Genomic DNA, 144,179 nt, shown 5'->3' with positions numbered 1-144,179 from the left:
TATTCAGAAGGCACATAGTAATGAAATAACTAGGTCTGGCCACAGAAATTAATTGGTTAGCATCTTAAAAAGGGTGCCAAGGATAAGGTATATATTGTAATAATGATGTCCTCAAGCAGAGATCTCAACCAAACCTGATTGAGTTTTCCAAAGGAAAGGAAAAAGGGATAACAAATACATAAATTATGCATTATAGATATAATTAAATGTCGAGTTGAGCAAAGCCTTTAGGGAAGGGGACAAGAACTAAAAGGATGGCGATGCACATCTTCCAAACAAATTCCAATCCTTCTCAACGTGTTGGTTTAAAAATCAATTAAGAATGCAGAATTAGCATGGATGGGATGAAAAATATATATAGAAAAACGAATCTATTGAAACATGTCAGTGGCATGGTGGAGCTGGCATAGCTTGGCTTCAAATGTCAACTTGTAAGATTTTCTTTTTCTTTTTAGTATCTTGGTATGTTTACCTTTTCTGGGTTCAGTTGGAATGGTCATGAGTTTGGGGAAAGGATTCAAACTTCTAGCTGGTTAAAATTTCTACTAATTTTAATGGTTCTATATTTGTATGTACATTTTGAATTGATATAGGTTAGATATACAAAGCCCATAGACCAATAAAAAAGGACATACAACAAAGCCCATATACTCTCCAAGGCAAGGCTAGTGGGTCACCCATTCTCTAATTTTACAAATAGGCCCAAAAGTGCCACGGTAGAAGCCTTTTGGTTGTTTTTTTAACCCCAAGTAGCAAACCTTTTAGTTTTACTTGAGGGATTAAACACATACTAGTGCGACCGACGGGTTTACCTCAGTGGTGAGGTCCCTCCCCTCAACCCCCCTTGGTCACCAGTTCGAATCCCAGGATAAGTGCCCCCTCCCCAATGCAATGTATTTATCGCTACTTCTTCAAAAAAAAAAAAAAACCATACTATTACTAGTCCTAACATAACAATACCCATACCCGATTTTATTTTTCCAACAGTCACTCAAAGGTTTGTTTCTCTTCCACATCCAGGCGCGGTCATCAATGGTGGACTCAGGAATTTTTATAGGGGTAGGCTAAATTTTATTTATTATAAGCCTTTTTTCTCTTGAAACAAAAATGTAAATAAAATTTTATAAATCAAATAAGGCCACATTATGAGCAAATATAACACAAAGAAGTACAAAATATAAATAAATATCAAATCAAACACATTGTTCAACTACTTGAGATCCGAGCTGAGTAAGTTCCTCAGGAATTGAAGTATCAACATCAAATGCAAAAGGTGTATCCTTGTTATCGTTACCACTTTTTTTGAAGAATGAATAAATAGTTTACCCTCTTTTTGCCGGTCTATTATCATCATGTGACATGATATCCTAACAATAAATACTAGACACCAAAAATCATATATGCTAATTAATAATTCAAGTTTAAAATATAAAATATATAACAATCCCCAAAAGTTTTCACTCAAACCCTAAATCATAAAAACTTAAACAACAATTAAAATTGGAAATTGAATATAAAAAAAGAGAGAAAAACTTACCAAGATTGAACAACCCAATGAAAATAGGTTGGTACAATTTTTTAGAGGGGGAGAGCTATTTCTTCTAGGGTTTGAAGGTTTAAATATGGCGTTTTGAGTGGCTAGAAGAAAAATTCTAATGTTTGCTTCTAATCAAATTTATATAGGTTATGGATTGCATGTTTACTATTTCCTATATGCTTCAAGAGTGGGCTGATTTCTACGGGAGCTTCTATAGTGAGGGGAAAGTTATAAGGGGTATGTTAGAGCCATTGGATTTAATCCAACGGTGAGTTTTTAAAAGAGGGTGCATGTAGAACCGGGTTGAAATCTGACCCGTTGGAAACCCAACTTCAGTTGAAGATATTTCCCTCTCTGAAAAATTCAAGAACACAATCCTCTGTTTTTGAATGTAACACAAACCCAGAATTAGAAAGATCCAAAGCTCCCAAACCCTATAGTCGCTCCATTGTCATCAGCTCCTTGGGAGGCCTGCGATCTATGGCATCCTCGGTATGACGATTAATGGCTCTTATCTAGCTATTGCCCTGTTTTGATTCTATGGCTGAAGTGAAAACCCCTTCTCTTTTTCGTTCAGCACACGAGATTCCAGATGAAAGCAAAGTAGCATATCTGGTTCTGTAGCTAGACGCCGCAGCAGCATTTGTTCCTCGATTGTGGTAGAGATGGAGTCTCCACTACCAAAGAGTCTTCTCTAATGTCCACCACATTCTCTTAAGCTGATTGACTTCGGAGCTCCCGCTTGAGTTTGAGAGGTAAGTTTACTGTTGCTGGATTGATTTTATTGGGTTTGGTTTGTTTTTTGTGAGGGTGAGAAATTCGTCATTTGTGGCATCAATAATGCGTCATTTCTGCGGTCAATAATGTGTTATTCTGCCGTCAATAATGCGTCAGTTTTCTGTCAATAATGCGTCATTTCCTTATGAATATTCAATATATTTAGTTGATTGTTTTTGGTGGGGGTGGGAAATTATAAAATGTAGGTAAAAGATCCTAAACTTAGGCTTAATGGCATTAGGAGTAAGCATTTGGAGAGGATATTGGGAGAAGTTCTGTAATTGCTGGTTTGAATTACATTTGTGTTCTTAGTTGAACATGTTGGTTCTAATGTTATTTTTTCCAGATTATTGCACAAGAGATGACGTAACTATTATTAAATTTTGTGTAATAATGGCTCTTACAAACAAGCTAGGCTATGCGTCTTTTTTGTGTCAATTTGGGCGATGTTTTGTGTAAGTGGAATGCATTGATATGTTGTAATGCAGTAATGATTGATTAATGAATTAATATTTGCTATGCAGTGATATAGAAGTAGTTCAAAAATATATGTGGGTAAAATGTCTGGGGGCTCAGAGAGTGATGACTGTGTAACAGCTAATGGGATGGTTTACATTCCTGAAGTAAGAAATGAGGAAACACCAGCGGTTGGGATGAAGTTCGACTCGCTTGACCTCGCTTATAATTTCTATAACAGATATGCATTCTTGGCTGGCTTTGGTATTCGACTTCATTCCAGCTTTCGGGGGACATATAAGAAAGAGATTCTGAGGAAAGAATTTGTTTGTTGCAAACAAGGTGCATACAGGAAAGATGAAACTCGGGAGAGAAAAAGACAGCGGGGAATAAGTAGATGCAATTGCAAAGCTAAGATTGTGGTTGTGAAGACAAATGGGAGCAAGAAGTATGCCATCTCTCTTTTTGCAGAGGGACACAATCATAAGATGACAGCCTCAGAAAGAGTGCATTTATTGAGATCACACCGTCGTATTTCGGATTCTACAAAAGTACTTACAAAACAGTTGGGTTCGGTTAACATCCCCATTCATCAGAAGGTAAGTATTTTCGAGGTGCAATCCGGAGGAATGGATAAAATCGGTTTTATCAAAAAGGATATTTACAATAATCTTGAATGTAGTGTGAATGGGAAGCTGAGGAACCACGATGTTGAACTGGTAACCGAGTATTTTATGGCTGAACAGAAAAAAAATGAGGCTTTTTATTTCAAGATTGAGGGAGATGGCGAAGACAGGTTTAGTCGATGTTTTTGGGCAGATGCAACTTCTAGACGGGCATACCGGTTGTATGGAGATGTTGTTGTATTCGATACCACATTCAACACGAATCGATACGACTTGACATTTGCACCAATATTGGGAGTTAATAACCATGGTCAGACAATTGTCTTAGCATGCACATTTTTGAGCAAGGAAACGACTGAGTCGTTTATTTGGGGATGTTTAAGGAGTTTAAGAAAGCCATGCAAGGTGGTGAACCTAAAACGATCATTACAGATCAAGATGCGGCCATCACCAGAGCGATTTCAATAGCCTTCCCGACTACATTTCATCGGCTTTGCATATGGCACATCACATCAAAGTTCCATGTTAAGTTACCACATTCTGCTTATAAGGAGTATTGGCGTGAATTTCAGAAAGCCATATGGGATACTGACAATAAGGATGAGTTTGATGCAAAGTGGAATATTGTGGTTACAAAGGCTGGTTTGACTGACCATCAATGGCTAAGTTCAATGTTTGATTTAAGGGAATCTTGGGTTCCAGCCTACGCACGAGACTTTTTTGCCGCTGGAATGTCAAGCAGCCAAAGAGCGGAAGGTTCTCATGCTTTCTTCGAGCAATACATATCAAGGAGAAATTCGTTGATGGATTTCATAATACGATTTGAGAGGGCATTTTTCCATCAACGTCAAAAAGAGTTAGCTGCTGATCACGTAGATGCATTTGAAGTGGCTCAATGTATTTTACCAATGCCAATGAACAAACAAATGGCTACCTTGTACACAAGGGCAATGTTTCAAAAGTTTGAGAAAGAACTAATACAAAGTACAGCATGTTTCCTAGAGCTCAAAACAGAGGATGCTTCAAAAGTTGTCTTTAATGTGAGCGAAAGGAAAAATTGGCAAACAAGAGTGGCAGAAGTCGTATATGTCAAAGATTCTGACCACGCATCGTGTAGCTGCAAAAAATTTGAATTTGTTGGGATTATTTGCAAGCACATCCTAGCATTGTTCAGAAGGGACCAGATTGAATATATGCCCAATAAATATATTTTGAAAAGGTGGAAGAAAACTACGAAAGCTGGATTGGTGTCAGATGCAAATGGCAACGAAATTAAAGACTCTGCAGATCCTGGTCTTTTAATAAAGCGGAGTACAATGTCCCGACTTGCTTCAGATGTGGTTGAGGATGCATTAATGTGTGAAGAAGGATGTGAGGTAGTGTCAGAGACTCTAAAAAGTTTGCGGGTGAAGTTGAAGTTGTTGAAGGATGGACCAAGTAATAACGAAGTTGGAGGGTCTAGCTCTCAAACACAATATATGAATGACCCTAAGAGAGTAAGGTGCAAAGGAAGGTGGAAACAAGTAACGGGAGCAAAGGAAAAGCCAATGAAGCGAGGGATTCGACACTGTCGGGAGTGTGGAGACATTGGTCATGATAGAAGACAATGCCCAAGAAATTTGAACACACCGTAAGATGTTAAAACTATTTATAATAACACCTAAAATTTGAATAGTTAAATTTTTTATGTGCTTGTGTTTGGTGTTTATGCAGGACATCACCGTCAAACAATGAGGAATCAACTCCAATAGATCTCAGTGACCCATTATTCGACGAATTTTACAGGATGCACGGACCTACCGAATGATTTATGTTTGTATTATACAAAGGCCGGTTGTTATGAAGGCTAATGATCAGGTTAAGTTTTCTATATGCAGTTTTATTTTATTTGTTTGTTCATGTCCACTGCTAATTGAAATGGAAATTTGGTTGGTTTACTTCTTGCATGAAATTTGGACACATGTTAATTTTACATGTCTTCTCCCTATTTGGAAATTTTCATAGACATTTGATAAAGTATCAAATTTTGAGTTTTGTGAAGAAGCAATGACTTTTACCATGTACAATGGGTAGTTTATGCTGAATTATGAACGAGTGACACAGATTCATTGATTATATCACAGGGTAATGTAGCATTTCCAGCAGGGAGCTGTTGTTTCCGTCAGCAGTAATGATTTCCAGCACGAATCATTTCTAGCAACACTAATCATTTACAGCAGCAACCAATTTTTCCTAATGTTATGTTCTAGTGCTTGACTGGTTATTAAGATCTGACCTTGACTATGAAGCAATATTGGTGCACGATTTTGTAAACATTCGTACCTGAAGGATACTTGAAATTTGCACTATGTTGGAACACAATGATTAGAAATCAGCGTGTAAAATACAAACTACAATACAACATCTTCTATGCATGATAAGTACATTGCAGCTAATCACATTTCGAATGCTTGGAGAATATTAAAGTGTACACCAACATTTCAACTACTCGTAATTTCGCACACACAAGAAAATTACATTGCAAAGCATTTTATGTGCTCCCTCTTAGCAATATCACGATCACCCCAACCAACTGAACAATGGTAGCCATATTCACTCGGTCGTATGGGTCAGCTTTTTCCGAGCAGCTTGCACGTGCTTATGGTCACTCGTGTCCCCACTCATATAGACGAAATAAATATTCAGCAATATTTGTAATATTTTGTTATATAAATAACCCATAAATCATTCACCAAAGAATGTATAGCACATTGGCATGTAAAGTGAATAAGGAGAGTGTTACTTATGACTGACGTGTCAATTTTTTCAAAAAAGTACGCCATCTGTTTAATGTGAAGGGACATGATAATGCGACTTTACTGATTCCCAACGCGTGGTGATATTGACAACTTATTGAATAATATTTCAGTTTTTGCAAAATACAATTTTAGACACAAGGAATTGCAATACATAGTCCCAATAATTATATATGAAGCAAATGAAAGTAATACTTGTGTTATTATAAATTAGATAATGAACATTAAGGAAATATACTTCTAATTTGTCCCAGTTATATGTTGTTGTTTGTACTGTTTCATGTGACACTTTTTCTATCTTTCTTTATATTATATGTTTAGGGAATCCCTCAAAGCAACATATACTGTGAAAAATAAAATATTGTGTGAAGTTCTAATCACTCATATAGACTAGGACAAATATTCAGTACTATTTCAAAATTGCTTGACTGGTGTCAGGCCATCGAACGATGTGATTTGACATGATAGAGATATTTACTACGAACCCAAGACGGAGCCATATTGACAACTTATTGAATAGCGTTGACGTGTTCAAAGATCTAGATGCACGCACCCATGATGGCTTCAGAGCATTGTCCAATTATTATATATGTGGATTATTATAACAAAACAGATACGTTTACAGCCTTTTATATGAAAGGAAACTAATTATTGTATTATTAAAACTTAGATAATTAATATTAGGGAAATATACTTGTGATGTTGGTTGTTGCAAAATATGTAGCTAGGGTTAAGAGGAAAGTGAGTTATCTAAAGGCATTCAAATTTTTTCTTTATGAAATTGATGATTTCTAGCTTCCCCTAGTTGTATAACGTCACAAGGAGGCTAGAGTAATTTCGGGGCATTTTTCGAATTTTCCTACAATTTATTTAACTTTTTTCAAGATTTTTGCACTAAAAAAAAGCCAAAATAATCGCAAGATGACACCTGGCGCGATCTGAGCGCATCAACTTTCACCACTTGCACAAGTGTACGTCAATACACATGGCCACATCCTTGGTTTTTACCCTAAATTCTTATTTTATTGTTTTTTCTTATGAAATTCATAACTAAATACACAAAAATGATAAAAATGTTCCGAAAATTGATACGAACTCATTGACACTTCATCTTCCTTACTGAATTCCCCGTTTCATGGTTATTCATTTTAAAAGACAATTTCGAGCATTCACGGGAGATGCTTGTTGATGTAGGTTATCTAGGTTAAAGTTAACAACGTATATAGCTAGGGTTAAGAGGAAAGTGAGTTATCTAAAGGCATTCAAATTTTTTCTTTATGAAATTGATGATTTCTAGCTTCCCCCAGTTGTATAACGTCACAAGGAGGCCCGAGTAATTTTCGGGGCATTTTTCCAATTTTCCTACAATTTATTTAACTTTTTTCAAGATTTTTGCACTAAAAAAAGCCAAAATAATCGGAAGTTGACACCTGGCGCGATCTGAGCGCATCACCTTTCACCACTTGCACAAGTGTACGTCAATACACATGGCCACATCCTTGGTTTTTACCCTAAATTCTTATTTTATTATTTTTTCTTATGAAATTCATAACTAAATACACAAAAATGATAAAAATATTCCGAAAATTGATACGAACTCATTGACACTTCATCTTCCTTACTGAATTCCCCGTTTCATGGTTATTCATTTTAAAAGACAATTTCGAGCATTCACGGGAGATGCTTGTTGATGTAGGTTATCTAGGTTAAAGTTAACAACATATATAGCTAGGGTTAAGAGGAAAGTGAGTTATCTAAAGGCATTCAAATTTTTTCTTTATGAAATTGATGATTTCTAGCTTCCCCCAGTTGTATAACGTCACAAGGAGGCCGGAGAAATTTTCGGGGCATTTTTCCAATTTTCCTACAATTTATTTAACTTTTTTCAAGATTTTTGCACTAAAAAAAGCCAAAATAATCGGAAGTTGACACCTGGCGCGATCTGAGCGCATCACCTTTCACCACTTGCACAAGTGTACGTCAATACACATGGCCACATCCTTGGTTTTTACCCTAAATTCTTATTTTATTATTTTTTCTTATGAAATTCATAACTAAATACACAAAAATGATAAAAATGTTCCGAAAATTGATACGAACTCATTGACACTTCATCTTCCTTACTGAATTCCCTGTTTCATGGTTACGCTATATTAGTATTTTATTATTATTTACCCTACATTATTATTATATTACTTTTTAGCCTCTACATTTGTTAATTATATTTACTCGAAATTATTATTTTTATTGTTATTTTGAGTGAGAATAGACCATTTCTGGTGTTAATCAGTTTCTCTCTTCTTCAATTTGTTAATTTTTTTTTCCCTTTATTAGGGTGAAGGGATGTTTTGAAAAATAAAAAGAACAAATTACATTCCAAGTATTGTATAACATCATAAAAAAGTCCATGAATAACCCATTATTTGTATAGCTTAATTTACTGCATCCAAACATTTCATTCATTCATACAAAATTGACGAATTACTAACGACTGACATAATGGTCCCATAAGATAGTTTTACATTGCAAAGCATATTATTTGGTCCCTGTTAGCAATACCACGATGACCCCAACCAACTGAACAGCCGTAGCCGCAATTAGTCAGTCGTATTGGTCGGCTTATTCCGAGCAGCTTTGACGTGCTTATGCTCACTCATGTCACCACCATCGTCTAGTATCTCTCTCACAGCATCAGGGGATACATAGTCCCAATTATAACTTGTATGAGTAGTTGCCGCAAATGCTCGGAAATTTTCGAATCCTTCGTTGAATGCCATCTCCAGTTCACTATGGTGCTCTTCGCATCGCATATGGTTCATCAAACAACCTTTAATTTCATCATTCATTACTGTATCCAACTCCTCTGCTTTCAACTTCCTTGTATGACTCAACTTCAAGTACTTGTTCTTTTGGGAGAACGCTTTGTTAACTCTAATGTTAAGATCAGCCAGAATGGCCTCGTCTTCAACACATTTCTCGTGCCACGAATTGATCAGTCTGGAATTATAATCTAGCTTGCTACTGACTGCATGTATTGCCTCTAATGGATCATCGGAGTCCCCCTCACTCCCAAATGATGTTGAAAATTGAAGGGGTCGGCGAGTACAACGTGGAAATGGAGCCTGCAACTCCAATTTTTCATATTCGACTGTGTTGTTGGCGCCTGAAGAGGATGACATGCTTGAATAATCCTATTTGTTTTTAGAGGATGAGGATTGCATATGCAATTTCGTTTGAGGAAGGGGGCATAGCTTTATAGACCAACATACTAAAGCTTGCGTGTAGTCAACATATGTACTTTACTTCAATTTTTAAAAAGAGGTGTCAGGTTTTGCTTTTCAAGCATGTCAACCTCATTACACCACTGTCAGTGGTTGAAAGAAACTCAATGGAAGTGACATCTAGTTAGTGAACCCAACCACAGTGGTTAGGATTAAACTTAGATTGTATCAGACAAAAAATTAATTTATACATTGTCAACCAAATATTTTTTGGCGGGAACCTTTTTATTGGTATTACTATCACATCCTTCATAGAAACTCTCCCTCCACGAAAAACTGACTCCTCCACCGAATCTCTCTCCATCGACTGAAACTCTCTCCCTCCATAGAATGGATTTACTAACCAAGTTTGATGTCAGCATAATAAACACCCCTCCAAACAAAGACCGCCTTCGACACGCAAGTGAGTCACCAGACAAGCAGTGTGACATTCCTAGACAGAATGACCATTTTGTTGGAAGTTTTGAGTCTGAAAGGGTTCTTGGATTCTGGAAGGAGAGGCATCTTCAACTTGGTGATGAAATCCAAAGGGCAAGGGCACGGTTGGAATTTGTTGAAGGCCAAATTGAAGATGACAAAAGGCAGGCCAATCTGGATAGGGCGAAGTTGCAGCGCATGAAGCGTAGACACAAACGACTTCGGAGTGTAGCTGTTCAAAAATACAAGAACTCATCTAATGCAGTGGAGTCAAAGAAGCGTGTGATGCAAGCTGGATTCGACTACTTCCGGTCCTATGCAAAACTCGTCGTACCCGGGTTTGATTGGTCATCTATTACCTTTTCCGACGTTAACAAATATACTCACCAAGGGAAGTAACCATTTTGGTTATCGTGTTTGAGCATAGGCAAATCAGTGGAATTGGAATTTTCGTTCAACTCTGCTTCAAACCTATTTTGATGCTTACTATTATGGAAGATTTCAACCTTCATATTTTGATGTCTTTAATGATGAGAACACGTGATGCAACGTGGCCATCTACTTCAGTCATATGTTGCTGCCATGTCCATTTTTGTGTGATCACGTATCAGATTTGGACATGGTTGCATCATATGCAATGTTGCCTTTATTTATTATATGTTAGGGCAAGGTTTATGGAAAAGCATTTGTGAGTGCGTTTGTGACAAGGTTATGTTATTGTTTTTTTGTACTGGTTCATCTCCTACTATTGTTTTCTTCCTTTATATTATATGTTTGTGGAATCCCTCAAAGTTAACATATACTGTGAAAAACATGCAGAGTGAATATATAATCACTTATATAGACTAGGACAAATATTCACTAATATTTTAAAATTGCTTGAGTGGTGTGAGGTTTTTCAAAAAAGTATGGCATTATTTTATGTGATTGGACATGATGGATATTTTGTACTGATTCCCGATGGACTACTTATTGAATACCTGTGACGGTTCATAACTCTAGACGCAGTTGCATATGGACTACTTATTGAATACCTCTGACGTGTTCAAAGCTCTAGGCGCAGTTGCAATGATGGCTTCAAAGCAGTGTGCAATTATTATATATGTACATTATTATAACAAAACAAAAACAGATTATGTTACATCCTTATATTTGAAAGGAAACTATTTCTTGTCTTATTACAAATTATATAACGAATATTAAGGAAATATACTTGTTAAAGTGAACAAACATATATACTTAGGGTTAAGAGGAAAGTCAGTTCTCTGAAACAATTTGGATTTTTTCATTGCGAAATGGATGCTTTATAGGTTCCTCTAGTTTTATAACGTCACAAGGAGGCCGGAGTAATTTTCGGGGCATTTTTACGATTTTCCGACTATTTATTACAATTTGTTCAAGTTGTTTGCACTAAAAAACCCCAAATAATCGCAAGTTGACACATGGCGCGATCTCAGTGCATACCTTTCACCACTTGCACAAGTGTATGTCAGTTGCAACCAAACATTCTTGCTTTTTACCCTAAAATCTTATTTTTATTGTTTTGCCTTACAAAATTCATAACTAAAAACACAAAAATGATTAAAAAAAACTTCCGAAAATTGCTACGAATTCATTGAGGCTTCATCTTTCTTACTGAATTCCCCGTTTCGTGGTGACGCTAAATTATTATGATATTGTTCTTTACCCTAAATTATTATTATATGACTTTTTACCTTCTATATTTATTAATTTTATTGACCCTAATTTTTTTTTTTGTAATTTTGTTATGCGAAAAGACCATTTCAGGTGCCAATTAGTTTCTCTCTTCTTCAATTTCTTAACTTCTAATTTTTATTAGGGTTAAGGGATGTTTTGAAAAAGTAAATGAAAAAAATACATGTCAACCATTGTATGGCATCAGAAAAAAATTAGTTTAGGATATGATAAGTGGGAAAATGTCTTTTCCAAGCACTGGTGAACAGACAGCTCACTCCATGCACGCCTTTTCGTTTACCAAATATTAAGATTGTAGTTGGGCAAAATATCTATGTCAGTAAGATGTCATATTACCCATCTCTGATGTCAGTAAGCATTCAAGTATACAAATATGTATACGTACATTTATATATAAAACGGTTTATGACTGCACAAACACCAGACAAAATACATTAAAACCCAACATTTGGCCAACGTAGCCAGCCAACGTAGAACTGAAGAGAAGCAAGTCAAGAAAGCATAAAAACCTTAAAAACATACTACAACTAATTATAAGGGTATGGATTCCCTGGCACAACATACACACGCATGACCTTGAACCAAAAAACACTCTCACGGTGCCATTTGCATCGATTGCAACAAGTCCAGAACGAAGGATTTATCTTTGCTTCAGTAGGCCAGCCTTCAATAACAAAACACCATTCGTTGTTGTTACAAGCGCTGCAATGATTGAACTTAATCTTCCCATAGTAAAACATATCTACGATATGTCTTGCAACATTCCAAACTCGGCTTAATCTTCGTCTCAAAGCATCCCTGGTTCCTTTCATATCAATGTTGTTACGTTGATTCAAAGAACACAAAAATTCTAATGCATCCTCTTTTGACTGACCAATTCCAGACATGCCAAGAAGTCCAACTATATATGCCGCTTCCATATGGCCTGCCGTGGCTGCGATGCGCATCCCATACAACGCTTCCACGTTACCATGCATGAAAAACACTTCGAACGCCTCTCTAAATATCGACTCAGGGTTCTCGCAAGCTCTGCATTGTTGCAAGAAAAGCTGGACCGCAGGATTAGCATGGTACCAGCTAGGATGGTCTGGGTACTTAGCCATTGAAATGGTGTTCCACACTTGTGGAGTGTTTGCCAACGTCCGGAATAATGGGCACACAGATGCCATACGGAAGAGATCTTCCGAAGATTGGGTTGCCACGTATAACATCACTTTAAACCAAGCCAACTCCGGGATGAAGGCTTGGGGCATCTCCAAATGGATATGCTTCCTTCTCTTTCCTCCGACTGTAGTGAAATATTTGGAATTCATGTGTTTCTATTTTTTTGGAATGGAACGATTTGAGGAGTGGAAGAGGGGAGAAATGAGAATAGATGGGGTTTTGGTTCTGTTATAGGGTGTGTTTGTTGTACCGTTTGGAAAATGTGTTTCCACTTGAGGTTTTTCTCACTTGACCCTTTTTAAAGAAACTGAACCAACACCCTAAAACTAGAGAAAAACAGAAGAGAAGGAAAATGTCATCGAAATGCAAAGTCAGACAGTCAAAAAGTAAATTAAGAACCTATATGCATAGGCAATTTTAGGATTTTTCCCGCCCTTTTTATGTCAATGAAACAAATGTGACGGATTACTGACTAGTCACAGAACGTCCCATCACATAACTTTTCATTTTCCCACACCGAAATATAGTAGTAATGTTATTAAAATGTGATGGATGTTTATCCAACTAGTTGGTTGAATGAAATATAATGAAAATAATATAGGGTTTAGGGCAGTTTTTCCTCAATTTTCATATTGGATTTTGGTAGTTAAATATTATATTGGTTTATGGGGTAAACGGTGCCCCATATCTGACGGTACATGTGTCGAAAGCATGCCCAACCCACCCACAGACAGAAAAGAGGATATAATCGGATTTGGGCAGAGATGAGAGAGCTCTGAGTCCGAAGAGGTTTGAGTGAGAAGATCTGAGTGAGAAGGTATGATTCCGAAGAGGTTTCAGTGAGAAGATCTGAGTGAGAAAAGGTACAAGTGAGAAGATTCAACATGTCTTCGTCTTCATCTCCCGCTCAAACAAAGAGGTGTCCGTACTGTGGAGCTGCAATGGTGCTTCGGGTTTCAAAATCAGACAAAAATCGAGGGAAGCCATTTTGGAAGTGCCTAACCTCCTATGTAAGTTTTCATTTCCAGAATATGTATGTGGGTAAAAAAAACCTTGGTCTAACTCTGACACAATTATTTTGCATATATGATGCCTGCAATTAGGGAGCCACCAGTTGCAATGGATTTGAATGGGTTGATGTAACTTCCGCTCAAGCAGAATAGCCAGATGACACGTATGATGCTACGGTGCTAAATATGCTGAAGTCCATTAAGGACTTGGTATTAGTTTTATTACTGTTATCAATTTTAATATTATTTGTTCTTTTAATGACCAATTAAGTGCACAGTTTCAAGGATTGTAAAAGTTCTCCCCAGAAAGACATGTTGCACGCACCACCAATGAGTTTTCAAACCCATTTTGTAATATTTGTTCTTGAAATAGGTGGATTGGCATTGAGTTTAAATTATTGTTCTTGAAATAGGTAGATTGTTTATTGGCGTATACTAAAGGTTTATTGATTGTTTACTGCATGTATATCGCATGTTATAGCGCGGATATTGGATGTTTATTGAAGGTTTATTGATTGTTTACTGCATGTGTATCGCATGTTATTTATCGGATATTGGATGTTTATTGAAGGTTTATTGATTGTGTACTGCATGTGTATCGCATGTTATTTATCGGATATTGGATGTTTATTGAAGGTTTATTGATTGTTTACTGCATCTGTATCGCATGTTATTTATCGGATATTGGATGTCTAATGAAGGTTTATTGATTGTTTACTGCATGTATTTCGCATGTTAGTGTCCGATATTGAATGTTTATTGAAGGTTTATTGATTGTTTATTAGTAGGAAGAACAACTATTCAGTAGAATTTCCTAATCGATACGACTCCCTTATGGATGGTGAAATTAGAGACTGATGTATATTGCATGTCTATTGCGTATAGATTGCATGTGTATTGCGTGTATATTGCTTGTCTGTTGCCTGTGTATTGTTGTTTATTTCCTTCGTAAGCAATAAACAATCAATACACACGCAATAAATGTACGCTATGCACGCAATAGACAAGCAATATAGACGCAATAGACAAGCAATATAGATGCACCAATATACATTACTTTTATGCTACTGAGCTGCCCAAGACCAATAAAATAAAGAAAATCAACGAATTTATTAACCGATTATAAAGAAAAGAGGGATTCAAACCCGATGGGCGGTACGGAACCAATAGGAAGTTTTTATAGCATTGCAGATGGGAAATGTTTATTGAAGTTTTATTGAGGTTTATTGACGGTTTACTGAATGTTTACTGAAGGTTTACTGCATGTATATCGCATGTGTTTCTATAAAGAGGGCATGGTTGAATAAAACATTGGAGGCGAGGGCATAGCCGCCTATTTCCCTTACAGAATTACAATCAATACACACGCAACCCATTGCGATTAAGTTAAGGCATGGTGAACGGCTTAAAGATTGGGATCCGATATTTGGAATGGTGGCTTGGATAAATAATGACATATTACTTTGCAATAATGTAATACACTTTAAAAAGCCATCAGTCATTGTTCACATATGCAGTCTTCCAATCCCAATTCAATGCAGTTTGGTTAAGGTTATGTAAATGTCGTGAAGGAGTTAGGGCAATATTACAGAGATGTTTGTTTCATTAAATCCAAAAAAACTTTACACTCCAGATGCACATTCTATGTATGGGAATGGCATGTGCCTAACTTCAAAAACGCATATGCCTATCCATTTACATTTGCCCACGTGCACTAGATTTACAGATCCATTTACTTTTCTCCTCACTAAGCCTCTGCATCTCCATTTCAGATTCTTAATTTTTCTGTCTATGCTCTGCATCCAGCTACCATATACATTTAGCCCAATATGAGAATAAACGTAGCGTAGTATCACACTAATCAAAATGAAAGCATGCATCCGCTATAATAATATTTTGGTTCTAATTGTTGTCCAATAACTTAAACTTAAAATTATGTACAAAAATACACTAAGATTGAGAAAGACGAAGAAGAATTGAGGAGCAGAGGTAGAATTCGAAAAGGAGCCGTGGATCTGTATTGTGTATTTACATGACTTTCAAATTGGAGATTTCCAAAACCAATTTAATCATCACGTACCTGAACCCATTTCAACCACTATCATGGCATGTAAGCATCTCCCCGTAATATCTCTGCAGCCAACTTCAACCGGAAAAAGGGCATGTTCTGCGTGGTGCAAGTAGCTAACGAAATCTCAGCGCTCAAAAGCTCAATGTACTTCAACACGAACATGCCACAATCGCCTCTGAAGCAAATCAAGAACTCGATCAATTCAAGTAATGACATTGTAACGTAATTGACAATTTCAAGTAATAAAATTAAAGAAAAAGTTGTGCTCACTGATTAGATTGTTGTGGAACATCCACACGTTCTATTGGCCATGGACACCACCAATCTCTGCTGCAGTTGTTTGCGTAAACACCTTCTTCATAAAAGTCGATGGAGTTGAGAAGATTTGGAATCGTAATTGAAAGCGGGGCGAGTTCTTCCTTTAACATCTCATCTGGAATAAGTGAAACCATTGAATCGTACACTACGATTTCACACTTAACCAGATCAATCATTAGAGCCACCCAATGCTTACGCTTCGTCAACATACAAGGGGCATACACCTTATACACGTTCTGCCAATCCACCCCACACGCCGGAACCTTGCCATTTACAACGTTCACTAAACTGTTTCTAATTTTCCACCCAGCCTGCTCTTTCTTTCTTTTATTATCCGCAAAGCAAGTATGGATGTGATTCTGTGAAATAGAAAACAATCAATGGTTAAAAACCTCCACAAAGCAAGTATGGATAATTTGTAATTATTAACTGCACTTGGTCAAGCCCTATGACATACCATGAAAAATACATCGGTCGTTGTCCAGTTCGATATTTCTACAACCTCCAAATCTTGTTGTCACTTCCGGATGAGATACAACCCCAAATCAATGTGATGCATATGTTTTTCTGGTCAATCTCATAATCTATGTACATTAAAACAAATGCATAATCAATTAAACTTACATCTCCTGTCAGCCAACCGTCAGCTTTTACGAGGGAAGCGAAGAATTCAATCTCAGCTTCCACGTGGCCAAATTGCATCACTAAACTGTGAATATAACAAAGTTTTAGATCACAACAATTTAAAAATATATACACTAATGCCTTCTATCTCAAAAAACAAGGGACTTACTTTGGGTTATGGCGCCATTCCCAACAAAGTTTCAGCAATTTCACCATATCATCATGCGGAATCACCTTCATTGGGTCTAACATCCGAAGTCGGGTTGTCTCTGGCACAGTTTTTTTCACCAATTCACTAGCTTCAATGATCTTCCACATAGGAATAATCCTCTTTCTCTTTCGTAATTGGACCCCTTGTTCCACAGCTTTACCTTTATCATTCAACCAAACGTTCAACTCAGATAGCACAGCTGTAGGTTGATCCAAATCAATATCCCCAAGAGTCAACTCAACAGTTGTCCCCGCCGTGCTCTCACCAATGTCATCACAAACCAAAACAACTTCATCATCCGCTTCCTCACATTCCTTTATTTGCACTTCCTTTTCCTCACTTTTTTTTCTTTTCACTTCCTTGCCCTCCCTTCTTTTTCTTTGTGGATCCTCTCCATCACTACTTTTTCTTTGCAGTTCCCCTCCGTCACTGCTTTTTCTTTGCAGTTCCTCTCCCTCACTGTTTTTTCTTTTCACTTCCTCTCCCTCACAGCTCTTTCTTTGCAGTTCCTCTCCCTCATTGCTTTTTCTTTTCACTTCCTCTCCCTCACTGCTCTTTCTTTGCAGTTCCTCTCCCTTATTGCTTTTTCTTTTCACTTCCTCTCCCTCACTGCTCTTTCTTTGCGCTTCCTCTCCCTTGCTGCTTTTTATTTTCACTTGCTCTCCCTCTCTTCTTTTCCTTTGCGCTTCCTCTACCTCACTTGGTTTTCTTTGCACTTCACCCCCTTCAATCCCCTCCTCGTCCTTTTCCTCTCCCTCATATCTGTTACTTGGCCCTTCATCCCATTCACTATCATCCATTTTGTCAGATCCCTTAAATAGATGTGAGATGGCACAACGATTCGTCCTCTCTTTCAGTAAAGCTAGGTCCCTCCTTACTTCCTGCTCAAACTGAGGACCTAAACAGTGGTCCAAACGTTTTTCCATCCGTATGACCTTTAACTCAAGGACGTCATTTTCCCGCTTTACTTGAAACCTCAACAAGCTTACTAGCTTGTTCAACTCATCAAGATCAGCACATGAAGAAGGAATTGACTCTGCCGAGACAACAGCAGGGCGATCCTGTGGCCAACTCCAATATGATTGTCTCATTTCCTCTTCACTCGGACGTAGCGCCCGCAACTGAACTGACTGTTTCAGAATACAGACAATATTCATATTCAATCATTCTACTTAATAATTTCATTGAATCTTATAAACAGTTTCAAGGGCTGCAAACCAAACCTCTTTGCTCTGGAAAAAATAATTGTTCAACTTCCTCATCTCGGGCATAGACGTAGTCGTTCTCCATCGCAAAATACGCGGGACAGCTGTTGGATCAACAACCTTGCAGTAATTCAGGTCCACCATTCTAGGAATTAATTCATATACCCAAATCTACACAATTCACAGGACAAAAGTCATTATTTAAGTTTTAAAGTTCACAAAGCATAACTGACATGAACATTATTACCATGTACCTGGAAAGCATACGTGAAACCTTTAAAACTCCACCCACCCCTTTGCACTTCACCATGCTTATGCTTCTTGCCCTTCTCATTTTTCCGGCTTGTTCCCGTTACCTTACTTTTCCCCTTCTCTCTTCCCTCTTCATTTTCAAAGCTTTTTGTATACTTTGTTGGTGCAGAAAATAGACTGTCTTGGGTTTTGTCAAACGACACCGAACCCCACGGATACCTGTTGAACGCATCCAAGTCCTCTACAAGGGTCAGGTAATTTACATTGATGTTCAAATGCTTGTCCCTTCCCAAAACCACTAACTCAGCAAAGTAAACAAGAGCTAGCTTGTAGACGTCATCTCTCTCTTTGCACCTCATAAATGCTTCTTCTAAAGCATTGCATGTAATTCCTTCGTCTATAAAATATCTTTTCTGAAGTCTAATTTCAGCACTTTCTCCACTGGAAACTTCAGGCACTTCCCCAAAACGAAGCCCCGAGATCAAACAGAAATCCTGACGAGTAAACTGAGCAACGTCGCACCCTATTAAGAAACTCAGTCCATCCAAGTCTTTCACACCCTGCCCCGCGACTCGACGCAACACAACTCCATGCACAATCTGCCCGCTAAACTGAATCTTGTCTATATTCAGAAGATGGCCAAAGCATGATGTCTTGAATTGTTCTAATTGTTCCGCACTCAACTTCGCTCGAATTGCAGCTAGGGTTGAATTTGCATGTGAGCAGTTGTTCACCCGTGACGCATATGCCTCTGACTCTGGCCATACCAGCTGCACGTTGGATCCCATTTCCTAAAATACAAGATGAAATAATGTTAACACATATACTACCACCACGTATTTGCACAATCATATTGGTATTTAGTATTTACATAACTAGTCAACCAGGCACATTACAAATTTTATGAAGTACATGCGCATAGGGATTACTGATCACAGCCTTTAACATCATCAAAGCAATATGACAAATTTTGTGCAAATACCTGTTAATGCAATGATTCTGTGAATTACAACCAATAGCATGTGTTTTATTTTTGGATACAAACTCCAATCAATGGTTGATGCATGAGTGAGTGTGAGTGCAATCTAGGCAAGTTCTGCACTTCACACACATGACAATTATTGTCATCTCATACACAACACAAAATAAATAAATAAATAAATAAGAAAGATAGTGGAAGGAAGCAAAGCAAAGCATCTGCTTGCTAAGCCATTGCCACATCCTTCTTTCTTTCTAGCTTTTTCTTCAGTCAGCCACTATGATCATGGATCAACCTTCATTTCAAATGCTTTGCACTTTTATTCATGACTTTATTATTATATCTACTCATTTTTCACAAGCAAATTTAGCAACAAGGGAAATAATATTTATTTCAAAATATATATATATATATTCTAGCGCCAGAGATATGTTATTGACATGTTATTGACTTGAGGGTCTCCTCCAATTCAACACCATTATCTTATTCATATAATTATTGATATGTTATTGACATGTTATGTACATGTTGTTGACTTGATTTTCATTCATTTTTTAACATATACACAAGCAAAAATTAACATGCAAGTGAAGCACAAGGAAGAGATGCCAAATCCAACAACATTGATGGTACAAATTGGGGAAAACCTTTACTCTAACCCTAAACTCAAATTCCATAAATTACTCACCAAATGCTGGTTATTGAACAATCGCAAGGTGTCTGTGCGGGGTCTTTGTGCGGCTTTGCTCCACAAATGGAACCTTTCACTTCCAACAAATACGGCTTCTCTCCTTCCCCTTCCACTTCTTCGCCACTTCACTGTTTCGGAATCCACGCCTTTGTCCCTTCCACTCAAAATAAATACTTTTTCAGGGTTTAGAGAAGGGAGTTGCGTTGCGTTCAACCGTTGCCTTCAACCGTCGTTAACCGTTGCCTTCAACCTTTTCTCAGAGCTTAGCAGTTTCTCAGAGCTATGGGTTTTAGAGTGATGGGTTTTTTCTGTTCAAACTTCGAACTGATTTTTTCTGTTCAAACTTTGAACTTGCCTCTTTTTTTTTTTTTTCGGACCAACTTCAATGCTGGATATTAAATTCGGGTTTGGGTTCCTCACCGACCCGATTGCAAAACTTTATCTCAATTCTCCCTAGCCTTTGGATTGATCTGATGGCTATAAAGTGAACCCCTTATAACTTACCACTTATAACTTTCCACTCATTATAGTCTGACCTGATTTCTACATAGAGAGCTGGGCTTATTTTAAATAGAGAGCTAGACTATTATTTACTTTACCCAAATTTGATTTATACCACTAAGCCTACAAACAAAATTAGCACTGGGCTGGAGTGGGCTCCAACCCAAGTGTAGATCATCCCTTGGCCATCATCCTTCATCACGCTACTTCTAGTTGTGTTGGTCTTGTTTCCTGTCTCTCTCTCAGTTCTCGTGCGGTAGTTTTCCTTCTTGCATCATCGTGGCCTCTTGGCTACGAGGCAGGGCTGGTCGCTCAATCATTTTGAGGTTCACGATTAGGGCCTATGCCCTTGCATCATCACTATGGTCCTTCGTGAGTCGTCGTGTTCTCTTGGCTGCGAGGCGGGGATGGCAATCAATCGTATTGAGGTTTGCAATTAGGGCTTCTACCCTTGCATCGTCACTGTGGTCTCCGCCCGTGCATCTGCCTTTTGGGTGTTCCCTGGCGATTCTAAGGGGATGCCTTTGTCGTGTTATTTTGGACGGGCTTGTCTTAGGCAGCTAGGGCTGTTGGTTGCACTTTTGCCGGGTTATTTTGTTATGGGGATTTGGGATTCGGGTGGTGGTCAAACCCTTACTATTTTTGAGGAATTTTTCTGCATCGACGAGTTTGCTAATAAGGTGTCGGAGGCCAACCTTGAGGGGTCTCCCAATTCTCCCTGATGGGTGTGCTAGAACGTTTGTGGGCTTTGCATATGAGAAATGTTACTATTATGATGCTCTTTTGTTGGAAGTTCGTCAAGCTAAGAGGCCAATCTTGATCCCCTCTGCCTTGTTTGATAGGGTTCTTGATCAAGAATTAAGGAGTTGGTATTTGGTACTTATACTGGCCACGTTCTGACGCTCACGACACGTTGTTCTGTACATCAAACTATGCATGCATAAAAAATTTATTTGACAGTATTACGTTGTGTTGGTTGTTCTTTGCGGAACATAGGGTTGTGCTTTGTTTTGTCTGTTTATTTCGGGTTCTTTGTAGCGGTACAAAGTGGCCTGTGTTAGATTCTCTTATTAGTCCATGACATGTGTGGTACTCTTTCTTACCCGGAGTTTGTCCCATGTGGTTTTCCTAAGAAGGTTTTAACGAGGCCACTGTACTCATGCCGGTCTTTGTATGCCTTTTGATTATATGAATGAACTATTATTTTGTTTTTTTGGCTTAATATCACAAAACGTCCCTAAGATTTACGAAACTATCAAATTGCATCCTTAATATTTTTTTTTGTCATTCGTGGTCCTCAAGGTTAGTATGTGTGATCATAAATGGTCTCTGCCGTTAGGTTCCGTAAAAAACTCCGTTAGTTTGCTGACGTGGCATATGTATATATATATATATTCAGGATGCAATCTGATAGTTTCGTATACCTTAGGGACGTTTTGTGATATTAAGCCTTTAAAAAAAAAAAAATATACTCATACCCATACTCTCGATATTGGTTTACTCAAAGATGTATGGTTAGCAACTAGGATTTAAAAAAAATACTAAATAGGATTAGTGCATCACAAAAAAACATTCAAAAGGCTTGAAAGTTTTCTTTGGTACACTGATTAATTTTTTATTCTAAAAAATCAAAAATATAAAAAATTAATAAACAAAATATGAATTGAAATTGGTCCGTGAGATGGGAGTTCCTTATCTCACATCTCAAGAGATGTGGAAGCGATGCTCCCATCTCACTAGCTAGGCATAATGTTTACCCCAAATCCGTTAGCCACTCTAAACGAGCCGAAAGATTGTGTTAATTGTGAGGGTGCTACTATTAATGGTGAAAAACCCTAAGGGCTCGTTTGGTACACCTCCTTGGCTTGGACTGGCTTGGATAATAATTTATCCCATGTTTGTTGTCATGCGGTTCTAAGCTTAAGTGGGATTGGTGATCCCGGGCCCACCAAAAACACCTCCTTAGGTGTTCTTAGTGAATCCCGCGTGAGATGGAGGGACTAATTGTCCCGTGCTCTCTCTAGCTTCTGCCCAGCCCAACCCCCACGCCACTATCCAGTGCCCAACCTCTCTCTCTCTTTTGCTCCCTTCTCTACCCCCACACTCATACCACTACACAACACATATTCATAGATCCACCATGGCCACTGGATCTTCATCCCAAACAGCCAATAGCCCGTTCGAAATTCAAAAAAACAAACACCACAACAAAGTCACTGTATCATCATCCCAATCTTCTCACCACCCCAACAACATCAATGGGTATGTTGAGATGGGACGAATTTTAGGGCATAAAAAGATGGGTGGAGAGAAAATGAAGAAGAAGAGGAGATAAAAATTTTGAAAAAAACTGAGAAGAGGAGAAAAAATTTTGAAGAAGAGGAGATGAAATTTTCGAAAAAAACTGGGAAGAGGAGAGAAAATTTTCGAAAAAAAAAGAAAAGAAAAGTAGATAGAAAATGGAGAAGGAGAAGAAGAAGATGAAATAGATGCAGATGGGAAGAAGAAGAAAGTGAAGCAGAGAGAAAAAACGAGGAAAGAGATGGAGAGAGAGAGAAGAAAAGTAAAAAAAAATATATTAAAAAAAATCCTTTTTTTTTTTACGAAATAAAAAATTAAAAAATTAAAAAATAAATAAATAGTCCTAGTCCAATCAAACAGACACCAAACGCTGTACTAGTGTTATCCAGCTTATGCCAAGCCAAGCCAATCCAAGACAATACTAGTATTTAGTCTAGTCCATGACAGTCCGCCGTACCAAACGAGCCCTAAGAGAATGAGATGAAATAACAATAACTTGTGCACTAAGAAATTGATTTCAATCAAAAGGTTGTGAATTAGGTGAGGAACTAGCCCAAAAAAAGTTTCTTTTTATGCCTTAAGACAAATAGGGTCTTTCAATATCCCTATAACAAATACTAGAAATAAATAAACAAAAAATAACAACAAAGATAATGGCCAGAACAATTGGATTTGGACAGAAGAACAACTATCACCACTTGTATGAAAATATGTTAGAAAGCCTTGAAACCTTGTTTTTGCCAGACTTTGGGGCCGTTTGGTTCATGGGAAAGGAGGCATAGGAATGGGAATTCAATTGCTTTCCCATGTTTGGTAAGTCCGGGAATGGGAAACGGATTCCTGGCACATGGGAAAGTAGGGGGGAAAGTGATGCCCCCCTCTTAACTTGGGTTTTGCTTTCCCTCCTCATGGGAAAGTTTGGGAAAATGTGCCAACATTCAATGCACAATTTTCATGACTATTTTGTCCCTATGAACAATTTATAATTACAACGTATCATTAAATGCATTCTTTTTTTATTTGATTTAATATGGGTATAATTGGGAAATTATACAAATTTTGTTTTCCATTCCTACTCAAAACAAACATGGGAAAAGAAACAAAGTGAAATCTCCCGATTACTTTCCCAACATTACCAAACGTGGGAAAGGAATCTTTCATTCCCATTCCTTGGGAAATGACATGGGAATTGATTTCCCCTCAAATCCATTCTGTGAACCAAACGGGGCCTTTGATGATAGTCAGCCGGAATCAATAATATGATTGCAACCTGCACTCGAAGTCTGAAGCCACAGAAGCCTCAAGATCACAGTATGAGCACAAAGAAATCAATGGAAGCCTTGAATCCTTTGGAAACTTGAATATCTTGAAGAAGTTGTAGAGTTGTGTTTAGAAGTGTAGAAAGATCTTTCTTCTTGGCAATTAAGATACTTGGTGTGCAAGAATTCTGATTGCAGAATAATATTTTAGCTCCATATAAAGTCTTGACAAATCTTATCAAATCACCACCATTGGCATAAAGATAATTACCATTTAATATTTATTTCCTTCCACATAAAGCCCATATTAGCCATATCAAATACTACATGAATTGCAATCCCTTCAAGGAAATATTATCTTGTATTACAAGCAAATTAAAGATATTTTTATACGAATTATCTCATAAAATGAAAAGAATATTGTTTGTGCAAATTTCTCACGGTAGAATATTCGCGTGTAGATTCTTCACCCTTCGAGCTTCCTTCTCTCTCTTCCTTGGTTCATGGGAAACAAATAGGAGCAAAAGATCACACCTTGGGGGTGTTGGCCAAAGGCCCTCCGATGCTTAAGTTAATTCAATTGGATCTTTGAGAAAAGATCACTACTACAAAAAACGAAATAGACGACGGAGATCCAACGTCATTGTAATGATTTGAAAACCGTCGTTAAATCGACCGCCATCTTTTTGGGTGTCAAACTGCGATGGCTTTTCACCGTCGTTGTTTATTGTAAAGACGACGGTAAGTTGTTGTTATATACAGACGACGGTTTTTCTTAAAAATCGTCGTTATTTTCCTATATAGACGACGTTTGTTTTATAAAAACTGTCGTTAATTATTTGTATAGACGACGGTTGTTTTATAAAAACCGCCGTTAATTATTTATAAAGACCACGATTTATTATAAAAACTATCGTCTAATAAGTTCCTAAGCTATTACATTTTAGTTCTTTTTGGTTTCCTATGATGCTATACAACGATTTTAACTAGAAAACCAACCGTAATGCTTTATTAATGAATACATACACTCAAAAATAGTTTCTTTCATAAAACTTGAAGATTCAATAGTTATTACATGGTTAACCAATCTTTAGTCTACAACAAACATACTTCCTACCAATTAAATATAAATATTCAATTGATGCATGGTAATTGAGTAGTACAAGCTTTTCCTAACAAGACCTACGTACTCCTAATCCAAGCCTTCCTCATCCAAACATACAAATGATGCACAATTGAAGTCTCCTCCATCATCCCTGTAAATAAATCAAAATGACAGAAAGAAAAAAAAAAAAAGCTAAGATTATAAACAAATAAAATTAGTGAAAGAGAAATTTTACCATTGAACTATATTTTCATAGAAAACCTGTAAAAACGAGCATAAAAAGGACCATAGAGAACCTGCAAAAGGAAAAAAATATAAATAAAATGATGGTGAAAATATATAAATCTGCAAATAAAAAAAGAAGAGTTAGAGCATGATCTCACAAAAGAAGCACAACAATTAATAATATAATTGGATAAGCTATTACCTTCACGTGTTCATCAAGAGAAGAAGAGCAATACATATGGCTGAAAGTTGTCCAGGCCAGCAAGTTTTGCTCTCAAGTGAAAGACCATAATTGACGTTCAAAAAAACTGAAGAATAATTCAAACACACAAGGACTCATGGGATGAAACAAATACACTTGGTGTTGTACTTTATTACTGCTTTTACCCCTTATGTTTTCCTCTTTATAACTCGGGCATTGTGTTCATACCGCAAGGCTTTTTTCCCAGAATTCGATGTTATTGTACTCAGACTTAAATCGTTGGAATGAGCTGAAACCAATTTCATTTTTTTAGGAGTCATGCATAGCTTCTTTTGGGAGAATTGGGTGGCTTTTTTTGAGGGCTTGTTGATGTCCCTATAGTGTAGGAAAATTAAAGATATAAACCTGCAAAATATCACAGTCATAGTAGGAAAATTACAGAAAAATGATGAACGTTAAGTAAGGTGCACAAAATCAGAGCTATAGTACAATGATCAAATAACCTTCAAGTAACTAAATGTAGAGACACATATCATGGTTTTTGATCTGTAAAATTCGTACATTACAGCATTATAATTCTCAAACTACAGAAAACTTTATACATTGAAACAAATCAAATAGAGAAATGTCATACATGATTAACTTCATTCAGTCATTGACATTTACTTTATCCACCACCCATATATCCTCACACCCAACTCTAATATTTTCAGTCATATATCAACATCACTTTGCTATAAACAGAAATCTATAGAACCCCGAACGTATTTCAATTAACCCAACAATTTCAATCAAAATGTACCAATGACAAGAAATCTACAGAAAGAACAAAACAAAATAAATAAACAACGCATGAAAATAGCACCACAACAACCAAATCAAGCAAAATGAAGGAACGTGAGTAATTCTTAAAATATGAACAACAGTATTTCTTAAGGGAGAAGCCTTCCAATCTAACCAAACAAGACAAAAAAACATATCTCTGTCTCAGAAGAGGGAGAAGCCCCAACCCAAATTCGTGATTGACAAAGTAAAAGGCTTAGCGAAAGTACCTGAGAGTGTTGATGAAGGGTCGCAAACTTGAGGGAGCTCAGTGACCTCCAATGGCATAAGCCCAAGGAACGAGAAATTGACAGCAGCGAGCGCGAATGTCAACGATAGCCAAGGGAAGGGCAATGAACGCCAATGTCGACGGTAGCCACGGCAAGACAACCCCAAATCGACGGAACCCACAGTGAATGCGAAAGAGATGACGACCTTAGAGATATGATAGAATGAGAGAGAGAGATGGTTTGAACCAAGTGAGGTCCAGATAGGGAGAGGTCGAGAGAGATTGGAAATTTTCATCAAGAGAAATGAGAGGGAAACTTAGAAGAGCAAGCGCGAGTTGTGAAAATTTAGGTCACTTGAGTGAACAGTGTTTAGCGTGTTTTGAATCCATGTCGCTTTGTCTTGACAACTGATGTGGTTTTGAAATATGTTTTCATAAACCACCGTATTAGATATCCTATGACGTCGCTTCTATAAATGCTGACGTGATTTGTAGCCAATTTTAAAACAACGTCGCGAAATTCACTTTTCGACGTCTTTTAGGTGACATAGCTTTCAATTTTTGGCGTAGTGGATGCAGCAATAGCTAAACTAGACGGAGTTTTCTTTTAATGGGAGAGTCGGGTGGCCAGAGTTGTGTGTGGTGGCACTTAGCCGTGTGAGGAGAGACAGGGAGAAGGGCGGAGAGAGAGAGAGAGAGAGAGAGAGAGAGAGAGAGAGAGAGAGAGATTGCGTAGGGTTTTTAGAACTAGGTTTAGGATTACCTTGAATGCTTATAGTCTCCTTGTGTGTTAGGGGTTTGGGAGAATAATCCTTATTTGGTTAAGATTATTCATCCCCAAAAAGATGATATGAATTACTCCAAGAGATTTGGTGGAGATTGGTTCCTTGATTTAGGGAGATATTCCTATCTTAAATCAAAAATAATTTTCCTAATTGAATAGGAATTAATTAGGGTAATTAGTTTGACCTAAGGAATATTCCTTTCCCACATGTTGTCTTCTTAGTGGCCGGTGAAATATATGTTTCCACAAATATTTTCAAAATTTTCAAAAATTTTCATATATTTGGCATCCATAAGAAGGAATTTTCTTGAAATCTTCTAAATAATGTATTTTGGCTAGAAATGAGCAAAAATGAAAATTTTGGCACAAACACATAGTTGGTTATTTTGTGATTTTTTTTTCTTCTTATAATTGATTTAAAAAAAAACTAATTAGGGCATCGAAGTAAAAAGTTGAAATTTTCAGATCTCTTGAAGAGGTGGGTGTTTTGAGGGGAGATTTTTCGGGGGGTGGTGGTTTAAGGTTAGAAATGGGGTTTGGAGTATATGGATCTCATGATTTTATCAGATAATCCGATTATATTCCGAATTTGTTAATGGAACAAATCTGAATTTGGCTATATCCCATCCGATAATAATTCGATCTATTTTGATATAATATAGTATTTATTTAATTTTTATATTAATATATATATATATATATATATATATATATATATATTGATAGATTAATTTGTTTACCTTTTATATTTTAAATTCCATGTTTTAATAGCCCAATTGATATTCAAATTCCTAAACCCAACTTTACCCCTAAGTCTAAAGCCCAACTTCGCATCTAATTAACCTAAAGCCCGAATAATAACCCTACCTCTCTCCTACTCAACCTTATCATTCTTCTCACGCCTCCTTTGTTTCAGTAACCTACATCTTTTTTTTATAGAGTTTTTCTATTTAAACCCCACACTTTTCTTTATTCACCTCAATACTTAAATCATTAAGCTTTTAAGTTTTATTATTATGTAAAAAGACAAAAAAGTCATCCAACTTAATACTTAATCCTAATACATCTATACACACACTCCACCACTCTTCATATCAAGTTTTAGAAAAACACAAAAACATAAACTCCTCTACACCTTATTGCCAAATTACTCTTTTCTTTCAATCCAAGAAACCTACTACACTCTCATCTTTTCTTTACAAACCCTAAATACGATATGCAAATAGTGGCTTGTAGGCTGTCAATTAAGTTTGACAACAATATTTTTATCTCTTTAAGTAATGTGAGATTGAGGTGAACTTAGAGTGGTAAAGTGCAAGATAGCGGGGTGTGGGGTGTGAGTTGATGAGGTTTTTTTTTTTTTTTTTTTTTTTCTTCTGTTGGGTGTGTATTTAGGGGTAGTTTGGGAAGATAGTGGGGTTTTATTAGAAATTGTGAAAATTTGAATTAGACGTTGAGGTGAACAAAGAGAAGTGCGGGGCTTAAATAGAAAAACTCTTTTTTTAAAATTAAAAAAAAAAAAAAAAACTTCTCTCTCTCTCTCTATGAACTTTCCTCTTCTTTATGGGTCCCTCTTTCTTTCTTCTCTGTCTCTGTCTTTCTTGATAGAGTTTGAAACGAAAAGTAAGAGTGAATGAAGACAAGAAGCGTGTGCTTCTTCTTCTTCCTCAATCGCGCAGTGCACTGCACTGCTTCTTCTTTCTCTCAAGCAAACCAATGAGCAGTTGGAGGGCATTCTGTGTGGTCATTCAACCGGCTCAGGTGGACCTCCAAGCCTATTTCCATGCCTATTTCTTACGGACATGAAGCATGAAGCATGTCTGATAAACTTATATGAGACAAAAATAAAGGGGTTGAGTGTATGAGAGAACTCCCTAATTTTACTTAGCTCTTGCCATCCTAAAGCCATCTCCAGCCATGGGCTATAGGCCAAATATAGCCCTAAAATAATGCAAAACTCATCTCCAGCCATGGGCTAAAAAAAACTTTGGTCAAATTTGGAGGGCCACATTTGGCCCTTTAGCCCTCCAACCAGGCCACATGTATCCTAGCTTTGGCCTAGGCCAAATTTTTTTGTGGGTCCAGCACATGTGCTTTTCAAGAAGAGAAAGTATCACTCGTGGGTAAGAGCACGAAACATCTCGTGCAACTGCAGATCCAACAACCAATATTAAAGGCGCGTTGACGTCATTGATGACGTCAACTAGCCGTTAATTTTTTTATAAAAAAAAATCTTTTAAAATGTTTTTAAATTTGTTTTGTTGAAAAGTTATTTTTTTAAAAACCTTTTTAAATGTTTTAAATTTGTTTGGTTTAATATATATATATAAATTAAAAAAATATTGTCTCTATATGGTAGTTTAATTAAATTAAACAATATGTAGTTGTGGAATGTATGAGTGTTGTACCATAGTTTTTCTCAAAATAATAAAATATAAATGACCCTAAAATATAGCTATGTATGGCTGGAGATGGAAAAATTAACCCTACACTATTCTTTAAAAAATTAATATTTTGGAGGGCTAAATTTATAGCCCTGGACTACATTTAGCCCTATGACTAGAGATGGCCTAACTTACCATTGTAATTATAGTAATTTTTCCAATACATGAAAAATTGAGGGATCGATGTGATGGTTATTGCATCTGTACTGGAAAAAAGTTTTCACTTTATTGTATCAACACCCAACATATCTTCTAAGACGGAAACAGAATTCACTATATAAATGAATTATTAAATAATTGAAATTATGAGAAACCCCTAAGGGCATGTTTGGTACACCGTATTAGACTTTGGATTGGAGTAAATAATCCATTTCAGTTGTTTGGTGTCAACTTGTATTATTTAATTACCTGACTATGTTAAACGAGTTGGGCTTTTAATACTATCCTTACTTGACTAACTAATACAACTCACACACCCCGGTTTAGATAATACCTGTTTAATTATAAAGTTAGGGAAAAAGAAAACACGCTTTGTACGCCTTTTCCATTGTCTTCTCCTTAGGGTTCTTCTTTGCTATCTTCTCTTCTCCATTTATTCATCTCTCCTTCTCTCTCATACTCTCTCCAATATGCTTCTTCTTGCTTCTTCTATCTTCATCTTCTCTTTCTTTATATATTAAATTTTTGTGAAAATTAGGTTCTGAGGTTTTCTTTTAAATCCATGTCGCTCCACTAGTTCATTTGTGCATCCTTTAACTATACTTTCAAGTCTTATCATAAGCCGCACTTAAACTACTAGCCCCACATCACCACAATTAACCATAAGCCCAAACGAAGCCCACAAACTCAAGATAACTAAAACCCTAAAACAACCCATGAGCCTAAATGAACTCTACCACCACCACTTGAAAAAGCGCCGTAGTGGTCACACCCATCACCGCATCCATAACATATATGGGGAAAATATGATTACTAGCGATTTACTTGTGCATAAGAGTAAATAAATAAATGAAAAGACAAGAAGTGATGGGGAACTTCAATCTAAGCATGGCTGAGAAGAAATCACTACAAGGGTTTTTATTATTATTCAAAATGCTCCAATGGACTTATTAACTAACCTAAAAAGAAAAGACGAGAAGAGATAAGGGAGAGGAGGGGCAGTGCAAGGTCTAAAATATCAATGATATTGGAAATATCGGTAGTCCAAAAACACGGAAATATCGGGATATTATCGATATCGATAAAAATTGAATAAAAACCACGGAAATTGTAAGAAAAACTTGGAAATTTTTATTAAAACTTTGGAGGATGTTTATTTAGTCAATTATCTATTAGTTTATCACAAAAACTTGGAAAGAAATGCATTGCATGATAGATTTAACTGATTTAAGTTGATTATATAGAGAGCTGGCAAACACTGTGAGTATAGAAAATATGTAGTAATTAATAAAAAAAAATTAAACACACCATAATCATTTATATGTAATGATTTACGATAATATTTTACAATTTATACATTGCATGGTAAGATACATGAGTGACTTAGTACTATATAGAGTTCCTATGAGGTTCAAATTTTTCATTATCTTCACCATCTCTATGTGTAGAGTAAGTGTATTGTGAAAAGTAGTCATCAAATGATAAATCCCCAAAATAGTTTTGCATGTAATTGTTAACATGCCACCCAAAGGAAAGGTCAAAGATTCATTCTCATGTGAAAATTTGATTCTTACAAAAAGAATTCAAAACAAAACAATATAAATATAAATATTATCACAAAAATATAAGTGATATGGTGGTTAAGGTGTTGCAGGAGTAAAATGGGAGGGGTTTAAATCCCCTTTGTGTTTTTTTCTTTCTTTCCTTTTTTTCCCTTTTTTTTTTTCCATTACTTCGATATTTTCGATATTATAGTGATATTATAGTGATATTTTGACAAAATATTGCTGAAGTGTGAACGAAATTATCGACATCGATATTTTCCGATATTATTGTTGATATTATCAATATTTATACAATATGTGCATGGATACGTTACGAAATATCCTTGATTCGAAAAAACGATAATATCCTCAATATTTCATCGATATTATCGATATTTTAGACTATGGGGCAGTGACGTTTCTTCCTTCTTCTCCTTTATGGAGTTTTCCTCTAAAACTCACAAAGAGAGAGCGGCTAGAGTTTATTTCTCGGAGCTCTTTAACAATTAGTACTTATTTTATCAATATTGGAAGATGTCACAAATTTTGAATCTCGATCTCCATTGATTTTTTTTAAATTTTTTTAAAAAAAAATCTAACACATCCATGCGTGTGAAAACGGTCTGCCTAAATTATCTCTAATTGGAGCACACATGATGATCCGTACCGTACAGAAGCCAAGCCACTCACAGTCTCACTTCCTTTGTTTAACTAAAATTGCCACCAGTGAACACGGAGAATAAGACGGCCAAAACTCAGAAGTGAGTGAGAGTAGTAAAAGATAATAATGTTGATAACGGTCAGAGGAGCCTTTTCTTCTTCTCCGCTTTGCTTCAGCAACTCCCATAGCCATAGCTTCTCTTATCTTACTTCCAAAGCCTCTCCAAGACTGAAAAGATCAGTGTGCAAAGCCAGCTTCTCTGTTCAGAGAAAACCCAACACGGACAGCACTACATCTTGGAAGCTTGGCGTTCTCTCCAACCGGTATGCCATACCCTTTTCAGTTTTTTCTTCCTAAATGAAGTTTTTTGCCCAATAATTTCTCAATTCGGTCTTCTTTAATGGGCTTCTGGAGTTTTCTCTATAATGGGTTTTAGGATTTTGGTGTGTTATGGTATGCATGCTCTTAATTTGAATACTTAACTGCACTATAACGGTGCTATAATCCTTCTCTGTCTCGTTCTGCGTTTACTCTCTAATATCATTACAGTTCTCCACACACAAGTGCAGCAATTGGAATGAAAAGAAATAGAAATTGATGGTCTTGATTAGAGAAAATTGAGATTCGAAAAAATTGCCAGTATTTTTTAACAAGTTGTAGCCTGAATGTCATGATTATCCAATTCTTTAAACGAAAGCAAAGTAATAGTTTTGGAGAAGTTTCCTTCAACTATCAGCTAATGGAAACTTGATTGAAGTTAAAGCATTGGGATAAAACTGCTCATAATTTAATGTCTAAGTGAATCCCAATTCAGATTTTAAGTTTTATTAAAGATTTCATTAGAAGATATAAAGATAGAAACTGACACTGTCGGGACGAAAACCTGTCGTTGTCAGGATTGTACATATGAATATACTGCTACTGTGAAAGGTATTTACATTAGATCCTTGATTATGTAGAATCACAATTATAAGGCCAGAAAATGAAGAAACATACTTTACATTTGGATACTTTTTTCCACACCAATTTGTAAAGTATAATACTTCAGGGAGACTACTAATTTATCCATTTGGAATCATCTAACTAATGATGATCTGTCTATTTCTTTCGTTGATTCTTTCCATATCAAAGTTTTTGCCATCTTATTGTACGAGGCATATTGTGAGTAGTGCATTTTGACCATTGAATCTTGCAATGCATTGCTATCAAAGTCTACTTTGTCCTCTTGAAATGTAGAATGAATTCAATTTGTTCTGAGTCCAATTTAAAAGAAAAGAAAAAAACAAAGACAGGATAAAGTATTCCATATAACGATAAGCTGATTTATTTATATACATATTCATATTGACTTCCTTTTCCCCTTCTTGCTGTTTTAAATTACTTTGCAGCACCGAAGCCCCAGTTTTTGATCCTTTGGGCATCAATTCAGATTGCAATTCTGGTCTAAATGCTACCTGGGAAAGTTTCCTAGGCCTATTATCACAAAAGTTAGAGAGTGCCTCAAGTTCAAAGAAGGAGAAACCTACTTCAGCTAGAGGATTGGCAGGTTTGTTTCCTGATGCATAAATTTCGATTAAGATCTTTAGATCTCTTCAGTTTGCAATTGATATTTGTAGTTTTCAGCAGTTGATTAGGATACTTTGACATTCACAGCTGCAATAGAGGATAGTTCCATTGATTTTGGAGACTTCTTCAGAGGCCCATTACCAGGAAAGTTTCTCATGCTGTTGGCCTATCTGGCCTTATCTCGACTTGGAATATATATACCTCTTGGTGGGGTAAATCGTGAGGCTTTTGTTGGAAATTTGGACCAGAACAGTCTATTGAGCACCTTGGATTCATTTTCTGGAGGAGGTATTGGCAGACTGGGGATATGTTCACTGGGTATTGTTCCATTCATCAATGCTCAGATTGTCTTCCAGCTTCTTGCACAAATTTATCCCAAGTTACAGGATCTTCAGAAAAGAGAAGGTGAAGCAGGAAGAAAGAAAATTCTGCGGTATACTCAATATGCTTCAGTTGGTTTTGCCATTGTCCAGGTTAGGGAGTCGAGCCTGCTTGTTTTGAGATTGAGTATGAGCTTGCAGTTTACAAGTTGTGAGCGTTACAGAAGTTTAATTGCTGCATTCATTAATCAAAATGATTTTTTTAGTGACAAATTATGTTTTGATGACAGCACTTAGAACTTGCATTATAATAGCTCTTGGCATACTCATTATTGTTTTGTTAGAAGTATCCCTAAGAACCATTCAGTTAAATATACCTACAGAATAGGTTTGTATTGATAAGTAAAACAGCAACACTAATTATGTAGTCATCGTGGCGACATTGGTGGTACTGGTGTCAACATGACAGTGGTTGGGTGATAACAGTGGCCCCGTCATGGTGTTTGTATCATCCCAGTGATAGTGACAAATGATAATAGTATACATGTGTAAGGATGAAGATGTTGGTATTGATGGGAAATATTGGTCGTACATATTTATGGAAATATCGATATCGTTAAAATTCACAAAAATAATGGAAATTATGTTAACAACATTTAAATTCTGTTAAACATATATATTTCATAAGGTAGTTTATCCATGATAATATATGAAACGTAGGAGGAACTGGCACATGTATGTTCTTGAAATTTGAATTTTATTGTCCAATAACATCTTAATTTGATTAACCATGAGTAGGCATAACTATTCTAAGGAATAAATTTGATTTTTTTTCTTTTTTATTTATAATTTTTATCTCAACACACCACATGACAATGTATCTGAATTACTTAAGTGTCCACAGCTATTATTTCGACTGCTAAATTTGTATATCAAATGTGTATATCATTTCTGAAGACTTATTCATTTACCCAATTAAATTAATCCAGAATAATAAACACAACAAAAAGCATTCGAAACTATGTCAGCACTTCAAACCGATGATAAAATCCATCAATATCTTGTTGACATATTGCTGAAAGGTCGGAGATATGTTTCCACCATTCAATCGATATCAGTGGTTTGTAAACATGGAAATTTTGAATGGAACATTGGTGTGTAGATGGATATTTTCATCCTTATTAGTAAAAGCAATGCTGTGTCAATGGTGGCAGGAGTTGTAATTGGAGTGGTGGTTTTGAAATTTATGGAAATAATGACTTGGTAATTGATCGTAATAGTGGTAAATAACTGGATGGATTGTTGGTATGTGAAGTCAATTTTTATTCCACTGTTCTTGTATGGTTGTAGTGTTGGTAGTTGTGGTTGCAGCATCTGCAGCCAAGGTGGTAGTAATAGTTAGCATTGGAGGTGGTCAAGGCTTTGAGCATCATTTTAATGGCAGTAGGGATGCATCAACTTTATGAGAATATCACAAAAGTGATGGTGGTAATGCTAGAAACCTGTGGGACATTTGACTCAACTTCACCATTGACTCTGTGGCGTGTTGGCCTGACTGGGCCCAGTCTATACCAGATAGTTAGCATGTATGCACACACAACACACACACAGAGTCATTCCCTAAAGAGGATGTGGTGGACATACGTCCTCTCCCCTGAAATGCGGTCCAGTGATCACCATTCATTTTTTATGTTCTCATTTAAGGATGATCCCTATAAAAAGTCAGTCAAATCAGAAATTGTTTAGTCATTTGAGGAACATCACCCTTATTTCAGTTTTATCAGAAACACCCTATTTGTCACAATTAAATGAGAAAAAAAAAAGGCTTCTGATTAGGCTAATTTTTTGCATGATACTTCAATCGAGAATAATTTAGCATTAAATTACTTTTTGCGGTGGTTCTAACAAGAGCTTCTACAGGTTTCTTAAAATGCAGAAACCCACTTTAGAGAATTGTTGTGTATATATATATATATATATATTATAAAACTATATTTATAATTGATATATATTATAATTTAGACAGACCTGCCTGTACACAGATTGTCATAGTTGTGGGCTGCTTATTTGTTATAAAACTAGCCTAGCCCAGCTTGTTGAGTGTTCGACCCGGAGGACCACCCTGTACCCTTTTGAGAGGGGGCCAGCCTGGCTTCACTCAACCCTTCAATGAGGCTAACATGCGATCTTATTTATTCTGGCAAAAGAAAAAAAGCAACTGTTGAAAAAAAAAATTAAAATTTTTTTCAACAATAAAATTATATGAAAGAAAAACCTATGCATGATTATAATCATCAAGATTTTTAATGATAAAATGGCGGACAATTCTGGTTTGTGAGGCTTTGGACAGATCGTGGGGCAAATGGTGAATACTTGATTCTACCAACAGAGGACAGCCTGGGAGGATAAACTGTGAACATACTGTTCTGGAAATTCCTTTATGTATATCAACAACTCATTAATGAAAATAATGTGCACGACCTTATAATAATTATTATTGTTATGAGCTATTTCATGTTTTGTACTTATATTTGCCTCTTTTTACTCGAAGGCAATTGGCCAAGTATTCTACCTTCGCCCATATGTCAATGACTTCAGTACAGAGTGGGTTCTCTCTTCTGTTACTTTATTGACGCTTGGCTCAGTATTGACGACATACATTGGAGAACGGATCTCAGACCTAAAACTTGGAAATGGCACATCTCTTTTGATATTCACAAGTATTATCTCATACTTTCCAGCATCTGTTGGTAGAACTGTAGCACAGGCATTTCAGGATGGTAACTATGTTGGACTTGCTGCCATAACTGTCTCCTTCTTTCTGTTGGTCCTTGGAATTGTATATGTTCAGGTAAATACTTCTTTTATTACAAAGATCTGCTTTCTGGATGTGGAGAAGCCTTCACAATGATCTAAACAAAGGGTTTCAGGAAGCAGAGAGGAAAATTCCACTTAACTATGCCTCAAGATACAACAGCAGCAGAAGTGGAGGGCTTCAAAGATCTGCTTACCTACCCTTTAAGGTTTGTACTTCAGCTTCTTAATTCTCTGAAGTTTTAGATTTTCACTAGCTTTTATGTTCATAATTCTAATGATTAGAAAACAGTACTCTGGACATACTTGGAAACATTTGAAACTAGTTAGTGAGGGATCTCTATCGTATAAACGTGAAATATCTTTTATACAAAGCCTTTCGCTGCAGTCCACAAAACAATTCCTTACTCTGATGTTTCTTGTCAAAAGATAGATAGTGGAACAACTGGATTGAGACAGTATCCTTGTTTGATAGTATTAATGGCGGTATGGTAGAACTACAACATTATCACTGACTCTCCAATCTCAGCAATAAGATTCTGGATACTTTCTAATAAACTAGTAGTAGTAGTATTTTTCTTTCCAGTTCCTAAGAAGAGTTTTATCTTGAACCATAATGATCATTTTAGATTTTAGTCTAGTCATTGACTTTTGATATTATGGTGGTTCTGTCCAATGCACCTTTTGCTATCCTGAAGATTGGCCGCTCATTTAGATAGATGTGTCTGTGGGTGTGTATATGTATATATTTGATGGATTTGCTTTCGATTTTATGGCGAATTCGAGGTTTAGGGTTTATTTTATTTGGAGGCAGCACATACTACAGAGCTATAGGCGTGTTTCAAAGGGGTATACCGTGAATTTGTTAGGGTTTTAAGTGCCTGGGACTGAAACGACATTGTTCGAGTCCATAAATTTTTCTTTTAAAAAAAGCCCATTTCGTGCATGCTACAACTCTACAGCATCGATGTGTATGCTATTTGGCAATTTCACGCAAATAGTTTACGCTATTTGGGAACTTTGCGAACCAAAAAGGTTCTTGGTACCGTGACTGGCCAAGCAACCAACTCTGCCAGACCAACCACGTGTCATACGTTGAGAGGCCATCTCCTTAGCCAATGAAGCACTATCACCAGGAGCAATGCCAAGAAGTCTCACATTGACATGTTGTATGAAGAGGGAACCATCCCTCACCTATAAAAGGAGACTACTCTCCGCCTTGTATCTCTCTCTCTGAATCCCTTTTTTTTCATTCTTGCTTTATACTTTATATTGCATACTGCTTGTATTTTCTCTAATTTACAGAGATCATATTTTCTTTCCTTATGCCAGATTGTAAAAATATATTTAATTTTTGTAGTTATCTAATTAATTCAATGAAACAGGTGAATAGTTCTGGAGTTATGCCAATAATATTTTCTACGTCATCATTAGCTCTTCCTGGTACTCTAGCACGCTTCACTGGTTTAGCTGCATTGAAGAATACTGCAGTGGCTTTAAACCCAGGGGGTAAGAATTGCACTTTTTAGTGGTGGTAGTTGTTGAACATGAACCGTTCATAACATAAATGAAGAGCTATATTTTGGCTTATATACCACCTTCATTTCAACTGACGTGATCGGGCTTCAAAAGCTGCTACATGTTTCCACAATTCTCCTATATTGTTCTAGACATCTGGTGCATCATCAAACAGATTGCTCTGTCAACTTCTTCTGAATTAGAACTTGACAGTCTTCTTGATTATGAACCGCAGATGCCTTATTCCTTCCCAATCTTTAATTGCAACTGGACTTTGGTATTAATAGTTTCTTTTTACTTTTTTTGTTTGGTCTTATTTTATCAAGGGATCCTCTCTTTACAGAGTTCTGAGATGAAACTAATATGTTTTGTGGTTAAATTCTCATGAATTTCCTTTTTGGAGGCTGTAATTATAGCATCCATGGTAAAGACTGGATTAATAAACTGAATGAAGATGAAACCTTCACTTAGCACTTACTTTCTAGTTTTAGCAGTTGGAACATTGGATAGCCTAAAATTTCTAGCTAACTCTTTGTAGGTTCTCTCTATCTCCCCACCAACATCCTCTTAATAGCCTTCTTCAACTACTACTACACCTTCCTACAGTTGGATCCTGATGATGTGAGTGAACAGTTGAAGCGCCAAGGTGCATCAATTCCACTCGTACGACCGGGTAAAAGTACAGCTGCATTTCTTAAGACGGTAATTTTCTTCTTTATTTATCTAGTTATTTGCATTAAAAGTTTGGAGTGTTTAATCAGTTAGCTTGATATTCAATTAGCCATACGGAATCTCGTTCTGGAGTTATTTGTGATAAATAGTGTTGTTTCATTGTTTTTTCAAGTGATGTCCATTTATCAACTTGTGAAGTGGCATCAACCTATCAACCTGTGATGAAAAGAATGTGAAAATTATAAGCATCTGATTGTCTATATTGGAAGTCTGATTGGTTGCATACTAACAATCAGTTATCATGGATAACTCATGGATTGCTGAACCCTCTTAGCTATTTACCTTAATGAGTTTTCTTGGATGTCCACTGGTAACTGGTTGCAGTCCTTTTATATTAACCATTAAAAAAAGGAGACTAATTTGTAGTGCTTCTGTTTTTTCCCCTTGCCAATAGCACTGTAGTTAATCTATTTGCCTTGTGCTGTGAGAATGTGGGAAAAAAAAAGCCTAGTTTCAAGTTTCGAACACACGGAATTCTTGATGTATCTTATCTCTGGTTGCCCTCTCTCTCTCTCTCTCTCTCTCTCTCTCTCTCTTTTGTGTAAATGTAAAATTATAATATATAAATGTCTGGTATTATGTCTTTGTTCTTCTTTAGAGTAATGCCTACTAGTATATTCATGGCTTCGAGGGTTGATTCTCAAAGCATTTTTTTACCCACCATGCTGATCGAATTCATGTTTATTTATTTATTTTTCAGTTACAATTCAATTCAACTTTCAGTGAAGATTATTGCTAAGTAGTAATTTTCTTCTAAGTTCTCTCCATTATATGTCATTTCTTCCTTTATGCAGTGCTGTTGAATCTCATCATTTAATCCGTTGTGAACAGAACACTTGACAATCATAATGAAAGTTAGATCTTGTTTGCTAAAATTGGCATGGATTTGTTAACGTCTTTTGACGGTTTGATGTAGGTTCTAAGTCGAATATCAGTTCTTGGTTCAGCCTTTCTGGCAATCCTAGCTGCTGGGCCTTCTGTGATTGAACAAGTCACACACCTGACTGCATTTCGGGGATTCGCAGGCACATCTGTTCTCATTCTTGTTGGTTGCGCAACTGACACTGCGAGAAAAGTTCAAGCAGAGATAATATCCCAAAAGTACAAGAACATAGAGTTCTATAACATCGATAAGTATGGCCCATAATGTATGACAGATTAAAAGCTTAGCCGATGTACAAAGGATATAATGTATGCAAAAGAAATATGTAATGGGACATTGGGATGTGGCTCGTCATGTAGAGTTTCATAACATGTAGAAGTCGATTCTAAAGTTGTTCAAAATCTCTACAAATTGAGTGTCCCTAACTAAAGCCAACCGAAACTTGAACCGCAAAAACTGGCCCGGAAAAGTTTGACCACATGTACGAGTAGAAATGTCTTTCAATTCAACTTGGACAGTACCCTTTGCTAGAGACACCATCAATCATCATGTCGACTAGCTAGTCTGCACTCTTTATGTAGGGCACTTCAATGACATCATTGACAAGATTATCTTCGACGAAATTTCTTTCAACCTCAATGTGTTTGCTTCAGTCGTGTTGGACAAAGTCATTAGCAATGTCAATGGCTAATGTCTTATCACAATACAACACCATTGGTTTTGTTGAACCGAATCAAATCTCTTTCATTAAGATCTTTGTTCGTACCACTTTGCAAAACCCAAGGGAAGGTGTCGTATAGTAGTGTAGCTCGGAAGTCCGAGTGTTGTTTTCACAGAGAGTGGTGTAAAGAAAATAACAGAGATGAAAAAGAACAAGTGTGATTGAGAGGTAGATTTATGCAAGATTTGATTTAAAGAAAATTTAATTGATTAAAACACTAAGGCATTGGGGTTCCACTTTTAACATAAGCATGCAACTCTTGTTAATTTGATCCACAAAATATTTTCCATTGTAGTTGTTCAAAATAAATAAAGCTCTTTTTAATTTCCTTTAGAAGTATTCTAAGCATAACTTGTACCATTGGCAACAAACTATCAAAAAATAATCTTCATCAAAATTCTGTTAATCTAAGTAATTCTCTTCTCTTTTAAAAGCATGAAAGTTTTTACTACACAATGGGAAAAACATGATTGAACCCATGAAATAGATTATCAAACATTCATCAGTTAATTAAAAAAGAAAACTACAAATTCCATTTGAACAAAAACTACAAATTCACATTAAAGCTTAAGTTTGGATCAAACTAATAAAAATTACATACTCATAATTAAAGCTTTCTCCCTAGCCTTAGCTAGGGAGTTAGTTCCCCATAAAATAAAACTAAAACAGAAATTTAGAACTAGAAGAATTGGAGGAAGGAGAGAGAGCTCAAGAGAAGATTGTGAGCTTGGTGTGTGTTTTGAAGCTTGAAGACTTCTCTATTTATAGGGCTAAGAAGGAGGAACATCATGATGAATTCCAACACCACCATTCCTATTCCAATACAATCCATAACTCCCACTTCATCTTGTCTAAGTTAGTGTGGTTGGAATCAATTCCATCTCATACTTCTTTTGGCATGGGTGTGGCACTTCATGCATTCTTTTCAATTCTTTAGCTGCTGCACCTCAAGCTTTCTTCACATGGGTATTCAAAGGTGTTCAATTATGGTTGCCTTTTGCTGCAACCCATGTGGGTTTTCTTTTGGTTGCTGGAAAAAACGATTCTTCTGAACCAGGCTTGGTGTAGGAAGGCCTGATGTTTCAATATGTATCCAATGGGGCTTAAATTTGGATATGTCATAATAGACACCCATTGGAACAACTTTTATGAAGAATGCATTCCCATCTGAGCAGTACAAGTGTACGTTTTGGGCCTTGCAAGTTAATTGCCGAAAATAGACTGGAATTGGCTTCATTTCTTTTCTTTCTTTTCTTTTTGCTTCACATGCATGCACATTCTTTCTCCTTAATAGCTCCAACATGCACCTATATAAAATCATGATATTAGAATAGAATGTAACAATTATTGCCCAATTGATAAGAGTTTGGGTGCCACTTCAAAGTCAGAGCTACCAAATAGAGAATTCAAATGAATTAGCCTATATTTCAATGAAGTGCAAATGGATTCATAAAATGCAATGAAACATTCTAATTGGTGCAAAAATCAATAAAACAAAGTACTAACAAATATAGATTAGGGATAGAAATTGTAATAATTATGTGTTTATCAAATACCCCCAAACCTATAATTTGCTAGTCCTTGAGCAAACTAAAATTAAAAACTAAGAACAAATGAAAACTAATTAAGCCACTTCCGCAGGGATCTCGATTGCATTTAGCGTATGCAACAAGCCTTTAAACCCTTAGGTTGCCCTAGTGGACGAGTTATAGTCTCGTGAGGGTTTTCAGGGATGATACCCACAAACATCTGAAATTTTAAGTAACTCTCCTGCCAAATTATCATCAAGAATGTCAAAAGCTCAAAAACAAAGATTCTCAATTCATGAACAAATTTAAAAGAGCGAACACAAATCCAAAACTTTAAGTTCTTCCAGTCTAAAGTCAAAGTCATTTATCACCATTAATAAACTTTTCATTTGCTTTCTATGGTGTAAAGTGAACTAACACAATTGAGAAGACAAAAATTCAGTCATAATCACACCATCCTTGCTATCTTAGATTTTATTTTTATTTTTATATTTATTTAATAATAAATATACACATTCTTTCTCCTTAATAGCTCCAACATGCACCTATATAAAATCATGATATTAGAATAGAATGTAACAATTATTGCCCAATTGATACGAGTTTGGGTGCCACTTCAAAAAGAGAGCTACCAAATAGAGAATTCAAATGAATTAGCTTATATTTCAATAAAGTGCAAATGGTTCATAAAATGCAATGGAACATTCTAATTGGTGCAAAAATCAATAAAACAAAGTACTAACAAATATAGATTAGGGATAGAAATTGTAATAATTATGTGTTTATCAATCTTCAGCCAAATCAATTTTGTAATAGCGTGATGGAGAGCCTTTATTCAACTTATGCACTAGACAAAAACACTTTTGCTATGGCCTCCAACAAATGACACGTAACTAGATGTAGACTAACTATCAAGTTTAGATCCTGCATAATTTAGAGCCAGTGTAACCCTCTACATCCAAGTCTCCATTCTTAAAAAACAAGTTACCTTTACCATAAGATTACTTCAAATACTAGAGGATATCCAAGTGTCCATTCTTAGAAAACAAGTTACCTTTACCATAAGATAAGTTCAAATACTACAGGATTCGGTCCACTGTCCATATGTTGATTACTTGAGTTATGCATAAACTGACTTACCACACTAACTGCATATGACAAATCAGGTATAGTGTGAGCTACATAAATACTTCCCAACTGTTGATATCTTCCCATGTTGGTTGGTACTTGACCTGGATAAATTGTCAAATTATGATTTACTATTATTGGAGTGTCAATTGGTTTACAATCTGACTTGTCAGTTTTAAAAAGAAGGTCGAGGATGTACTTACGCTGGGATAGAAATATCCATTGCTTAGATCAAGACACTTCTATTCCCAAGAAATATTTTAGAGCTCTCAAATTGTTCATCTCGAATTACTAGTGACTTTTATCAACTCTATGAAAGTATTTAAGAATTTGGCAACTCTATGAAATTCATTCACTTAAAAAATCTATTAGATAATACCGAAAGACTTATGGATACTATTAGGGAATACCACAAGACTCATGGATACTGTTAGGGAATACCACAACACTTATGGATAGTTAAATCTATGTTGTCCTTTCAACTCTTATTAATTCTATGATATAAATCTTTTAAAATCCAAAAGTAAAAAAATCTTAATCATAGAAATCCATAAATAAAATCTTATAAGTCATTACAGGGGGTGTATCCAATCCATACTTATAAAGACTCTTTTTTAAGCGAGTAACTTTCATAGAGTTGACAAATTCGTAAATACTTTCATAGAGTTAATAAAAGTCACTAGTAAATTGGCAAGACTTTTGCTCTTAACAATTAACCTTAAAAGTATGGAAAGTCATTCATTTAAGGCTTAAAAAGCTTTTTAAAAGTCATTGACCTTTTGGATACCACCAACCTTCTAAAGACTTTTTAAAAGTCATAACTGGATACCACCAAACTTTTAAATACTTTTATCTACCATTGAATGTCACAATTGAATACCACTAGGTTTTTATAAATTCTTTAAAAATCTAAATTGAATATCTCAAGACTTTTAAACTCTATATAAAAAAAATTGGATGAAGACATTTAAAAATACAAATGAATTCATAAATGATGGAATTTAAAATGATGGAAATTAATGTTCTAGAATTTGTAAAGTTTCTTGTTTGGGTAATGGATATAAATACGAAATTTAACCTCTATTTGTAAAGTTATCTTTATAAAAAAAAAAAATTTCAATCTCTTTTTGAATTTTAGAAATGACAACTTTTTATATATAATTTAAAGTTGGTATTTATGACCTCCAAATTCCATGTTTTTTCCTATGTAAAATTTCTAAATGTCTATATTTTTTTTATTCAAATACGGGGAATTGGTTCATGTCAATTTGGAAAGAGTAATGATTTTCTCACTCCAATTTTATCCACTTACACTTCTTTTTTAGTTATAAAATGGAGTGTAAGTGGATAAAATTGGAGTGAGGAAATCACTACTCTTTAGAAATTCTGACTTCTGTCAAAATCTCAAAAACCCTAACCCACTGTAAAAATTTGAACCCTGCTATTCAAACGTAGAATCTATAAGAGTCACTTAAAAAAATATGAGAAAAGTATTTCAAAATCCTCTCAAATCGTAATTAACTATTACCCTAATACTTAGGGTTAGAAAAATTGGGGGAGAGGTAGTTTAATAGGTCTTGGCGGGTGCTAACTAATCAAGGCACTCAAAACATTTCTCTCCTTCGGCTTATCAAACAGAGTTGGACAGCAGCCAGCGCTCAGCAGCTTAGAAAGTTCCATAATTTCAACCTACAACTCTGGTTTAGTGAATGCATTTTCAAACCCAAAAGAAGTTGTTTTAGCAGTGAGAATCGATGGGCTACAGCACAGAATCAAAATGGTTAACAGCCACCATAACCTTTGCGCTCGCAGCTCTCTCCGCCTCCACTGCCTTTTCTTGTATGTATACAAATTTTGTTTTCTCCTTTTGTGTTGCATTGGGTTCTTGTAGTTAATTGTTCTTTTGGTCTTTAACAGTGTATTTTTGGAAAAGAAAATCGAGGGATTTGGATTCCAAGATTGGAGAGCTCGAGAAATCTCTCAAGGCCTCCTTAGACAATTGTGCTGCTGAAAGGCAAGGCCGAATTCGGGCTCAGCAGGTACCCTTTTCTTCCCACCTCCTCCCCCACCCAAAAAAAACCAAAAGATACTGACCCTTTTGCCTCTTTAACAAGCTGACTGTTAGTAATAACCTTATTTTGCCTCTTTGAAGAAGAAAAAAAAGAATCTTACTTGAAAATAATTATCTTTGCACCTTCTCAGAGATCTAACTGAGAGTAGAAGGCAGTGTTTCTGTATTTAATTGAATTGGTTTATTGAATATATACCTATGAAACTGGAAATTTGATTGCTTGGATCCAAGTCCCCTAATTATTTGTCTATGTTCATTTTGTAAATGCTTAGGCATTGCCTAGATCATAATTGTGTTCATTTCATATTATATGAGGATCTCAGTGTCAATGAGCTGAAAGTATATTGATTGTTATCATTGGCCCTTCATATGTCATCACACATTTCTATTCTACTTGCTAAGATTTTTTCATTTTGTATTGGAGGCTTTGAGGAAAGCACTAACGCAGCCTAAGTTGGATAATGTGGAGCTGACTTCTTACCCCATGGCACCTATTGGTGTCATCCAGTCATGCTTCTCTACCAGGTATTTGGGTGGGCGGCGTTTGGTATTCCAAATTAGAGATCTTTGTTTCTCATTCCTTGACTGCATTTTTATGTCACACATTTATCAAAATGATAAGTAAATAATTTATTGCACCCAGAGTAATTAGGTGACTGAGGATTAGCCAGATCAGATCACTAGAAGTGTTTACTCTTCATGAATTCGTTGAAGAAATCTGATGATACTCAAGGACTTAAAATATAAAGATCAGACTGACTGACTGGATAAAGATATCCAAAGAATATTACTTTCCAAATCGAGAAATGAGTTAATTGGAATCATTTATATTTTCTTTTGAGTTTTGTAGAATTTTTGCAAATGCTCTGCCATTCATGCTGTTGTACATGTTTCTATGTGTAGCAAAATCAAATTATGGTGAAAACTGTCAATAGTGCTTAGAAAAGTTAGATTGTCTTCTCATAAATTTTTTTTAAACATTCATATTGATAGCCAATAGTCTTTGGGTTTAGTGGCACCTTTCTCCCTCTAGACAATAAGGGTTGAGGTTGAGTTCAGGGGTTCAATCCCCAGTGGGTATGTGGGATGTATTCCTGTCATTTGCCAAAGAAAAAGGAATCGTATAGATAAATTAAATATTGAAGCTGAGTTTTATCATAGAGTTAGAGTGATATGCCGCACTCCTATACCCAAACATGCAGTTTATATTGGTGCATGAATAGCATACTAGGCAACCTTTATTTTGCAGTTGCACCTCATGCTTGTGCATGCTTAGTTTTGCAGGGTTTTAGTTCTCCTGAGTTTACCAGTGTCATCTCCGATTCCCTGAGATTTGTTTCTTCCTTTGTTAATATAAAAGGAATTCAAAAAGTGCATGTTTGATCTCGCCAAGATAAAATTTGCATATTTGTTTTGCATGCAAATTTGTTTCTTTGAAGTCCCGTTGATGACTTTCACTTCTTAATTGTGCAGGAATGGGACGCCCAGGCAACCTGTACTTGTGCCTCTCTCAAGGGCCTGTTTGATCTTTAATACAGCTCGTGTTCCTCCAGCATCACTTGAGGGTCTTGGAGAATATTCTCACTGCTGGGTTATATATGTTTTCCATCAAAATACAAATCTAGAGAAGCTTTGGAAAGATCCAACTAAGTCAAAGTTCAAGGCCAAGGTGTGTGCCTCTGAATACTGGTATACTGCTTTCTGTGATTTCAGTTATTAATTATTCTTTTTAACTCTATATAAAGGTTGACTGGATGGATAGGTAAGAGTGCCAACACTAAACGGTGAAAGGAAGGGACTCTTTGCAACAAGATCTCCACACAGGCCATCCCCCATTGGACTCAGTGTTGCCAAGGTAAGGTTAAACTGCTGCTGAATATATGCATCTTTTATAGTAGCTTGAAAGAAGATTTATCTACACTCTGCATTAGACTAATCTCAGGTACTTTTTTCGAGAACTATCAGAGCTTACTAATCTCACGCAATCCAAGCCTGTCTAGTAGTTTCTTTCTCTCCACCCATCAGAACTTTGGTTTCCAGTTTGAAACCTCTGTTCCCCATTCCCCACTTCTTGTGGGTTTACAATGTGCAGAGTAGGATTTCACCTATATGTTTCTCTCTCTCCCTCTATAACGGTGTAAGCTTGATATACATTGTGCGCTCATTCCCTAATAGCTTAAGCTTATGGGTCTACTAGTTCTCCGACATCTTCGAGTAGGCTATCCACGTGTTAGGTCATGTTAGGCCCAACAACTGCATGGTCTCCCACGTCACCCTTTTTAAGTTGCCCATGTGTTTGACTCATGTCATGCCACATGTGAGGGGGTGTGTTGAGAGATATCCCACGTGAGGAATGTAAAACTTTGCATTATGATATATGTCTTGTGTTGTGCCTCTCCACCCATTTCCATTTAGTTTTGGGTGGGATGCTCTGATTCTAACCCCCTATATATACTTTGTTCCAGTCTGATTTACAGTCTCAAACAATTTGACTTCTAATAAAAGATGGATTCAGAAAGTCCAATTTACACTGGCAGGTTATATAGAATTTGAAGGGAGCACGGGTTTCTGGCCCTCTTAATCTGCCTTAACTAATTTACTCAGGCAGGCTATATGTTTCTGCATGTATTGTTTCCAGAAGTTCATATATTTTATTCTTTGGTCAAAATGCTTTTTTGTCCCAAAGAGATAGTTTCTTGAACCAGTCATGGTACTTTGAACTATGGTGAGGAAATAGTTATGAGGTTGGCCATTATAGTGGCAACGTCAGCATTTGACTGGAAGCCAATGGTGGCATGGTGCTTAATGTGAAGAAAAAGTATATTGACCATGACTCTCTCTCTCAATAGTTAGGGTGGTTACTTGGCATTTGCGGCATAGTCAATAAAATACCTCAGTGGCAAGCACGCAATTACTGAAGGACAAAATTGACCAAGGAAGGAATTGGAACCTGACCATCTCCAAGGACTAAAAGTTTATTTAACCTTATTCTTAACTCTCTAAGTTCCTTTGTATCTATGACACTTAGAGAAGTAGTGTAAAGTATGACGCATATAATTTAACGTTGATCATTCATATGATATTAACATGGTTATACTTTTTGTCATCAATTATCATAACCATTCTTAAGTATTTCTCATCACTAAATAAATTTAGTACCATATGATATGAGTTCCTGTCATAAATTAAATTTTGACGTCACATAAAAAAGAATGAAAATATGCTTACAGAAGAGGGAAAGTATTGAATCTTATAAATTTACACTGTATGCTTTAGGTGGAGGCTGTACAAGGGCATATGCTTCTACTCTCTGGTGTGGATTTGGTTGATGGGACAGTGAGTTTTACATTTTTCCTCTCTGCTGGCCATATCCATTTTCTTTGGTTCAGATTTTTTTAGTTTAGAAATCAAACTTATTTGGTTTACTTTTACCAACAGCCTGTACTCGATGTCAAACCTTATATTCCCTACTGCGACAGCATCCAAGGAGCAAGAGTGCCAAAGTGGTTAGCGGTATTATTTCCATGTCTCTCATGAAATTGTAAATTTTATAGTTTCATGACATACAAGATTTTCCTTTTGCATGATTAGTGAACTATCTTCCATTATGGTCATGAGTATTTTCAGCTATTAATCTTGGAGGTTGAACACGTAGTGTGTTGGTAAAAGATGTTCATACACTATAGTGCATATGTGCTGAATAAAGACTCCACTTCAGTGGAGAGTAGATTTGCAGCATGGATTCGTGTCAGGGTTTAACTGTTCATTGAAGATTGATAACCAAAACCTTCAAATATCTATTTAGGGAGAACTATACATGTATAGTAGTTGTAGATATTTCAGTTTTCCTATATAATTGCCTTTTTTGAAGATTGTGAAATATTGGTGTACAACTGTGTATTGTGATTTTAAAGTAAACATACCTACCTCTGAGGCATCTTCCTATGCCAATTTAACTTGTCTGTACTCTTTTGGTAACTTATGTCATCAATTCCCTCCTTGTCTTAAGTTAATAGTCCATGTATTCTGCAGGTGGACAGTATATTAGCAGTAGCTTCTGTTAGTTTCTCTGAGATCTTCACTTCCACACTTGCTGATTGCTGGGAAATGGCAGTGAGTACTCTAATCTTTACTAAAAATATCACACCTTTACCATATTTTAAAGGGAATGTCCATTCCTTTATATTCTTTGACTAATTGTTCAGTTCTTTTTACAAATTGCACCATTAGCTTGCTTCCTAGCACTTCACTAGTAAAATCCAAACTCTTCACAACACTGGAAAGAGATAAAAACAAGCCTAAGAAAGGGATTCAGCTACAGTGTGAATGATAGTACAAATACAATGAATTAAGCCCATAAGTACTTGTCAAGAGGAAAATAAAAGGCCAAGGGAAAAGAAAAGAGAGCAGGAATCGACAGGATGTAATTGATCACCTAAAGATAATCCAAGAAAATTAAGAAAGAGAAACCTGAATGTCAAATTTCAACCCTGAATAATTTGGAGATCTAAGAGAGAAACTGACTACTGCTGATGTCAATTATGTGCCCCATCATTGGATTGGTTGTGTTGCTGTAAATTGTTCTACCTTGTGTGCAATTTCACGACAACTATACGTGTTTATCTTTCCTATCAAAAGAACTATATAGTTCTCTCTTCATTTTTATTATTGGTAGAACTTGAGGTCTAGGCGCTGAATCTAGTGGAGGATAAGACCACAATAATCAAACTCTAGAAGATCCAATAACTCATCATCCTGTGAGATCCTCATCCTACCTGGGGATAATCAATAAGACTGCTATATTTTGTTGGCCTACCCTTCCATCAATCTAGGTTCTTAACTTGCATTTGTTCAAAATCCCTGTGGGAGTTCTTAGCAGATCATGCATATCTGGGTCAGTAGATGTCCACTTCCTTTTTCACTCCCTGTGCAGTTGTGAAAGGTTTGTCAACTCAAGATTTAATGATTGTTAATCTTGTCGATTGTAATTTTACAAATTTGATAGATTGGTTGCGTTATCCTTTGTCATCTTATTCTTCGTCAGGGAAGATCTCTATTAAACACATACTTTTGTTGAATGCGGAGTGTGTATAACTAAAAGTTCATTGATAGTATAAGGTTTATTGTTGCTTATGAAGGGAAAATAACTTGCCCGGGAAGAGGGGGAAAAGGAAAGAGAGCATGCTCTTTTCTACTCTAAATAATTAGCCATGAAAATCTTCTGTTTAGAAATGTTATTCCTTTGTCTTCAAAACAGTTCAAAAATTAACAACATTAACTGGGACAAGAGTAGAAAGGCGAGTTGTGCCGGTCCTTACAAAGGCTTTCCAGAATCTCGGAAGTATGAAGCACCAATTCCTGTGCTTAGCTTTCATTCTATCTGTATTTGGTTTGTTGCAGGGAAATAATTCACTCTATGCTTCACCAGACGAGTTCCAAAACTTGATAAAGCAGGTGCTTTCATGGGATATTAGATCATTGGCTCAACGAAATCGATCTCATGATTCCTTCATTAACTCAGAAAATGGTAAACAGTTGAATGATGGTTCAGACAACGACCACAATGAAGAAGCTTCAAGCCCTGGAAATGAGCAGCCCCCAAGTTCTTCTGGGGACATAATGTATCACCTAACCCTAGAAGGATTGGAAGTTTCGTACAGACTCAATTCTGACTTCAGTGTGGTTGTAGAGAAAGTAAAAGAAGTATCAAATATCACAAACAGTCGTCAAAAGCGATGTAATTACTCTATGTGGAGGGTCTGATTTGTGTTCTTTGAGACCTGATATTGTTGTTTCAAAATCTTGTATTGTTTGTTTTGTTCAAATTCCAATTCTTTTATAATTTTTTTTTGGGACAACCTAATAGGCTGACTCCTATATCATTTTGTAATGGAGTTAAATAGAACAAGGATTTGAAACTCGGTTTAAGTTACATTGCTGGCCATAGACTTCTCTTTCATGCAAACTTCAATTATCATATACCTGGTGCCTGGTGGGGATATGCATTTTTTGGTCTTGAAAGAAATTGAGTAAAGGCGAGAATGGCACTATGGTTGTGGACGTTGTGGCCACCACCACGAGTGTTGATTTGGGTCTTGATTCTTTTGCTTTTGAAGGTAAAAGGCAAATGGGAAAAATCAACATCTTTATTTTGACCAATGAATTTGAAGACGAGCCAAGCCTATCTTGATAAGGCTCACAAAAAGTTAAATATTAAAAACTGCATATAAAATGATAAATTGAGAACGAGTACTACATTCTAATTTACCTACCCATTTAATAGTTCATTTAATTACAAATTTACCATTTGCAAAGTTGGGTAAGTGACAACATAAAAAAGAAAACATATATTTTTTTTTGGACGAAATGCATCTTCATTCAAGAACAGGGGGAAAATACCCTGGGCAAACAACAGACAAGAACAAAGCCAAGAAAGATACCACCTAACCACAAGCCAGCTCGGTGGGGAAATTATCTAAACTTGACAGCATAACAAAGAAACTCAAAAACCTGGAGGTCTAGGAAGCCCATCTGATACCAAAAAGAAAACATATTATATGCAGTTTTCTAGAATGAGAGCATCCGTCGGCCCTTAAATTATACCCTTTTGCAAGACGTGTACTAGAATGAGAGCATCCGTCGTCGAGAGTCATTCACCTCCGTAAGTGAGGCCAACACATGTTTAGTTCCTCTTTTTCTAGAGGAAAGACCAATGTGTTGGCCTACTTTACATGAGAAGAGACCAACATTTTTACATTGCACTACGTGTTAATGACATGTTTACTTATCATGATTATGCGGGAAGTAATGAATTGGGGAATTTAGGAATGAGGAAGTAAGGAATTGACATGAGAAGAAATCATTTGTTTACTAACCATATGGAATTAGCATAGAAATAGGAATTATAGAGTTATAAGGTTATTTTTAGACTTCTTTAGGCCCGCGTGCCCAAGAGGTTTTGCTTTGTAATTTTACTTTTAGCATTAAAAAAAAACTTATTTTTAGAGGGTCGCAAGGGAGAATATGAATGGGAATCGGATTAATTACCCCTCATTAGTTGATATGATTCATGATTTCGAGGGTATGGGATTACGAATTTGAAGATGGCACTCACATAGTTTTTTCATTCCTTATGTGTTAGTAAACATGGGGTAGTCAGAAATTGGAATCATTCCCTGTCTTTCCATACTCATTATTGGTAAGTAAATATATCATTATTGTTAAGATTTCACAAAAGACGAATTATGAGTTCACTACTACTAACACGTGTTAAACTATAATTTATTTACAAGGAGGAAATGCTTGTATATGCAATCATGATGGGAATAAAAACTCTCATGCAACACGGATAACACTTTTTGCTAGTCCCGGTCAATAACGCAACAATATATGAGCTAACTTTTTCACATATCATTGTGTTATCCATCGGGATAGTAAAACAGTATTATCCCGTTACAATAAAGTTATTTTTTCATAATGAGGTTGGGTGTACGGGACAGTTTGTCGTTGGTAGTAGGCAGGAAATAAGGAATCCACTCATCAGTGCGCCACTACCGTCATTATGACGGTGCTTCTGGTTGCTACTTTCACTTGGAAGAGAAATTATGTAGAGAAGGAAAACCAAATGGAATTAAATTGAGTTGCTTTGCTGGTGGTTGAGATATATTGGATTAATAATTCAGACTTTTTAATTCAAAAACGGTTGGCGGATGGTGATGAATGCGTTTTTGTTTCCTTTTCAATTATTAGTTGTAAACTTCAAGCAAAAATTAGCATTTTCAATTGAATTTTTTTTATGATTTGTTGCAATTGTTTGTCTCTTGAACTTTTATCACCACATAAGTTTGTAATTTTTACTATTAACTACTTGGATATTGTAAATGTTGCAATTTACCATCTAGGTCAAGTTTCGTTCACTTTTTCATTAAAATGTATCATGTGCCTTTCGCATAGAGTGATATTTAGTCCATCTGGCTTGTTGAAATTGATTTCCCTCCAAACTCATACCTAGCCAATCATTCTGACGCCAAAATTGGAGCTTAGAATGCCCAAATTTCCTTCCAAATTTCCTTTTATACTAAACTCTAAACCATTCTATATGATGCAGTGATCATTCAGTTATTCATTCACATAAATTGTACCACTTTATAAAGTTAAAGTAATCTATATCTATATATATAAAGCAAAAGGCAGAAAATGGTGAAACATTCAAAATACCAGAAAATGCCCTTGGTTAATGCAAATATTAAGAATTGAAATTATTAATTAAATGAGGATAATATGGTAAATTTATACATTTTCATATTAAAAAAATTAAAGTTAAAAGAAAAATTAGATAATGGATCCTATTTTTAAGGAACCCAACTACCCATTATTTTTTTAATTCTAAAATAAATTTAATTTTTTTTAAAAAAAAGCCTCTCGCAAGCGCGGAAGCGCGTGCAGAGAGGCTAGTATATATAAAGCAAAAGGCAGAGAATGGTGAAACATTCAAAATACCAAAAAATGCCATTGGTTAATGCAAACATTAAGAATTGAAATTATTAATTAAATGAGAATAATATGGTAAATTCACACTTTTTCATATTTAAAAAAATTAAAAGAAAAATCAGATAATGAATCCTATTTTTATGGAACACAACTACCCATTATCTTTTTTAATTCTAAAATAAATTTAAATTTTTTATAAATAAATATATTTATAAAAATAAAATAAAAACCTCTCGCAGGTGCGGAAGCACGTGCAAAAAGACTAGTTAATAATAAAAACAATAATAAAAACAAAACATTCAGATGGTAATCCAGCGGCATAAGTCTAAAAATTCAGATATTATTTATTGCAACATTTCCTAATAATTAAATAATAATGAATAAAGTTAAAGTTGTTTTAATTTGTTTGTTGTTATTGCTTGTCTTATTTAGGATATGAGCAAAACAACGGCAGCAGTCCAACTGCGACTTTGAAATTGAATTGAACGAATGAAACAAGAAACACATCAGCACGGATGCAACGATTGACGTGTTGTCGGCCGTTTTCCTCTTTGCCCGTCTATTGGTGTGGTGGGTCCCACAAAGAGATTCAACCGCTCATCAGTCGTACTAATTACTAAATGCCATTTCTGCGTTATGTAACTGACTTTCATAACTGCCCTTAGTTTGCCCAACAGCTGCTAAATTGCCACTCACTTATTAATGCCATGTGATGTCCATGCAACTCTCTCTTATTTATTTATTTATTTCTTATATTTAGTGTCCGATATTTAAACTCATATTTCTTTTGGATTTTCAGTCGTTTTAACCCGAACTATGACCCTCATCGAACTTAACCCGTCGAACTAAGAAGCCAGTCAATTTAGCATTTGAATTTATTAAAACAGCCAATTTAATCCTTACCATTAAATTTTTCGAATTTCATCTACTTTTCAATCCAAAAAAATCACATGTCGTCCACATAATTTACTATTTGATTTTTTAAATATTATTATTCATGACTAAAATATTTAGAAAATAGAAAAATGAAACAAAATAAAAAAGGAACCCACCAGCCGCTCCCACCCAACACCCACCCCCGCCAGAACCTTCCCACCCCAAGAGTCCAGATGGAAAAGCCACAACAGCCACAAACCAACACCCCATATCTGAATCTGGGGTTGTTTTTGTTGGGTATGGCACATATTTGAATCGGGTTCCATGAAAGGGAATTTGTCCAACGCTGCAATTTGTGAGGTAAAGCCAATGAAGGTTGTCAAGCTTTACACCATCAGTACGAAATCAGATTGCCTCAAACGGGTAGTTACCAAGGCCCAAGAAATAAACTGGGTAAGATTTTCGAGTGCGACAAGAAAGTTAATTGGCTTAAAGATGACAAGTCATGAAGGTTGTGGAAGAGGGTGGGGCTGAAATTGCGGGTGGAGGAGGAAGGGGTGGGATGGGGTTGTGCTAAAGAGGGTGGGGCTGGTTTTTTTGTTTAATTATAAATTTTATAAAAGTTTTTTTCTATTGATTTTATTGATTTAACTTTTATTTTATTCGAAAATACAAATATACCTTTAGTATTAAAGGAGAATTGGATGAAATCATTTCAAATCTAACGACAGGTGTGAAATTGATCATTTTAATTATTTGGGTGCTAAATTAGTTGATTTTTTTTTTCAGGGATTACGTCCAATTGGGGTCATAGGTGGGGGTATTTCGGTAATTAATTCATTTCTTTTATAAAAAAACTCATATTTCTTCACCAAAAGTAAAAATTGAATGTTACTAAATCAGACTTGAGATATTCTTTTTTGTTTTTTTGTTTTTGTTTTGTGCTTAGTTTACCAAAAGCGATAAGGAAGTTGTGGAAATTAAGCACGGAATTTATTAAATGACGTGTGGAAAAAATCGTGGAAATTGGAGCATCAAATTCCCGAGTTTAATTTCCATCAAAATAGGCGTCATTTCACATTTTTCATAGTGCCATTTACAAAATTTTGTCATTTACAAAATTCGACATACATAAATCCAAACATCGAAATCTTCAATTGCTAGAAATTGAAATGATGGAAATTGAAATTCCGTCATTTTAAAATTCTATGTAATTTTCAATTTCCTCATTCAAACGGAAGGTAAAAGCTTAAAAATAATAAGGCATTTAGCCCAAAAGAAGAAAAAAAGAAAGGCAAATATCGTCATCTTCTCTAGTACACAGATACAAAGTGATTAAAATTGGTCTCAAAAAGTAAATAATTTATAACTGAAGTAGTTAAAAATATTTACCCTACACTCAACGTCTTAAGTTCGATCTTCCCTCCCCTCATTATTTCTTTGTTTGTACCATATCTAACCCGCCAATTACACCATGACACGTGGACTTAAGGCAAGGAGAAGATCAATTGTGCGGCTTGCATCGATAGGTCACCTGAGCAAGAATCGGTGTCCAACGCCGACTCTACCTTCAAAAACCCCAACAGTGGTATGCTCACCGGGTTGCCTCTATGAAGAACGATCGACTTTACCTACCGATCGATGTCCACAGCCCTCAATCGGCACATTCTGCCGATTCTGCGGATCAACCTCGAAAGCCCCGCCCAAAATATCTACGGACTCGTGTCGATCTCGGAGGACCCTCCCACGAGTCCCACATCGAAACTAAGTACCAAGAGCATCCCAAATGCCCTCTATAAATACGCCCCTTCACCATAGACAAGGGGTAAGACTTTTTCAGCTTGACTTTTATGCTAAATACATTGTCAACAGAAAAACTCTTAAACATAAACTTACTTTGGCATCGGAGGGTCTTAGGTTGGTACCACACCGGTGCAATGGACCTCACGATCCATTACTTTCCTCTATCCAGGATCGGCATCCCATGAAGGTGAACATCTACACACTCAATCGATCCCTCGATCGTCCCTACCACTTGTAAGTTGCATCTATCTCTATCTGTTCAGTTTTAGTGCCAACACTCTTGTACGATAATAAAAAATGATCCCCAAAAAAAAGGATGCCCTTGCACAAAATAAAACATCATTTGCAAAAATATAAATTATGTGATTATGACTGGATTATTTTTCATCCAATTCAAATTTCATTTTTTTATTACCAAACATAGAATTGGATTAAAATACTATTCATCACGCGGGCCAAACGAGGTCTATTGGAATAAAAGCAAAAGACACCCTTGTTTTGGTATTCCTTTAGCTTTCTTTCCTTTTTTTTTTAAATTTTCTTTCCAATAAAGGTGTTGCTTAGCTTTCAATCTGAATCGTATATACATAATTAAGAGTTCTTTATTTAGTATTAAAGAGAAGAATGGTGTTGGTGAAAGAAAAGAATCTTATCCCTGGTATCCCATGTGAAGCATGGACCAGAGGACCACAAGAGATCCAATACAAATATGATATATAAAGTGCAAGATTGTTTGATAAATTATTAACACCTATATTACAGTACAAAATATATGTAGAGACTAGAAAACAATCAAACACCCAACTCACAAGGAGTTAATGCAATTTTTACAAAATAATAAAATTACAAACAAACAATAACCAAAAATCAACATAGCCACTACCATCGATGTTGCCACCGCCACAACAGTCATCGTCGTGACCTTGGAGACAGAGAACACCATTGAGATTACAACCCGTCACCCTACAACAAAAACCAACCAACAAAACCACAGATCCAAGCAAATCTAGGTAAAAAAACCAAAATTCAAAATAAATCTAGACACAAATAACCTCCCTACAATTAAAACCCCATATCCAGTAGATGAGAAAGGGGAGAAATAAGTAGGGAGGTAAGGAGAGAGAAAGTTGTTATGCCTATGAAGCATGGAATCTCTCTCCAAGTCTCAATAACCCAATAATACCCGCGACATTTTTATGTATTTATTTTTGGATAAAAAGGTGATAGAAATTTATTAGATTAACAAGAAAAAAGAGTCAAATGATAGAGAATGTAAAAGTAGTCATCCCAATAGATAAAACTTCCCAAGTAACCTGAGCCAGCGGAAGAACTGAAATGATCTAGAGAGGATCACTCTAAAAAATAACTTTTCTATAACCCGTTTCTACCACCATTGTTTCCCTGAATCTAGTCTAATTACATCAAGGACACAATCGGTTGCTAACCAGCTTGATTCTCCTAAAGAGACTACAAACACCCAACAAACTCAACCAAGTTTCTGGAATTATAAGAGAAAAATAACACATAAAATTCAGAATTTTTGAACTTTATTGAACAAACTACCAAGACTGAAAAACTAAAACAATGTTGATAAAACGAATATCCTAATTCTCTTTCAAGGCAATATAAATATGTCAAGCTAGCTAAAGAGAATACTATAGAGAGCCATTAGAAATAATTACAAGGAAATTTTTTATCTTTTTAAACTTCAGTTAGTAGTAATAAGTCTCCAAAGTTATAAAAATTAGTACCTTCTATTGAAAAGCCACGAAAGCTTTTTTTTATTTATATTTTAGTACAAGTGATAGTTTAAACTACAACTATAATTTTGTGGAGATTCGAACCTGAAATATTTAATCCGTAAGTCAAAGCCCTTTTTCACTAAGATAGACTCTATTGGCAGCCACTAAGACTTTAAAGAGAGAAAGAAACTAATGTCTTACACGTAGATTAGCTTACCTCATGAGTTCATTTTTCATAATAATAGTATGAAAAATTAAGGTCATGAAAGACTCTGGAATATTAAGATCTAATAAGTCTTGCCAAGCTATAGACAAGTCGCTCTCCAAGGTATTATCATCCTAATTTTTAATAAATAACCTTGTTCTGTTAAACTATTATAGAAAGAGAATATTTTTGTCAATTCCTGTAGAAAAAAAATGTCATAAAACAGTTTTCAAACTAATATAGAGAGATGAATACTTGCTACATTCATTCTCCCTTGTACCTTATTTCTTCTCAATTTTCATCTCTCTTTTGAATAAAATTAACCGAATCAAAAATCGTTTGGTCATCTAAATATTATCAAATATAAAAAAAGAATGATATATATATAAAATAAACGATAGTAATTATTAATGAAAAAATACGAGTACAAAAACAACTTTGGTGTCTAACAATGATGGAACCAGGATTTTTAAACTGAAAGGGCCCCAAAAACCCTAGCCCCTCTCTCCCAAAAAACCCTCCTAGAGCCGTTTTCACTTTGAGGGGGGAGGAAGCCATTGTTCTTCCTCTCCTCTCCCTTCTTTCTCTTCCTCCCTCTCTTCTCCCCTCATTGTCAGAGACAAATGGTTTTCCCTCATAGGCGATTGCGATTTGTTATGATCTTCCTCTAACCATCATAGGCGATTGCGTCTCAGCGTTGGATCTCCACCTATGTTTTGACGTCGGATCTCCATCTGCGTTTCGGCGTCAGATCTCTACCACCATCTTTTTTGCGGTTTCTTTATGTTCGGAATAAGTCACAGAGACTCTGTAGGTTCTCTGTGAGTTTTCAACTCTCCTTTTGTGAGAGCTTTTCACCTCTCCTTTGTGAGAGCTTTTATCTCTCCTTTGTAAGAGTTTTATTTGTATTGTTATGGCTTGGTTTTTTCAAGCTTTGTCTATTTTTGATTATTCTGAGTTTGCAATCTTAATTAGGATGCCTATGCCAGAGTTTATTCGATCCTGTGTGATCGTTAGTGGAGGCGCACCAGATTGTCTTAATTTTGTTATTCGACCGCTCCGTTATTGTAATCGCCCTTTGTGGCTAGTTTGTTTTGGCCCCTTGTGGCTAATGGCTTTTTTGGCTGAATTATGAATGCAATCCTAGAATTTCTCAAAAAAAAACAATGATGGAACCAGGAGTTTTTGTAGGATGGGCTAAATTTTTTTTGGTCATGGTAGCAGATCTGCCTCGCCATCACTCATCTTGGCTTGATCGGAAAACCTCAATACCCACAATCCAGATCAAGATGAAATTGACCCCAAAAGAAAGTATTTCTCGTGATTTTTTTGTCAACAGCTATGAATTCATGACAGCTCAAAGACTCGCGTACTGATAGTTTTCAAAAAAGTTTATTGAAAAAATAGATAATAAAACCTATGATGTAAATTACATTATGTAATGGCTATCCATGCCCAAAGACCTTCCTTGCCGCTGATAGTGTACATAGAAATAGAAAAAATTAATAGAGGGAGAAACTGAAAGAGAAGGAAATAATCGGAGAGAGGGGAGAGGAGATAAAGAAAAAGTAAGAGAGAAAAGGAAAAACATTAAAAAAAAAAAGGGTGAAAGAAAAAAGGAAAGTGTTAGAGTTTTATTATTATTTTTATTTTATGTAAGCTTGATAAATGTTAGAGTTTTTTATAATTATAATTTGGTTCCTTTTGTGCTGGAAACATCGACACAAATCACAAAATGCTTTTCCATTAAATCATGAACCAACACGTGTTAGAGTTTGTTTGCAGAGGCCTGTCTCTCGTGTAGAGATTGGTTGTATTGATGGGCTTATTTCTACCTAAAGTGGTGGGCTAATATTTGATTTACCCTAGTTTGGCTTGTAAAACTAATCTTATATGTGGAAAACCAAAAAACCGCACTGGGCTGGAGCCTAGTAGAGCCTACAAGTAGTTCTGTCCTTGGTGTTTAATATGAGTAAATCTTCTTCAGTAATCAAACACAATAACATATTGACTTAATATGAAGATAATCACGTATAACTCAAATAATGACGAAATAACACGCAAAGTTATCTTTAAATATAATCTATCTAGTATTTCTCGGAAAAAAACACTTCTGTCATAAACATTCGTCAAGTCCCATAATTTTATTTTATCTTTTTTTGTGTGAACATTTTATTATCTTTCACACATCACCCTACTATAACTTTTACTGGTGACTTTGACTAAATTTGTTTTTTGATGAAAGTGACTTTGACTAAATTGGACGCGGAATCTCCGTGTGTATTTATTCATTTTTTTAAAATGTAATTACGCCAATTGATCAAACTAAATTTTTAAAAATGTCTTAAAGTTTTGGGATAAGATTTCCTAACTATAGAATAGACGGCTAATAATAGAAACTGTATTTTAAATTTAAAATATTTTTGCACAATAAAGTCCAGAGCCCGACCACATCATTCTTCTCTACCCCTTTGGCTTTTGAAATTTCAATTATAAACGCGCTTTTCAGCGAGAGAGAGAAGAGAGGAGAGAGGAGAGAGGAGAGAGAAAGAGAAGAGAGAGAAAATAGAGGGCGACATGGATTCGCCGTCGTCGACGACGCGGATCAGCGCGCGATCGTCGATGATCGATTCGTTCAAGAGCTGCACCCTATCGGGGATGACGATTGATAAGGAGGACCTGAAGAAGAAGCTCTTGATGCCGCAGTACCTCCGGTTCGCCATGCGCGATTCCATACGGTTAAAGGACCCAAGCGCCGGAGAGAGCCGCCTTCCGGGAAGCCGAGACCTCGTCGCCACCGCCACCGCTGAAAATGACGACCAGACGCCGCCGGAGTCACCCATGGTTGTGTTTATAAATCCGCGGAGCGGCGGGAGGCATGGGCCTATGCTCAAGGAGAGGCTCCAAATGTTGATGGGTGAAGAACAGGTATGGTTTTTTTTTCTTCTCAAGTTTATTAAATTGACATTGACTGATCCCTTGGATGTTTGTTTTATTATTTGGTTTTCTGCCGACCCAATTGATTTTTTTTTGGTTTTTCTGGTGACCTATTTGATAGTTTTTTTTGGGTAGTGAACCATTATAAAGAATTTAATTTTCTGAGAATCCAATAGTGGAAAAAAAGTTTTTTTTTCTTTCTATAATTTATTATTTATGTCTATGCATGAACTTACATTTTTGTGTGTTCTTTCTTGCTTGCAGCTTACGTACGGTTTAGGGGATTTCGTTTACGTAGAATAATTATTGGTGTTTTTTTCCTTTTATTTTTGTGTTGTTATTATTTTTTTCTGAGGAGAACTTTTCCTTTTGGGTTTTAATGGGTGAGTTTAAACTTCGGGAGTTTACGTAATGTATGGATGTATTGTGTTGTTATAAGGCAGCAAGGGATTTACAAAGAAAAAAAAAACGAAAAAGAAAACAGAGGAGGCAGCGGAACGAAGTTGTCTGGCACTGATAGGCAATCGTAGCTGTCCTTATACGCATTTCCATTATCAGCATTTTTTAAAACACTGAAATGGTACTGGCAAAGAAAAAAGAAAAAGGAAACATTGAAATGAGAATGCTGGGTTGGGTTCATGGGCTTTTAAAGTCCCATTGCAAGGAATAGGTTTAAGATTCCTAGAATCCCATTCCGCCAAACAAATATAAGCTAAAAGTTAGTGGTTTCTGTGTCCTGGAGTAGTAAAAGATCATGCCTGTTATGAAGCTTTTCTGTGAGCGTGTGCTGCAAAAACAACGTGGAATTAAGACCATCTAGTCAAATGTATGTTTAGCTTGTGCATTTTGAAGTAGGCTGACCTTTTTCATCTGAATCAGTGTTTTTTGAATTTTTTCCCTTTCATATCTGTTTGTTAGTCCCTTTTCTTTGTTTTCATACAGGTTTTCTTCATATTTCTTGAATTTGTATAAGGGGTGGTTTGTTTGAATTGGAAATAATTTGTTATGCAGGTTTTTGACCTCTCAGATGTGAAGCCTCATGAATTCGTTCAGTATGGATTGGGTTGTCTAGAGTTATTGGCTGATCTTGGTGACATTTGTGCGAAAGAGTGTCGTCAAAAGATCAGGGTTATGGTATGACATTGCGGCACATTTACTTAAAGCCCTTATCTCATAATTACTCTGACTTTTGGCATCTAGTGGGATCCCTACAGCAATATATTGGAATGATTGTGCAGGTTGCGGGGGGTGATGGTACAGTCGGTTGGGTATTAGGTTGCCTATCTGAACTAAATAGACAGGGTCGGGAACCAGTTCCTCCGGTAGGAATTGTTCCACTTGGCACGGGAAACGATCTGTCTAGGAGTTTTGGTTGGGTAAGCTATCTTTTTGCAATGTATTTTGAGTTTGTGGAGATTTTCTTGCATGATTGAGCAATGGGTATATATGTTATCACCAGGGTGGTTCATTCCCTTTTGCCTGGAAATCAGCCATTAAAAAAACTCTATTCAGGGCTACTGCAGGTCCAATATGCCGTTTGGATAGGTAAGCCTATTAGGTAACAGTTTGTATATGTTTTCAAGTAGAAGGCTTGTAGAGTTAAGGCCTTTCTCTAATCTTTTCTAATGAATGATTGTGTAGCTAGCTACTTTAGAAGTTGCGTGCAGCTAATATACTGAAATTTAGTATGATTCAGGTCCTTTTTTCCCCTATAGGAGATTCAGGACCTTTTTTTACCTATTGGAGATTCAGTACCTTTATTCTTGCACTCTGAATCTTTTTCCCTTTTTGAAAAAATTTACAACTCTTCAATGTGTTCTTGAAATTTTATTTCACTTGACTCTGCATTCACCTTTGTGCATGTGTGTCACTCTCATTTCCAGGGTCAGTTTTGTTAGCAAATTGATTGCATTTGAGATGTGGGTTCCTCTTTTTTTTTATCCCTTGAAAACAATGTTGTGGTTCCAATTCAGCCTGTTTCGTTTCATGGATTTGTCTAACTAATTTTTTTTAATTTTTATTTTCTGTTTACTTCCCCCCTCCCTCCCGAAGGAAAATGTCTTACATAATAAACCTTTTGGCAAATGGAGATTTGGTATTATTTGGTGGTTGGTCTGGTTTTTCGGCATGTTATAGGCAAGCTTAATGTTAAGTTCTCACCCTTACCTGTTTATATGCTATGTAGCCTATAGTTTTGTGGGTTTCTTATATACAAATAATTTGGGATGAGGCCCCATTGTGATATAAACAACTCTGTTTGTAGTGGCAGTAACACTACTTATTTATGGTTTTGGTTCAACTAACAGCTACATTAATATTTGTTTTATTTATTTATGGTGCAGTTGGCATATTGTGTTGTCAATGCCAGCTGGTACAGTTATGGATCCACCTCATTCTTTGAAGGCTACCGAAGAGTGCACTCTTGATGAGGTTGTAAATCTGGCTACTTTGCATTCTAACATTTGCATTGCTTAGCTACTCTTACTGGCTTTACCTTCTGAATGTTAAATTTCTAGAAATATGAGTTTTCATTCAGGTGTCAAATACTGTGCAATTAATATTCTGGTTTGTGAGTTACTCTTATGGGTAAAAATTAATGTTTATATTGCTCAACTCTCTGGATCTGATGGTGTTATCTCTGGCAAATAAGACAATCTCTTGAAAACTAAATAAAACTATATCTTGTATTGTAAAGCAGTAGTGACTTTTTTGATGAATGAATATTACATGTTGCTGACAGGTTTGTTTTCTTGGTATCTCGGTCTACACATTTCCTTTATTTTCCTCATTTAATTCATATGTTTGTAATTCTCTGCAGTTAGTCCATCAAAAAATAATTCTCTGCAATTACCACAACCCTTTTTGTACTCCCCAAAGTTATTCTAGTTAGTTAATTCCTGACATCGATAAGCTATCAGAATCACCCACATGACATGCCAGATGTGATTGGTCAAGATTGCATTTGCATTTTCCTGCTTCTTATGTGAGCATTGGAAGCCCAGCCCCTAAATCCTATCCTGTATTTGGCTAAAATTGCATTTAGATTTTCCTTACATGTATGCTGAAGGACTTTTGTATGTATTGTCTTGCTTTAATATATTTTCTTTAATTTTCTATGAAGGGGCTTTCTTTTTTCCAATTTCAAATCATATGCAATGCCTTTCTCCCTACTGTTTTCTGTATCTATAAAAGGTAGTTCTTTTGACATTCTTTTTGGATACTTGTAGTGTGTCCTTCGAGAATGAACTATTCAGTGGCTAGTGAGTTAGAGCTCAAAAAGTGATGAAGAAGAGTGGTTTGGGAAAATAGATGAAATATTTAAGGAATCATTGATTACATTATATTGTTGATAAAGTTTATTTGCTTGTTTCCTGTGAATGAAAGTTTGGTTTTTTTTTTTTTTTTTTTTTTTTTTTTGCATATTGAGATCCCTTTTTGATATGGCCTTAAGTTTATCATAATCGTATATGTTATGTTTGGCACTTTTTATTCACTGCAGGGTTTGGAAATTCAAGGGGATTTGCCTGAGAAAGCAATTTGTCACCAAGGAGTGTTTTACAATTACTTTAGTATAGGTATGTTGACATCATTGGTAGATTGGCTTTATTTATTGATGCACCTATGGTTTTTACATGGTGTTAGATGGTAAGATAGTGGTACATCCCCATGGTTTGTCTTACAAGCTTCTATACTGGAAAAGTATGTTTAATAGGTTCTTTTTTATGAGGAATTTCCCTTTACGCGAGCCTGTTTTTGTTATTTGGTCATACAGGAATGGATGCACAAGTTGCTTATGGATTCCACCATTTACGAAACGAAAAACCCTATCTTGCACAAGGTCCAGTTTCAAATAAGGTCTGATTGAATCTCTTTTTACCTTTATATATGATTGGATTTTCCTTTGGGGCATGGTTTAATCAGTGATTTCATTTGCACGGTATTGTGGCTGATCCATCTTTCTTGCAGTTGGTGTACTCTGGTTATAGTTGCACTCAAGGTTGGTTCTTCACACCTTGCACAAGTGATCCAGGTTTAAGGTTTGATATCTCCCAACTGAAGCAGTGTTTTAATTATTATGATGGCGGCTCTCCATGTTAATTTGATTTGACTGTAATTGTTTTAAGATTTTCTAATATGAATTAGGAAAACTGGACTTTTAAGAATACAAAACTTCCATTCTAGAAGTTGTCCCTGGTTGAGAAGAATTGGAGTAGAAGCGAAATGGCCTCTTAATGGTTTTGCTTGATCTATAACTCACTCCTTTCTAATGTACCCTTCAAGTTTTTATGGCCAAATGAGAGTTTGTGTTATGTGACTCAGTGATTCTAGACAAATTTTACATTTATAATGGGAGGGTAATTGTTACATATGTAAAATTGGCAAAGATTTGTAATATTCCCCGTCTCTTTGTCCCTTTGCTGATGTGTATCCAATAATTTGTCTGGTTGCAGGGGACTAAAGAACATCCTAAGGATGCATGTCAAAAAGGTTAATTGCTCAGAATGGGAGCAGATTCCAGTGCCATCAAGGTACACTTTTTTTTTGGGGGTACAATTCTGGCAACATTATTTTTTATTTGCATGCTTAGCTCTTGGTAGTCTTTTTTTATTTATTTTTAAGTTTGCTTCTCTTTCTTACTTTCTTGTTCTTTTCAATACAAGTTTATGTATCACTTAACCAGTAAAGTATAAACTATGTATCATATCCTTGTCATCTATTTCTGACTACATGGGTATATCCGTTCCTTTGGTTTTTATTTGTATTTTTCTGAACGTAAAATAATTTACACTACAATGCTGCCAGACATGGAGTACTTGTAAAGCACCAGATTTTCCCTTTGGTTGTATTTGTTTGTTTCATAATAGCTTATGTTGTTATTTCATCTTCTTTCAGCGTAAGGGCTATTGTTGTTCTAAATCTTCATAGCTATGGGAGTGGAAGAAATCCATGGGGTAATCTGAAACCAGAGTACTTGGAAAAGGTATCATATAGTTTTTACTGCAATAATGTGGTGTTGCCTATCAGTATTTTGAAGGATAAGTTTTGTGTTTTGTTTTTAGGTGACACAAAGAGAGGTGCTGACACAAACATATTTATTTATTTATTTATTTATTATTTTTACGATTCTTCAAGGATATGAAGTTTACTTTTGTAAGTTCAGGTTGCCTTGTTGCCTTTTGTTTATGCCTGGAAGTAGGTCCTGAAATTTTAGTTGATATTTATATATGAATCGTTTTGTCTTTGTTAGATTTTTTTTCTCACTCACAACTTTACGCCAAAGTTATTTAGTAGAGTTCAAAGTTTTGATGATTATGCAAATTTTATTCAGTGTGCTCATTTAAATCATGCATATCAGAGAAGCTAATAATCGGTAGCTTAAATTTTATTGTTTCAGAGAGGCTTTGTGGAGGCCCATGCTGATGATGGTCTTTTAGAAATTTTTGGCCTTAAACAAGGATGGCATGCATCTTTTGTTATGGTTGAACTCATCTCTGCCAAGCATATTGCTCAGGTACTGCAACAATGTCTATCTCCATGCTATTATTAGGTCAAGTGTTTACTCGGCATGCAAAAGTAAGGGTTTTTTAGAATATCTTTTTTATGAGAGACAAAATTTTATAAGAGCTAAAATCACAATTCAAAACTTAGTGAACCAGAATCCACCATAAAAAAGAAACATCCTTAAAAAACAAATCAAAATGCACCTCTTACAGTTTAATACAAGTCTAAAAACTATCCTACAGCAGCTCCCCAACCTAATAAAATTACAGAAAATGTAATGCTTTTTAGAATATTGATAATATCAGGATCTTATTGTAAAATACCTCAATTTTCAGGATGCAGTTTTGAACTCTTGAATAATTGCATTTGTTTTTAGTGACATCACTTATAATAAGCTGGATGATCTGTTGATGAAGTGGCTACTCTTTTAGTTCCCTGCTCTCTATCCAATTCCACACAGTCTGCCCCCGGCCTGCTTGTCCTAAACTCACTCAATAATATTTTTTAATAATTAAATTTCCTTCTACCTGAAGTATTCATAGGCGAGACATGAAAATTTAGTAGAATATACCCCTCTGTCGCTGGAAAATTTTGATATGGTCTCGTAAACTTTCTTAAAACATGATTCAGAAGAAAGCTGTCTATCCCATCTTGTACATACATATGGAATGCTTACAAAAGAAAAGAATATCTGAGTGTTCATTTTGGAATGTTCTGTTCCCTCTTGGCCCGGGCTAAATCAGTATTGCCAGTCACACGTTTTTAAAAGAATTAGAAATTTCCTTTTAGGTTCATGTTGTTTAGGGTATGATTTTTTAGACATTGTAGCAACACTGAATGCTGAGATGCAGTGCAGGACATGTTGGATGGATAATCCTTGTCTGTTTCACATTTTGTGTTGTAAAGGACTTAGAAGTTGGGCCTAAAAAATGTATGGCTTCAATTTGTTGTCAGTTCAGTCTGAAAATAGGATTATTGTGTATTCGTTTTGCCTGTTCGTTTATCCAGAGAGCTTGCCATTGTTGATTTTTAAAGGTCTGTGCATGCATTGTTATTTGATATGCTGGAAATTTAGTGCTCATGTATTGAACAAGTTACACTTGTATTAGGCTGCTGCAATTCGGTTGGAAGTTAGAGGTGGGGAGTGGAGAAATGCATATATGCAGATGGATGGGGAACCATGGAAGCAGCCAATGCACGAGGAGTTTTCCACACTAGTGGAAATTAAGAGGGTTCCGTTTCAATCATTGATGATCCATGGAGACAATCACTGAGATGATGAATGAAGACTAACTTTACTAAGTTGGCCTTCCTACTCTGGTTTGATTCCTCCTTTATTGCTGTCTCCCTCATGGCTGTGAAGTACGTAAAGTGCGCTATCACCCGAAGGCTTGTAAATTGTAATTTATGTGCCTATACTTGTTTGTATTTGTCAATTTATTCAAGTCAATGTCAGTCATAATCTCCATGATTTTCTCCTTTTGAGCTGTAACAACTAGCTTACATTAGTGAGGTACCACTTTCCAGATTTATTAGCAATTAAGCCAAAAAAGTCTCATATGTAGAGTTCGAATGATGATAATATTATTAGCTGTGCTGATTAATTGAATGGTCTTAAATATAAATCTTTTCTTTCTAATTGCAGGTTCTTTATAGTTCTCATCGTGCTAATTCTCAACCTTTTACTCTATGACTTGGTACAATGATCCTATACCACAATTTTATTATTAATTTTTAATTTTTTGAGAATATGCCCTTTCTACTTATTTGTCTCCAAAATAAGGTTGAAATTTGGTAAGCAAGGAATTAATTTGATCTGAACTATTTACAAAAGATTGATTACTTAGAGCCAGCCATTTAACTTTTAGTTTGCTACATATATAATGAACACTTGTTAGCTTGCTCTGCAGGTGATTGATGCGGACGTCCAAACTGATGGCTTGCTTCCCAAGCTAGGTCTTAAAGTTTCACCTTTTCTAATATTTCATCAAATTCATTTGCCCATGTGAACAAAAACGCTGATCGCCTAAAACTGTAATTAGTTACTCTTTTTTCAACATTTGTTTAGGGAGTTGTTATTGGCACTTGGCAACCTTTTTCTTGTTGCTTTTTAGTTTTCATGTTTTTGCTAGACATAGAGGAAATATGGAGGAAGAAAGATGGTGGGAGGGCAAGAAATGTGCATGGAATGCTATATAACAGGAAAGGAAAATTAAAACAAAACCTAATCAATTATTTTTATTTCTTCATTTTCAATCTCCCTTCCATAGGTGGAAGTTACACTTACACTCCTTTATTTTAATCTCACTTTCATGGAGGAGTGGTTGTTAGGACTTGTAAGCAAGGCGTAGGCGTGCATAATGATTATTTTGGAGTGCTAATAATAGCTTTCGTTGTCAAAAGAGGCACATATGGTGCCGAACTTGTCTGCAAAATGACATACTGATCTAATAACATATTATGAGTCATTGATTCGAGGTGAAAATAGTAATTGAATAATCATTTAGATCAACAAATAATTGAAGAAAAATAAAATCCCAACATTCATTATGTGAAGTATATTTTCTCAAACAGAACCTTAGTAGGTAGAGCACATGTATCAGAAATCAAGCACAACCATAGGAGAAGCACCCAAAATCCATAAAATGTAGAGGTATATCTCTTTGGAGACATTGTCCAATCCTTGGTTGGAAGACACTGCATTGCTCAGCATGTTGTCCCTAGCATGTGGTGAAGCAGCATCAGCTCCTCTAGCATTTGTTGCAGAAGCAGCATTTACATGAGTCGCTTGACTGGTTTGCTCTAAAGCAAACAGAGTGCTGTCTTTTCGGTCAAAACGCTTCGCTAATTTTGACAAGAGGGAGGCTTCTGGATGAATGGAATTCAAAGCAGGCCAGTATTTGTGGAGGAAACAAACTATATAAATCAAGCATGAAGAAATCGAAATCACTGCTGTGATAATGAAGAGGCCTCCGAAAGTGTACACACTTAGACTAGAATTGTTTGAAGAGAATGTGGAACTTGCGTCTCGACGTTTGGTTTCATCTGGAAAATAATTGACTTGCAATTTTTGCCAAATATAGTGTAATTGAGAGAGTTGAGAATGTATAATAAGAAGAACAAGATAGGTTTTGCAGAGAATTCAAATCTGCCAATTGAGTTTCTTACTTAGTGAAGGGTTAGATATACAAGTATACAAGGTGATTATTAGTTACAAACAATGCACAAGACATGGAGGGAAACATGGAGAGTTTCCATCCCTAAAACAAGGAATATGAAAACAAGGAAAAGTAACAAGGTGGTAGACAAGCCACTTAGGGATGTCTATGTTTTGTCTTTGACTTTACTAACACTCCCCCTCAAGTTGGTGCAAAGATATCACGCATGCCCAACTTGTCCAGTGAGTCATGGAAAACTTTACTTGATACGGCCTTCGTCAAGATGTCAGCAAGTTGGTTTTCCGAGTTTACAAATGGAAACTTGATTATACCCCTTTCTAGTTTCTCTTTGATGAAGTGTCGGTCGACTTCCACATGTTTGGTACGGTCGTGTTGTACTGGGTTATGTGCTATCTCGATAGCTGATTTATTGTCGCAGTACAAGTTTGTAGCTTTCAATGGTTTAATTCCCAGATCCTTCAGTAATTTCCGTAACCAGAGCAATTCACAAACTCCTTGAGCCATTCCCCTAAATTCTGCTTCAGCACTTGATCTAGCCACAACTTTTTGCTTCTTACTTCTCCAAGTGACTAAGTTGCCCCCCACAAATGTAAAGTATCCAGAAGTAGAACGTCTATCTGTGATGGATCCTGCCCAATCCGCATCTGTGTATCCTTCTGGGTTCATATGTGTATGTTTGGAGAATATCAACCCTTTGGCAGGGGCAGCCTTCAAGTACCTCATGATCCGAGTTACTGCATTCATGTGTGCCTCACTTGGTTGATGCATAAACTGACTCACCATACTCACAGCATAAGCTATGTCGGGGCGTGTGTGTGATAGATAAATCAGTCGCCCAACCAATCTTTGATATCTTTCTTTGTCAGTGGGTGCTTGGTCTGGATACATCCCTAACTTGTGGTTCTGCTCAATAGGTGTGTCAGCTGGCTTACAATCAAGCATTCCAGTTTCTGTTAACAAGTCTAACACATATTTTCGTTGGGATAGAAATATGCCATGTGTTGATCTAGCAACTTCTATGCCAAGAAAATATTGTAACTCACCTAATTCCTTCATCTCAAATTTACTAGCAAGGAGCTTCTGCAGATTCTTCATTTCTTCATTGTCATTACCGGTAACCACCATATCATCAACATAGATGATAAGGGCCGTAAGTTTGTCACCATGACGCTTTAAGAATAAAGTGTGATCCGAGTGGCTCTGAGTGTACCCAAAGCGCTTCATAGAATCTGTGAATTTTCCAAACCAGGCTCGTGGTGACTGCTTTAGCCCGTATAATGATTTTCTCAGCTTGCACACGGTGTTGGGACCAAGTGCCATGGAGATCCCTGGTGGTGGTTCCATATACACTTCTTCTTGCAATTCCCCGTGAAGAAATGCATTCTTTACATCATACTGCAATAGTGGCCAATCAAGGTTTGCAGCCAATGACATGAGAACACGTACGGTATTGATCTTGGCAACAGGTGCAAATGTCTCTTGGTAGTCAATTCCATATGTTTGTGTATACCCTTTGGCCACTAATCGAGCTTTGTATCGATCTATGGATCCATCAGCTTTGTATTTAATGGTGTATATCCACCGACATCCAACTGGTTTCTTCCCTTGTGGCAACTGGACTATTTCCCATGTAGAATTCTTTTCCAGAGCTTCCATTTCAATCGCCATTGCTTCAGCCCATCTGGAATCTGTTATAGCATCCTGCCACTTATTTGGAACACATACAGTAGATAATTGATTGACAAATGATGCATATGACTTTGACAATCTATGAGTTGAAACATGGTTATTAATGGGATATTTAGATTTGGCAGTAAGGTCAGGACAATATTGAGGCTTGGGTTTTCCTCTAGTGGTCCTAGGTGGGAGAGTGTATGGTATAGCATTAGGTGCTTCGGGAATTACCTCAAGTGTTTCCTCATCACGAGACGACTGGTCCGATGGTTGAGAAGAAGGGGTTGTATTTTGTTGTTGATCGCAGCAACCATTTGAATTGTCTCCTCCGGGATCTTCACCAAATAAGAACGACAATTTTCCAATACCTTCATCGCTGTCCAAATTTTGAAGTTCACTGGTGCTTGGCGACCGGTCGCTGGATTCTGTGCGACCGGTCGTTTTGTCACGACGACCGGTCGCTTCTGGATTACGACCGGTCGTTTTGTCACAGAGTCGATCTTCATCATCGCTGGAGCAAGGCGACCGGTCGCGGTCAGTGCGACCGGTCGTTTCAGGATTACGACCGGTCGTTTTGTCACAGAGTCGATCTTCATCATCGCTGGAGCAAGGCGACCGGTCGCGGTCAGTGCGACCGGTCGTTTCAGGAAAGCGACCGGTCGCTTCTGGGTTGCGACCGGTCGTTTTGTCACAGACTTGGATATTTTCTTCCTTTTCTTCCTTCTCTTCATTCCTTCTCTCCCCCTGAAGAGAAGGGGGCATAGCAGCTTTAAAGTAGGATAAATCTTCATGAAATGTGGCATCCATAGTGACAAAGAGCTTACGAGTAGGAGGATGGTAACACTTGTATCCCTTTTGAGTTGATCCATACCCAACGAACACACATCGAATGGCACAAGGGTCCAGCTTACTTCTTTGATGAGATGGAACATGAGCATATACAACACAACCAAATATGCGAGGAGGCAGCTTGAGGACTGTAGGAAGAGAGACATGACGAGCCAAGGTGTTCAGTGGAGTTTCAAACTTCAAAACACAACTCGGCACTCGATTAATTACATATACTGTAGAAAGAAGGGCATGTCCCCATAAGTAGTGAGGGACCGATTTATCCAGCATGTAAGCACGAGTAACCTCAAGTAATTGTCGATTCTTTCGCTCTGCGACACCATTTTGTTGCGGAGTGAAAGATGTGGAGGTTTGATGAATGATGCCTTGGTCTCGAAAGAAATGTGACAAGACATTGTTCACATATTCCCCACCATTATCAGACCGGAATACTTTGATGGAAGCTTGGAACTGTGTGGTAATCATAGCATGAAATTCACGGATTGCAGCGGAAACGTCACTTTTATGAGCTAGTAAATATACCCAAGTCATGCGAGTACAATCATCAATAAATGTAATAAACCATCTTTTGCCATTGGAAGAAACTTTAGCAGGACCCCAAACATCAGAGTGAACCAAATCAAAAGGGAATTCCGTTTTATTATCACTTAAGGGAAAAATAGTTCGATGGCTTTTGGCCAATACACAGGTTTCACACTGAAACTGAGAATGATCTAGGCCACGAAACAAAGACGGAAACAAACGTTGAAGATAGCCAAAGGATGGATGTCCTAGACGACAATGCCAAAGCCAAATCTGATGTTGATTGCGAGCTTGTGAGCTGGAACCTTGAGTATGAGCTGCCCTTGGTGGTGAAGAGACCGTCAAGGAATACAACCCCCCTCTTCGTTTACCATGCCCAATCGTCGCGTGAGTCGTGAGGTCCTGAAAAAGACAATGGGAAGGATAGAATGTGGCATAACAGTTATGTGAGTCAAGTAATTTTCCAACAGACAGCAAATTGCAATTGATGGAGGGAACAAGTAGTGTATGAGATAAAGATAAGGAAGGGGAAAGTGATATAGTTCCTTCACCAGCAACATTAGAGGGGACTCCATTGGCACTAGTGATGTAAGGATGACGAGACTTAGAAGATATTGTGGAAAACATAGTAGAGTCAAAAGTCATATGATCAGTGGCACCTGTGTCAATTATCCATGTAGTGGGTTGTGTACCTGATTCGGAGTCGGAGAGTAGGGTGGAAGATGGAGAGGCATCGGTAGTTATAACACATGCTGCCTTGGGTGTTTTGTTGCGGGATTTGAAAGCATCCCACCACTCAGGATAACCATGAAGCTTGAAGCACTTCTCAACAAGATGATCACCACCACAATGAGTGCACTTCTCAGTTCCCTTTGCATTGTCAGTTTTGGGACCCCGGGGGGGAAGTCCGGAGGACGTACGGTGTGGTGGCCGATATGGCTTGACCGCCATTGCACTCCCACCGCCAAGCATGGAAGATTGGCGATTATCTTCTTCTACCACTAGTGCATAAGCTTCAATGACTGCTGGAAGCGGATTCATGGCAAGAATCCGACTACGAACGGAATCAAAGTTGGGATCGAGTCCTCCCAAAAAATCGTACACACGTTCCACCTCAAGTGCTTGTTGGTGAAGAGCCACATCATCGGGATTGGTATGTTTGCAGGGACGGAGGCTGTCAATTTCCTGCCATATTATGTGTAATTTTTCGTAGAATACATTCACAGGTTCACCACTTTGAGAGGTGGTGACTGACTGACGACGGAGTTGGTACAACTTGGAGCTATTCTGTGTGACAGTATATGTCTTCCGAGCTGCGTCCCACACCGCATAAGCCGTTGAGCAGTGATCAAATAAGGCACGTACATTTTTGGTCATGGAGTTGAGGAGCCATGACTGCACCAAACAGTTGTCTTCATCCCAGGCTTCATAGCTAGGATCATCAATGGCAGGGGCAATCTTTTTACCATTAATGAAACCAGCCATACGACGAGCAGTGATGGCCAAGCGAACACTACGAGACCATGCAGGATAGTTGGACCCATCCAACTTATCAGGAGTAATTGGAGAGTAGTCATGAGAGGACCGGGGTGGTGGTGGTGTTGTGGAGTCGATCTTGGTGGAGTCGATTTTAGAGGAGTCGTCCGTGGAGTCGTTGATGGAGTCGTTGGTGTCACCCATGAGGTAAGTATATAAAAGGATGTAGAGGAAGAAATAGCTTAAAACTTCAGCAAACAAGAGCACAAAAAAGGCTTGTGATCAAGACCAATTTTGAGGCAAGGCAAAGTATGAGGTAGGAATAATATAACAGCAAATTATGGGCAAGGATAGGTAGAGATTTAGGCAAGAACAAGGTTATGCAGAGGCAACCAAAATCGATTGCTCTGATACCATGCCAAATATAGTGTAATTGAGAGAGTTGAGAATGTATAATAAGAAGAACAAGATAGGTTTTGCAGAGAATTCAAATCTGCCAATTGAGTTTCTTACTTAGTGAAGGGTTAGATATACAAGTATACAAGGTGATTATTAGTTACAAACAATGCACAAGACATGGAGGGAAACATGGAGAGTTTCCATCCCTAAAACAAGGAATATGAAAACAAGGAAAAGTAACAAGGTGGTAGACAAGCCACTTAGGGATGTCTATGTTTTGTCTTTGACTTTACTAACAATTTTTCCATTTCCCTATAATCTTGAGTCGCATTCAGGATTGCCCTTGAAACATGAGCAACAAGTGGGGAGCCTGTGGGAAGGCCTGAAATCGAAAATGAAAAAAAGAAGAAGAAAATTAATTTCCTCATGTTTGTTATGAATAATTGCAACATGACAATGTAACAATATCAACACATAAAACATAAGCAAGAGTTCTGGATTCAAACAACACACGCAGACGTATGCACGCACAGGTCTGAGTACGTACGTTATGAAAACAAGTGTATATCATGCATCCAAAGAATAAAGAGACTCACAAAGCCAAATCCATCAGTTTAGTAGGTTGGTCCAACCACTGTATCCGGAGTAATACTTACAGAGGAAGAGCTTTACGTAGGGAATTTCATCAAAGATAGCATCAACCCCTCCATTTTTGCTTCCATTGGACAGTGCTTGATGAAATTCCTCCGGGGAAGAATAAGCCTTCAGCTTTTTCTTCTCAAATTTGAACTGGCTTATTAAAAGATCTTTCACAAAGGAATCCTTGTGGTATCCAACATAATCACCAGTTTGTCTGAGCGCATTCACATCAACAATTGCTGGCTGCAACTTATCTACAGTCAACAATGAGGCTAAGCTAGCAGTGTAACTCTGTGTCAAAATAAGTACCACACAAATCCATATGATCAGCACAAATCTGGTCCAGTTGCTCTGCACCTTCTCCTCTGATATACAGGAAAGTAGAAATTGTTAGAGATCAGTTGAAGAAAAAATCAACTTAGGAACAAACACAAAAAACCGTATTCCCATTGGCTGAAAAAGAAAAAAGAGTTGTGGCAAGCAAGACTTACTATGAGCAAACACAAGAGTTGAAAAAGAGAACAAAAGAGTGGTGGCAAGTTGTTGCTTTTGTGAACCATGCCTGAATTCCGTGTTTATACGATGTTCAAGAATCCATACCACAAGGCCTGTAAAGATGAAGGCGGCCTCAGATGTCAACCAAAGATCACAACTAAGAGGCCTTAGGAAAATCCAAATATTCATTGTTTCGTTATTTTTAACTTTCACCACCGTGCAAACGCCTGATTCAGAATAAGGAAGTAAAAAATCAACGTAGGATGTCCTATTTGCAACAATGGCTGTATCTCCCACCACAGCATCAAATTTCTGCACTTTCATATTCAAACAAGTGACTGAAAACAATCAAAGAGCACTCTTATCAAAACTAATTTTCGCTCTTATAAACACCGGTGTGTTTGAAAAAGATTCGTATATTGAAAACTCAGAAATAAAAGAGAGGGATAGGATTAAACACCAACATACCTTGAGCATAATCTGGGAAAGGAGCTCATCATAAGTCCCAGCAGCTTCTTTTGTTGAGCTATTCATGTATGGAACAAACTTATACAAAACAGCAAATGGCATTCTTTTTAAGACCGCCAGGAAGACATCAATTGAAAAACCTGAAAATCTCTGAGGATCATTGTCATGACGAGACCAGTCTATGTTCACAAATTCTTTGACACCATCAGATGCCACGGGTATGCCGATCCTCAACTTTTTGCCAGTAACAGGTATAACCCAACCCTTTGGTGCAATATATGTGTTTCCAGGCCAGATAGGATCTCTTGTTTTCATAAGCTCATGATCAACCATGGAATAGTTTGATGCTACTTTAACTGATTGAACTAAATCATCAAATGTTTCTTTGTTAGTGTTGGAGATCCAATATCCAATAACTGTCTCTCCCTTACTTATCACATTGAATATTTTAAAGGCTGTTGGTTGAAACTGTCCACCAATTAATCTGAACTGTCCACTTAGGCCTTCAAATCTGGTAGTAAGCAATTTGTTCACAAGTGCTGCACCCGATTTAGAGAGTTATGCCAAACATTTCACCGGCATTTGTAGCACTACTATTCTTCTGCTTTCGAGCATTCGTCGACTAACTATCCTCCTGGTCAACCAGTTCAACAGCCTTAGCTAGAGCCCAGACGGTATCATAAGCCCATAAGCCAAAGAGGTTTATCCTTGAAGTAGTATGCTTTGTCTTGCCAATGTTGGGTAATGATGGTCTCCTTTTCCATTTCGTCTCGAAATCTTTAAGATTTTTTGACATTGGTACATAGGGCCTTACACCAATCACACCTTCCATTGAATCAATGGCCTTTGCCTCCACTGGATGCAATAAAGTTGATAGCCCAGCAGTTATGATCCATGCATACCCTTCAGTCATCATGCCAGCTTCTTTTGCATGAACAAGGACTTTCGATCCAAGTGAACATTCCCATATTAACTTGGTAGCTCTCTCAAAATTGTAAGTCTAAATAGATATAACATGTAAAACACTAACCTGTATCAGTCATGTTGAACAAGATGAAGATCAAAACTGAACCTGAGAAAAACAGAGACTTTCTCCTAGAAGCCGAGAACTCTTTTTCAGCAGTAATTCTAATGGGGTGAATATCTGTATGCTTTGTTGTTGTGTGTCTCGGCTCTAGAAGGAGCCTCCTATTTATATGCATATCTCTAGGAGTTTTGCCCATCAAGAACCTCCTAGAGATAACCTTAATGCTTATAGGATTAGGTAATCTTAATCCTTATCAAAGTAGGAATCCTTAAGCCTGTGTATATCTAGAACACTTATTTTAGGCTGCCATATCTGATAGGAATAGACTTTCTGATAAACCATGAGTTCTTAGAAAACCTTATTCGATTAGAAGATCACTTCTGTGGTTTAAGACAGTAAACCATCTTACATTCTCCCACTTGATCAAATAATCGATCTAGGCTCATTGTCATCACTTAATGGCCATGTGAAAATCTACTCTTATCTTTATTCCTTTATCAAGCCACTGTCATGATTGATAGTTCACAAGGGACTGTCGAAGCTCCTCAGATATATAACATCTAAGACTTTTACAACCACACATATGAACTAGCAAAAACACATAAGGCTTCCAACTGGATTAAGATTGAAAACAGTTATGATTATACTGTCGAGTGTGATCAATCATAACTGGTTTAGCTCACTTTAATGACTGCCAAGGTCTTTAAAACAAAATCATTCAATGACTCATTCATAGATTTAAACTGTGAACAATTGCTAGCACAATTACAGTTTGGCTTTAATCTATTTGTCATTTAACGAAACAGTATATGCAAGTAATAGAAAACTTCAAAACATAACTGAATCAAAAGCTGTCTAGATAAACTAGTTAACAAAACCAAAATAAAACTGTAATCACTTTAACTCCCACTGACTCCCACTGACTTTAAGCATCAAAACTTATCAGCAACCCCATACTTGCAACGTGCCTATGAAAAACATGATTAGGCAAGCCTTTGTTTAAGGGATCTGCTATCATCAATTCTGTTCCTACATGATTTAAAGCAGTCTCACCATCTCGAATCTTTTCCTTGGCTGATAAGAACTTTAAATGTAGATGCCTCATACCAGATGACCTTTTATTCCCATTTGCAAAGTATACTGCTGCACTGTTATCGTTCCACAGTTGAATAGGCCTCTGTATTGACTCTACTATATTTAGCATTGACATAAAATTCTTGAGCCATATTGCCATGGAAGTGGCTTCATAAACTGCTAAGAACTCAGCTTGCATTGTAGAGGTTGAAACATATTGTTGTTTTACACTCTTCCATGCGACTGCACCTCCTGCAAAAAGAAAAACAACACCTGATGTGCATTTCTGAGTGTCCAAGCAGCCTGCAAAGTCAGCATCTGCATAACCTTCTAGTTTCAATTCTTCAACTCTTCTATAAATCAGTTTATACTCCTTAGTCCTCTGTAGGTACCTTAACACCTTTTTCCCTGCAACCCAATGTGCCTGGCCTGGATTGGACTGAAATCTGCCAAGAACACTGATACAAAATGCAAGGTCAGGTCGAGTACAAACCTGAGCATACATGAGGCTTCCTACCAATGAGGCATAAGGCTTGTCCTGCATCTCTATCTTTTCTTGTTCAGTCTTGGGAGACTGTTCAGTGCTAAGCTTGTCACCCTTTGAGAATGGAACATCACAACCCGTGCAATTTTCCATATTAAACCTCTTAAGTATCTTCTCAATATAAGCCTTCTGAGATAAACATATCAACTTTCTGTCTCTATCTCTGCTAATTTCGATTCCCAGTACATAGTTGGCTTCTCCTAGATCACTCATATCAAAATGAGAAGACAACATTCTCTTGGTGTCATGTAACAAGGACAAATTACTGCTTGCTAAGAGAATGTCATCTACATATAAGAGTAGAATAATAAAATCCTTTCCATTGAACCTCATGTAAATGCATTCATCCACTGGATTATCAATGAAACCTTGAGATTTAATTACCTCATCAAATTTAAGATACCATTGTCTTGATGCTTGTTTTAAACCATAAATTGATTTCTGCAGTCTGCATACTAAATTCTCTCCCCCTTTTAAGATAAAACCATCCGGTTGTTTCATGTAGATCTCTTCAACTAAATTTCCATTTAGAAAGGCTGTCTTGACATCCATTTGATGCAAGTGTAGATCAAAGTGTGCAACCAAAGCCATAATGACTCTGAATGAGTCTTTTGTTGACACAGGAGAAAAAGTTTCATTATAATCCACTCCTTCTTGTTGTGTGAACCCTTTTGCCACTAATCTGGCTTTGTATCTGTCTATTTTCCCTTGTGCATTCCTCTTGGTTTTGTAGACCCACTTGCAGCCAATAGGTTTAGAACCTGGTGGTAATTCAACTAAACTCCATACACCATTCTTGCTCATCGATTCAAGTTCAGACTCCATGGCTGCAAACCAATGTTGATTTTCCTCACTTTCCATAGCTTGTTTATGAGTGGCAGGATCTTCTATGGTGTTAATGTCAAACTCAGACTCTTGCAAATAGACAAAATAGTCATTTGGTAGAGCTGGTCTTCTAGTTCTTTGGGATCTCCTTAATTCCATGGTCTGATGTTGTTCTGGCAGATTTAATTGCATTTCAACTTCTGCATTTTGGTGCGTTTCAGCTTCTAGATTTGGATGAATATTTATGTCTTCATGTGCAGGAGAGTTTTCTTTATTCAAGTTGTCGAAATTCAATATAGTCACTCCCTTTTCTTTATTTCCAGCTTCTGCAATTTCTTTGCTTTCTATAATTTCTTCAAACTCAAAATCTGCTGTATCTGTTTCTTCCTTTTCTTCTTCAATGAAAACAGCCCTTTGTGTCTCTACAAATCTGGTGTTGTGATTAGGACAATAAAATTTATAGCCTTTTGTCCTATCTGGATATCCCACAAAATAACAACTAATTGTCTTTGAGTCAAGCTTCTTTTGCATTGGATTGTATATTTTTGCTTCTGCTCTACATCCCCAAGTTCTCAAGTGATTGAAACTTGGTTTTCTATTGCACCAAATTTCAAAGGGGGTTCTGTCAACACTTTTAGTAGGTGATCTATTAAGCAAGTAATTTGCTGTCTTCAAAGCTTCTCCCCATAAAAATTTTGGTAGTGTTGTGCAACACATCATGCTTCTCACCATCTCTATCAAAGTTCTATTTCTTCTCTCTGAAACACCATTTTGCTATGGTGTTCCAGGATTCGTGTACTGAGCCACAACACCTTCTTGTTGCAAGAACATGGCAAAAGGTCCTGGGTTTCTTCCTTTCTCATTGAATTTTCCATAAAACTCTCCACCTCTATCAGACCTCACTACCTTGATTTTCGAATCTAGTTGGTTCTCAACCTCTGCTTTGTAAATTTTAAACATGTCCAATGCCTTCGATTTTTCTGCTATTAGATACACATAACCATATCTGGAAAAATCATCAGTAAAGGTTATAAAATATCTGAAGCCATCATGAGTGTTGACTGGAAAAGGGCCACAGATATCAGTGTGTATCAACTCAAGTAATTTTTCACTTCTTACAGCTCCTTTCTTTCTGAGGTTTGTCATCTTCCCTTTTGCACATTCAATACATGTTTTATCCCTTTCATGGTGGTCAAGTGGTGGCAACATAGATTCCTTGCTTAAGATACTTATTCTTTCTTTTGAGATATGTCCTAGTCTCTTGTGCCAAAGAGTATATGATTCTGAATTGCTCAACTGTTTTGTGCTTATTACATTTAACATTTCAGTGCCTTGTTTTGGTAGTTTGCAATTCAATCGAAACATTCCATCAACAATCAAGCCATTACCAACAACTCTTTTATTTCTTGAAATGGAGAAACCAAAATCATCAAACTCAAATTGTAAGTTTGATTTTACAAGCCTACTAACTGATAAAAGGTTCCTTGTCATAGTAGGAACATAAACGACACCAACTAATTCCAAACAAAAACCAGATTGCAACTCTAGATTAACTAAACCAATAAAATCTACTTTAACTCTTTCTCCATTTCCCACGAACACCTTCAAGTCATCCTTGTTTGGCACTCTCTTTGTTTTGAACCCCTGCAAAGAATTTGTTACATGAACTGTTGCACCACTGTCTAACCACCATGTATTGGATAAAATTTCAAGTGAATTTGATTCATAAACCACAGAAACTGAGTTTTTCTTACCTTTAGCCTTTTGCTTGTCCAACCAACGTTTGTACCTTCTACAATCCCTCTTCATGTGACCAAACTTTTTGCAGAAAAAACATTTCAGACCTACTGGACCTGTCCCTTTGGTAGTTTCATCCTTCTTCTGTTTCTTGTCTGCATATTTGGATTTATATCCTTCCTTTGGCTTGCCTTTAAAATCCTGCACCAGATTCACATGTTCCTTTGCATTATCAATTCTAATGCTTTGCTCTTCCTGCACACATATTCCTATTAGATCAGCCACTGTCCATGTTTCCTTTTGAGCAATGTAAGTAGTTTTCAAATGCCTATAAACGCTAGGAAGAGAGTTAAGAGCAAAGTGCACCATCATGGCTTCATCTACTGTAACTTTCAGAGCTTTCAATTTGTTTCCAATGTCTACCATGTTCAGAATATGAGTCCTTATGCATCCTTCTCCATTATACTTCAAATCTGTGAGTTTGCTCATTAGTGTACCTATCTCAGCCTTTTTGGAGCCTTGGAAATTCTCTGCTATTGCCTCAATAAATGTCTTTGCATTTTCAGACTCTGTGATGCTGCCCCTTACCTCCTCTGAAATTGATCTCCTCATGATTAAGATTGCCATTTTGTTAGCCTTAGTCCATTTTGCAAACTTGGTCCTAGTTTCGACAGATGCATCAGCTGTTGGTGTGGCTGGTGCTTCCTCAGTTAGAACCATTTCATAGTCCAATAAGCCAAGAGCTATTTCTAGATCTTCTCTCCATTTCTTGTAGTTGGAGCCAGTGAGGGTCTGGATTGAATTGTGATTGACTGTACAGGTTTTAAAACATTAATACCTTAAATAATTTCCCCAAAACTTTAGTTTAAACATACTTAACTCACATCTTTGGATAGAAAGTGTAAGTACGTCCATTGACACTGAAATACAAACAGTTATATAATTCCTTGAACAAAAGCTGTCCACATCTTTGGATAGAGGAGAACTTCTGCTATTTTATAACTGTGCATATTCCATGTCGATCCATCACAGTCAAAGCTATATCAAAATGCTCCCATCTTTGGACGGAGAGCCTTTCAATAAGTTCTGAACTGTGATGCCAATTTGGATCAATGTCTTTGAATGCAATTATCATGGAATGATTGAGCCGCTTTAGCTTGCTCAATTATCCCATGGCAACTGCAAACTTGATCAAAAACTGTCAAGAACATGATAAAGTCAATTCTTTATACTGTTATTATGTTCTTGTCTATATAACTTGCAGCTTTCAGTTTAAAATTTTCATAGATTTCCTGTATCAGATTGGTTAGGTAAAACATGATATAACCTGGCTCTGATACCACATGTAAGTCTAAATAGATATAACATGTAAAACACTAACCTGTATCAGTCATGTTGAACAAGATGAAGATCAAAACTGAACCTGAGAAAAACAGAGACTTTCTCCTAGAAGCCGAGAACTCTTTTTCAGCAGTAATTCTAATGGGGTATGTATGCTTTGTTGTTGTGTGTCTCGGCTCTAGAAGGAGCCTCCTATTTATATGCATATCTCTAGGAGTTTTGCCCATCAAGAACCTCCTAGAGATAACCTTAATGCTTATAGGATTAGGTAATCTTAATCCTTATCAAAGTAGGAATCCTTAAGCCTGTGTATATCTAGAACACTTATTTTAGGCTGCCATATCTGATAGGAATAGACTTTCTGATAAACCATGAGTTCTTAGAAAACCTTATTCGATTAGAAGATCACTTCTGTGGTTTAAGACAGTAAACCATCTTACAAAAATTTGATAGGGACTCGATGATGGAGAAATGACACTTCTGTAAGGTACTCTCGTATCGATCTGTTGAAAGGAGTCTGTTATGTATGGAATCAAACCATTTCCCTATTCGGTGTCTTTGTAGATTACCACAACTTCACGCCATCCATATGGTTCAACAATGGATGTGATGGCTTTCACTTGAGAACAATCATCCAAAGCTGTCCGAATGAAGAAACGGTTTTGGGTTGAAGATAGTGAGGGGCTTGTAGCTGAAAATGAAAGAACGGGAATTTGAGCGCTCTGTCCAAGATTTATCACAAACTTGGCTTGGGTTAACGTTTGGGGCCCTATAATAGCTTGCACTTCTTCATTCTTTATCAGGTCTAAAGCTGTAAAAATCATACAAATGATGAAAGAACTCAAAATTTATAGCAATTTGAGGACAAGCAGTGGGAAAGATTTGCTACTCAATTCTGTCGAGGTTAAAGAATTTAAATTGTCATAAGATATAAGTACCCAGACATTGCACTAAATCTAGTAGCTCTAATAATATTTGGTTCTTTCACAATAGTACAATAACAGGGGAACTTTTTGGCAGCGACTAATTTCGGTTGCTACAAATCTTCTTTGCTACTGGTTTTTCGGCCACAAGATTATGTTTCCATTCCACTGCCATGCCCCACATGTGCTACCTTGCAGGACCTCTTTTATTTTTTAATTTTTAAAATATAATAAGTTCATAACATGGTAAGAAAGAACCATTTCAGATGAGTATAATAATCAGCTAAAATTATGAAAATTATACAACTTCATAACATGGTAGGCATACCTGCTGATGCTGCAGCAACAATATTGTCGCTAGAGTTCTTCACGGAAGAGTCAACTTTGTTATGTAATTGGCATTTCTAGCATAGAAGTCAGAAAGTGCCATGGAAATGTAGCTTTGAGCCATCTTCCCAACTGGAGAACGCAAGTCAAGAATTACACCCACGTGTACCATTTGCTTCGGTGCTAGTGTCGTTCCATTATTTTCGTCGTCAACAGTTAAGAATTTTCCGTGGACGGTGAGATCTAAGAACAAGATGAAGATGATGAAGAAGAATTTGAGGTGACTCTTAATGTTCGCCATAGAAACTCTGCAAGGAATGTAGAAGAGGCAAGCAAGGCTGCTTAACTCATATGGCTCTTACCTAATTTGTTATAACATGTGATTAATTAGCACTACGTACTAAATGATTGAGTAAACATTGTTGTCAACATTACCTGTAATAGATTATTTTCTAACTTAAAAAAAAAAAAAAATGAAAAAAATAATAACGTAGTTGGCAACAATTCTTTTTTGTTATCCAGAGTGAATGATAAATTAAGCTCCAAACAAGAAAAACCCAGTAATATGCTAATATGCAAGTGGAAGGAGCTAAAATGGAACTTGACACATTGACCCCACGGGCAGAGTATAATAGTTGTCTTTATATGAAATATTAATGATTGTTTTTGTTGATCACATTATATAGAATTTGGCTAATCACTATTCATCAATCCAATTCTTAAATTTTTGACGAGTCTGAAAAGAGGATAACTTAATTGTGCCTTCGATTTATCTAGTTCATTTGTGCAGAGTGCTTGCCATTGTTGATTTTCTATAGCCGATGCACACATGTGTTTTTTTTTTCTTTCCCGAGAACCTTACTAGAAATAAATCATTTCTATTGAGGGAGCGATAGCATATTGCTAAACTTATACACACTACACGGATGCTAGGACTTGTTTGAAAAGTTGGCTCACATAAAGATACAATAAATGAAGGGTGGCAAGCTGCTGGAAAGCTAAGAGAGCATTTATGGACAATTGTTGACTTGTTTCAAGGAGTACCTCCTCTATGGTTCTATATAGGGTGGCTAAGCATGTAGCCATTAATGTTTAGTCTTTGGTTTGCCCAACCTGTGGTCCATGAAGGGTGGCAAGCTGTTGGAAAGCTAAGAGAGCATTTATGGACAATTGTTGACTTGTTTCAAGGAGTACCTACTATATGGTTCTATATAGGGTGGCTGAACATGCAGCCATTAATGTCTAGCCTTTGGTCTGTCCAACCTATGGTCAATGTCAGGTAATTAAGGGGAGAACGTGGGAGAAAATACGAAGCCTTCTCCTAGGTCCAAAGGCTTGTGTATTAAAGGGAAGAGGAAGCAAGACAACAAGTGTGAGAGGCAAAGTAGCTGGAAACTAGTGAGTCCAGGAAATACCAAGGGAAGAGAAAGTTCTCTAGTGTATCAAAGTGTTGAGCAAGGGTGTGAGAGAAACAAATTGTGAGGGTAGTGTTCTAAGGGGGTTTCCTTTGTAAACCAAAGTTGTAATTGTAGGGGCTTTTTTCTTCCGGTAGCAGGTGGGCTAGGCTGATGAAGTTGTCCCCTTTGTCTGAGCTCGAAAATTAAGCCCCAAAATGCTTCAAAAGGGCAGCAAGGCCTTGGGAAGTATTTTGGTTATCTTCACCAACAAAAACAACAGCAACTTACAGATAATTTCTTCATGCTTACAGATAAACTTTCGGGCTTGGCTTGAGAGGCATGTGGCATGGGAGCAAAATTATCATGGGTTTAGCACTTTAGAGAGAGAGAGAGAGAGTTGTGGGTTCCTACGAAGGACAGGGGTCCTAATGGAAGGGAAGAGAGGTTCTAAGGAGGAGAGTTTTGGGTGATTTTCGTAGCTTCCGGCAGCTTGACAGTAACTCTGTCAAAGCTGTAATCTGCCAAAGCAGGGGAGATGAGGGAAATGGGCAAGCAAAGCACAAAAATTTCTGGGTTTGTAAGTGAGAGAGAGAAGGCTTGCTCTCTGAAGGTTGTGGGTTGTGTTGTGTTGGGTTGAAGGGGTCCTATTTATAGCTGCTGGGAATGGGTCTTCTCCAAGAAACCCTAATGGTTTCTTCCCAATCTAACTAAGCCTTCCTCTTCCTTTCTTCTCCTCTTTCTTGACTTACCTCATGGTGGCAAAAAATCAGTTCTGCTCAATCCCACAAAATCAGAGGTTTTGGGTGCTCCAGGTTTCTTCCAGCGGCTGCCTCAGAGAGGAGCTTCTACTTTCACCCATCTTTTCCTCTTCTTTCTTCCTCTTTTCATGGTCAATATCTGATGAAGGAAGGAAAGTGGGTATGCATGCTGGTTCAGAGGACGACACCTTCCCTTGCACGCCAATATCCCTTGGTCTTTTTACTGCTTTCACTTGGAACTTGCTCCTTCCATGTGTAACCTCCCAGCAGCCCTTTTTTTATGTGGATTCCCCAAGCCCCTGCGTGATTTTGTCTTTCAGCCGAATGCCAAAGCTGGTGTTGCTTTTTTATTCTAATTATATGGGCTTTTTAAGACAACCACATGATCTATCTAATTGATGAGATGGCTTTATCAAATGTTGGGCTTTTTGGTTGGCTTATTCTAATTGGAGCAATGGGCTATTTTGGTTGGGCTACTACAATTGAAGCAATGGGCTATTTTCCCTCTTGTGCTTACCCACGTTTGGGCCTAAAAATGGGCTTGAGTCCCGAGGCCCCAAGCGATCCGAGACTTCCATTTCTCGACCCATCGATGGGCCCCATGACAATTTGTTACCATCCATACCACAACCCACTCAAGCAAGCCCCGGGCATTCGAGTGGCTTGGGCCCACTTAAGCTTGTAGAGTGCGATTGGGTGTGAAATAATAATTTCCCGCTTGGCATGGCATGTCGCTTGGCATGGCATGTCGTTTGGCATGCTTTTAATTATGACGCTTGATAGGATAATTGGCATGGATTTGCATAGCTAAATGCATCTTTATAATTTTAATATCAATTTCTAGCATGACAGATTTTTATTTGGCATGGCATGCAGGGTGTGGCTTGTGCATGGCAGACTTTCGTGTACTCCAAATTGGGTCTTTTTCCAATAATATATTGTTTTGGGCTAGGAATTTATTCGGGCCCAACCATGGACTTTTTGGGCCTCAACAGTAACATATCTTCATTAGTGAAATTTCTCAAGGGGATCACCAAAGAGGATGTAGGCAAATTGCTGAAACTCTATAAACACTTGTGTCATTTGTGCTTGGTTATTTTTTCTGTGTGTGTGTGTGTAAGACTCATCCATCATTGAGTTTGTCCAAAGTCCATCAACAACAAGGTCTAAAGGGGGAGTGAGTTAGTTATAATTCCCAACAGGACTCGAACTCAGGACTTTTCCTAGGGGGATCATTTGCTCCAAACCACTACGCTAGTGGGTCCTTTACACACATTGTGGTTTGATATATATGACGGAAATTTGGGTTGATATACATTGTGGTTTGATACATTGTCCAGGTCCCTTGCACTAGACCTGGCAATATTGCACACGACCCGTTAACACGACACGAATTCGCACGAAATTATCAGTATTTGGGTTGAGCTTAATGGGTCGGGTTGAAAACGGGTGAACCCGTTAGCCACCCGTTAAGCTAACGGGTCGTGTTGGGTCGAAAACGGGTGAACCCGTTACACCCGTTAGGAGCAAGGGCATTTTTGTAATTTTCGTTAAAAAATTAACCTAGGTTGAACTTGAAAGGAAGCTTCAATTTTGTTATTCCTCATCTCCTCACGCCGCTCTCTGTCTTTCTCTCAAGAGAAAAAAAAGTTCTCTCTTTTTCTCCATAGATCCAAACCAAACGATCAAGGATCAACATCAACTACCTTTCCTCTTCTCCAACGAAAAAAGGTATGAAATTGAGTTGGAAACGGTTGCTTTCTTTTATGCCGTCTGTCTTTTCCTTCTCTGTCTTTCTCTTAGCAAAGTAGGCTCAGGTTAAGATTCATTGATTCATAGAAATTGGGGAATATAATAAAACACCAACCGATCAATCCAATCCTTTACTAGTTTAGTGGCTTCTACCTATTTTGTCAACTTGCTGCACTATTAATTTCTACTTTCCTATTTTCTTTGTTTGATTTATTTATTGGTTTAGATGAAGACTTGCTACTTAAAAAAACCAAACAATTGCAACTTGAAAAGAGGTAAAACAATATCCATACAGCAAAAGATAGTTGATGAAAGATAGTTTATTGGATATTCAATGGGTATGATAATGATTGATTTGCTGCACACTAGGCTATTATTTTGATTCTTGAAACACTCCATCCGTGAGTTTTACATTACTATAATTGATATTGAATTTATGTCCTCTTTTTTTTCTTTTGAAGCTTATGGATGTTACAGAGAGTACCGAAGCTATGAGACTCACAGATGAGGAGTCTATTGATGTTTCAATGGGTGGGGATACAAGTACTGCAGATGTAGAAGATAAAGAGTCAAGCCCTAGAAGCAAAAAGCCTAGAGGCATCAATATTGGTAAGAGAAAATTGAGATCTTCTGCTTGGGAAACATTTGATTTATTGCCTCTTGGAGAAGATAAAAAAAGGCGTGCTAGATGTAAAAATTGTGAGATAGTTTATGTGTGTGATAGTAGGTGTGGGACTGGAAATTTGTTGAATCACGCTAAAAACTGCCTAAAGAAATCACATGGTGATGTGAAACAGTTACTTATGTCATCATCTGGATTGCGTTCCCCTAAATTTGATCATATCAGATTTCGGAACTTGTTAATAGAGACAATCATAAAACATAACTTGCCTTTTAGCTTTGTTGAATATGAGGGAGTTAGGGCTTTGTTTGCTTATGTCTCGCCGGATATTAAGTTGCCTTGTAGAAATAATGTTAAAGCATGTGTGTTGAGGATGTTTAAAAGTGAAAGACAAAAACTTCAGAGTTTGTTAAGCTCAGTTCAGGGAAGAATTTGTTTAACATCAGATTTATGGACCTCTGTATGTACTGATGGCTATCTTGCTCTTACTGCCCACTTTGTTGACAAAGATTGGAGATTACAGAAAAGAATTATCAACTTTTGTCATATGCCTCCTCCACATTCTGGTGTTGCATTATCTGAAAAAATCAATGCATTATTAAATGAGTGGGGGATTGAGAAGAAGTTGTTTTCTATTACTCTTGATAATGCTTCTGCAAATACTGCTTTTGTTGAAATTTTGAAGAATCAATTGAACTTTAGATCTCTTTTGTTGATGGGTGGTCAGTTTTTTCATGTGCGTTGTTGTGCCCATATTTTAAACTTGATAGTCCAAGATGGACTTAAAGAAATTGATTCTTCAGTGACAAAGATTCGGGAATGTGTCAAGTATATAAAGGGATCCGAGGCGAGGAAACAAAAATTCTATGATTGTGTTGCACAAGTAGGGATTGTGGGTAGTAAGAGAGGATTGAGACAAGATGTCCCTACTAGATGGAACTCAACTTATACCATGCTTGATAGTGCACTTTTCTATCATCGTGCATTTATTAATTTAGGGTTGATTGATTCCAATTTTAGTAATTGTCCTTCTCCTCAAGAGTGGATTACAGTAGAGAAGATTTCCAAGTTTTTGGGGTATTTTTATGAAGTTACATGCTTATTTTCTGGGACAAAGTACCCCACATCAAATTTATTCTTCCCTAAGATCTTCATAATCCAACACCAAATTAAGGCAGCCATGGAAGATAATGATAGTTTCATGAACAAGATAGGAACTAATATGAACATGAAGTTTGAGAAGTATTGGTCAGAGTATAGTTTAGTTCTTGCAATTGCAATTATTTTGGATCCTCGCTATAAGTTGCATTTTGTAGAGTGGGCTTATACTAAGCTTCATGGTAAGGATTCTCGAGAATTCAAGTGTGTTACAGACACATTGACTTGTCTTTTTCATGTGTACATGGATACTTTATCTCCTTTTCTTCATGCAAGTTATCCAACGAATGAGACAGCTAGTCATAATGAAGGTGGAGACACCATTCTTGAGGTTAATTTGCATATTTCTTATTATTTTATTTATGTATTGTTTCATATTGTATATTTGCATTTGCATGTAACTAATAGTTGTGTTTTTTATTTTTTATGGTGTAGGATTTTGATAACAGTTACAAAAATGGTTCAAGTTCATGTAAGAAAAATGAAATGCATAAGTATTTAGATGAGGAAAGACTAGATAGAAAGCAAGATATAGATGTTCTTTCTTGGTGGCAAATGGAGCATTTTCATTATCCGATACTTTCACAGTTAGCTCGGGATGTGTTAACAATTCCCATTTCTACCGTTGCATCAGAATCAGCTTTTAGTATTGGCGGTAGAGTATTAGATCAATATCGTAGTTCATTATTACCAGAAACTGTTCAAGCTTTGTTGTGCACTCGAGATTGGCTTTTTGGAAATGGAGGTATATTTATATAACTTAATACTAGTAGCTATTTTTTTCTTTTATGTTTTTCCATCATGTGAATTCTTTGTAAGTTCTGTTTTTTTTATGCTTAGCAATAGATGAAGGAAGTACAGAAGTGGAAAGCCTTACTGAAGATATCTTCAATCTTACTTGTGAAGAGACTAGATCAGGACAATGTTCCAATAGTATTTCCCTTGATGATTGATGAAAGGTAACTATAAATAATTGATATTTTATTCATATTGTATCCCTCCATAATTTAATGTTATTTTCTCATTTTTGTCTGTTTTGTTTTTTTTCTTCACAGAGATTGCATAATTGGTGAAAATTGCAATTTTGAGATTATGTTCATGGAGGATTGAAGTTTTGAGATTAGTTCATGGAGGAGGCACTAGACTTATTCTTTTTCTCCTTGACATTTTGTTTAAAACTTGTTTCAATTGAGATTAATTTGAAACTCATGTTGTCTATGAGTTTTTTTGTTTGCCAATGTGTAATGTGGAAGACTTATTTAAGGATTTCAGCTTTATTTGTATTATATCTCTAAGTTGAGGTGTTTTTATTTAATAATTCCAGCAAAAATATTGTTTATTTTTTAAATGGGTGAAACGGGTGAAGCGGGTGAAGCGGGTGAAACGGGTGAAAAACGACCCATTAGTCATAACGGGTCGTGTCGTGTTATTCGCGAATATGTGCGGGTCGTGTTTGGGTTTAGTATTTTTGACCCGTTAGCTTAACGGGTCGTGTTCGTGTCAACCCGTTAAGAAAACGGGTTGACCCGTTAACGACCCGGAACCCGTTAAAACGACCCGTTTGCCAGCTCTACCTTGCACACTAGTTTATTTAAAAAATTTCACCGCTCCTTGCACAAAAAAGACAAAAAGAGTTTTTGATCTAATACCAAATAATTATGATTAATATGGGTCTAGATTTGAGGGGGAAACTAGTAATTAAATAAAGGCTTTTTATCACAAATGATCCTTGACGTTTACGAAATTATCACGAATGGTCCTTGAGGTTTTTTTGTGACACTAATAGTCCTTAACGTTTGGACTTTTTATCACAAATGGTCCCTGCCGTCAGAAATTCTGTTAAGTGTATGATGTGGAAGATAAGTGGAGCCACATGTCCAATCACATCGTGACATGTGGATTAAATAAATAAAGAAATATTTTTTTATAATAACAATCCATGTTTTTGTGCAACTTCCCATCCCCTCTCTATACTCAGTCTCTCTCTCCCGATGTCCTCTCTCTCCTCCCTCTAGCCTCTCTCTCTTTCCCTTTGCCCTTGCCCTCTGTTCTCTCTACCCCTCTGCTCTCCCTCTCCCTTAAACATATAGTCTGAAAGTTAATTAGCTTTCTTAAAAATTATATCAAAAGTTTGTTTGATCCAAATGATTAAGCCATTTAGTGCAAAAGAATTGAAACAGAGGCAACAAATGATTATTTAGGTTTTATTAGGTTTGTAGAGGCAACAAAGAATCTTCAGTCGGGCTGTAGAGGCTACAAAAAAAACAGAGGGAGAGGGAAAGCATAGAGAGAGAGAGAGAGAGAGAGAGAGAGAGGCTAAATGGTTTTTTTTAATGGATTTTCATTAAAAAAATATTTCTTTATTTATTTAATCCACATGTCACGATGTGATTGGACATGTGGACTCTACTTATCTTCCACATCAGACACTTAACAGAATTTTTGACGGTAGGGACTATTTGTGATAAAAAGTCCAAATGTTAAGGACTATTAGTGTCACAAAAAAACCTCAAGGACCATTTGTGATAATTTCGTAAACGTTAAGGACCATTTGTGATAAAAAGCCTTAAATAAATCATATCTACCAACATATAATAAAGAAAAAAGAAAAAAGAAATCCAAAACATGAATGGTCTAGTTTACTTTTTTTAGACATGGATTAAGTAGTTACACCAGATTACAATATGAGTTTAAGATTTATTTACAACAGAAGACAAAGATACGTTACCAAATATGTTCAACACACTACAATTTGAAGAGGTAAAGAGGACACATAAGTACAAGTACCAGAAATTAGGCACATCCATAGATGAACCGCCCAGAATCCATAGAACGCAAAAGTATTTCATCATCTTCTTCATCTAGGGCAACATTGTCTGATATTCCTTGGTCAAAAGACACTGCATGGCTCAGCAAGTTGTTCCTATCATAAGCTGAAGCATCATCTCCTCTAGCCTCTGTTACAGAAACAGAATTTACATGAGTTGCTTGATTGGTTAGCTCTATAGCAAGCACAGAGCTATCTTTTCGGTCGAAAATGAAATGCTTTGCTATCGTTGACAAGACAGAGGCTTCTGAATGGACGGAACTCAAAGCAGGCCAGTGGTTGTAGAGGAAATGAACCATATATATCAAGCATGAAAAAATTGAAATCACTCCAGTGATGATGAAGAGGCCTCCGAAGCTGTACACATTTAGACTGGGATTGTCTAAAGGGAATGGGGAGCTTGGGTCCTGACATTTGGTTTCATATGGAAAATACTGATGTTGCATTGCGTCCATTATCTTATAATTTTGAGTCACATTCAAGATTGCCCTTGAAATGTGAGCAACAAGAGGGGACCCTAGAGGGAAGGCCTGAAATAGAAAAAGAAACAAAATTAATTTCTTCATGTTTAAACAACACAAACTCGTATGTGCACGACACATGCGTGTGTATATATATATATGTCTAATTATTTATCAGCCATAAATATAAACATGTCATTGGGTATTTTTCTCAAAGATCGTCTCTACAAAAAATCATTCAAATTTGAAACCATTTAACCACTCAATGTATTAGCATGCTATTCAATATTGTGGCCTACAAAAGTGAGGAGAGACTCACAAAGCCAAATCCATCAGTTCTGTAGGTTGGTCCAACCACAATGTATCTTGAGCAGTATTTGGCGAGTAAGAGCTTTACGTAGGGACTTTCATCAAAGATAGCATCAACCCCTCCATTTTTGCTTTCTTTGGACAGTGCTTGATGAAATTCCTCCGGGGAAGAATAAGGCTTCAGCTTTTTCTCCTCAAATTGTAACTGGCTTATTAAAAGTTCTTTTACGAAGGAATTCTTGTGGTATCCAACAAAAGCACCGGTTTGTCTGAGCGCATTCACATCAACAACTGCTGGCTGCAGCTTATCTACAGTCAACAATGAGGCTAAGCTAGCAGTGTAACTCTGTGTCAAGATGAGTACCACAAAAATCCATATGATCAGCACAAATCTGGTCCAGTTGCTCACCACCTTCTCCTCTAGATACACAAATATATCATGCAAGTTAATGCAAATTGTTAGAAATCAATAAAAGAAAAATCTAACTGAGGAAGAAACTGCAAAACCGTATTCTCATTTATTGAAAGAGAAAGGAGTATATTATAGAAGGATACATATAGCAGAGATTACATAATGTACAATGCTTTAAATTAGAGAAACTTTAAGCCCGAGTTAGCTCAAGTAGAGGGAGGGTGGGGTAATGGGTTAGGACTAGGATACGTGCTTGGTTGGATTCCCTACAATGTAACAAAAAAAGAAAAAAGAAAAAGAGAAAGAGAGAAATCATGAAACCCCCTAATGATAGTAAAATCCCTAAAAATATTAATAAAACTTAATCTCACTTTTCTCACAGAAGTATTACAATGTGAATCAAATTAAACAAAGATTCAATATAGTTAGCTTTACATAATGTGAGGTTTAGAGAACTCCAACATCTTGCTAATGGAAAATTACTGCAATAAGAAATGTGAACAGTAATATGATAAATGTTTGTGGTATATATATCTAACACTACTCTACCACATGCATGTATAATCCGCAGGTAATTAAGACTTACTATGTGCAAATACAAGAGTGGAAAAAGAGAACCAAAGAGTTGTGGCAAGTTGTTGCTTTCGTGAACCATCTCCAAATTCTGTGTTTATGCGATGTTCAAGAATCCATACTACAACGCCTGTAAAGATGAAGGCGCCGGTAGATGTCAACCAAAGATCCCAACTCAGAGGCTTTAGGAAAATCCAAATATTCTTTCTTTCGTTATCTTTAACTTTCACCACCATCCAAACGCCCGATTCAGAATAAGGTAATGTAAAATCAACGTAGGACGTCCTATTTCCAATAATTGTTGTATCTCCCACTACAGCATCAAATTTCTGCACTTTCATCCAAAAACATGTGCGTAGAAAGTGAGATCATAAGTATCATCTAAAAGTTTATCTCTTTTTCAAAAAGCAAGTGTTGTATAAAAAGCTTTAAGAATAAACAAAACTTGAGGTAGGTACTGTGGCTTTCGCTTTGGTGTAATACAACCAAGTTTTGGTTTTTTTTTTGTTGACCTGAGCCTTCCTAATTAATTAATTATTTTCTTGATTAATTAGGGGGTTTACTTTACTTTCTTATTTTAGCAGATACTCTCCTAATTGAGTACTGTATCTATTTCCTTATAAAGCACTCATGTAAACTCCTATATATACCTTCTTATGAAGAAGAATACAATTAACCTAAAGTATTTCAACCATTTTCATATTTTAGCATAATATCAGAGCAATCGATCCTAGGTTGTCTCTAAACCCTCAAATTCAAACCCAAACCCTAAATCAAATTCCTCAAATCCAAATCTTACCTCTCAAATCAAATTCCTACATCAAATTCCTCAAATTCTCAAATCAACTCTTTAATCACAAACACACACTCATATCAAATCTTACTTTTGCAGTGATGTCAGAACCCTCTACTATTCACTCCCTCCTTGCAGACTCACAGAAACATGTGCTCACTCTTGCTGAACTGGCTACCCGAGCTCATACTTCCATCGCCACCACCAAAGGTTATGCTTTTCATACGTCTTCTCCAAAGCCCACATGCATTATTGACTCAGGTGCTACGGATCATATGACATTTGATCATGGCCAACTTATTAGTCGCAAACTAACCACTCCGTCGGTGGTGTCTAATGCTAATGGTACCCTCTCCCCTATGGTTGGGGAGGACTCTCTATCTCTTTCTAACACCATACATCTGGATTCAGTATTGCTTGTTCCCTCCTTGGACCATAACTTGTTGTCTGTTGCACAACTTACTACTACTTTGGGGTGTACTGTAATATTTTGGCCAAATTAGTGTTTTTCAGGACATCCTCACAGGAAAGACGATTGTTTGTGGTACTAAGGCGGGACAAACTCTACTACTTGGACTGGGCACTGGATGGTGAGACCAAGGTTGGTCAAGCTTTCACAACAAGTGGAACTCGTTCTGAGGGGGTAGAGAGACAAAGTTTGGCTATGGCATAAACATTTTGGGCATGTCTCGTTCGGTTATCTGAATAAGTTGTTTCAATTTTGATATTTCCAGCTTCCAGTGTGATACGTGTGAATTGGCTAAGAGCCATCGTGTCCCGTTCCCATTAAGTTCAAATAAGAGTTTGGTTCCGTTTTCTCTTGTTCATTCTGATGTTTGGGGACTTGCTAAAATTGCCACTCCAGCAAGAGCTCGATGGTTTGTCACGTTTATAGATGATTGCACACGCATGACTTGGGTTTCCCTTTTCAAAACTAAAAAGGAAGTCAGTTTAAAGTTAAAACAGTTCCATAAAATGGTGGAAACACAGTTTCAGGCCCAAATCCAAGTTCTCCGTTTTGACAATGGCGGAGAATTTCTCAACCAAGATCTTAACAAGTTCTTACAGGATTATGACATCATATATCGCTCGTGTCCATATACTACCCAATAAAATGGGGTTGCTGAGCGAAAGAACTGATATTAATTGTAAATTGTTCGTGCATCTTTATTTGGTGCCAACATGCCTTGATCTTTTTAGGGCAAAGTCGTCCTCTTTGCAGCTTACCTTATAAATAGGATTCCCTCAAGTATTTGGAATTTCGAAACTCCTCTTCAAACACTTCACCACCATCTTCAAATATCTCCCACCCCAAACCTTGAACCACAGATTTTCAGCTATGTTGTATTCGTACACTTACATGATCACCAACGAAGCAAAAATTGGATCCTCGAGCAGAAAAGTGTGTTTTCATTGGCAAAGCTCCTCATCAGAAAGGCTACCTATGTTATCACCCTTCAAGTTAGAAGGTATACACCTCCATGGATGTCGTTTTCCGGGAACAAGACATATATTTTTCAGTAGCATAGGAGGAGAATTGCGAGTCAACCAATCCACAAATTCTTGAATTTTTTCCTCAAGACACATCTCTGCTTCAAAGCGACCGGTTGCATAGCTCACTTGACCGGTCGCTCCCCTTAAGTCCTTTATAGACAGAGAATCTGCTTCAAAGCGACTGGTCGTCTCCATGCTGCCAAAATCAGGAAGAGAAAATTGAACTGTTTTATGAGATTTTGACCGCTTCAGAGATGCCTTTAGCTCCAGTACCACACTAATCACCTGCTAAGGAAGTCATTCAGGTAACATCTTCCCTTGAAATTGATAACACTAATGAACTATACCATGATGATTTGATTTTAGAAGGCACAAAGCCTACATATCAGCTTCCAAAAAGGAAGAATCATGGCAAACCTCAAGTACAGTACAAAGCATATCTTAAAGTCAAAGGGAAATATCCCATCCATAACTATATATCTCTCAGCAGATTATCCGAGTCACGTGTGCACTTTGTGAAGCAGTTTGCTGACATATCTGTCCCCAATAGTGTGACTAAAGCACTAGAAGACCCAAAATAGAAAGAAGCCATGAATGAAGAAATGTGAGCTATCCAAAAGATTGTCACATGGGAGCTCGTGCCCTTACCTCACGGAAAGAAGACAGTAGGATGCATGGGGATTTATACTGTGAAACTCAAAACAGATGGATCCATTGAAAGATATAAAGCTATATTGGTGGCAAAGGGGTACACACAGAGATATGAGGTGGACTACCAGGAGACCTTTGCCCATAGTAGACAAGATTAACACTATCAGAATCCTACTGTCTCTAGCAGCAAATCTCGATTGGCCATTACATCAGTTCGATGTTAAAAATGCATTCTTGCATGAAGACTTTTAAGAAGAAATATATATAGACTTACCACCAGGATGTAATTTAGCTCGTGACAAGAAAAATCAGGTTCGCAAGCTCAGAAAGTCATTATATGGATTAAAGCAATCTCCGAGGGCATGATTTGGCAAATAACTAAATCTATGAAGGATTTTGGATATACACAAATTAATTTAGATCACACCTTATTCTTGAAGCGTGATGGAGGAAAAATGACTGCATTGCTTGTTTATGTGAATGACTGTAACACCCCCTCCCGACGAATTATTTTATTTTGTGAAGTTACATTTTTGCCCATAGGGATAGGGGCTACTTTAGTCACTTTTTGTTAGGAATTATTTTTGGGAGATAGAGTTACTCCATTGCGTAGAGCTCGCTCTCACGAATTCGTAGACACATAGTGGGCTCAAATCAGAGTTTTAACGAGGAAGTTGTGATCTACGAAAGTGCAGTGGCACAATCGTAATAATTTTGGAGAAGTCAAAATTTAAAATACCCCAAGTCAGACCTTCTCACTCCTGTACTTGATGAGTCCCAAGTCTGCTCAGTTCAAGTCCCACAAATATTCTCTTCATTCCCCCACATAAAGTCCCACAAACTCATCATGATTCCCAAACCCGTCAGAACCTCATCAAAACCGTACAGACCTGTTCACAGGTCCAAAGCATCAACTTCCTGAGCTCCAAACAAAGTAGTTAATTCTTCAGACTTGTTCATCTGCCTCTAGTAGAACATAGCCGAATATTAGCCCAATCGGAGAAATATAGGCACCTCAAACCCCAGCTGGAGGATGAACAACTCATCTCTATCTGGTACTCTGTGTTATGCACGGATTTGTCTTTGCATGCGAGTTTCTATTGCGATTTTCACCTCTATTCCTTGACAAAAGTTGTTGCTGAGGTTGAGTACTACAACATATCCAAAAGGCAAGGCAATCGGATATTTCTATCTACCTTAAATCATGTTCAGGGTGAGACTAGTTTTCTCTTACTTCCTGTTTGCTGGTTCCACACTAGTGTGAACGTATTCACTCTTGCATATAGCCTTCCTCTGCTCTAATGGCATATTACCCTTCATCAACATTGTTCATCTGTGTCTTTGTTATAATCTGTCAAAATTGGAGCTTCATCCAAGAAGTATAGCCATCTCAAGACGTGTCTAAGTGTAACATATTCATCCTTGTCTGATCTGTTAATGTAGGCTCGGATTCTGTCTTGCATGTCGATTTCCCTTACTTAGATGAGAAAGGTTCCTTAACGAAAGTTGTTACGAATTCTGTAATCTACAACATATCCAAAATTTGTAGTCATCCAGCAAGTTTATACCGGTCGGAAGTGGTACAAACTGAAACAAGCTTTTTTGTTTTCAAGTGCTGTTTTGGCGGTTGTTCTCCTTGGGAGGTGAATTGAGGATTTCAGACCAATTCAAAGGAGTGAGGTAAATATTTAAGATACTTGATTTCTGGAAATCTACTTTAGAGGTTAAATTCTTGAGGTTTTGTGGATTGTTGAATTGTTCCAAAGTTAAGTAGAATTGTGAACCTATAGGAATGTCCGGGTTAAACCCGTGGGCCACTTTGTGGCGGCTTGTTGAGATCTAAGATACTCCCCACGCCATCTTGACCACGACGATATGCTCAGATTAGCGTTTGGCTATCGTTTGACTATCGAACGGATATTGCGCCTATTAAGCGATATCCGGGTTTGATAGGTTCGAACCGTTTGGTCGGTTACTTTTTCAATTATGTTATTCCCTGTACCTCTAGGATCCTGTAGGAACTCGTTGATCGAGAATCGGAATCCCGGATACTCCGAGTCAATTATTTAGGGTTAGGCAGACCGATCGCCGTCCGATCGTCATATTGGCTTAGATCTGACCGCTCGATCGAGACCAAACATTCGGGACTTGTTTGGTAGACATTGTTGGACCTATAGGAACTTTCAAGTAGGAAATTGGAGGTCGTGGGCCCCGCGGGCCCTGTTGACCAATATAGAGAGTTTGACCACTCGGTTGATCGCAAGTATTCCGAGGTCGTCTCATCCTTCAAAAGGTACTAGATTGGCCCTAGGAACTCCCTGAAAGTCATGCACACACTTTGAGTTCCGTGAATTAGGATTTTGGGTTAAAGCTCTTGGTTGGATACTTTACTAATGAAGTCCTCATGTACCCAGGCTCCACGTACTCAACAGGTAGGACCCTCGCATGGTCAAGCAGCTTTGGATTATTTGTGAGTGGACTTTGTTTTAAATTATCATTATTTTCAAAGAGTGGGTTGTCATCAATGAATATAAATTTGATTATTTTGACTATTGAGATTATGAAGTTATATTGTTGTTTTAATTATGGGTTATAATATCTTATGGTTATTGGATGTTATATTGATATTTGAAGTTTATGAATATTTTGGGTTATCGAATATATACTTTTGAGAGTTTGATATCTATACGACGAATAAATATTTGGGTATTGAGTTATGAATGCTATTATTGTCCGGATGTCTATGTATATGGGTTTTGGTGCATTTGAATATTTGGAATTCGGATATGTTTAGTAATGGAGTTGAGAAATCGAATATGTTATATTGGAGTTTGGATTGCACCATGATATGTACCTCCCCTTGGATACTGATACTTGGATACGGTGGATGTTTTGATATATTGGAACTCGGGCACCCTTGGCGGGGTGTGCTGTAGGCCCTTGACGGGCAGTCTGAGCTCGTAGGACTTGTTTCAGCCGCACGTGTGATGTGTTGCTGGCGTGTGTGCTGCAGAGCAATAGTCCCCCGGTTGTACGGCTCAACCCTAGTCATAGGGTAATGTGATGCTGCCCCATGGTCTAGTCAAACAATCCCCCAATTGGATTGTTTCCCCGGTACTTAATAATGGTGTAGTGACTATGTATGCGTGTATATATATAGGCTTAATTATGGATATGTCCCTTGTGCTTTCAAAGTAGTCTTAGATTACTGCATGTTATTTGAAATGTCTCAATATACCATCTACACTTTTATTAAGTGTCTCACATATATATTTTTACACATATATTTATAAGGATCTTTCCTTGCATATTGTGTTTTTCCAAGCATATGTCTCAGAAATGGGTTGGTTAAAGGGAAAAAGGTCTAGTTTGATTATTGTATTATATGCTATATCTGGTTTATGGGATTACAGTGATTTCAAATTCAAGTATACTATAATAATGGATTTCATTGCATGGTTTTACATCATTTTCATAAAATGGTGGCGTTAGTATGTTCGATTATAATTATGTTCAAACTTTCTTTTTATCCACTCACAATTTCTGTTTTGCGCCCCCCAGGTCGTAGCTTGACGCGACTCGTGCAACCAAGCCAAGTCTCTCTCTTCCTGCGCATCGACTTCCTTGTAGGATATCTTGTTGTCAATTTCTTTTCGAAAGCTACTTGGGTTGTGTAAACTAAAGAATATTTTAGATTGCTATGATATTGCCCATGTAGGGTTGAATTTGAGGCTGAAGGCTATGTTGTAAATCATGTGCTTAGAATTGTGCGTGCTGCCGTTTGAGATTTTTTTATTTGCTTTGTTTGTAGCTGTTTGTAGTTTGGGGAAAAGTCCATTTTTCAGGGGAGACTTTGCCGAAATTTCGGTAAAAGTCTTGACTAATCTTCTTTGTTTTAGGGAAAAGAGTTCTTTTAGTAAGTGGGCCTGACATTGGTTAGATGTCAGACGGGAAGCAGGGTCCGTCACGGATTCCGAGGGGAAAATCCAGGGCGGATCCTATCAATGACATAGTCGTAACTGGAAACGACACAGGAGAGCAACTGAACCTGCAAAAGTATTTGTCTCAGGAATTTGAGATGAAGGATTTAGGTGATCTGAAATACTTTCTCGAAATCGAAGTAGCGAGGTCAAAAACTGGTATATTTTTGTCTCAAAGGAAGTATGTAATAGATCTACTCACTGAAACATAAATGCTTGGATGTAAGCCGGCTGACACACCCATTGAAATGAATCACAAGTTGTGTGAAGATATGGACCAAGTACCAACCAATAAGGAACAATATTAGCGCCTTATTGAGGTTGATATATTTGGCACACACAAGATCATGTATTGTATATGCTGTGAGTGTGGTTAGTCAATTTATGCATTCACCCAGTATTTCTCATAGAAATGTAGTTGATCAGATCTTAAGATACTTAAAGTCAACCCCTGGAAATGGATTAATGTTCTAAAAAAAATGGAGATATTTAAGTTGTTGGATATACAGATGCTGATTGGGCTGGTTCCATTATAGATAGATGCTCTACTTCGGGTTACTTTACATTTGTGGGAGGTAACCTAGTCACTTGGCAGAGTAAAAAATAAAATGTGGTTTCTCGGTCTAGTGCAAAAGCAGAGTATCGAGGAATGACTCAAGGAGTTTGTGAATTATTGTGGATCAGAAGACTCTTGACATAATTGGGTTTAAAACTAGAAAAGTTAATCGAGTTACATTGTGACAACAAGTTAGCTATCGATATTGCTCATAATCCAGTTCAACATGATCGAACCAAACATGTTGAGGTGGACAGACATTTCATCAAAGAAAAAATTGAGAATAAGATCATCTGCTTACCATTCGTAAAATCAGAAGATCAACTTGCGGATGTCTTAATAAAAGCTATCTGTGGAAGAATGATTTATGACTTACTTACCAAGTTGGGCATTGATGACGTATATGCACTAACTTGAGGAGGAGTGTTGACGTGAGACTTCCTAATTAATCAAGGAGATTTATTTCCTTGATTAATTAGGGGATTTACTTTACTTTCTTATTTTCTATAGTTGACATATCCTTGTATAAGATATTCTCTTAATTGATTATTGTATCTATTTCCTTGTAAAACACTCATGTAAACTCCTATATATACCTCCTTATGGAGAAGAATACAATTAACTTAAAGTATTCAAACCATATTCATATTTTAGCATTTTTGTGTTTAAAAAGATTTGTATATTGAAAACTAAAAAATAAAAGAGAGTTAAAAGATAAGACAACAACGTACCTTCAGCTTAATCTGGTAAAGAAGGTCATCATAAGTCCCAGCAGCTTCTTTTGTTGAACTATTCATGTACGGAATAAATTCATATAAAACTGCAAATGGCATCCGTTTTAAGACCTCCAGAAAGATATCGATTGAGAACCCTGAGATCATAGGCTCATTGGTATGACGAGACCAGTCTACGTTCACAAAATCTTCGAAAGAGGTGACAGGTACCCCAATCCTCAACGTTTTGCCAGTAACAGGTATAACCCAACCCTTTGGTGGAGTACTTGTGTTTCCAGGCCAGATAGGCTCAGATGCATTAGAAATTTGAACTAAATCATGAAATGCTTCTTTGTTCGGAGGACAACAAAATCGAATAACTGTCTCGTTTTTACGAACCACATTGATTATTTCATAGGCTGCAGGTTGCAAGTGTCCATTAATCAATTGGAATTTCCCACTTAGGCCTTGAAAACTGGTACGCAGCAAAGCTTGGAGAAGCCTTGGACCTGCTTTAGAGACAGTTATGCCAAACATTTCATCCGTGTTTTTGCTATTAGTCTTGTGCTTTAAAACATCACTAGAATAATTCACCTCCAGTCCAACCAATTCTACAGCCTTAGCTAAAGCCCAGATTGTATCATAAGCCCATAAACCAAACAGGTTAATCTCAGAAGTGCTTTGCATTGTCTTGCCAATATTGGGCAATTTCCTCTCTTTCCACCTCAGTTTGAAATCTTCAAGATCTTTTGAGGTTGGTAGATAGGGCCTCACACCCAGAACACCTTCCATTGAACCAGTGACCTTTGCCTCCTCGATCTTTGGATGCAATAATGTCGATAACCCAGCAGTTGTGATCCATGCATACCCTTTACTCATCATGCCAGCTTCTTTTGCATGAACAAAGACTTTTGATCCAAGATAAGCAGCCATGTGGACCAAGAATACCCTTGTCTCCATTCCCATTAACTTGGTAAGCTCTTTCAAAATTTGATAGGGACTCGATGATGGAGACATGACACTTCTGTAAGGGACCCTTGTATCGATCTGTTCAAAAGCATCTGTTATGTAGGGAATCAAACCATTGCCGTATTCGGTGTCTTCGTAGATTAGGACAACTTCGCGCCACCCGTATGCCTTAACAATGGATGTGATGGCTTTTACCTGAGAACTGTCATCTAGGCCTGTCCTAATGAAGAAACGACTTTGGGTTTGAGATAGAGAAGGACTTGTAGCTGAAAATGAAATAATGGGAATTTGAGCTTTCTCCCCAAGATTTATCACAAACTTGGCTTGGTTTGAGTTTTGGGGCCCTATAATAGCTTGCACTTCTTCGTTGTTCATCAATTCTAAAGCTGCAAAAATCATATATACAAAAAATTAATAGCAATTTAATTGTGAACTGCCCTTTGGTCGTGGAGAAGATCTAGAGTTCAAATCTCATGGTAAAAAGTTGTTGAATAGATAAATAAAAATTTCATTGCGAATTATAAAAATATGATACATAATTGTTTCAAGGAATTGTAAAGTTATTTTAGAGAGTGATCCTCTCCATATCGTTCAGTTTTTTAGCTGGCCCAGGTCACTGGGAAGTTGTACCCATGTCTGCCATATTGTTATTGGGATGACTTCCTTTACAATCTGTGTCCCTTGTACTCCTTATTCATATTGATCTAATAAAATTCTATCGCCTTTTGTCTGAAGAAAAAAAAAAGTTAATTAAGAACAATATTCAATCAATCTAGGAGATGATATGATGCGAAAAAAAGGAATTGTTAAGATTGTCAATCAATCAAGAGATGAGTTTCTTTCTTTCTTTTGTTTTTTTGTTTTAGAAGAAATGACATCAATCAAGCGATGATGGATATTAAGGGCCCCTTCGTTTAAGAGGATGGGCCGTAGACATCATCGGCAAAATCTATCCGACTGCGTCCAACCAGTACGCATGGATTCTGGTGGCAACTGAGTATTTTACTAAATGGGTCGAGGCCGAGTCCTATCGGTCAATTTCTAGCGCACAGGTAGTTAAGTTCTTTGAAAACCACATCGTCCATATGTTCGGTATACCTGAAACCATCACGGCCGATAATGGCCCGGTTTTCGCCTCCGCCGAAACTCAGGAGTACGCCGAAAGAATGGGGATCAAATTGGTTCATTCAACGCCCTACTACCCCCAGTCCAACGGACAGGCTGAAGCAAGCAATAAGGTAATCAAAGGTATCCTTGAGAAGATGATTGAAGAAAAGCCTAGGGCTTGGCACGACTTGCTCCCTGAAGCCCTTTGGGCTTACCGAGTCTCAAAACGCTCGGCTACTGGTGTTGTGAATTAATGACTAACTCACTGCCCTTTTAAGATCTTGTTGTTGATGGACTTTAGACAAAGAACTTAATGATGGATGAGTCTTACACACACACACACAGAAATTAACCAAGCACAAATGACACAAGTGTTTATAGAGGTTCAGCAAATTGCCTACATCCTCTTTGGTGATCACCTTGAGAAATTTCACTAATGAAGATAGGTTACAACTTTGGTTTACAAAGGAAACCCCCTTAGAACACTACCCTCACAATTTGTTTCTCTCACACCCTTGCTCAACACCTTGATACACTTAGAGAACTCTCTTGCTCTCCCCTTGGTTTTTTCTGAAACTCTCTCTAGAAAACTCTAAACTAGTTTCCAGCTTTTGCCACTACATATGTTCAACATGCTTTCACCCTTGTGTTATCTTACTTCACCCCATTACCTACACAAGCCAATGGACAAGAGATAGGATATCTGATTGTCCTCCACGTTCTTTCCTTTTAGTCACCACTTAGACTAAGGGTCAGATTAGGTAGGTAATACAATCCCACTCAGCCACCTCCATTAAACCAGAAAATGGAGAGGAGATTAATCAAAATAGGATAACCAATTAGCCATGAGTGCTCTCCCAACTATCCAGCAGGTAGTCAACCCTCTTTTACCTCAGAAGTAATCCATTAAGCACCTGCAAACTTGTGGAAAGCGATAGCCATTGAAAAGACAGTTGAAAATACGTAAGCAAAACATCACAGCACGACCGGAGCGACCGGTCGTCAGGAATGAGCGACCGGTCGCCAGAAGTTTTCCCTCCAGACTTTGAATCTGCTTCTAAGCGACCGGTCGCAAATGTCAGGCGACCGGTCACTCGTGCTTCATGCGACCGGTCGCAAAGAATTGGCGACCGGTCGCTCCTTTGTTTAGCTCCAGACCTCGAATCTGCCAGAAACGACCGGTCGCAACTTCCCAGCGACCGGTCGCAACTTCCCAGCGACCGATCGCTTTTAGGCAGAAGAAAAGATAGTGAAAAAGAGGGAAGGGAGAAGAAAAGAGAAAGTAGAGGAAGAAAGAAAGAAAGAAACGGCTTGGGAAGGGAGAGGAGAAGAGAAAGGAGAGAAGAGGAAGAAAGAAAAGGAAAAAAGAAGAAAAGAGGAAGAAAGAAAAAATAGAAAAAATGAAAAATAAAAGAGATAAAAATAATTTTAATTTTAAAAAAAATATAATTTTTTATTTGTCAAATTATACATTTTAAAAAAATATTTTTTTAGAACATAAATTAACAAAAATACAATGGAAAAATAGGTCACATATTACTATTCTCAAATTGTATTACCAGACACATTTTCATTATTTTTATTTTCTTAATCCGTTTTCTAATTAATCTACTAGACGCATTTTCAAATCCTGAAAATGTAAATTTGTTTTCTTATTCTCATTCTTTGAAAATATTCTCAAAAAACATTCTCTGAAAAGAACCGGCCCTAGCTAGTTTCATCTAAGAAAAGCCGGCATGGAGGAAGAAGTACAGTAATTAGCTGAAAATTTATCAAAATAAGATTAATTAATGTACCTGCTGATGCTGCAGCAACAACATCCTCGCTAGAGTTCTTCACAGAAAGAGTCAACTTTGTTCGATAATTGGCGTTTCTAGCATAGAATTCGGAGAGTGCCATGGACATGTAGCTTCGAGCCATCTTCCCAATCGGAGAATCCAAGTCAAGAATTACACCGATACGTACCATTTGCTTTGATGCTATTGTTGTTCGCTTTTCCCCAATAGTTAAGGATTTTCCATAGAGGCTGATCAGATCTAAGAAAATGATGATGAAGAAAATGAGGTGGTACCTCATATTCTTGTTCGCCATAGAATGCTAGATGCTATTCGTAGTTCGTTTATTACTGTTTGTATGGCTTCTTTGTGTTGTTTATATGTGTATAATTTCAACAATATTAAGAAGGGAACATTCCAAGAAGCAACAGAAGTTGCAGAGCTTCTTCCAACTAGATGTGTGGCATAGAAAATGTTTGAAAAGTCTTTACTTAATCCATGCTACGCCCTTCTAACAAAAATCTGCCACCAGAGTACAAACCCAATAAATGCTTCTTCGTGTAGATGTACATGTGGATTTTGAAATTGTGAAATTCTGAAATCGTCATCAACTAATTTGAACGGAAGGTCTCTCAGAGTTAATTTACAAGCGTCCTTGTTTATTTAGTTTGATGTAGACTCTTCTAATCTTGATTTAAAACTTCATACGGTTGCTTTAATCAATTGCAACTTTCATTAGAGACTTTATCAGTACATTATTGGAGTATAATTTTCTGGTTTGGCATTCTCAAAGTTGTATGTAATTTTTTTTTTGCAAATATGTATATGCCTCGGTTTAATATTTCTCACGTTTCGTTGTGTGTGAATTTTCAACATCTTGCGTATGTACATTCCACACGGCACACAAGATGACTAAATATGCAAAGATACATGCCTTCGACGGCGACAAGATATACGTGTTTGCTTGGAGGACGACAAAGTGGAGATATCTTCTTCATTAAGAAATTCTGATCTTGCCTAGGAATTTGGAGGTTCTGTTTTTTAGACTCATTCAGGAAAATGGTTACCAGGTCTAATCACCAGTACTGTAGTGGGGCCCGGTTAATAATTTTATGAATGAAGCTTTAAATTCCAAACTAATGCTGCTAGACTAAATAAGTATTTGTATAATTAATAGGAATGACTGAGTGTCAACATCAGATTTACTTTCTAATTAGTGTTGTTGACTAATTCTTAAAAACATATTTTAACATGTTAGAGTGGACGATCCTAAGTTATCTCTAAAACCAACATCAAATTCTTAAATCAAATCATCAAATACAAACTAGAAATCAAATTACCAAAAAATATATCTCATAAACAAATCTCTCTGCGATGCCCAATAACAACGAAACTTTTGCCTTTGCTGACTTCCTTAGAAAACAAAATGAAGATATATAAATATATATGTATTATGAATTGAATTAAGAAGCTTCTAGGCTATTAACTGACAACCACCTAGAAACCTTCAGGAGGGACGAACAATGGAGGCTCAACTGATTGTGGATATTTCAGCATTTCATTTGGAGATAATTCCAATTATTTTAGTAAAAATTTCATTAGAAGCCAAAAATTGCATTCTTGTGGGTATTTATTAGATTTCCGTACATAAATAATAAAATAATATGTGATCTGGTCAACACTCATAAATGTTGATTCAATTTGCATCGCATGATAACTCGAGACAAATCAATTTGCATCGCATGAGTACTTTTCATGGATGACAAAACACCCTTTTCCTAGTTTCAAAACACACACAAGATCCCGATCTGTTTCATATATCAAAAAGTCAGAAACATCCCGATCCACATTAAAACCATCATCATCAAGTTTAATTTGATCGCATTAATGAGATCGGAATTCATTCATCTAAAATAAAACAAGAAACCAACTTCCCAAGAAAGAAAAAATCAACGAAAGAAATGAATTTCGGAATTTAAAAAAATAGACAGTTTGGATAATTACAATGTGGGGTGAGGTCTTCAAGATTGTTCCTCAAATGAATTTGCTCTTCAAGATTGTACATTCCACACGGCACATGGCTTAGTGGTTATTTGGATGCACTTACACGGCTTAATGGTTATAGGAAAAAACAAAGGATCAATTCTACTTTAAAGAGACACCTTATAAAAATAGGCCCGTTTATGAAACTTATTATCTGGATGAGAATCAAGAACAAGAAAATTCAAAGTTCGAAATATATATATATTTTTAAAAGGGATCTCTTCTGGTTTGAAAAACATATTGTGACTATTCTTTTCGACTATAAATGGTGGAATCGTCCGTTGCGGTATATAAAAACTCTGTGACTTGTGCATCCTGGACGCCCAGTTTGCGCGCGCGGGGAGGGGGGTGTTAACTCAGCTTTCCTTTCCTAGCACACACGGAAGTCAAATCAGATTTCCTGCTATAAATCAGATTGTATTCATGTCTATATTATTTCCTACCTTAAGTAGATATCTTGTATCAGTATAAATAGGGACTTTGTGTAATCTGTTTAATACAAGGAAATATATTTTCTACAATTATGTTTCCATTCCACTGCCATGCCTCACACCCTTGAGAATTGGCGGTGAAATGTGCTACCTTGCAGGACCTCTTTTATTTTAAAAATTTTAAAATATCATAAGTTCATAACATGGTAAGAAAGAACCATTTCAGATGAGTATAATAATCAGCTAAAATTATGAAAATGATACAACTTCATAACATGGTATGTATACCTGCTGATGCTGCAGCAACAATATCGTCGCTAGAGTTCTTCACAGAAGAGTCAACTTTGTTCTGTAGTTGGCATTTCTAGCATAGAAGTCAGAAAGTGCGATGGAAATGTAGCTTTGAGCCATCTTCCCAACTGGAGAACGCAAGTCAAGAATTACACCCACGTGTACCATTTGCTTCGGTGCTAGTGTCGTTCCATTATTTTCGTCGTCAACAGTTAAGGATTTTCCGTGGACGGCGAGATCTAAGAACAAGATGAAGATGATGAAGAAGAATTTGAGGTGACTGTTAATGTTCGCCATAGAAACTCTGCAAGGAATGTAGAAGGCAAGCAAGGCTGCTTAACTCATATGGCTCTTACCTAATTTGTTTATTTTATTTTATTTTATATAGACATGTGATTAATTAGCACTACGTACTAAATGATTGAGTAAACATTGTTGTCAAAATTACCTGTAATAGATTATTTTCTAACTTAAAAAAGAAAAAGAAAAAAGGAATAACGTAGTTGGCAACAATTCTTTTTTGTTATCCAGATTGAATGATAAATTAAGCTCCAAACAAGAAAAATCCAGTAATATGCTAATATGCAAGTGGAAGGAGCTAAAATGGAACTTGACACATTGGCCCCACGGGCAGAGTATAATTGTTGTCTTTATATGAAATATTAATGATTATTTTTGTTGATCACATTATATAGAATTTGGCTAATCACTATTCATCAATCCAATTCTTAAATTTTTGACGAGTCTGAAAAGAGGATAACTTAATTGTGCCTTCGATTTATCTTGTTCATTTCTGCAGAGTGCTTGCCATTGTTGATTTTCTATAGCCGATGCACACATTGTGTTTTTTTTTCCGGAGAACCTTACTAGAAATAAATCTTTCCTATTAAGGGGGCGATAGCATATTGCTAAATGTATACACACTACACGGATGCTAGGACTCGAACCCAGGGCCTTTACTAGGGGGAGCATTTGCTCCAAACCACTACACTAGTAGGTCATTTGCACACATTGTGGTTTGATATATATGACAGAAATTTGGGTTGATATACATTGTGGTTTGATACATTGTCCAGGTCCCTTGCACACTAGTTTATTTAAAAAATTTCACCGCTCCCTGCACAAAGAATAAAAAAGAGTTTTTGATCTAATACCAAATAATTATTGTGGGAACCGAATTAATTCATAACCCTAGGTCAAATAATTCATTCCATTTGGGATTATTTGACCTAATTGGGAATTATTCAATTTAATTGAGGATTACCCAATTAAATAGAATGTTACCTAATTAGGTTGAGGATTGATTTGATTCCTACAAATATTCTCAATTAATGGAGGAGTTACCTAATTAAATTAGGTATTGATTTGATTGCTACCCTAATTAGGAATTTGATTTAAACCAAATAAATCAAATCCCTAATTAGTCAAAGCTCGCCAAATTGGGGAGGAATAATTCCCTTCCATCTACGGAATTATTCCTCTGAAACCCTAGCTCCCGAGACCTCTATAAAAGGATGGCCACACACAAGGGTTGGGGTACGTCTAAAATGACTACCAAATCTCTGCAGAAATTATTTCTCACAAACCCCAGCCGCCACTCTCTCTCTCTCCCTTTTACACAAGGCTCCTGCCACCACTCACGGCTCCGGCCACCCGGTTTTTACCACACATACATATTCCCGTACCCTATTTTAGCTATCGTTTCTCTTCAGATCGATTGAACTGACTTAGGCATCGGAGGGCCTTTGGCCAACACCCCCCGGGTGTGGTCCTCTTATTGCTATTCGTTTTGCAGGGAGAAAGAGAGGCGGAGAAGACGAAGAAATCTTTCAACCGAATATTCCCGTGGGAGGAAATTTGCTCCCAAAATTATGATTAATATGGGTCTAGATTTGAGAGGGAAACTAGTAATTAAATAAATCATATCTACCAACAAATAATAATTAAAGAAAAAAGAAAAAGAAAATCCAAAACATGAATGGTCTAGTGTACTTTTTTTAAACGTGGATTAAGTAGCAACACTTACTCTTACACCAGATTACAATATGAGTTTAAGATTTATTTCCAACAGAAGACAAAGATACGTTACCAAATATGTTCAGCACACTACAATTTGAAGAGGTAAAGTGGACACATAAGTACAAGTACCAGAAATTAGGCACATCCATAGATGAACCGCCCAGAATCCATAGAACGCAAAAGTATTTCATCATCTTCTTCATCTAGGGCAACATTGTCTGATATTCCTTGGTCAAAAGACACTGCATGGCTCAGCAAGTTGTTCCTATCATAAGCTGAAGCATCATCTCCTCTAGCCTCTGTTACAGAAACAGAATTTTCATGAGTTGCTTGATTGGTTAGCTCTATAGCAAGCACAGAGTTATCTTTTCGGTCGAAAATGAAATGCTTTGCTATCGTTGACAAGACCGAGGCTTCTGGATGGAGGGAACTCAAAGCAGGCCAGTGGTTGTAGAGGAAATGAACCATATATATCAAGCATGAAGAAATTGAAATCACTCCAGTGATGATGAAGAGGCCTCCGAAGCTGTACACATTTAGACTGCGATTGTCTAAAGAGAATGTGGAGCTTGGGTCCTGACATTTGGTTTCGTACGGAAAATACTTATGTTGCTTTGCTTCCATTATCCCATAATTTTGAGTCACATTCAAGATTGCCCTTGAAATGTAAGCAACAAGAGGGGACCCTCGAGGGAAGGCCTGAAATAGAAAAAGAAACAAAATTAATTTCTTCATGTTTAAACAACACACACTCGGATGTGCACGACACACGCATATATATATATATATATAATGATTTATTAGCCATAAATATAAACATGTATTTATATGTATTTTTTCAAAGATCGTTGATAAACACATAATTATTACAATTTCTATCCCTAATCTATATTTGTTAGTACTTTGTTTCAATGAATTTTGAACCAATTAGAATGTTACATTGCATTTTACAAATCCATTTGCACTTCATTGAAATAAAGGCTAATTCAGTTGAATTTTCTATTAGGTAGCTATTTCTTGTGCAGCAGCCCAAGGAGAGAAAATAAATGAAGCCCAAACTCCAGTCCATTTTCGGCAGTCAGCTTGCAAGCCCCAAAACACACGTTTTTACTGCTCAGATGGGAATGCATTCTTCATGAAAGTTGTTCTAATGGGTGTCTATTATAACATATCCAAATTTGAGCCTCATTGGATATATATTGAAACCTCAGGCCTTCCTACACCAAGCCTGGTTCAGAAGAATTCGTTTTTCCAGCAACACATGTGCAGCAGCAAAAGAACTTTATTAGCCAGCAACAAAGACTAGCAGCACATGAGTTGGCAGCAAATAAAGAGCCAGACCCCCATGCTAAAAGAAGAAATATAAAATGCATGCACAATGATGTACCACCCGACAAAGAGAAGAAGGAAAGTATGGAAGTCCATAATAAAGTGTTGAAGTGCCACACCAAGGCATAAAAGAAAGGAAAAGTAGCAATGGATGGAGCAACCAAGAAGAAAAGAATTGAAAAGAATGCATGAAGTGTCACACCCATGCCAAAAGAAGAAACAATGAAGAGATGGGCTACGGTTTTGCATTGAAAGGGATAAGAATTTCAGATTTTAATATTTCCCTAGTGATTGTTGTTGTTGAGATTTAAGGCTATAAATAGGAAGCTCTACAAGCCTTCAAACCACACCCAAGCTCCATAACTCTTGAGCTTTCTCTCTTCCCTCCATCTTTCTAAGTTTTAATTTCTGTTTTTAGTTTTATTTTATTATGGGGAACTAACTCCCTAGCTAAGGCTAGGGAGAAAGCTTTTAATATGAGTGTGTAATTTTTATTAGTTTGATCCAAACTTAAGCTTTAATGTGAATTTGTAGTTTTTGTTCAAATGGAATTTGTATTTTTCTTTTTAATTAATTGATGAATGTTTGATAATCTATTTCATGGGTTCAATCATGTTTTTTCCCATTGTGTAGTAAAAACTTTCATGCTTTTAAAAGAGAAGAGAATTACTAAAGATTAATAGAATTTCGACGAAGATTATTTTTTGATAGTTTGTTGCCATTGGTACAAGTTATGCTTAGAATACTTCTAAAGGAAATTAAAAAGAGCTTTAATTATTTTGAACAACTACATTGGAAAATATTTTGTGGATCAAATTAATAAGAGTTGCATGCTTATGTTAGAAGTGGAAACCCAATGCCTTAGTGTTTTAATCAATTGAATTTTCTTGAAATCAAAATCTTGCATAAATCTACTTTGTTAATGTATAAGCATTGAGCTAATTGGTAGTTAGAATAAGTAAGCCCTGTTTTAATTGGATGTAATCAGTTTGTCCTAGAAGATGACAAGTGTAAGGCTGAGATGTTGTGTGTGAGTGTACAGCTAAGGCCTAATGGTCAAGAGCACAGTGCTTGTTGCGTGTTCAATATACTGAAATATACAAAAAGCCTCTCTCTGACTTAGAGAGCTGAGCTGAGCAATTTTTCAGATTCCTTCTCTGCCTATTCTTCTTCATTTTCTTAGTCTGATAACACTATCTATTCTAACATGGCCTCAGAGCCAGGTTCGATCAATTGATTTGGGCGTTTTCTTAGATCTGTGGAATCAAGCTAATTGGTGCTCACTCAAGTTTGTGGAGATCAATTGAAGCTCGTTTTGACATCTGAAACAAATCGGGGTTTGGTTATTTGAGATTAGCAATGTCTGGGTCAGGAGGTTCAGAGGTAAGAACTCCGATCTTCTCCGGTGAGAACTATGAGTTCTGGAGAATCAAGATGATAACCATCTTCAAGTCATATGGGCTGTGGACTCTGGTGGAGAAAGGAATTCCGATTCCAGAATCGAAGAAGAAGGCGAATGAGAAGGAAACATCTACAGAGGAAGATGATGAGAAGATTGCTGCAATCCTTATGAAGGATGCAAAAGCTCTGGGCATTATTCAGAACTCTGTTTCTGACCAGATCTTCCCTCGAATTGCTACTGCCGATTCAGCTAGGATGGCATGGAATTTGCTACATGGAGAGTATCATGGTGGTGACCATGTCCGATCAGTAAAGCTTCAAAACCTTAGACGTGAATTTGAGTATACTAGGATGCATGAAAATGAATCTTTGTCTGCATATCTTACTCGGTTGAATGAGCTAATTAATCAAATGAAAACCTATGGTGAGTCTCTGTCCAATGAAAGGCTTGTTCAAAAGGTTCTAATCAGTTTAAATAAGGTGTATGATCCTATTTGTCTGGTGATTGAGAATACAAAGAGTCTGGAAACAGTTGATTTGCAGGAGGTTATTGCTATTTTAAAGAGTCAAGAGCAACGGTTTGAGTTACATAATGTTGATACGGTTGAGAAGGCATTTGCCTCATTCTCGGTTAACTCTAAAGGTCAGAACAAGGGCGGTTCTCCATCTGGACAACCAAAGTCTCAGAAAAGCTAGAATGGGAAAGGAAATAAGTGGGAGACAAGGCAGAATCCTGCACAGAATGCACAGACTCAAACAGGAACAAAACCACAGTGTAAGACATGCTCCAAGTTTCACTTTGGTGAGTGTAGATATAAGGGGCAATCCAAATGCTATAATTGTGATAGGTTTGGACATTGGGCAAGAGAATGCACAGCAGGTAAGGGAATTCAGAAGGCAAACTGTGCCAACCAAGCTGAAGTGTCTGGAAATTTGTTTTTTGCAAATAGTGCCATTTCTGATACAAAAGTGAATGGAAACTGGTATATTGACAGTGGGTGTAGTAACCACATGACTGGAAGTGCTGACTTGCTTGTTGATATAAGGACAAATGTGTGTGGAAAGGTGCAAATGCCTACTGGAAATCTGGTGGATGTTGCAGGTATAAGCTCTTTAGAAATTGGCACTAGTGCTGGCAAGAAATACATTAGGGAGGTTATGTTTTTACCTGGATTAAAAGAAAATCTGCTGAGTGTTGGTCAAATGGATGAACATGGGTATCATTTGTTGTTTGGTGGGGGTATGTGCTGCATTTATGATAGTTCCTCCCTTGATAAGTTGGTTCTCAAGGTCAAGATGAAACCTAATAGATGCTATCCCCTATCGTTAATGAAATCTGATCAGTTTGCATTAAGGGCTAGTGTGACTGAATGTACTTGGATTTGGCACAAGAGACTCGGTCATCTCAATCTTAGGAGTCTTAGACAGCTTAGAGAGAAAGAGATGGTGCATGGTCTTCCACATCTTGAAGAGGTTAATGGTGTGTGTGAAGGATGCCAATTGGGAAAACAACATAGAGATCGGTTTCCTAAAGAGAAAGCCTGGAGAGCAAGCCATCCATTGGAGCTAATACACACTGATTTGTGTGGCCCTATGCAAAATGAATCGGTTGCAGGTAATAAGTACTTTATGCTGCTAATTGATGATCATACAAGAATGACATGGGTTTATTTTCTAAGACAGAAATCTGAGGCTCTATCCTGTTTTAGAAAATTCCAAGCGATGGTAGAATTACAATGTGATTTCAAAGTGAAATGTCTAAGGAGTGATAGAGGTGGGGAATTTCTCTCAACCGATTTCAACAAGTTCTTGGAGTCTAAAGGCATACAAAGACAACTATCTATTTCCTATACTCCACAGCAAAATGGAGTAGTAGAGAGGAAAAACAGAACCGTGATAGAAATGGCTAAAACTATGCTTCATGACAAGGGCATGCCATATTTTCTATGGGCAGAGGCGGTACAAACAGCTGTGTATATTCTAAATCGATCACCTACCAAAGCTCTTGACAATCTAACCCCATTTGAGGCCTATAGTGGCAGAAAACCTGGTCTTGGTCACTTAAAGGTGTTCGGGTCAGTTTGTTATGTGCATATACCAGCTGCAATGCGACAGAAGTTGGATGCAAAGAGTGTCATTGGAGTGTTTGTTGGTTATGCAACATGTGAGAAAGGATATAGGGTGTTTGATCCAAGCACCAAGAAGCTGGTTTTGTCAAGGGATGTGGTTTTTGATGAAAACAAAGCCTGGAATTGGAAGGAAGCTTCAGGACATTCTGTTGCTGTGACTTGTGTTCCAAATCAATCGGAAAATGGTAGTGAAGTGTCCTCCCAGGAGAAGATTGCAGCAGAACCAAGTCCAGCCAGCCCCTGCACTTCATCTCAAGCTGAAGAACAAGAAAATATCACTCATGAGTCTGCAAAAATCTCTCAGCCTTATGATCATACTCCAGTCAAATGGAGAAATATCAGTGACATACTAGCACAATGCAATCTCTGCATTGTGGAACCCGAGAGATATGAAGAAGTTGCCCAAGACCGGGCATGGATAAAAGCTATGGAAGATGAGCTATCCATGATTGAGAAAAATGGGACTTGGGAACTTGTGAATCGGCCAAGCGATAAGCAAGTCATTGGAGTGAAATGGGTGTTCAAAACCAAACTGAATCTGGATGGTTCAGTGCAAAAGAATAAAGCATGATTGGTTGCTAAGGGATATGTGCGGAAACCAGGAATCGATTATAATGAGACTTTTGCTCCGGTTGCTAGATTGGACACAATCCGAACCTTAATAGCTCTTGCTGCACAAAAGGGTTGGAAGCTATTCCAACTAGATGTCAAGTCAGCATTCTTAAATGGAAGGCTGCAAGAAGAAGTGTATGTTGAGCAACCTGAGGGATTTGTGGTTCAAGGCAAAGAAGACAGAGTCTATAGGCTACACAAGGCTCTCTATGGGTTAAAACAGGCACCTAGGGCCTGGTATGGAGAAATAGACAGCTACTTTGCAGAATGTGGGTTTGAGAAAAGCTTGAGTGAAGCTACTCTCTATACCAAGAAAAGGGGAGAAAATAATATACTAATCGTATCCATCTATGTGGATGATATAGTATACACAGGAGACAATCAAGAGATGTTAGATGAATTCAAGAAAGATATGAAAGAGAAGTATGAGATGACAGACTTGGGCCTACTTCACCACTTTCTTGGAATGGGAGTGATCCAAACCGAAACTAGCATCTTTATTCATCAAAGGAAGTATGCCTCTTCTTTGTTGGATAAGTTTGGATTGAAAGAATGCAAATCGGTTTCCATTCCACTTGTGGCTACTGAGAAGCTAAGCAAGGAGGATGGGAGTGGAGCAGCTAGTGAAGATCAATATAGAAAAATTGTGGGCAGCTTGCTATATCTAACTGCTACTAGACCAGATGTGATGTATGCTGCCAGCCTGCTAGCTAGATATATGCACAATCCCACAAACAAGCACTATGGAACAGCTATACATTAAAGGGACATTAGACTATGGTTTGATGTATGAGAAGGGCAAGAGGGCAGTTTTAATTGGGTATTGTGACAGTGATTGGGGAGGTTCACTTGAAGATAGCAAAAGCACATCCGGCTATGCTTTTTCTTTTGGAAGTGGAGTTTTCTCATGGGCTTCTGTTAAGCAGAATTGTGTTGCACTCTCAACTGCTGAAGCTGAATATGTAAGTGCATCTGAAGCCACAACTCAAGCTATATGGCTCAGATTTGTTTTGGAAGATTTTGGTGAGCTGCAAACAGAAGCAACTACCCTAAACTGTGATAACACTTCTGCTATTTCAATCACAAAGAATCCGGTGTTTCATCAAAGGACAAAACACATTGACAGGAGATACCACTTCATCAAGGATGCTCTGCAGCAGGGTGTTATTGATCTGGTATATTGTCCAACCAAAGATCAAGTGGTAGACATATTTACCAAAGCTGTGCCCAAGGACAGATTCAACTATCTCAGAGATAAGCTTGGAGTTATATCAGCTCAAAGCTTAAAGGGGAGTGTTAATGTATAAGCATTGAGCTAATTGGTAGTTAGAATAAGTAAGCCCTGTTTTAATTGGATGTAATCAGTTTGTCCTAGAAGATGACAAGTGTAAGGCTGAGATGTTGTGTGTGAGTGTACAGCTAAGGCCTAATGGTCAAGAGCACAGTGCTTGTTGCGTGTTCAATATACTGAAATATACAAAAAGCCTCTCTCTGACTTAGAGAGCTGAGCTGAGCAATTTTTCAGATTCCTTCTCTGCCTATTCTTCTTCATTTTCTTAGTCTGATAACACTATCTATTCTAACATACTTTTCAATCATAATTGTTCTTTTTCAGCTCTGTTATCTTTACACCGCTCTCTGTGGATACGACACTCGGACTTCCGAGCTACACTGCTATACGACACCTCCCTTGGGTTTTGCAAAGTGGTGCAAACAATCATCTCTACAAAAAAAATCATTCAAATCTGAAATCATTTAACCACTCAATATATTAACATGCTATTCATTGTGACCGACAAAATTCATTCATGAGGAGAGACTCACAATGCCAAATCCATCAGTTCTATAGGTTGGTCCAACCACAATGTATCTTGAGCAGTGCTTGGCGAGGAAGAGCTTTGCGTAGGGACTTTCATCAAAGATAGCATCAACCCCTCTATTTTTGCTTCCATTGGACAGTGCTTGATGAAATTCCTTCGGGGAAGAATAAGCCTTCAGCTTTTTCTCCTCAAATTTTAACTGGCTTATTAAAAGATCTTTTACAAAGGAATTCTTGTGGTATCCAACATAAGCACCAGTTTGTCTGAGCGCATTCACATCAACAACTGCTGGCTGCAACTTATCTACAGTCAACAATGAGGCTAAGCTAGCAGTGTAACTCTGTGTCAAGATGAGTACCACAAAAATCCATATGATCAGCACAAATCTGGTCCAGTTGTTCACCACCTTCTCCTCTAGATACACAAATATATCATGCAAGTTAATGCAAATTGTTAGAAATCAATAAAAGAAAAATCTAAGTGAGGAAGAAACTGCAAAACCGTATTCTCACTTATTGAAAGAGAAAGGAGTATATTATAAAAAGATACATATAGCAGAGATTACATAATGTACAATGCTTTAAATAGAGAAACTTTAAGCCCGAGTTAGCTCAAGTAGAGGGAGGGAGGGTGGGGTAATGGGTTAGGACTAGGATACGTGCTTGGTTGGATTCCCTACAATGTAACAAAAAAAGAAAAAAGAAAAAGAGAAAGAGAGAAATCATGAAACTAACTAATGATGGTAAAATCCCTAAAAATATTAATAAAAATTAATCTCACTTTTCTCACAGAAGTAATACAATGTGAACCAAATTAAACAAAGATTCAACATAGTTAGCTTTACATAATGTGAGGTTTAGAGAACTCCAACATCTTGCTAATGGAAAATTACTGCAATAAGAAATGTGAACAGTAATATGATAAATGTTTGTGGTATACTCTACCACATGCATGTACAATGCGCAGGTAATTAAGACTTACTATGCGCAAATACAAGAGTGGAAAAAGAGAACCAAAGAGTTGTGGCAAGTAGTTGCTTTCGTGAACCATCTCCAAATTCTGTGTTTTTGCGATGTTCAAGAATCCATATACTACAATGCCTGTAAAGATGAAGGAGCCGGTAGATGTCAACCAAAAGATCCCAACTCAGAGGCTTTAGGAAAATCCAAATATTCTTTCTTTCGTTATGTTTAACTTTCACCACCATCCAAACGCCTGATTCAAAATAAGGTAATGTAAAATTAACGTAGGACGTCCTATTCCCAATAATTGTTGTATCTCCCATTACAGCATCAAATTTCTGCACTTTCATCCAAAAACATGTGCGTAGAAAGTGAGATCATAAGTATCATCTAATAATATATATATATATATATAAATGAAAAAAAAATCATGTGCGTCGCAAACTAACCACTCCGTTGGTGGTGTCTAAACCCTAAACCCCCTCCCCTATGGTTGGGGAGGGCTCTCTATCTCTTTCTAACTCCATACATTGTTCCCTCCTTGGACCATAACTTGTTGTCTGTTGCACAATTTACTACTACTTTGGGGTGTACTGTAACATTTTGGCCGAATCATTGTGTCTTTCAGGACATCCTCACGGGAAAGACGATTGGTTGTGGTACTAGGCGGGACAAACTCTACTACTTGGACTGGGCACTGGATAGTGAGACAAGGGTTGGTCAAGCTTTCACAACATGTGGAACTCGTTATGAGGGGGAAGAGAGACAAAGTTTGGCTATGGCATAAACGTTTTGGGCATGCCTCGTTCGGTTATCAGAAGAAGTTGTTTTCATCATTATTTTTCAGTTTTGATGTTTCTAGCTTCCAGTGTGATACGTGTGAATTGGCTAAGAGTCATCGTGTCCCTTTCCCATTAAGTTCAAATAAGAGTTTGGTTCCATTTTTTCTTGTTCATTATGATGTTTGAGGACCTGCTAAAATTGCCACTTGGTAGGAACTCGATGGTTTGTCATGTTTATAGATGATTGCACACGCTTGACTTGGGTTTCCCTTCTCAAAACTAAAGGGGAAGTCAATTTAAAGTTTCAATAGTTCCATAAAATGGTGGAAACATAGTTTCAGGCCCGAATCCAAGTTCTCCATTTTGACAATGGTGGAGAATTTCTCAACTAGGATCTTAACAAGTTCTTACAGGGTTATGACATCATACATCAATGCTCATGTCCATATACTCCCTAACAAAATGGGGTTGTTGAGCGAGAAAACCGACATTTATTGGAAATTGTTCATGCATCTTTATTTGGTGCCAACATGCCTCAATCCTTTTGGGGCGAGGCCGTCCTCTTTGCAGCTTACCTTATAAATAAGATTCCCTCAAGTATCTTCAATTTCCAAACTCCTCTTCAAACACTTCATCACCATCTCCAAATACCTCCCACCCCAAACCATGAACCACGGATTTTCGGCTGTGTTGTATTCATACACTTACATGAACACCAACGAAGCAAAAAATAGATTCCCAAGCAGAAAAGTGTGTTTTCATTGGCCTCTTCATCAGAAAGGCTACCTATGTTATCACCATCCAAGTTAGAAGGTATATACCTCCATGGATGTCGTTTCCGAGAACAAAACATATATTTTTCAGCAGCACATGAGGAGAATCGCGAGTCAACCAATCCACAAATTCTTGAAATTTTTCCTCAAGACACATCTCTGCTTCAAAGCGACTGGTCGCATAGCTCACTCGAACGGTCGCTCCCCTTTAGTCCTCTACAGACAGAGAATCTGCTTTAAAGCGACTGGTGGCCAGTGGAAAGCGACCGGTCGTCTCCACGCTGCCAAAATCAAGAAGAGGAAATTGAATTGTTTTATGAGATTTTGCCCGCTTCGGAGATGCCTTCAACTCCAGTACCACACCAATCACCTGCTGAGGAAGTCATTCAGGTAACACCTTCCCTTGAAACTGATAACACTAATGAAATATACCATGATGATTTGATTTTAGAAGGCATAAAACCTACATATAAGCTTCCAAAAAGGAAGAATCATGGCAAACCTCAAGTACAGTACAAAACATATCTTAAAGCCAAAGGGAAATACCCCATCAATAACTATATATCTCTCAATAAATTATCAGAGTCGCGTGTGCATTTTGTGAAGCAGTTGGCTAACATATCTGTCTCCAATAGTGTGACTAAAGCACTAGGAGACCCAAAATAGAAAGAAGCCATGAATGAAGAAATGCGAGCTCTCCAAAAGAATGTCACATGGGAGCTCGTGCCGTTCCCCATCTCTATCTTTTAACTGAAATGCACCTCGGCCAAGAATTCGTTCGATGATGAATGGTCCCTCCCAGTTGGGCGAAAATTTGCCGAACCGAGGGTCCTTTGTCCCAACAGGAAGTACGGCTCGCCATACTAGGTCACCTTTGGCGAAAGCCTTTTGCTTTACCCTTTTGTTGTAAGCCCTCGCCGCGATTTGCTTTTGCGCCTGCATCAGGTTATAGGCATCGAGTCTAGATTGCTCCAAATCTTCCAACTCCTGAGCCATGGCTTGTGCATAACGCTCTTCCTCATGCCCAGGCTGCTCGGCAACACGAAGAGACCGAACCTTTAACTCCATCGGGATGATGGCGTCGTGACCGTAGGTTAAGGCGTAAGGAGATGTGCCCGTCGCCGACCGCTTTGAGGTTCGGTAAGCCCAAAGAGCCTCGGGGAGTAAGTCGTGCCATGCCCTAGGTTTTTCCTCGATCATCCCGAGGATTCCTTCATACTCTTCATCGGAAATTCCTATTGTGGGGTCGTCCTCGGCCTCGTGTCCGCCGGACATCTTCGAGCCGGATCCCTTGAGGTGGTGCCTCCTGTTGGGCTGCATACAGCCGCGTGGCCTGTAGCACCTCGTTCTGAGGCCTTGCCTGTTGGGCCATTTGAACAAAAGGCTCGGCCGGGATGACCGAGCTGGTTGATGCTAGATGAGCACCGTGGGCTTGACTAGGGTGCATATGCGTTGTTGTTGGAAAGGCCGACCCATAGTGAAGGTGAGAGCCCAACGGACACGACTACGCCTGCAAAGGTGGTGAGACGGTCAAGTTGCCATGACCGTACTGTTGTGACGATACGGCGGACGCGTTGCTTGGGCCAGGATGGGTGTGGACGGCAGCAGTATGAACTGAGCCGAGCGGGTGGATCGCGGGATGTGTGAAACTGCCGTGCCCTAGTGATACGGCCAAAGCATGGAGCGGTCCGCGCGCTGTCTCCGCCGAGTAGGTTGGTCCAGAATTCGTCCAAACGGGCTGGGATTGCCCCCAGCTGTTTGTTGGTGGCAGAGAATGCTGGCCGTAGCCGGATGCTTGGGTATGGGCCGAGACGCCGAGGCTGCTGCTTTCGCCGTAAGGCTCGATTCTGTCGCGCTCTTGGCTCCTTGGTCCGGCTCTGGGAGGTGTGGCGGGCGAGGCCACCGGCATCCTCTCTTGAAAGAGCGTTCGCAGTTCTGAGGAGAACCTGTCCATCGCGGCCATGAAGGATGTTTCTATCCTGTAGGCCTGCTTGGACATCAGTTCCTCCACCACTGCCTGTTCCTGCATGGATTCGGCCGTGCGATCCGTCGTTACTGGAGCGCCGGCCGAGATCCCGACCGTATGTTCGGTCTCGATACTTGTGATTGGTGAGGTGGACTTAGGAGTCTCAGAAGTCATTTCGACTGCTTTGTTTTTGAGCTTTGCCTGTGCCCTAGTTTCCACCATAAGTTTTTGACAGAAGTCCCACCGGGCGTGCCAAAAGTGTCTGCCGCGCAAATCTCACGGCCTGGAGTTCCGGGCCTAGGGGAGGTGCGTTAACACGGGGTTTCCTGCTTTTGGGTGCGGTGCGGTTGTGCGCGGGCGTGCCAGTACGGTTTACCGTGCGTTGATGTTTCGATGAGTGTTGGATGGATGAATGAATGGTGCGCCTGTTTGATCTGTCTTCCTAGTCAAACGATTGTAGCCGAGAGAGGAACTGGTCTCGGCTGTTAGGTTCACGGCCTGAACTACAAGGCCGTTGAGTGATGGTGTTGGTGATGGATTTTGGGCGGTGCTCCGGCGCGCTGCTCAGGGAGCGACGGTCGTGTGATATATGGGGTGAATGAACGAACAACAAGGATGGTGCTCCGGCGCCTTGAAAATCAAGGGTCGTATGATATATTGATGAATGGATTCTGCTTACAACCTAACACTACTCCTAGGAAAGCAAGTAAAGATATTTAAAGTGCATTACAGGAAAAAAATAAGTTGCTCCGTGGGAGGCTTGTTTTGGTGTTTGAACCCTTTGAATGTAGCTCGAGTCTTGTATTTATAGGAAGAGTCCCTGGATGAGTAATCGAGGCTGAACTTACGCATAGTGGAGTCTGATTAGCGCAAGTGGGCAGTCCAATCGACATTTGGGATCGAGAAGTATGGTGGTGTGACCCCAGAAATCCCGGTGAATCTCGGCCGCCGCGCTCGATCGTGGGTTCTGAACCGCTGGCCGTGGAGACGCATTTATTGCCTGGATAGCTGGTGAACCAACATCTCAAGCTGTCAGAATCCTTGTGAGAATGTCCACGTCTAATCACTCTGATTTTCATCACCAAATCCTGACTTCAGTCACTTCCCACCTTTCCTCATGCATTAAATGCTACTTTGTGGCCAATGGGTTCGCTGCATTAAACAGGCACTACTTCATTAAATGAAGCCTGGGACCTTGTTGTCACGTGATGATTTGCCTTTAATGCCTTGGCCGCAATTTTGTTCGGCCTCGGCCTCGGCCTACGTTTGAGGCCGAGATGATCATGCCTTAGCATTTCCTCTTTTATTCTTTAAGGAAGGCGAATATGCCCTGGCAAGACGCTGCGTTTCAGCCTCTGCGAACAAGTGCCAGGGCCGAAAGAAAGGGCTCCTTCGGCCAGCTCATGGCCGTGATTTATCAGGCACAAACACTACCCAATTAAAGGTGTACAGCGACACCCCGTTAAGGTATGCCCCAGGTCCCGACATTTCCAAGTATCTCACAATTCCATATCCACGATCCAAATCAAGGGAGGTACACAGGGTAGTGCTTATAGCACTCCAAACTGACTTTCTAATTTCAAGTCTTTCCACGTTCTCACAACAACTTCCCAAGTACCCCACCATACTCAACATATATAGTACTTTCCCAAATAGTATACATATAAATTCAAGATATTTGAATATGTCCAAAACCCAAATAAATATATGTATATATATATTTCAACTATAAAGTATAGAATGAATTTCAATAACACCTTAAATCCTTATGCATAAAAATCCCATCATAAAATCATGCTGTTTACTGGAAAACAAAGTCCACTCACAAGTAGTCCCACGCAACTTGACCCTGAGAGAGTCCCGCTTGCTGTGTATGCGGAGTCGGCTTACCTATTTCAGAATACGAGCAAGATATTAAAATCAAACTCTTCGAACGAGGACTTGAAAATAAAATCCTAATTTCTCGGGTTTCAAGTAAGCACGAGGAACGAAACGTTCCTAAGGTCCAACTAAGGGTTTCAAGTGCTGGAATAATCTCGGAAGACGCTCGGTCAACCGAGCGGTCAAATAGCTCACGGTCGGACGATTATCGTAAAACATCAACTTTAAGTTATTGAATCGGAACATCCGGGGCTCCGATTCACGATCCGCGAAATCCTGCACGATCCTAGAAATACCAAGAACAACATACGTGAATTTGGGTTCGATCCAACGGTCCAAACCTATCAAACCCAGAATTCCCACAATAGGTAAACTTCGTTCGAGGTTCAAACGATATCCAAATTGAGATCCATAAACTCCTACGTGTTCGTGACAACCAAAGGATCGCATTGGGACATAATGCCCCTCTGGTGTCCAAAGCGATATCACTTCGCCGGAAAAACTCAAAATCACGGCTCAAGACTCCTACCCTAGGTAATACACCTAATTTGGAGTCGTTTTTGTTCTTGGACATACCCCAAAATGTCGACGGAAGTGGCCGGAATTTCAATTTGAAAACCGGCCAAACTTGGGGTTCGAAATCGAGTTGTTAAATCTAGAAATCGTTCAAATCCTACCCAACAGGCAGCTAGAGCACAAAGTGTAGATGAAAAACCATACCTCACTAGTCGGAAATGGTGGCCGGACGGCGGAGCGGTGGGGGTTCGATTTTGGCCGGACCCGTGACTAGTGGCTGCCGGAGATGGCGGTTGCGAGGGTGAGTGGCGGCTGGAAGGAAAAATCGCGAAGGGGGAGGGGCTGTCGAGAGAGAGAGAGAGAGAGAGAGAGAGAGAGAGAGAGAGAGAGAGAGAGAGAGAGAGAGAGAAATTCTGAGATTTCTGTTTTTATAAAAAATAAACTTCAAAAATATTACGATTGTGCCACTGGAGGTTTTTATCTCCTATCTTCCTCGTTACAAGTCCGATTCAAACTTACCGTACGTCTACGAACTCATCTCGGTACGACCTTCCTAAAAATACCACTTGTTGTTCCAAAATCTTCCCATATAAAAATGACCATTTTGCCCCTACCCTTGAGGGTAAAATTGGAAATTCATATTTTATTAAATTAAAATAAATTAATTAGTGAATAGTCTTATTTTTGGGTCGGGATGTTACACGGGGTGTTGTTAGCAAGAAGCATAAGAAGATTTGGTTATGGCATCGGCGGTTGGGTCATGTTTCCTTTGGTTCTTTGCAATCTTTGATTCCATCTCTATTTAGTGAAGTAAATATTTCTGATTTTCACTGTGAGACTTGTATTCTTGCAAAAAGTCACTGAACTTTTTATCCACCTAGTTTGAATAAAAGCACATCTCCTTTTGATATAATCCATTCAGATGTTTGGGATCCATCTCCAATTACTACTGTCTTTGGTGTTCGGTGGTTTGTGATCTTCATTGATGATTGTACTCGGTTAACTTGGCTTTATATTATGAAGCATAAAAATGAAGTTGGTTCTTTGTTCAAGAATTTTTACGAGATGATTCAAACTCAATATTCTTGTTCGATTAAAGTGTTCATTCATATAATGGAGGGGAATTTGTTAACCACACACTCGTAGAGTTCTTCACTGAAAAAGGCATTCTCCATGAAACTACGTGTCCGCAGACTCTGGAACAGAATGGTGTGGCTGAAAGCAAAAATTGCCATATTCTTAAGACTACCTGAGCTCTCCTTATTGGGGGCGTGTTCCCCAAACCCTTTGGATCGCAACTATTCAGTATGCTATCTACCTTCTTAATCGTATGCCTTCACATGTTTTGGGTTTTAAAACATCACTTTAGACATTGGCTGCTCATGTTCCTGTTTGTTCCCATCTTAATCTTACTCTGCATATTTTTGGTTGTCTGGTGTATGTCCATCTCAATAAATCTCACCGAACCAAGTGGGATCCATGTGCCTTCCCCTGTGTCTTTATGGGTTTTGCACCTCAACAAAAGGGTTAGCGATGTTACCAACCCTCTAGTTGCCACTTTTATGTTACCATGGATGTTACGTTTGTGGAGAACGAGATGTTTTTTCTGTCAGACATGCCCAATCAGGTCTTTCAGGGAGAGAACACAGTAAAAGAAGCACATAATTGGTTTGAGATAGAAATACAAGGGGAAAAAGCACAAAATAGTGCACTGGAACCCAAGCCTCTTAGCGCAGCCAAGCCGAGCCAAGCAACTACTGGAAGCAAGCTGCCGACTAGTTGAGCCGAGCTGAGCCAAACAGCCTAGTCGAACTGGACAGCAGCAACCCCCCTCTCTCGAACATACCTGCTCATGCTCCACTGAACATTCCTGACATAAGTCCTTCAGATCCCATTGCTTCTCAAAATATTGTTGAAATTATGAAAAAATTACTTGCACAAGCAAACAAGGGAATACCACCAGACAGATTCTCACCAGAAGGCATGGTGAAATATACCATCGTCTGATTATGTCTCCACCCACAAATTGTGTCCTTAAGCTAAAGAATTTGCCAATCATATGGAAGGAATTAAAATTCCTAATAGATTGGAAGACGCTTTGCAAGACCCAAAATGGGTGGAAGCAATGAATATGGAGATGGAGGCCTTATAGAAGAATGGAATATGGGAGATAGTTCTGCAACTTGAAGGAAATAAACCTATTGGATGTCAATGGGAGTACACAGTTAAGCACAAAGCTAATGGCACAATAGATAGACATAAAGCAAGACTTGTGGCCAAAGGATATGCATAAACGTATGGAGTTGATTATCAGGATACATTTGCACCGGTGGCAAAAATGAATACAGTGCGAGTTCTATTGTCCTTAGCAGCTAATTTAGATTGGCCTCTCAAGCAATTCGATGTGAAGAATGCCTTTCTACATGGAGATCTAGAAGAAGAAGTTTTCATGGACATACCACATGGTTATGGGTTGTCTAATAACAGTGGGAAGGTGTGCAGGCTTCGAAAGACCCTTTATGGATTGAAGCAGTCTCTGCAAGCATGGTTTGGGTGGTTCACTGAAGCAATAAAAAAGTATGGATATCATCAAGGTAAATCGGATCATACCCAAAGGGATGGTAAGATTAAGTTGTTGATAATCTATGTTGATGATATGGTAGTTACTGGTGATGATGTTGTTGAAATGGGTAAATTGCAGACGTACTTAGCCTCAGAGTTTGAGATGAAGGACTTGGGGGCTTTGAAGTATTTTTTGTGAATCGAAGTAACTCGCTCTGCTGCTAGTATTTGTCTCTCTTAAAGGAAGTATGTTCTAGACCTATTGACAGAAACTGGTAAGTTAGTGTGTGCACCAGCCGAAACCCCTATTGTGCAGAATAATCACCTAGCAATCTATCTTGATCAAGTGCCAACCAACAAGGAGAGATATCAGAGGTTAATGGAAAGACTAACTTATCTTTCACACACTAGACCAGATATCGCATATGCAGTTAGTGTTGTTAGCCAGTTCATGCATTCTCCTAATGAGGATCACTTAGCGGCAGTTATTAGGATTTTGAGTTATTTGAAGAAAGCTCCAGGCCGAGGCTTAATATTTAGAAAACTGGGACATTTGGATGTCAAGGGTTATACAGATGCAGATTGGATAGACAATATAACAGATAGACGTTCTACATCAGGTTACTTCACTTTCATTTAGGGGTAATTTTATTACATGACAAAGTAAGAAGCAGAATGTAGTGGCTCAATCTTTAGCTGAGGCAGAATACAGGGGCATAGCACAAGGAGTTTGTGAGCTTCTTTGGCTAAGAATACTCCTGTCCGAAATTGGGTTTCTACTAAATAAACTCATGGAGCTTTACTGTGATAACCAAGCTGCGAGAGAGATAGCAAATAATCCAATTCAACATGACAGAACTAAGCATGTTGAAGTGGATAGGCATTATATCAAGGAGAAGCTAGTAGATAAGCTAATCGATATACCATTTGTAAAGTCAAAAGAACAGTTGGCAGATGTCTTAACACATGCGGTGTCAGCAAAGGTTTTTCATGACTCACTTGACAAGTTAAGCATAGGAGATATCTTTTTTTGGAAACAGCATAGGAGATGTCTACTCACCAACTTGAGGGGGAGTGTTGGCGTGAGCCATAATTCAGGGATCCCAGGATCCTTGATTTCCTGGAGTAATTCACGTTACCTAATTAGAATAATTACCTAATTAGGATTCCTTGTAATTAGCTAATTACTTTTCCTTGTAGGAAAAGTCAACTTGCACTTGTATATATAACCTCCTCTTGGAGAAATATAATATCAATCACAATTATTTAATCATGTGTTTAGTTTGAGGTATAGCTATTTTTCCTTGGTTTTACTTTGCAGTCATCTGATTACCGTCAGAAAACAAAGTGAAATGAGTTCATCTATAAATATCAACAACATTACCGTCATGATGTGTACGACTTCACCAAAAGCAGTATAAATGCGGTTGCTTTAATCAATTGCAACTTTCATTAGAGACTTTATCGGTACATTATTGGAGTTTAATTTTCTGGTTTAGCATTCTCAAAGTTGTATGTATTGCACATAAGTAAATTAGTTTATATGAATCATGGCTATGTTGGTATAACATGTATAGTGTATTTTATTCACCAAATTATGTCCCATTTATTTAAAAGGCCTCACCTTGAACCTAATTTATTTATTTATTTTGGGGTGAAACAGTAGCAATTCAATTGCAGAAACAGGGCACAAACCCATATTTTTCAACAATAAGAACACAGCCCTGAAAGGAGGTTCGTGCAATACAAAATGTAACAACAACTCCAATTAAGCTCAAGTATTACAAGATAGTTAGAAAAATACAACAAAAAACCCAGCTAACAAGGAGTTACAGATGTTGAGGATCCAATTTCTGCAGCAACCAGTGCTTAAGAGAGATCAAGACAGAGAACAAACTCTCAAACTTCATGGGACAGGAAATACCCCAAGAGTGGAGGGCATTACCGCTCAACTTCCACCAGGATATTCCAAAGAATATCACAGCATCTCCTAATCCCTCGTGATCCCCAAGCACACTAAAAGTAGATCCACCAAAATCAGCAGCTCCACCTCCGAAACAAAGAGAACAACACTAGATCTACTACACAAGTAACAGATCTATCAAAATCAGCCAAAAACCAGCCCCAAAAGACTGGGAAACAAGCCCTCAAGAACAGAGGGAAGAAACAAACCCTTGCAACAGCAAGGAGTAAACAAACCCTTGAACCTAATTTATTTGTAACAGATAGTTAATCATCCTTAAATTACTAGGCTAATCTGCTGTTTTTTTTTTCCAGCAAATATGCATATGCCTTGGTGTAATATTTCTCACGTTTTTGTTGTGTGTGTGAATTTTCAACATCTTGAGTACGTACATTCCACACTCCACACGGCACATGGCTTAGTGGTTATTTGGATGCACTTACACGGCTTAATGGTTATAGGAAAAAACAAAGGGTCAATTCCACTTTAAAGAGACACCTTATAAAAATAGACCCGTTTATGAAACTTATTATCTGGATAGGAATTAAGAACAAGAAAATTCAAAGTTAGAAATATTTAAGAAAAAAAAAAAGGGGGATCTCTTTTGGTTTGAAAAACCTATTGTGACTATTCTTTTCGACTATAAATGGTGGAATAGTCCGTTGCGGTATATAAAAAACAATCGATTTGAAAATTATGTAAGAAATGAAATGTCACAATATTTTTTGGATGCACTTGACACTTCACAACCAGATGACTAAATATGCAAATATACATGTCTTCAACGGTGGCAAAAGATATCTGTATTTGCTTGGAAGACGACACAAATGAAAATATCTTCTTCATTAACAAATTCTGGCCTTGCACTGCATGCCTGCATGCTTGGAATTTGGAGGTTCTTTTTTTGACTCATTCAGGAAAATGGTTACCAGGTCTAATCACCACTACTGTAGTGGTGCCCAGTTAATTGTTTTATAAAATTCCAAACTAATGTTGCTAGACTAAATAAGTAGAGGATAAGTATTTGTAATTAATAGGAATAGCCCTATAATCGAAACATTCATATTTTAAATTGGTAGAGTGGACGATCCTAAGTCGTCTTTAAACCAACACCAAATTCTTAAATCAAATCATCAAACACAAACCTGAAATCAAATTACCAAAACATTACCATCATGATGTGTACGACTTCACCAAAAGCAGTATAAATGCGGTTGCTTTAATCAATTGCAAGTTTCATTAAGAAGCTTCTAGGCTATTAACTGACAACCAAGTGGGCTCTAGCTAGGCTATTAATTCACAACCAAGTTCTTTGCAAGTTTTCAGTTGACTTGACTTTGGATTGATAAGAAATTTAAAAATGAAGCTCTATACATATTCCAAAGATACACAAAATCCCATCCATGAATTTAGATTCGAAAGCTTATCTAGTGCTGCTGGACTAAATAGTTGTACTGATTGAGAAGGGGTTTTTTTTTTTTTTTTTTTTTTTCCGACATTACCTAGAAACCTTCAGGAGGTACGAACAATGGAGGCTCAGCTGATTGTGGATCTTTCAGCATTTCATTTGGAGATAATTCTAATTGTTTTGGGAAAAATTTCATTAGAAGCCAAAAATTGCATTCTTGTGGGTATTTATTAGATTTCTGTACATCAATAATAAAGTAATGATGTGAGATATATGAATGAACAACAATATATCATGACTTATAGGTTGAAAATGGAAATATAGGAAGCCTATGATGACAAGTTAGGTACATGGATAGATGAATCAGTATGCCCTGATGAGAGATTTCCATTATTTGATTCATTTTCATTCACATCAGTATTGTTCTCCACTGCTGAGTTGTTCTGCATATCAGTTGCATCATGTAAACCTATATAGCTGTCTCATCAGGAGTATCTATAGCATGTACTCTGGATGTTCTTCATGTAAAAGGATGCGAAATGAGATCTTTCTTGTCAAAATGCTTTGCCAATTCAACCATTTTCAACCGAAATGAGTTCTCAGAATGAATCGTGGTCCTCAAAGTAGGCCATTGTGAGCAAAGGAAACGGTACATGTACATCAAAAGTGAAAACATGGAGACTACACCTGCGATGATGAAGAGTCCCCCGAAGCTGGACACGTGAAGGCTTCGACCATCTGAAGAAATTTTGGCACTTTGATCATCACAGATGGTTTGGTTTCCAAAGTACTTCTCCTCAATTGAATCCATCTTAGATTTATCTTGAGTGACATTCAAGATTGCCCTTGACATGGAGGAGACTAGAGGAGACCCTCTTGGGAAGGCCTGATATTAGAAGGCAAAAAAACAATTTAGCACGTGGATATAGGAAATGGAAGCATTGTTGCAGCATTGTACACTCTGGTTTTTATGGATAACAATACAATCAAAGAAAATTAAGACAGAGAACTCACAAAGCCGAATCCGTCAGTTTTGTAGGTTGGTCCAACCATGGTGTACTTGGAACAATTCCTTGCAATGAACAGTTTAAGGTAAGGGATTTCATCGAAAATTGCAGCAACTCCACCATTGTTGGTTCCTTTGGATAGTGCATGGTTATAATCCTCAATGGTTACATAAGCTTTCAACTTGGACTCTTCAAACCTTAAATTTTCCCTTAGAAACCCTTTAACAAATGAATTCTTTTGATATCCTATACTATAACCATTCCTTTTGATATCTTTTATATCATTAAATACAGGCTGCAATCTCTGCACTGTTAACATTGAGGCTAAATTTGCAGTGTAACTCTGTGTTAGGATAAGAACCACAAAAACCCAAATGATGAGCACCAATCTTGACCAATTGTTCACCACTTTCTCCCCTATAGCATTACAAAAGCATTAGTACATGCTTCATTGAGAATTTTGAAGAAAACAAATGCTTTGGTATAGGGAGAAGAGAACTTACTATGAGCAAAGACAAGAGTTGAAAAGGAGAACCAGAATATCATGCCGAGTTGTTGTTGTGGTGGACCTCTAAACTCGGAGTTTACCCGGTGTTCAAGAACCCATATCACAAAACCTGTAAATATGAAGGCTGCCCCAATTGTCAGCCAAAGATCCAAACTTAACGGCTTCAAAAAAATCCAAATATTGTCTCTTTCATTATTTTCCACCAAAACTACCATTGACACTCCTGATTCTGAATAGGGCAATGTAAAATCTACATACAATGAGCGGTTTGCTATAATTGTTGTGTCTGCCACCACAGCATCATACTTCTGCATTTTAAATCACCAATTTAAAAGTACATTAGAGAAGGAGATAGAGAGAAAGAGGGGATGACCATTAATTTAACCTGTAAAATAAAACTTACCCCAGCTTTGATTTGGTAAAGAAGATCATCATATGTCCCATTGAAGCAAAAGAAGTCATGGGGAAGCGGAAATGGTAGTTTAGCCAGTGCAGCAAAGAAGACATCAGCTGCAAATCCCGATATATTTTTGTTTTCCACTTTTAGGAATTCATTAAAACCTTCTGTCATTGGAACTCCAATCCTCAGTTTCTTTGTTGCAGGTTGGTCTGTAGTGTCCCCTGGCCAAATTGGCTGCTTGAGTCTTCTCTTTACATCAGATTTTTCTGCTTCACTATTGTCATACTTGAGCTGCCTTGACAGCCCTTTTTGTTGGTCAATCCAATATCCAACAATCCTTTCTTTATTGCCAATCACATTGAATATCTCAAAGGTTGAAGGTTCTAACTGTCCCTTGACCAACTGGAAATTCCCACTTAGGCTTTGAAATTTTGAACTTGGGATTGTTTCAAGAAGATTTTTACCCATGTTCCTGGTTTCCAAGCTTGTGTTTTGTTTCATAGACCTAGAACTTGTTGTTCCCACTTTCTCCACCGCCATTGCCAGTGCCCAAACTGTATCATATGCCCATAATCCAAAGAGGTTTAGGCCTGCAGTCATCTTGTTTGGTTGTTTCCATCTTGACTGAAAGTCTTCAAGATCTTTTGTCATTGGGATATATGGCCTTACTCCCAACACACCTTCCATTGAATCCATGGTTGTCGAATTCACAGGATCTAAAAAAGTTGATAACCCTTCGGTGACAATCCATGCATACCCTTCACTCATCATACCTACCTTATTTGCTAGTATAAAGAATTTGGACCCGAGGGAGGCAGTCATATGCACCAGAAATATTCTTGTTGACTTTGAGTTTAACCTGTCAAGCTCCCTTAGAATTTCAGCATCATTAGAAGATGGAGTTATGACACTTCTGTAAGGTACTCGAGCACCAACCTCCTGGATAGCGTCCACCAGATACTGAATCAAACCATTGCCATAATCTGTGTCTTCATAGACGAGAACAACTTCGAACCAGCTATAAGCTTCAATGATGGCAGCTATGGCTTTTACTTGAGCAGAGTCATCAAAGGATGTCCGGACAAAAAATGGGCTACGAGATGGAGAAAGAGAGGGACTGGTGGCAGAGAATGAAATGATGGGAACCTTAGCCTTTCTGCCAAGCTCCATCACAAACTTTGCTTCTGCTGACCTTTGAGGTCCAATGATGGCATGCACTTTTTCTTTCTTCATCATATACCAGGCTGCATGAATTCAACAGACAAATGGTGAATGAATTAAATTAATTAGCTAAGATCAAAAGGCTGAGTGTATGTGTGTGTGGCCAAAAATATATAGCTGGAAAGAAGGTAGTGTCTAATCCACCTTCGGATGCTGCAGTAACAATATCATCCGCTGAATCCCGGGTGCGAAGATCAAGCCTTGTTCGATAATGAGCATGCTTAGCATAAAAATCTGAGAGTGCCATGGTCATACAGCTCTCTGCAATCGCTCCAACCGAGGAATTCAAGTCAAGAACTACCCCGACAGGTATTCATATCACCTCCCTTGCCATTGAAAGCTGGATACTCCCAAGCCCGGCCAACGAAAGAATGAAGAAGAAAGATAGAAGGTGCTTCTGGTTTGTCATCATTGTTAAGCTACCTGGGTTTGTCTCATGCACTCTCACACATTTAAATTACTGTTTTTCTCTTTCGATTTGCCTACTCTTTTTAGCTTTAAATCTTATGTACGATTTGTGCTCCAAGCTCATCCTTAATAGGAGTTTGAGAAAATGGGCAAGCATTTGGTCAACACATAAATGTTGATTCAATTTGAATCACTTGATAACTCGAGACAAGTCAATACCGGTCTCCATCTGAGTGGTTTTCAAGGATGAGAAAACCCCCTTTTCCTAGTTTCAAAACACACACAAAGATCAAGATCCGTTTTCTATATCAAAAAGCCAGAAACATCACGATCGACATTAAAACCATATGCTCATCAAGTTTAATTTGATCACCTTAATGAGAACGGAATTCCTTCGTATAAAATAAAACGAGGAACCAACTTCCCAAGAAAAAAAAATCAACGAAAGAAATGAATGTTGGAATTGAAACAAATAGACAATTCGGATAATTGAAATACGGGGTGGGCCCTACAAGATTGTGCCTCAAATAAACTTGTCATGAAGGTCTTACTTACCTACATAAACCATTTTAAAAAAAAAAAATTATAAAATGAACTATTTATTAGAAAGTGTCCCAAGTCTATTGATTAATTCTATATTACAAGTAAAATAATAACTCGGATCTCAAATTAGATAGTTCGGATCATTGAACCACTTTTCGAAATTCCAAACAATGCGATTCTTTTCCACCCTCACCAAAATGAATCCCTCTTATTGAGCTTGACCATTTATTAAGCTTGACCTAGTAGTAACTGTTGGTGAGTCCATATTTAGTTAGGATTTTGGTTCCTTACTAATAAGTGCTTTCTTTCCTATATTTGAGTGCCTCTTATATTTGGTTTTTGTAGGGAAAGTTAATTGAAAATAGCATTATTACCTTACTTTCCTTATTTTCAGCTATTCTACGCTCTTGGAAGGGGTTTGACTAAAAATCGACTTTTCGAAAGAATTTTAACGCAGGGACAATTTGAGAAGGAAGCTAAAACATTGAAGATCATTATGTCAAAGTTTCATAATTTTCTACTAAGCCAAATGCTCCATATTTGCAAGTCAAGACAGCCTAAGTTGAAATCTCGTCATAACTGCACTGTTGTGGAAGATTGAAGATTTGAAGACTTTTCCGATTTTTCCTAGTGGTGTGTGATATATGCTTGGAAAGCTTAGAGATCAAGCTACATTTCTCATATTTTTTCAGAAGTTTCTAGGAAGTGAAAAGACTCCAGAACGTGTGTGCAAGTTGGCTGACGTGTTTCCAAGTCAAAGAAGGATTCTTTTTCTAATTAGAATAATTACCTAATTAGGATTCCTTGTAATTAGTGATCGGTTCATAATTGTATATCATTTTGTACCCTTCTAGCTTATGATTTGGTTATGTTTTTGAGTTAAACTTGTGCTTTTAATCCTTTTTGTGTTTATCTTTCAGTTCATTGAGCTTTAGGTGATAATGATGGCTTTAGAGAGCATAATTCATGCAATTCAAGCATGTTAAGGCCTAATTTGGATGAATGGATGAAGAGCTTAAAGACAAACTCATTTTGGCTACAGCCCCCTGCCAGTCCAGTTCCGTAGGTCATATTGAAAGCTTTGTTTCAACAACATACATAGCTCGAATGAGGCCACATTCTTCATGAACGTTGTTCCAATTGGTGTGTACTATAACATATCCAAAATTCAGCCCCATTGGATAAATCTGGAGTCCGTTACCTAGCAAACACAGAACCATGCTCAGGATGGATCTTATCAGCGCGGAAAATGAGTTAGCAATTTGTTTCGGCCTTAACTTCTTCCTCCGACCTTGGATTGGCCCAAATAACATATGGCTGGAAAGAAGACATTCTGAACTTCAATTTCGAGTGCTTAAAGTCCTAATTTGATTAAGAGAAGCCCAAGTTGTAAGCCCTTGAAGTTGCTGGTCATGCTGACCTCAGCATGTGCTGGTTGGATGCTTGGTCATGGTGAGCTAGGTATGAGCTATCATTTCTGGTTGGAAGCTTGGTCATGGTGACATGAAGATGAGCTAGGGCTGCTGGTGGGATCTATTGGTGAAGTGCATCACCCAATTTAGATTTTCTAATACAAATGCATCAACCATTTCAGATTTTATAAAACAAGTGTTGTATGCATTAGCCATATTGAATTCAGATTTTCACTTCCCCTAGGCCTATAAATAGGGAAGTTCTCTAAGCTTGTAAACACACCCCAAGGGGGGGAGCTCTCAAACACTTCTCTAGAGCTCCCTTCCCTTCTCTCCCTCAAATTCTCTTAGTTTCTCTTTCTAGTTTTCAATTGTTGTAATGAAATATTTGTGCTGAAATTCTCCTTAAGTTTTTCTTAGTTCCACTTTACTTTTCATTATGTAAATTCTTTTCTTTAGTTTCAAGTTTGATTAGTTTTCAAGTTTCAATTATGATTTTTGTTCTTATTCATTATGCTTATAAGTTAATATGCTAGTTTGAATGATTGATCACCATTTAGGCTTGCATGTTAGCTATCTTGGTTTGAATTAAGAGTAGACACCATGCTTTAATTCGAATTGAACTATGAATAGGAAGAGTATGTATGGACATTCGACAACAGGGATTAGATACATGCTTGGTTGTTTAAATTGTTCTTCTATGCTTAATGGGTTCCTAATGCTTAATTTTAGGTTAGACAACAAATGATCAAATTAGGGAATTAGGAACACAAGGTTATGACCAAACACCATGGCTTAATCATACTTTAGCTAGAATCAATCCGTTAATCTAATTGAACTTGGGAACTTAACTGCTTGAGTTAGTTATTTCTTTCTTCCTTGTTTTATTTATTTCCTTTCTTTTTCATTTCTGTTTTGTGTAGGAAAAATGAATTGGATCATTCAATCACCAATCCTCGTGGGATTGACCTCGCACTTACATATGCTATACTACCAAACGGCTCGTGCACTTGCGAGTATCACAAGTTGAGGATGCAGCTTAATCCATTTTGGTGCAGCTGTATCGACGCAACAATTAGCTAATTACTTTTCCTTGTAGAAAAAGTTAACTTATACTTGTATATATATATATCCTCCTCTTGGTAAAATATAATATCAGTCACAGATAGTTAATCGTCCTTAAATTACTAGGCTAATCTGCTTTTGTTTTTTTCCCAGCAAATATGCAAATATGCAAATATGCATATGCCTTGGTGTAATATTTCTCATGTTTTTGTTGTGTGTGTGAATTTTCAACATCTTGAGTACGTACATTCCACACGGCACGCAAGATGACTAAATGTGCAAAGATACATGTCTTCGACGGCGACCAAAGATATCTGTGTTTACAGGTCTAATCACCGCTAATGTAGTGGTGCCCAGTTAATTATTTTATAAATGAAGCTTTAATTCCAAACTAATGTTGCGAGACTAAATAAGTAGAGGACATGAGCTGCAATTAGGAGATTTACTTTCTAATTAGTGTAGTTGACTATGGGTTATTGATCCCAATGGTCCCCCAACTATTGCTCCAGTATCATATTGGTCTACCAACTAAAATTTTCATTTCAATGGTCCTTCAACTCTTCATTTGGTATCAAAACGGTCCTATCAAGATGGTCCTACGTCAAAATCTATCAATTTTATTGTTATTTATTTTTGTATTTATTTGATTTTGAAATTTTTAATTAATTTAAACAATAGAGAAAAAAATTATTACTTTTTAAGTCCATGTCAGCCAAAAAAAGCCATGTTGGTGGTGAGATTCGATTTTTTTCAATTTTAAAAATAGGTGCAAGTTCCTATAATAGTTTCCTTTAATTTTTAATTATTGTTTACTCTTTTAAAAAATTTGTTATTTTATTTTTATATTTATGTGATTTTAATTTTTTTTAATTAATTATGAAATCCTGAAATCGTCATCAATTAATTTGGATGGAAGGTCCCTCAGAGTTAATTTACAAGCATCCCTGCTTGTTTAGTCTGATGTAGACTCTTCCAATCTTGATTAAAAACTTCATACGTGTAATATATAAGAGATCACGGGATAAGTTCGATTCATGAGCACTGTTGCGCTCTATAATGCTAAGCTAGTTCCTCCACTGTTTGGAAGAACTTCTAGTGCTATGTGTTGGCATGAGCCATAATTCAGGGATTCTATGATCCCCGATTTTTTGGGTGTAATTCACGTTACCTAATTAGAATAATTACCTAGTCAGGATTCTTTATAATTAGTTAATTATTTTTCTTTGTAGGAAAAGTCAACTGGTACTTGTATATATCCTCCTCTTGAAAAAATATAATATCAATTATAATTATTCAATCTTGTGTTTAGTTTGAGGTATCCTTGGTTTTACTTTGCAGTCATCTGGTTAGTTACACCATAAGAACCCTTACAGAAAACGAAGTGAAATGAGTTCATCTATAAATATCAACAACATTACCGTCATGATCAGTATAAATGCGGTTGCTTTAATCAATTGCAACTTTCATTAGAGACTTTATCAGTACATAATTGGAGTATAATTTTCTGGTTTGGCATTCTCAAATTTGTGTGTATTTTTATTTTTTTTCCAGCAAATATGCAAATATGCAAATGTAATATTTCTCACGTTTTTGTTGTGTTGTGTGTGTCAATTTTCAACATCTTGACTACGTACATTCCCACGCGGCACAAAAGATGACTAAAGATATCTTCTTCATTAACAAATTCTGGCCATGCCTAGGAATTTGATTGGAGGTTCTTTTTTGGACTCATTAAGGAAAATGGTTACCAGGTCTAATCACCACTACTGTAATGGGGCCCAGTTATTAATTGTTTGTGCCTAATAAATCACGGCCATGAACTGGCCGAAGGAGCCCCTTTTCTCGGCACAAGCACTTCCTCGAGAAGCTAAAGCGCAGCGTTTCGTCAAGGTGTTTTGCCTTCCTGAAAACAAAAGAAAAGTTGCCAAGGCATGATCATCTCGGCCTCGATTGTAAGCCGAGGCCAAGGCCGAGCAAAATCACGGCCGGAGATATCAGAATCAAATCATCACGTGATAGCAGGGTCCCATGCTTCATTTAATGAAGTAATGCCTCTATTTATTGCAGCAAACCCACTAGCCACAAATAAGCATTTAATGCATGAGGGAAGGTGGGAAGTGACTGAAGTCAGGGTTTGGCGACAGGAAACAGAGTGATTAGACGTGGACATTCTCACAAGAATTCTTGCAGCTTGAGAGATTAGGTCACTAGCTATCAGAACAATAAATGCGTCTCCACGGCCAGAAGCGCAGAACCCACGATCAGGGCAGAGGCCGAGATTCACCAGGATTTATGGGGTCGCAACACCATACTTCACGATCCCAAATGTCGATTGGACTACCCACTTGCTCTAATCAGGCTCCACTATGCAGGATTTCAGCCTCGATTACTCCTCCAAGAAACTCCTATAAATACAGGGCTCAAAATACATTCAAAGGGTTCAAACACCAAACCAAAGCCTCCCAAGGAGCAACTTATATTTTCCTGTAATGCACTTTCAATATCTTTACTTGTTTTCCTAGGAGTAGTGTTAGACTGTAAGGAAAATTCATTCATCAATATATCATACGACCCTTGATTTTCAAGGCGCCGGAGCATCATCCTTGTTATTCGCTCATTCACCCCATATATCATACGACCGTCGCTCCCTGAGCAGCGCGCCGGAGCACCGCCCAAAACCCACCAACACCATCACTAAACGGCCTTGTAGCTCAGGCCGTGAACCTAACAGCCGAGATTAGTTCCTCTCTCGGCTACAATCGTTTGATTAGAAGACGAGTCCAAACAGGCGCACCACTTAACCATTCTATCCACATCAACCATCTCGACGCACGGTAGACCGTGCTGGCATGCCCGCGCACAACCGCACCGCACCCAAAAGCAGGAAGCCGCGTGTCAACGCATATTACCTCGGCCCGGAAACCCAGGCCGTGAGATCTGCGCGGTAGACATTAATTTTATGAATGAAGCTTTAAATTCCAAACTAATACTGCCAGACTAAATAAGTAGTGGACAAGTATTTGTAATTAATAGGAATGACTGAGTGTCAAAATGAAAATGAATCCCTCTTATTGGAGCTTGATCATTTATTAAGGTTGACCTTTAGTAGTAACATGTCGTACTCAAAACAAGAGTTTAAAGTTTTGATCGAGTAAAAGGAACCAGAATTCTTTGTTCACGTCAAGCGAACCAAACTGGTCATGAATTGACTAATGTTAATCGTGCGCTAATTCTTTATAAATAAGTGCAATTGACAAATAAGTTTATCAATTGATTAATTTGTAATGGTTGACTGAATAAACAAAAACTGTTTCTTAACCATCCAGGGCTCGTTTGATACACAGGATTGGCTTGGACTGGCTTGGACTAAATTTAGTACCATGTTTGTTTTATCTAATCCTAGTCTTAGATGGGATTGCTAATACCGGGCCCACCAAAAACACCTCCTTAGGAGGGGACTACTAATCCCATATGGAAAGGGAGGATTAGCTAGTCACAATGCTCACCAATGTATAAAATGCATATATTATATTGTAAAATTAATAACATATATTATTATTATTAAACTTACTTACACATATACTATAATATACATATATACATGTATATACACATAAATATATCATATATATATGAGTGCTGCTATTTCCACCCCCTGTCCTATTTTCCCACCCACCTTATTTTTAAAATTTTAAAAACAAAACTACCCATTTGTAAAATGACTTCTGAGGCCTTAAAGAAAATATTAAAAAACGAAACAATTGACTCAAATTTAAAATTAAAAAAAGCTAAAAAAAAAAAAATCTAAAGCACAAAGATCAAACGTCAAATTTCTCACTCCTCTACTCCCACCCCCTACGTCATTGCCCAGGCTCTCTCTCGCACCTCCAGGAGCTCCACCCCAGTCCTTTCAGAGCTGCCCCGGCCCCTCACTCACTCCCCCTCTCTCTCCCTCTTTCCCCCCAAAAACCACCATAACCCAAACAACCCCCTTCTCCTACACTATCGCTTTCTCTACAATTTCTACACCCCAGCTAAACACCGTCAATTTCTTCCATGTTTAATTCTGAAGCGCCGAATAATGAGCTCACTAACGGAGGAGGAAGAGGGATGGTGCAAGAGCAGGCGTTGATGAGGCCGTCGAGTAACGGCATCTTGGCAATGTATAAAATGCATATATTATATTGTAAAATTAATAACATATATTATTATTATTAAACTTACTTACACAGATACTATAATATACATATATACATGTATATACACATAAATATATCATATATATATATATATGTATTGTTTGTGCCTGATAAATCACGGCCATGAGTAGGCCGAAGGAGCCCTTTATCTCGGCCCTGACACTTTTTTGCAGAGGCTGAAACGCAGCGTTTCACCAGGGTACTTCACCTTCTTAAAAATAAAAGAAGGAAATGCTAAGGCACGATCATCTCGGCCTCAAGCATAGATCGAGGCCGAGGCCGAACAAATTTGCGGCCAAGGCATTAAAGGCAAATCATCACGTGACAGCAGGGTCCCAGGCTTCATTTAATGAAGTAGTGCCTGTTTAATGCAGCAAAACCCATTGGCCACAAAGTGGCATTTAATGCATGAGGGAAGGTGGGAAGTGATGAAGTCAGGATTTGGTGATGAAGATCAGAGTGATTAGACGTGGACATTCTCACAAAGATTCTGACAGCTTGAGATGTTGGTTCACCAGCTATCCAGGCAATAAATGTGTCTCCACGGCCAGAGGTTCAAAACCCACGATTGAGCGCGGCGGCCGAGATTCACCAGGATTTCTGGGGTCTCATCACCATACTTCACGATCCCAAATGTCGATTGGATTGCCCACTTGCGCTAATCAGACTCCACTATGCGTAAATTCAGCCTCGATTACTCATCCAGGGACTCTTCCTATAAATACAAGACTCGAGCTACTTTCAAAGGGTTCAAACACCAAAACAAGCCTCCCACGGAGCAACTTATTTTCTTCTGTAATGCACTTTCAATATCTTTACTTGCTTTCCTAGGAGTAGTGTTAGGTTGTAAGCAGAATCCATTCATCAATATATCATACGACCCTTGATTTTCAAGGCGCCGGAGCACCATCTCTGTTTGTTCGCTCACTCACCCCATATATCACACGACCGTCGCTCCCTGAGCAGTGCGCCGGAGCACCGCCCAAAACCCACCACCAACACCATCACTCAACGGCCTTGTAGTTCAGGCCGTGAACCTAACAGCCGAGACCAGTTCCTCTCTCGGTTACAATCGTTTGACCAAGAAGACAGATCAAACAGGCGCACCATTCACCCATCCAACGCTCACCAAAACATCAACGCACGGTAAACCGTGCTGGCACGCCCGCGCACAACCGCACCGCACCCAAAAGCAGGAAACCCCGTGTTAACGCACGTCCCCTCGGCCCGGAACTCCAGGCCTTGAGATTTGCGCGGCAGACACTTTTGGTACGCCCGGTGGGACTCTTGTCAAAAACTTATGATGGAAGCCAGCATTCCAATCACGACGGACCGCATGGCCAGGTCCATACAGAGACCAGCAGTGATGGAAGAACTGATGTCCAAGCAGGCCTACAGGATAGAAACATCCTTCACGGCCGCAATGGACAGATTCTCCTCTGAGTTGCGGACACTTTTCCAAGGGGAGATGCCGACGGCCTCGCCCGCATTGTCTCCTGTGGCTGGACAAAGAGGCCGA

At 37.6% G+C, this 144,179-nt stretch overlaps 6 protein-coding genes, 1 long non-coding RNA gene and 3 pseudogenes across 10 annotated transcripts; 4 read left to right on the top strand and 6 right to left on the bottom strand.

Moving 5' to 3' along the window:
* The first annotated feature begins 4,304 nt into the window (after positions 1–4,304).
* LOC148297218 (protein FAR1-RELATED SEQUENCE 5-like) lies at positions 4,305–5,554 on the top strand. 2 transcript variants are annotated; one of them, XR_015833125.1, is made up of 3 exons: positions 4,305–5,026; positions 5,110–5,253; positions 5,520–5,554. XR_015833125.1 is itself a non-coding variant. In XM_088247550.1 (2 exons), exons 1-2 carry the CDS (start codon positions 4,305–4,307, stop codon positions 5,201–5,203), a joined length of 816 nt encoding a protein of 271 aa, XP_088103676.1. In that variant the 3' UTR covers positions 5,204–5,541. The 2 variants fall into 2 exon arrangements, 1 of the variants encoding a protein (XP_088103676.1); XM_088247550.1 differs by having other exon boundaries at positions 5,110–5,541.
* A 12,439-nt stretch (positions 5,555–17,993) lies between these two features.
* On the bottom strand, positions 17,994–18,603 carry LOC148297217 (uncharacterized). Its single transcript, XR_015833063.1, has 3 exons — positions 18,463–18,603; positions 18,227–18,379; positions 17,994–18,133 (listed from the first exon to the last, which is right to left on the bottom strand). It is a non-coding gene; the product is annotated as an uncharacterized LOC148297217 (long non-coding RNA).
* Positions 18,604–32,379: 13,776 nt separating this feature from the next.
* SCY1 (SECY homolog 1) lies at positions 32,380–40,610 on the top strand. The gene is made up of 8 exons (XM_088246873.1): positions 32,380–32,689; positions 33,755–33,912; positions 34,020–34,405; positions 36,804–37,103; positions 37,183–37,275; positions 38,452–38,575; positions 39,123–39,286; positions 40,233–40,610. The coding sequence occupies exons 1-8, from the start codon at positions 32,493–32,495 to the stop codon at positions 40,461–40,463; spliced, it is 1,653 nt and encodes a 550-aa protein (XP_088102999.1). The 5' UTR covers positions 32,380–32,492; the 3' UTR covers positions 40,464–40,610.
* Positions 40,611–45,145: 4,535 nt separating this feature from the next.
* On the top strand, positions 45,146–51,580 carry LOC110748111 (tRNA-thr(GGU) m(6)t(6)A37 methyltransferase). The gene is made up of 9 exons (XM_088247447.1): positions 45,146–45,416; positions 45,495–45,616; positions 46,073–46,173; positions 47,122–47,317; positions 47,411–47,503; positions 48,925–48,984; positions 49,087–49,161; positions 49,681–49,761; positions 51,049–51,580. The coding sequence occupies exons 1-9, from the start codon at positions 45,332–45,334 to the stop codon at positions 51,409–51,411; spliced, it is 1,176 nt and encodes a 391-aa protein (XP_088103573.1). The 5' UTR covers positions 45,146–45,331; the 3' UTR covers positions 51,412–51,580.
* A 9,633-nt stretch (positions 51,581–61,213) lies between these two features.
* On the top strand, positions 61,214–68,842 carry LOC110774119 (diacylglycerol kinase 4). Its single transcript, XM_021978657.2, has 12 exons — positions 61,214–61,692; positions 62,713–62,835; positions 62,940–63,077; positions 63,161–63,246; positions 64,044–64,131; positions 65,201–65,276; positions 65,474–65,556; positions 65,668–65,738; positions 66,153–66,230; positions 66,595–66,682; positions 67,097–67,213; positions 68,313–68,842. Exons 1-12 carry the CDS (start codon positions 61,342–61,344, stop codon positions 68,475–68,477), a joined length of 1,464 nt encoding a protein of 487 aa, XP_021834349.2. The 5' UTR covers positions 61,214–61,341; the 3' UTR covers positions 68,478–68,842.
* A 4,852-nt stretch (positions 68,843–73,694) lies between these two features.
* On the bottom strand, positions 73,695–75,554 carry LOC148297216 (uncharacterized). Its single transcript, XM_088247567.1, has 2 exons — positions 74,120–75,554; positions 73,695–73,829 (listed from the first exon to the last, which is right to left on the bottom strand). The coding sequence occupies exons 1-2, from the start codon at positions 75,105–75,107 to the stop codon at positions 73,795–73,797; spliced, it is 1,023 nt and encodes a 340-aa protein (XP_088103693.1). The 5' UTR covers positions 75,108–75,554; the 3' UTR covers positions 73,695–73,794.
* An 8-nt stretch (positions 75,555–75,562) lies between these two features.
* LOC110774120 (uncharacterized) lies at positions 75,563–85,301 on the bottom strand (annotated as a pseudogene). Its single transcript, XR_015836646.1, has 8 exons — positions 84,704–85,301; positions 83,850–84,263; positions 81,174–81,435; positions 78,965–80,804; positions 76,905–77,904; positions 76,433–76,748; positions 75,959–76,306; positions 75,563–75,684 (listed from the first exon to the last, which is right to left on the bottom strand). The product of XR_015836646.1 is annotated as an uncharacterized LOC110774120 (transcript).
* A 7,881-nt stretch (positions 85,302–93,182) lies between these two features.
* On the bottom strand, positions 93,183–107,371 carry LOC110772598 (glutamate receptor 2.1-like). The gene is made up of 5 exons (XM_021977054.2): positions 107,031–107,371; positions 103,177–104,513; positions 94,985–95,300; positions 93,997–94,406; positions 93,183–93,746 (listed from the first exon to the last, which is right to left on the bottom strand). Exons 1-5 carry the CDS (start codon positions 107,323–107,325, stop codon positions 93,183–93,185), a joined length of 2,922 nt encoding a protein of 973 aa, XP_021832746.2. The 5' UTR covers positions 107,326–107,371.
* An 11,699-nt stretch (positions 107,372–119,070) lies between these two features.
* LOC148297215 (glutamate receptor 2.8 pseudogene) lies at positions 119,071–127,964 on the bottom strand (annotated as a pseudogene).
* Positions 127,965–132,134: 4,170 nt separating this feature from the next.
* LOC110772596 (glutamate receptor 2.8-like) lies at positions 132,135–135,280 on the bottom strand (annotated as a pseudogene). The gene is made up of 5 exons (XR_015836535.1): positions 135,178–135,280; positions 133,816–135,056; positions 133,408–133,720; positions 132,912–133,321; positions 132,135–132,783 (listed from the first exon to the last, which is right to left on the bottom strand). The product of XR_015836535.1 is annotated as a glutamate receptor 2.8-like (transcript).
* Between the last annotated feature and the right edge of the window lie 8,899 nt (positions 135,281–144,179).

The sequence above is a fragment of the Prunus avium genome, chromosome 1 (genome assembly GCF_965620075.1).
Source record: "Prunus avium chromosome 1, drPruAviu1.hap1.1, whole genome shotgun sequence".
Taxonomy (NCBI): domain Eukaryota; kingdom Viridiplantae; phylum Streptophyta; class Magnoliopsida; order Rosales; family Rosaceae; genus Prunus; species Prunus avium.
Note: the sequence above shows the minus strand (reverse complement) of the source record. Positions and strands in the feature narration are given on the sequence as shown.

What these genes read in the sequence shown, in the direction of transcription:
- SCY1 (XM_088246873.1), top strand. Translation starts at nt 32,493, where the DNA reads ATGTTGATAACGGTCAGAGGAGCCTTTTCTTCTTCTCCGCTTTGCTTC. An exon ending in CTTGGCGTTCTCTCCAACCG is followed by an intron (nt 32,690 to 33,754) that starts GTATGCCATACC and finishes ATTACTTTGCAG; the next exon opens with CACCGAAGCCCCAGTTTTTG. An exon ending in TTGGAATTGTATATGTTCAG is followed by an intron (nt 37,104 to 37,182) that starts GTAAATACTTCT and finishes AAAGGGTTTCAG; the next exon opens with GAAGCAGAGAGGAAAATTCC.
- LOC148297216 (XM_088247567.1), bottom strand. Translation starts at nt 75,107, where the DNA reads ATGGGTGACACCAACGACTCCATCAACGACTCCACGGACGACTCCTCT. An exon ending in ACTCTCCGACTCCGAATCAG is followed by an intron (nt 73,830 to 74,119) that starts GTACACAACCCA and finishes TGTCTTTTTCAG; the next exon opens with GACCTCACGACTCACGCGAC.
- LOC148297218 (XM_088247550.1), top strand. Translation starts at nt 4,305, where the DNA reads ATGCCAATGAACAAACAAATGGCTACCTTGTACACAAGGGCAATGTTT. An exon ending in CCAAGAAATTTGAACACACC is followed by an intron (nt 5,027 to 5,109) that starts GTAAGATGTTAA and finishes GTGTTTATGCAG; the next exon opens with GACATCACCGTCAAACAATG.
- LOC110748111 (XM_088247447.1), top strand. Translation starts at nt 45,332, where the DNA reads ATGGGCTACAGCACAGAATCAAAATGGTTAACAGCCACCATAACCTTT. An exon ending in GAGTGCCAAAGTGGTTAGCG is followed by an intron (nt 49,162 to 49,680) that starts GTATTATTTCCA and finishes TGTATTCTGCAG; the next exon opens with GTGGACAGTATATTAGCAGT. An exon ending in CTGATTGCTGGGAAATGGCA is followed by an intron (nt 49,762 to 51,048) that starts GTGAGTACTCTA and finishes GGTTTGTTGCAG; the next exon opens with GGAAATAATTCACTCTATGC.
- LOC110774119 (XM_021978657.2), top strand. Translation starts at nt 61,342, where the DNA reads ATGGATTCGCCGTCGTCGACGACGCGGATCAGCGCGCGATCGTCGATG. An exon ending in CCAATATGCCGTTTGGATAG is followed by an intron (nt 63,247 to 64,043) that starts GTAAGCCTATTA and finishes TTTATGGTGCAG; the next exon opens with TTGGCATATTGTGTTGTCAA. An exon ending in CAGATTCCAGTGCCATCAAG is followed by an intron (nt 66,231 to 66,594) that starts GTACACTTTTTT and finishes ATCTTCTTTCAG; the next exon opens with CGTAAGGGCTATTGTTGTTC.
- LOC110772598 (XM_021977054.2), bottom strand. Translation starts at nt 107,325, where the DNA reads ATGGCGAACAAGAATATGAGGTACCACCTCATTTTCTTCATCATCATT. An exon ending in TTTACCAGATTAAGCTGAAG is followed by an intron (nt 95,301 to 103,176) that starts GTACGTTGTTGT and finishes ATGAAAGTGCAG; the next exon opens with AAATTTGATGCTGTAGTGGG. An exon ending in GAACTGATGGATTTGGCTTT is followed by an intron (nt 93,747 to 93,996) that starts GTGAGTCTCTCC and finishes TTTCTATTTCAG; the next exon opens with GCCTTCCCTCTAGGGTCCCC.